This window comes from Scyliorhinus torazame, chromosome 30, assembly GCF_047496885.1.
Source record: "Scyliorhinus torazame isolate Kashiwa2021f chromosome 30, sScyTor2.1, whole genome shotgun sequence".
Lineage (NCBI taxonomy): Eukaryota > Metazoa > Chordata > Chondrichthyes > Carcharhiniformes > Scyliorhinidae > Scyliorhinus > Scyliorhinus torazame.
The window spans coordinates 21655296-21799474 of record NC_092736.1 but is presented as its reverse complement, the minus strand read 5'-3'; the positions used below and the strand labels follow the sequence as shown (position 1 = coordinate 21799474).

The window sequence follows — 144179 nt, the reverse complement described above, 5'->3', positions numbered from 1 at the left end:
CTTTGCCATTTAGCTGTTCACCCTCATGGCCACTTCTGGTCACAGGGGCATTTAATGGAACCTAATGATGTCATAATCAGGGGTAAAATTAACCCTCTTTCAGAACCTTCCCCAAACTCCTTTGTTCTCAAAGGGATATTGCAGAAAATGGATTTCCCAGCACTTGGGTCATTACGTAGCAGTGTGCAGACTGGAGTGAAGACAAGTCTGCTTGTTGCAGCTAGCTGCCTTTTCACACGCCTCACTATTTGTTCAGCCAATAACCAGCAGGCAGATTTAAGCAGCTTTCAGGGAAGAGGCAGCATCTGATGGGTGACCTAGCTCTCCAGACAGTCTGCACTGTGGTTTCAGGAATTGCTAAAAGCTATTGATTACCACGATAACAATCCCTCCTGGGGCCAGCTTAGGTACGTTGGAATTCACAGAACAATGCACGTGTTGGTTCTCTCGCTCTGCAGCCATGCCCTTGACTTTTATTAGCGTAATAAAGGTGCTTCAAAGGATTGTTATTGTCCCTGGGTGAGGTTGCCCCAGCCTCTGTTTCCCCAAACTCCTTCATAGGTATTGCATGCTTTTCTTTCAAAATAGCAGTCACCTGCCTGTACTCAAACAGGTGTGGACTGGCTTCCCAAAAAGGGTGCGGTATTCCCGCTGCCAAACCCATGCCAGAAGGTGAGGGGGGGGGGGGCGCTCAGGTGTGGTAACACCTGGGTCAGGTGGTTGTGAGCTCAGGTGCCACTCCGCAGGATTTGTAAACAGAATCTAGGCGGCCAGTGCTAGTGCAGCAAAGAGGGAGTTCCGCACTGTCAGAGCTGTTGTATTTCTGAAAGGCCTTAAATTGAGGTGAATGCAAAAGTTCCTTTGCTGCTATTTGAAGAGTAGAAGAGCTCTCCTAAGTTTCCAAGACAATATCCACTCACAAGATCATAAGACATGAATTAATGAATTTTAGAATTAGGGGTCACCCTTTTAGGTCAGAGATGATGAGAATGTTTTTTTCATAGAATCCCTTTCGTGCAGATGGAGCCATTCGGCCCATCACGTCTGCACCAACCCTCTGCAAGAGCACACTACCTAGGCCCACTCCCTCACCCTATCCCCGTAAACCCACCTAATTTATACATCTTTGGACCCCAAGGGGCAATTTATCATGGCCAATCCACCTAACCTGAACATCTTTGGATTGTGGGAGGAAACCTGAGCACCCGGAGGAAACCCACGCAGACACGGGGAGAACGTGCAGACTCCGCACAGGCAGTCACCCAAGGCCGGAATTGAACCCGGGACCCTGGCGCTGTGAGGCTGCAGTGCTAACCACTGTGCCACCGTGTCAGAGCGTCTACAACTCTCTTCCTCAGGAGGTGGTGGAGGCAGGGCCATTGAGTATTTTTAAGGCGGAAGTAGATTCTTTTGAGGTAAGGGAATCAACAGTTATTAGGATTGATGGGAATGGGGAATTCGAAACACAAACAGATCAAACAGATCAAAACAGAGCAGGCTTGAGGGGCTGAATGTCCTACCTCTGCTCCTATTTCGTATGTTCATATGTAGGACCAGGTCATTCCATTCTTTGAGCCTACCCTGCCTTCAATAAGATCATTCTACCTCATTTCCACCTTCCCATAATACCCCCAAATCCCTTAATGTCAAAAAACTATGGATTTCGGCCTAGAATATCATAGATTCATAGAATTTACGTGCAGAAGGAGGCCATTCGGCCCGTCGAATATATTCAACTCCTGACACTAGAGCAACATCACAAAAACACACAACCTGGTCATTCAAACTTCACAATGTTTGGGACACTGTGAGTTTATGAAGCAGTCACTAACGGTCCCATGCTGAGGCCTCCTGCTGCATCCGGTATCCAACCACTCTGTCAATCTAAGGGGCCTATTTAGTGTTAATCTGGCTGCCAGGTGGGAGCATAGGATTGAGGAAGAGGCCATCCTGCCCTTCGAGCCTGCTCCGCCATTCAACATGATCCTTGATGTCAATGCCATATTCCCACTTTCTACCCACACCACTTGATGCCATTAAAATCGAAACAAAGTCAATCTCTTTGCTGAATACATTCAGTGACCTGGCCTCCGCAGCCTTCTGTGGCTGAGAATTCCACTCCCCTTTGAGAGAAAACATTTTTCCTCATCCCATTCCTAAATGGTCTACCCCGTATCGTGAGGCGGCCATTTTGGATAAGCGGAGACAGAAGTGGCTGCTGCCATCCAATTGGCCTTGAAGGCTTAAAGGTTTAACGAGGTGACATTTGTTCGAAAGATGGGCTGACCTCAGCATTTTGTTTCTAATATTTGGAAATCAGACGTGCAATTTATCATTTTTAGTTTCCGGGAAGAATTTTGTTTCTAGAGGTACTGGGCGACAGGGCGGCACAGTGGTTAGCACTGCTCCCTCACAGCGCCAGGGACCCCGGTTCGATTCCCGGCTTGGGTCACTGTCTGTGCGGAGTCTGCACGTCCTCCCCGTGTCTGCGCGGGTTTCCTCCGGGCGCTCCGGTTTCCTCCCACAGTCCAAAGATGTGCAGGGTAGGTGGATTGGCCATATTAAATTGTCCCTTCGTATCCAAAGGTGTGCAGGTTAGATGGGGATTCGGAAATACAGGGATTGGGGCGGGTGGGGGGGGGGGGGAGTGGGCCTAGGTAGGGTACTCTTTTGGAGGAGGGCTGGAGAACACTCAATGGGCCGAATGGTCTTTTTCTGCACTGTAGGGATTCTATACATTCTATGGAAAGGCAAATGGCTCAGTATGACTCGGCCATAGACGAGCATCAATTGTTTACATAGTTTACATGGAACATAGAGTGCAGAAGGAGGCCATTCGGCCCGTCGAGTCTGCACCGACCCACTTAAGCCCTCACTTCCACCCTATCCCCGTAATCCAGTAACCCCTCCTAACCGTTTGTTGGTCACTAAGTGCAATTTATCACGGCCAATCCACCTAACCGGTACGTCTTTGGACTGTGGGAGGAAACCGGAGCACCCGGAGGAAACCCACGCAGACACGGGGAGAACGTGCAGACTCCGCACAGACAGTGACCCAAGCCGGGAATCGAACCTGGGACCCTGGCGCTGTGAAGCCACAGTGCTAATCACTTGTGCTAACATGCTGCCCACTTGTGTTCTATCACAAGATGGTAAACGGAAGGAATTGCATTTATATAGCACCTCCCATCATCATAGGAAAGTCCCAAAGCACTATGCCTAGTGAAATACTTTGGAAGTGTATTTTGCTGTTGTAAATTGAACAGAGCAGGCTCCCACAAACAGCAATGCGACACTGACCAAGTGAGTTGCTTCTGACTGAGCTCGGAGGCAGGAGCATTGGGGAGAACGTCCAGCCCCTCTTTGAAAGAGTGTCGTGGGACCCCTCGGGCCGAGTCGTAAGGGGTGGCGGGGGACGGGGATGGGCCCACCGACCCAGGAACAACATCGGCGTACGGCATCAGGAAGGGGTCGATGGCCTCCAATGGTGGGGCGGGGAGGGGGGGGGGGGGGCACGATGGCGAATCTGAGGGGGGAACAGGTGAGTTTAAGGGACGGAGATGGTTTAAGGGGGGGGCATGTTCAAACTAAGAGAGGGGTGGTGGCTTCACTGTAATCGACACATTTTTACGGGAATTGGTAATTCTAAACTGGTCTTCCTTTCTGGGAAACTGTGAGGGAGAATGGGGGGGGGGGGGGGGGGGGGGTGGTGGGAGCTTAAAAAAAACAAGACATAGAAGAACAAAGAGAAAACGCAGTGGTTAGCTGACCCATTGGCAAACAAACAAATCATCCCGTTTTGATTCTAAGAATCACTACATGACCTCGCTCAATGGTCTGGGATGGAAGCCAAACTAAACTGAAACTCAGAGCTGATCCAAAGTCAGCTCATTTGGGGAAATGCGACCTCCCCCATTCGGACTTCTGATTCTTTGAAATGGTGGGTGTTTTTTTTGTTGCTGTTTTTCTTGCACCTCATCTTAACGCCTCCTCGAATTTCCGCAAATCGAGTTCTCGAAAACCACATCCAAGTGTGCAACAGGATAGATTCCCTCGAAAGAAAAAGGATCGCTGCCAAATGTGAAAATGGATGGCTTAGTCCCGAGGTCGCACGCCCAAACTTTGGACAACATTAAATCTGGTTTGCGCTTTTCGCCGTATCTTTACAAAGGAAGGTATACTTCCACGGCGGGGGTGTGAATGAGTATAGCAGACTGCCCACTCCTACAATAATCTTTATTGTCACAAGTAGGCTTACATTAACTCTGCAATGAAGTTACTGTGAAAAGCCCCTAGTCGACACATCCCGCCGCCTGTTCGGGTACACGGAGGAAGAATTGAGAATGTCCAATTCACCAAACAAGCACGTCTTTCGGGACTTGTGGGAGGAAACCGGAGCACCCGGAGGAAACCCACGCAGACACGGGGAGAACGTGCAGAGTCCGCACAGACAGTGACCCAAGCTGGGAATCGAACCTGGGACCCTGGCGCTGTGAAGCAACAGTGCTAACCACTGTATTACTGTGCCGCCCATATTACAACATTCCCAGTATTTCTGAAGGTCAGGCTGGCTGATCCAATCCAATTCTCTTCCCGCACCTAACGGCAGACCTTTGTCCGTGTCCAGAGCTAGTAATTCCCGGAACAGGTTGCTAGTCTGTTGCCAGGGGGCTTATAGCTTGAGGGGCGCCCCACAACACATCAAGCGTGGCTGAGCAGGAGTCTCTCTTGCCCTTACCCGCCACCCATTGGATGTTTGGAAGGATTTTGCAGGTTGATGCTCAACCCATTGGCCGCGTTATGAGCGCATCTTCCTTGACCATCAAGTCCTAGCGTGGGACTCGACCCCAGAGCTTCTGTCTCAGAGGCAGGGATGCTAACCACTGCGCTTGGCTGATCCAACACTGTCCATTTGTTTCTGCCCCATCAAATCTGTAGTTCATTCCCTTCGCCTTGAAGTGCTGTACAAATGCCTTTTACGTTCAAATAGTTCTCTTTTAATGTATTCTTGCATGGGATATGGGCATCGCTGGAAAGGCCAGCATCTGTTGCCCTTGAATTGAGTGTCTCGCTCACCATTTCAGAGGGCAGTTGAGGGTCTACCCCATTGCTGTGGACCTGGAGTCACAGGTAGGCCAGACCGGGTAAGCAGGGCAGATTTCCCCTCCCTAAAGGACATTAGTGAACCAGATGGGTTTTTATGACAATCAACGCTCACCGTTACTGAGGTTAGCTTTTCAAAACTCCCTGATTGTTTATTGAATACAAATTCCACCAGCTATTGTGTCGGGACTTGAATCCGTGTCCTGCCGAAAATCCGCCTGGGCCTCTGGATTAGCAGCTGCGTCACCATCCTGCCGTAGTGGCTACACTTCCAAAGTACTTCATGGGCTGCAACTCACTTTAGGGCACTTTTGTGTAGGGAAAGTCACTATATAAATGCAAAGCTCCTTTTTTTGCTTGCTTTCCAGCTAATAGGTTATGTCTGAAGTGGAACCATTGCCCGACTGAGCCTGTGAACCTCATTCCTTTCGCAGCCCACGTGCGGAACAGTCTATCATGGATTCTAGTTAACCGAGAACGGAACGGTGTCGCAGTGGTTAGCACTGCTGCCTCACGCCGCTGAGGACCCGGGTTCGATCCCGGCCCCGGGTTACTGTCCGTGTGGAGTTTGCACATTCTCCCCGTGTCTGCGTGGGTGGAATAAATACGCCACACAACCAACTGTTGTTCCCTGTCATGCAAAATCTAATTTCTAACTGACTCCCAACCAATATTGAATCTGTATTTGTCCTTAATGCTTAGGAAACTAAGGAAATTCGGCATGTCCACATTGACTCTTACCAATTTTTACAGATGCACCATAGAAAGCATCCTATCGGGCTGCATCACAGCCTGGTATGGCAACTGTTCGGCCCAGGACCGCAAGAAACTTCAGAGAGTCGTGAACACGAACCTACCTCCCATCCATTGACTCCATCTACACCTCCCGCTGCCTGGGGAAAGCGGGCAGCATAATCAAAGATCCCTCCCACCCGGCTTACTCACTCTTCCAACTTCTTCCATCGGGCAGGAGATACAGAAGTCTGAGAACACGCACGAACAGACTCAAAAACAGCTTCTTCCCCGCTGTCACCAGACTCCTAAATGACCCTCTTATGGACTGACTTCATTAACACTACACCCTGTATGCTTCACCCGATGCCGGTGCTTATGTAGTTACATTGTATATGTTGTGTTGCCCTATTATGTATTTTCTTTTATTCCCTTTTATTCCCATGTACTTAATGATCTGTTGAGCTGCTCGCAGAAAAATACTTTTCACTGTACCTCGGTACACGTGACAATAAACGAATCCAATCCAATCCAATCAAATTTAATATGGGCGGCACAGACGCACAGCTGCCTCACAGTGCCGGGGACCCGGGTTCGATTCCGGCCTCGGGTGACTGTCAGAGGCCCTCCTCAGATGGGGCATTAAACCAAGGTCCTGTCTTCCCCTTCAAGGATGTAAACAATCTCAATGCTCGATCTCAAAGAGCAGGGGGAATTCTCCTTGGTGTTCCTCCCAATATTTGCCCTCAAACACAGATGATCTGAGTATTATCGGGCCGCTGTTTGTGGGAGCTTGTTGTGCGTAAATTATCTGTCACGTTTCCTGCATCGTAGCAACAGCTACCCTTCAAAGTACTTCACTGGCTGTAACGCAAAGTCAACCATTTAATGTTCTCTGTAAGCGAGGAGGCCGGGCCCACTGATCTCCTTACAGCCAGCCAGCAGAAGGTGACCAACACTCCCAGATTGCCCAGGAATCGTCCAGAATGGATCTCCCGGGCTGGGACTGCTGTTTGCAACCCAGGACGAAAGTAGCTTAACGCTTTGAATCTGCAGTGCCTACCAGGGTACACTCTTCACCAGCTCTTTGGGTAGCCTCTCACTGCTCGTAAGATTTGACATGGCACAGCAGTTAGCGCTGTTGCCTCACAGTGCCAGGGATCTCGGTTTGATTCCAACGTCGGGTGACTGTCAGTGTGGAGTCTGCACGTTCTCCCCGTGTCTGCGTGGCTTTTCTCCGGGTGCTCCGGTTTCCTCCCACAGTCCAAAGATGTGCAGGTTAGGCGTACTTACTGGTCATAGTGTAGGGGAGTGGGAGTAGGGCGCTCTTTCAGAGGGTTAACGCAGACCCGATGGGTCGAATGGCCCCTTTTGCGCCGTGGGGATTCTACAGCACTCGCACCTCCAGCTCAGTTTTCACTTAGGCCCCGTGTGAATAATCAGCTCGCATCTACAGTACGTGTTCCTCTCTGTGTTTTTAAAACCTGCATCACGCCTCTCTTCAATCTTGCCCGGTGGACATTCACAATCTGAGTGGGTGGGTAATCAGGGAATAAAGAAGTGAGTCCATTTGGGGTGTATTTATTGTCAGGCAGCTGGTGTACAGTGGATGGAGGCTGCTGGGGAACTTGGCAATTTGGAATGTTCTATCCGCACAGCTGAGAAAACAGACATTCAGAAGATGAGAGAGCTGTGGGAGGCAGGGGGTTTCCACACAATTACAGAGAATGTAAGGCACAGGAAGAGGCCACGGGACCCAATTGTTCCGCACTTCACACAAGCCGCTCCCCCCACCCCCACTCTTCATTGAACACCATCAGAATATCCTTCTATTCCATTCTCCCTCGCGCATTGTCACTATTCACTCTTTGTGCCCGTCATCTCCATGCGCTTTCGAAATGAACTGTGGCACGTGACTTCAAACTTAATTCACCTTTCCCCACCCCCATCCCAACCCCCGCCGGCCCCCACAACTACTGCCAAGCTCTTCACACCTGTGCAGATTCTGTGCAAATAGAGTTAAGTGTAGGTCTCTCCTCGGCAGCGTCCTCACTTTATTTCAGACAGGTGCTGTGATTTTGCCACGGGGCAGGGTAACAGAGCAAGCCAGAGTCGAACTGAAATGAAATGAAATGAAAATCGCTTATTGTCACAAGTAGGCTTCAAATGAAGTTACTGTGAAAAGCCCCAAGTCGCCACATTCCGGCGCCTGTTCGGGGAGGCTGGTACGGGAATTGAACCGTGCTGCTGGCCTGCCTTGGTCTGCTTTAGCCCTGTGCTAAACCAGCCGAATCAGGGATCATAACTCACTCTGTTGGCGTTCTCCTGAAACACACGCTTAGCCGTTTAGTCAACTGAGCTGATTGAACCAGCAGTGGGAGTAGTCTCCAGATTAAGCTCACCTCCAGCCATCGCCCGTAGTTGATTGATTGCAAATTTATTCTGATGCGTCTCCATCTGTTTTACTCTTTGATTGTGTCATGGGCAAGGCCAACCTTCATTGCCCATCCCTATTCACCCTTAAGAAGGTGGCAGCTGCCATCTTGTATCGCAGTAGTACATGCTGTGCTGTTACTATGCTGTCACCGCGGTAGCGAAGGAATGCCGATATATTTCCAAGTCACGGTGGTATGTGTGACTTGAAGGGGAATTTGCAGATGGTGGTGTTCCCATACATCTGTTGCCTTGACCTTTTAGGAGGTAGACCTTGTGGGTTTAGGACGTGCTGTCAAATTAGCCTTGATGATTGTCTGCAGAGCATCATGTAGATGGCACACACGGTTGCTACTGTGTATTGGTGGCGGAGGGAATGGATGTTTAAGGTGGTGGATGGGGCATCAATCAAGCAGGGCTGCTTTGTCCTGGATGGTATTGAGCTTCTTGAGTGTTGTTGGAGCTGCGCTCATCCAGGCAAGTGGAGAGCATTCCTGACTACTGCCTTGCAGAGGGTGGGCAGGCTCTCGGGAGTCAGGAGGTGAGTTGCTCACTACAAGCCCAGTTCAGCTTCTGGTCAATCCCCGGGATGTTGATCGTGGGAGATTCAGCGATGCCTTAGAGTGTCCACAGAAGGTTACTGGATTCTCTCTTGTTGAAGATGGTCATTTCCTGACACTTGGGTGGTGCGAATGGTATTTGCCACTTACCAGCCCAAGCTTCAATGTTGTCCAGGTCTTTCTGCATTTGGGTGTGAACTTCTTCAGTGTGTGAGGAGTCGCGCATGGTGCTGACCATTGTGTAAGCTTCAGCCAATATCCCCACCTCGGAGGTGAGGTGAGAGTGACTGCCCTGGACATCAAGGCAGCATTTGGCCGTGTGGCATCAAGGAGCCCTCGCTAAACTGGAGTCAATGGGAATCAGGGGGGAAACTCTCCGCTGGTTGGAGTCATACCCGGCACAAAGGAAGATGGTTGTGGTGGTTGGAGATCAATCATCTCAGCTCCAGGACATCATTGCAGGAGTTCCTCAGGATAATGACCTCGGCCCAACCATCTTCAGCTGCTGCATCAATGACCTCCCTTCCATCATAAGGTCAGAAGTGGGGTTGTGTGTGGATGACTGCACAATGTTCAGCACCATGAACATCTCAGATAATGAAGCAGTCCGTGTCCAAATGCAGCAAAACCTGCGATATATTCAGGTTTGGGCTGGCAAGGGGCAAGTTGCATTCACGCCACACAAGTGCCAGGCAATGACCATCTCCTACAAGTGAGGATCTAACCAACCCCCCTTGACATTCAATGGCATTACCATCGCTGAATCCCCCACAATCAACATCCTGAGGGTTACCATGATCAGAAACTGAACTGGACCCAGCCACATTTTACTGTGGCTACCAGGGCAGGTCAAAGATTAGGAATCCTGCGGCGAGTAACTCACCTCCTGACCCCCGCCCCCCCAAAAGCCTGTCCACCATCTACAATACACAAGTCAGGAGTGCAATGGTATACTCTCCACTTGCCTGGATAAGTGCAGCTCCAACAACACTCCAGAAGCTCGACACCATCCAGGACAAAGCAGCCCCGCTTGATTGCTCCCCCCTTCCACAAACATTCAAACCCGCCACCAAAGATGAACAGTGGCAGCCGTTTGTACCATCTACAAGTAACTCACCAAGGTTCCTTGGGCAGCACCTTCCAAACCCACGACCACTACCACATATAAGGACTAGAGCAGCAGATACCTGGGCACCCCACCACCTGCAGGTTCCCCCCTAAGTCACTCACCGTCCTGACTTGGAAATATATCGACCGTTCATTCACTGTTGCTGGGGCAAAATCCTGGCACTCCCTCCCTAACAGCACAGTGGGTGTACCTACACCGCAAGGACTGCAGCGGTTCAAGAAGGCAGCTCACTACCACCTTCCGAAGGGCAACTAGGGATGGGCAATAAATGCTAACCAGCGACGCCCACATCCCTGAAATGATTTATTTTTTAAGTGTCCTTCAGGCGGGGGGAGGGTCATTGATGAAGCAGCTGAAGATGGTTGGGCCTTGGGCACTAACCTGATGGACTCCTGCAGAGATGTCCCGAGGCTGAGATGATTGACCTCCAACCACCACGACCATCTTCCTTTGTGCCAGTCATGACTGCAAGAAGTGGTGAGTTTTTCCCGCTGATTCCCAATGACCTCAGTCCATCGGGGCCCAGGACTTGTTCGTCTCTTGTACCACAAGATCTTGTGGGCAGCACGGTAGCACAAGTGGATAGCACTGTGGCTTCACAACGCCAGGGTCCCAGGTTCGATTCCCTGCTGGGTCACTGTCTGTGCGGAGTCTGCACGTTCTCCCCGTGTCTGCGCGGGTTTCCTCCGGGTGCTCCGGTTTCCGCCCCCAGTCCAAAGCTGTGCAGGTTAGGTGGATTGGCTACGATAAATTGCCCTTAGTGACCATAAAAGGTTAGGTGGGGTTATTGGGTTACGGGGATAGGGTGGAGGGGTGGGCTTAACTGGTTCGGTGCAGACTCGATGGGCCGAATGGCCTCCTTGTGCACTGTAAGTTCTATGTTCTATGTTCACACTCATCCCCAGCTTCCATTCTTCACAATCTCCATGCAGTCCAATAAATGAAGTGGTTTGACAGTACGTCCTGGCATAAATACTGGACAGATTGAGTTTGGCACCGTTCACATCTGATCATCAAAGTAAATGGGCCACGGAAAGGTTTATCTTATTGTCCTGAACCTCCTGTTGTTCAGTATTCCAGCAACTCCACGTGAAGACTCAGCCTGGCTTCTATGCATCACTGAGGCCTGCTCCTCGGGTAATTGCTGCAATGTCGGTTCAACAAGGAGACCCAAAGCATTTCCCCCTTGTGCGAAACGGACTCAGACACTGATCGTTCGATGTTAAAATGCGGCTGTACGCCTGTCAGCTGCAGCCTACCTATTGGGGCTGAGTGAAGGGCGTTCCTGGTGATTATCTGCAGATTACATTAAATTGGCCTCCTGAAGAAATTAAGAAACCAAGAGGGAAAAGAAAACAGAGCGGTTACTAATGGACAGCCCTCCTCTCACTCTACCAGTGGGCCCGGGTCTGCCACAGAGATCATTGCATTTATTTTCTGTCTTCATTTTTCATTCAATCTTTGTAAAAGGTTGTGGTGAACTGTCAACTGTCCTGGCTTGGCCTCTTTAACCTGAGGTTACCCCATCTCTGGATCTGTAAAGATTTAATCACCTGCTAATGCTCGCATTCCAAGCATTGTCTGGCATCTTTGAATTTGTCTATATATGTGTTTCTGGAACAGACCTCTGCATTCACCTGAGGAAGGAGCAGCGCTCCGAAAGCTAGTGACATCGAAACAAACCTGTTGGGCTTTAACCTGGTGTTGTAAAACTTCTTACTGGTGATCCACTGTAAGAGGAGAAGTAAGGTCGGACCTGCACTACAGGTTCGCCGGTAGCCCCTGCCGGCTGGCTCCGCCCACGGAGAACTGTATAAATATGCATGACCTCCAGTGCCCTGCCATTTCGCCAGCTGCAGCAGGAGGCCACTCATCTGACTGTAATAAAGCCACAGTTGTACCCGACTTTAGTCTTTGTGCAATTGATCGTGCATCAAAGGTTAAAAAAATAATCCAGAGAGGGAGGCAGAGATAAAGAAATCTTGGGCTAAATTCTTGGATCGGGCGGGCGGACGAGTAAATTAGCAATGTTGGCCGGCATGACAGTGTGCCGGTTCCATCTGCCAACACCCCTCACTCTCCCCCCAGGCCATCATACCTTATAAGGGTTGGGGGCCCAGAAGGAGAACACAGTTTGGGCCGGCATTCCTATTTCCCCGCTTTTACTTATTTTCCCTTCTGAGGCAGCAGCCGGACCATCCACCTGGAAGTGTGGGGTGGCCTGTTGACCTTATTTTAAGAGTCTATTGAGGCCGAATGACTGGACGTTTCCCAGTCGGGCCTCCAGGTCCTCAGAGGCACCGCCGAGCGGGGTAGCTGCCTGACAGCAGACAAGGAAGGGTGGGCAGAACTCCAGGCAGGCTCAGACCAAGGCCTCCCAGGCCTGCTTTGTCATAATATACACCAGTATATCATGGTGCAGACACACACTGATGGACACACAGTGGGGCCAATCAACACACACAACACCGCAGCCAATCACCAGTGAGAGCACTCGCACTATAAAGACAGGGGGCATCAGAGTTCTCGCTCATTCGAGTTGCAGCTAGCTAGGAGGACAGAGCTCACAGCCTGCAACACAGACACTCATCATGTGCTGAGTACATCGACTGGTTAGGACAAGGAAAAGTTATTTAGTTAAAGCTAGTATCGTATTTACCCACAGTCTGAGTATGTTTAAACAGTTAATGATTCAATAAAATAGTGTTGCACTATTTCAAGTGTTGGTGACCTGTATGTGATCCAGAACACCCAACACATCATGATACCAGGTGTTGAGGGATGTTATCACTTCTCACTTCTTAGACCTACCTGCAAGTGATCTGCATTCTGCCAGCATTCCGTCATCCTGCAACATGGATAACATCAGCCCGCCGCCGCCGCTCCGCATCGCCGGCAACCTCGGGGCCAACTGGAAGATTTTCAAACATCGCTTCGAGCTCTTCCTCGAAGCCACGGACAGGGAGGGTGCCTCGGATACCAGAAAGATTGCTCTTCTCCTCTCCACGGCCGGGGACCATGCCATCCATATTTTCAACTCTCTCACCTTTGCAGATGATGAAGATAAAACAAAGTTCAAGATGGTCCTCCTTAAGTTTGACAATCACTGCAGCGTAGAGGTGAATGAAAGTTTCGAGCGTTACGTGTTCCAGCAGCGTTTGCAGGGTAAGGATGAACCTTCCAAATCCTTTCTCACGCACCTCCGCATCCTTGCGCAGTCTTACAGCTACGGGCCCACCTCCGACTCCATGATACGCGACCAGATCGTTTTCGGTGTTCAGTCGGACCCCCTACGTCAGCAGCTCCTCAAAGTAAAGCAACTCACCCTAGCGACCGCCATCGAGACCTGTGTCCTACATGAAAACGCCACCAGTCGGTATTACCACATACAAGCGGCTGAAACGGCACGGCAAGGTCCCCACGGGGCGGAACGGGTCCAAGTGATTGAGCAACTCTAGGGCCTCAGCCTGGATGAGGGCGGCCATTTTGCGCGCTTTTCACGGACTCCCGCGCTTGTGTGCACCAACCGAGGGGACGGCGACGTGGAGGAACGTGATGCGCAGGCGCGCACCACGCAGGACCGCACCGCGCATGCGCGGTGACGCAGCGAACGTGCTGACGTCACGACGTGCGACAACTGTGGCTCCACCCATTTAAAGCGGCAATGCCCCGCAAAACCTCGCCAATGCCTACGATGTGGCAAACTTGGCCAGTATGCTGCCTGCTGTCGAGCAGCTCAGCCTGCCAACTCCCATCGCTTCAGCCAGCCTCGCAGGAATGTTCGGGCAATTCAACCCACGGTCACCGAGTCCGATTCCGACCTCCCACACAGCAGTGACACTGAGGACCCGAAGGCGCCTTTTCGAGTCGGTGTCGTAACGAAAAACAGGCTGTCCCCGTAGCAAAGACACCAGCCGCTGTCGGTTTACAGCATCGATCCAGACGATGAGTGGTGTGCCACCCTGACGGTCAATCTCATGGCGTGGTCTGCTTTCCAAAGCCTTCGTGTCAAACCAGCCATCCTTCCATCAGCCTGCCAGCTATTGGATTATAATGACAACGTCATTCCTGCTAGCGGCTCGTGCCAACTTGAAGTGATGCACAGGTCACGCGAAGCCACCCTTCCTTTCGAGATCGTGGGCTCCTCGAAGGACTCCCTGCTTGGCGCACAGGCATGCAAGCTGTTAAACCTAGTTCAGAGAGTTCACTCTCTCTCTCCTGATGACATGTCTGCCTTCCAGGACGCTGACTTCAGGGCGCAACTCAACACCATCATCGACCAGCACCGCGACGTCTTCGAAGGCATGGGCACGCTCCCATATACTTACAAGATCCTACTCAAACAGAACGCCACGCCTGTGGTGCATGCACCTTGCACTGTCCCAGCACCCCTCAAGGACCGCCTCAAGCAGCAGCTGCAGGACCTCCAAGACCAAGGAGTGATCTCCAGAGTTACGGAACTAAACGACTGGGTCAGTTCCATGGTGTGCTTAAAAAAGCCTTCCGGCGAGCTGAGAATTTGCATTGATCCCAAGGATCTGAATCGCAATATCATGAGGGAGCATTATCCAATTCCCAAGCGCGAAGAGATCACATGCGAGATGGCTCGCGCCAAGCTCTTCTCCAAACTCGACGCCTTGAAAGGATTCTAGCAAATCCAGCTCGACAAATCCAGCAGGAAACTGTGTACCATTAACACCCCCTTTGGCTGATATTGTTACAACAGGATGCCGTTTGGGATCATATCTGCTTCAGAAGTGTTCCACAGGATCATGGAACAAATGATGGAAGGCATTGAAGGTGTTCGCATCTATGTCGATGACATAATCATTTGGTCCACCACCCCGCAGGAGCATGTCAGTCGACTCCAGCGCGTGTTCAAACGCATATGTGAGCAGGGCCTACGCCTCAACAGAGCCAAATGCTCCTTCGGCCAGACGGAACTCAAGTTCCTCGGGGACCACATCTCCCAATTGGGTGTGCGGCCGGATGCGATCAAGGTGGCTACTATCACAGCCATGAAAACGCCAGAGGACAAGAAGGCGGTCCTCCGATTTCTGGGCATGGTCAACGTTTTAGGGAAGTCCATCCCTAACCTCGCCTCTCATACCACGGCTCTCAGGAACCTGGTCAGGAAGACGACAGACTTCCAATGGCTTCCTGCCCACGAGCGCGAATGGAGAGAACTCAAAACAAAACTGACCACGGCCCCGGTCTTAGCTTTCTTTGATCCAGCAAAGGAGACCAAAATTTCGACCGATGCCAGCCAATCCGGCATTGGGGCAGTGCTCCTGAAACGCAATGTGGCCTCATCATGGGCCCCCGTTGCATATGCGTCACGCGCCATGACCCCCACGGAACAGCACTACGCGCAGATAGAAAAGGAGTGCCTGGGCCTTCTGACCGGTGTCGTCAAGTTTCACGATTATGTGTACGGCCTTCCTCAATTCATCGTCGAGACCGACCATCGCCCGCTGGTCAGTATAATACAGAAAGACTTGAACGACATGACGCTTCGCCTCCAGCGTATTCTTCTCAAGCTCCGGCGATACGACTTCCAGCTGGTATACACCCCGGGCAAAGACCTCATCATTGCCGACGCTCTCTCCAGGGCAGTCAACACACCGTGTGACCCAGCGGGGTTTGTCTGCCAGGTTGACGCCCATGTGGAATTTGCGGCCTCCAATCTACCTGCCTCGGATGAACGCCTCGTCCAAATTCGCCGCGAGACGGCGGCTGACCCTTTGCTACAGCGTGTCATGGCCACCTAACAGACGGGTGGCTCAAGGGCCAATGCCCTCAGTTCTGCAACATCAGAGATGATCTGGCGGTAGTAGATGGCGTTCTCCTGAAACTGAACCGCATTGTCATCCTGCACAGCATGCGCCAGCTCGTCTTGGAACAGCTACACGAGGGCCACCTTGGCGTGGAAATGTGCCGCCGACGGACCCGAGAGGCTGTGTACTGGCCCGGCATCAATGACAACATCGCCAACACAGTGCTCAACTGCCCCACTTGTCAGCGCTTCCAACCGGCCCAACCACGTGAGACCCTACAGCCCCATGAGTTGGTCACGTCCCCTTGGACAAAGGTCGGCATCGACCTGTTCCACGCGCTGGGCAGGGACTATGTCCTGATTGTGGACTACTTTTCAAACTACCCGGAGGTGGTACGTTTACACAACATCACATTGTCTGCAGTCATCCGTGCCTGTAAGGTCAACTTTGCTCGACACGGCATCCCACTCACTGTGATGTCGGACAATGGCCCCTGCTTCGCCAGCCAGGAATGGTCCAACTTTACCAGGAGGTACAACTTTGTGCATGTGACATCCAGTCCCCTGTACCCCCAATCCAACGGCAAAGCGGAGAAAGGCATCCACATAGTCAAATGGCTCCTCTGCAAGGCTGCCGATGCTGGGTCCGATTTCTACCTCACCCTGCTGGCCTATCGCTCCGCCCCACTGTCCACTGGCCTGTCGCCAGCCCAGCTGCTCATGGATCGTACCCTGAGGACGACGGTGCCGTCCATTCATGTCCCAGACCTCGACCACGTTCCGGTCCTTCGCCGGTTGCAGCTGCCTCGTGCACAGCACAAGGCGGCTCATGACTCCCATGCAGCTGATCTCCCTGCTCTGGCTCCAGATGACAACGTCCGCATCCATCTTCCAGATGGTGGCTGGTCTGCAACCGCTGTGGTCCTTCGGCAGGTGGCTCCCCGCTCGTTCCTGGTTCGTCTACCGGGTGGCTCCATTCTGTGCCGCAATCGACGTGCCCTTCGCCTCGTTCCACGCTCGCTACGTGATCCTCCACCGTTGCCACGCCCTCCTGTTGCCCCTGACCTGGACCAGGCAGAGATTCCGGTCACTCTGCATCCGCCTCACTCTGACGCAGTCCAGCCCGCTCCTCAGCCGGCGGCTCCCGACCTACCCTTGAGGCGGTCAACCAGAATTTGTCGCTCACCTCAGAGACTTAATTTGTGAACTTTGTGGACTTATGGACTTTCTGATTTGTTCTGTTCTTCCGTTTGATCGTTTACATGGTTTGTATATAGATCACACTGTTTTTCTGCACCAGGCACCTTCCCATGTAAATAGCTTAGTTTTTATGTACATAGTCCTGTAAATGTTTCGCACACATGTAGTCAGGAACATTCACCATACATTATTTATTGCCACGCAGGTACATATTTTATAAAAGGGGGGATGTCATAATATACACCAGTATATCATGGTGCAGACACACACTGATGGACACACGGTGGGACCAATCAACACACACAACACTGCAGCCAATCACCAGTTAGAGCACATGCACTATAAAGACAGGGGGCATCAGAGTTCCCGCTCATTCGAGTTGCAGCTTGCTAGGAGGACAGAGCTCACAGCCTGCAACACAGACATTCATCATGTGCTGAGTGCATCGACTGGTTAGGACAAGGCAAAGGTCTTTAGTTAAAGCGAGTGTTGTATTCACCCACAGTCTGAGTATGTTTAAACAGTTAATGATTCAATAAAATAGTGTTGCACTATTTCAAGTGTTGGTGACCTGTATGTGATCCAGAACACCCAACACATCAGGCTTGACTCCAGCTGCAGCTACAGACAGCCCAGTGGCGTGGATTCAAATCCCACATGAGTGGGCCAGCTGATGGCGGCCATTTTGTATTTCAAACTCTTACGATCCCAGTTATAACTGGACGGGAAGATCCCAGAATGGCTCAAAACATTGGAGAAAGTTCCTCCATCTGGGGGGGGGGGGCTCTCTGTCACTTTCCTGAAAGGTCAGGCTGCTGTGACCTCCGAGCAGGAAGGCCTCCTATCGGTCCATTGATCGGTCGGTCGATCAGGGGGTGACAGTGAGACCTTTCGATCCGCGCTTGCCTAAGGAGGAGGGGGTGGGGTTTTGAAGCCTGCAGGGAGAATATTCTGCTTGTGTTTAAACTGATGCACCCCCATTACAAATGGCATCTGCTGTTACCAGCTGCCACATGTTCCCTTGGCTGTCAGCACTAATGTGCCCTCAGCTTCCAGCTGACTGTCTCCTCTCCCGATGCACAATAAGTTGTGTCATTGGAGACACACAGGTATTTATAAATATTGCGAGACAAGCTCCCGCATTTTAGATGTAGCACTCCATGGCATCAAAACGAAAGGGTGGAATTTTACAACGGTGGGCCTTCCTGTCCGCTACTGGAGCGGTTGGCAGGGAACGCCAACATCCCGCTGAACTTTTAACACTCCGAGGGGCATTAATCGGCCAGAGGCTAACTTTCCACCCCTCCTGGGCAAATGTCCCGGTTCAGCATCACTGAGGGTGGTGGTCATTCCCAGGACTAAAGGAAGTCACCAGAGTCACAGTGCCGAGGAATCTGCGGTCCCCCCCCTGAGGTCTGAGCGGGGTGACCTGCTGAGCATAATCTCATCCCACCCTGCCCCGTCCCTGAACCCATCCCGCCGGCCTCAAATTAGCAGCTGGGGCAGGACACTGTCCTTGGATGGTCATAGGTTGGCCATATCGTCAGGAGTGTGATGGAATACTCTCCACTTGCCTGGATGAGTGCAGCTCCAACAACACTCAAGAAGCTCGGCACCATCCAGGACAAAGCAGCCCCGCTTGATTGCTCCCCCTTCCACAAACGTTCTCTCCCTCCACCACCAACGAACAGTGGCAGCCGTGTGCACCATCTACAAGATGCACTGCCTAAACTCACCAAGGTTCCTTAGACAGCACCTTCCAAACCCACGACCCTACCATCTAGAAGGACAAGGGCAGCAGATACCTGGGAACCCCACTACCTGGAGGTTCCCCTCCAAGTCACTCACCACCCTGACTCGGAAATATTTCGACCGTTCCTTCCCTGTCGCTGGGACAAAATCTTGGAACTCCCTCCCTAACTGCACAGTGGGTGTACCTACACCTCAGGGACTGCAGCGGTTCAAGAAGGCAGCTCACCACCACCTTCTGAAGGGCAACTAGGGGTGGGGAATAAATGCTGGGCTAACCGGCGACGGCCACATCCTGTCAATGGATTTTTTAAAAATACGGCCCTCAGTTGGAGTGAGGCCAGGCTTAGGCATCGCCCCGTTCCCCCCCCCCCCCCCCCCCCCCCCCCCCGCCCCCCGCCTCCCTGCAAAATTGAGGACTGGTCAGAAGGGTCAGATGGTTAATTTTACGCATGGCTGAGGGCCAGTAAAATTCTGCCCTAGGATCTCAAGGGCAAAGGTTTGAAGAAGAATTCCAACAAGTAACACCCAAACAAGAATCCCAAGAGCACGCAATTAGACAGCGTCAGCAACTGGATCTTCGATTACATTTTCAGATGAGGAAGGCAAGAATTTGTGTTTTGTACCCTAAGGACATCTCAAAGTACATCGCAACCAATTAATTAGCTTGCCGTTCAGTCAGTACCATCTGGAGGCAGTCACAAAAGCCAATGTTCACATAGCATGTTCCTCAAGTAGTTCAAAAATAACTGACGTCTTGACCTGTTTGACTGCCACGCCGGTTGAGGGGTAAGAAATGTTGGCGAGGATTCCAGGGAAAGACTTTCTTTCTTGAGCTTTCGAAAAAACAAAAGAATGATTCTTTCACGGGACGTGGCTGGGTCAGCGTTCATAGATTTCATAGAATTTACAGTGCAGAAGGAGGCCATTCGGCCCATCGAGTCTGCACCGGCTCCTGGAAAGAGCACCCTACCCAAGCCCACACCTCCACCCTATCTGGGTCACTATCCCGGGTTACTGGGCTATGGGGATAGGGTGGAGGTGTTGACCTTGGGTAGGGTGCTCTTTCCAAGAGCCGGTGCAGACTCGATGGGCCGAATGGCCTCCTTCTGCACTGTAAATTCTATGATTCTATCCCCGTAACCCAGTAACCCCACCCAACACTAAGGGCAATTTTGGACACTAAGGGCAATTTATCATGGCCAATCCACCTAACCTGCACATCTTTGGACTGTGGGAGGAAACCGGAGCACCCGGAGGAAATCCACGCAGACACGGGGAGGACGTGCAGACTCCGCACAGACAGTGACCCAAGCCAGGAATCGAACCTGGGACCCTGGAGCTGTGAATCAATTGTGCTAACCACTGTGCTACCGTTTATTGCCCATCCCTAATGACCCTTGAACCCAGTGGCTGGCTCGGCCATTTCAGAGGCGGGGGGCGGGGGGGGGGGGGGGGGGGGGGGGGGGGGGGGGCGCGGGGGGGGGCTAAAGAGTCAACCGCGTTGCTGTGGGTTTGGAGTCACGTGTAGGCCAGACCGGGTAAGGACGGCAGATTTCCTTCCCCCCGAAGGGGCATGAGCGGACCAGACGGGCTTTTACCACAATCAACGATAGTTGCCACGGCCACCGTTACTGAGACTCGCTTCCAATTCCAGATTTTGTGAACTGAAGTTTAGATTCCGTCAGTTGCCGCAGTGGGATCTGAACCCATGTCCCCAGCGCATGAGCCCAAATGTCTGGATTACCTGCCCAATTACATCAGCCGTTACCTGTTACCTGCGGACGGGTCTACTGCTACCTTTGCTCCCACTCGCCTCCAATCCAGCCCGAGGTCTTTCGCTTTCCAAGCTATTTTGCTGGTGTGGTTCATTTATTCCTCCCAGACGGGACACTGGTATTCCTCATCACCCTTCATGGGAACTATCAATAAGCTGCCTCATTTATTGCCCCCGACGCCTGAATTTTAATTCTGTGACACTGAGCACGTGGCAGTAAATGTGAGAGGAAGGTTTAAGTATAGACCAAATTAACAGATACCGCCGACTGTAATAACTTCCATTTCTGTAGCACCTTCGGTGCAAAAATATCGCAACCGACTTCACAAACGAGAGTCGTTAGAGGCAGTATTAAAAATGCAGGAAAGGATTAAGGGTCCCAGGTTCGATTCCCCGCTGGGTCACTGTGTGTGGAGTCTGCACGGTTCTCCCCGTGTCTCTCCGGGTGCTCCGGTTTCCTCCCACAGTCCAAAGACGTGCAGGTTATGTGGATTGGCCATGATAAATGTGGTGCCCTCAATAACGACCCTTAGAGTGTGAACGGTAAAAAAGGCTTTAATAAACTAAGAACTAGACTGGTGCCGAGACGGGTGCTGACAGCTACGCCGCCCACAAGGCGGCCTCTTATATACGGCACCCAGATGGGCGGAGCCGGAGGCGGAGTTCCCCATGGTTCCAAGCCCGGTCTTAAAGGGGACATCACCTTACATGATGACAAAGGTACAGTGTTACAGTAACCATTCATCACACTAAATTGCCCCTTAGTGTCCAAAAAGTGAGGGCTTAAGTGGGTCGGTGCAGACTCGATGGGCCGAATGGCCTCCTTCTGCACTGTATGTTCTACGTTCTATGTTCTAAGTCGGTGACGGGGAGAAAAGACGTGTCTCAGGTAAACGTTGAAACGTGGAAGGAGACTGCCGAAGGTTTCGGGTGGGAATACTTGGAGCATGGCTGCTCGATGGCGCCACTGACAGAGCGGAAGCAAAGCGACGTGGGCTGGAATTCTCCGGCCGTTGGGATTCCCTGCTCCCGCCGGAAGCGCACCCCTGCCCACGGGTTTCCCGGCGACACTAGGATGGCTTCAATAGAAATCGCATTGACAAGCGGCGGGAAGAGAGAAGCCTGCCGCCAGCGAGCGGCGCGGAGCCGCTGAACACGCGGCTGGGGGCCCGGAGAATCCCGCCCTTAATTCGGATATAAGACTGGGAAATCTTGGAGATGGCGCAAGGCTGTAGAAATCGGAGCAGTTTCCAGTTGGAAGACAGCAAGTCCATTCGTGTCAGCAAGGAAAGACTTTTCTAAAAATTCATTCACGGGATGCGGGCGTTGCTGGCTGGGCCAGAATTTATTGGTCACCCCTGGCTGCCCTCCATGTCAGAGAACATTGAAGAGTCAACCACATTTGTTATGGGCCAGGGTTTAGAGAACCCCAAAGTGTATCATGGAGTTCACCTGACTCACAACGTTTAATAGATTGTGGTATGGGGAGCACACGGCCCACTCTACAGGTGTGGTACAGCAGAAATGGAAAAGTATTTTTTAAAGCAAAACAATGTTTATTCAATGAGCTCAAGTTAACCTTTTTGAAACATACAGTGAACATCTTAGCAACCATCAATTCAAATACAACACCAAAGATTGCAACACTCAGTAATGATTAAGCTGTCCTTTTAACATCCATAAGACTTTAAAAAAACCTTCAAAATGGAAACACATCTGGTTAAAGTCACTAATTATGAGTTTAAATCACCAGGATCTATTTACAGTCTTTAGATAACAGAGAGAGATTCATACACCTTCTGGCTGAGACTGCAGCTATCCAGCTCTGAAAATGAAACTAAAACACATCCTGCAGCCTGCTCAAAAACGAAAGTAAAAAGCTGACTGACAGCCCAGCTCCACCCACTCTCTGACATCACTGCAGTAATAAACACCCATTTCTTAAAGGTACTCTCACATGACACATTGCTGTGGCTCTGGAGTCACATGTAGGCCAGACCGGGTAAGGACGGCAGATTTCCCTCCGCCCCCAAAGGGACATTAGTGAACCAGATGGGTTTTTACAACAATCGATAATGATTCCATGGTCAACATTAGACTTTTAATTCCATGGGCGAAATTCTCCCCCAACGGCGCGATGTCCGCCGACTGGCGCCAAAAACGGCGCCAATCAGACGGGCATCGCGCCGGCCTAAAGGTGCGGAATGCTCCGCATCTTTGGGGGCTGAGCCCCAACATTGAGGGGCTAGGCCGACGCCGGAGGGATTTCCGCCCCGCCAGCTGGCGGAAATGGCGTTTGTTGCCCCGCCAGCTGGCGCGGAAATGCGGCGCATGCGCGGGAGCGTCAGCGGCCGCTGCCAGTTTCCTGGCACATGCGCGGGAGCGTCAGCGGCCGCTGACAGTTTCCCGCGCATGCGCAGTGGGGAGAGTCACTTCCGCCTCCGCCATGGTGGAGGCCGTGGCGGAGGCGGAAGAGAAAGAGTGCCCCCACAGCACAGGACCGCCCACGGATTGGTGGGCCCCGATCGTGGGCCAGGCCACCGTGGGGGCACCCCCCGGGGTCAGATCGCCCCGCGCCCCCCCCCCCATGACCCCGGAGCCCGCCCACGCCGCCTGGTCCCGCCGGTAAATACCAGGTTTGATTTACGCCGGTGGGACAGGCAATTTCTGGGCGGGACTTCGGCCCATCCGGGCCGAAGAATCCAGCGGGGGTCCCGCCAACCGGCGCGGCCCGATTCCCGCCCCCGCCCAATCTCCGGTACCGGAGACTTCGGCGGGGCGGGGGCGGGATTCACGGCGGCCTACGGCCATTCTCCGACCCGGCGGGGGGTCGGAGAATGACGCCCCATATTTTTATTGACCCAGGTCCCGAGAGAATATTAATAATAACAACCTTTTATTGTCACAAGTATGAAGTTACTGTGAAAAGCCCCTCGTCGCCACATTCTGCCGCCTGTTCGGGTAAGCTGGTACGGGAATTGAACCTGAGCTGCTGACCCTGTTCTGCATCACAAACCAGCTGTCTAGTCCACTGAGCTAAACCAGCTCACATTACCCTGGTTCTCTAGGCTACTAGCCCAGTGCCAAAGCCACTACGCCACTGCCTCCCCTTAAAGATGACGAGCAAGCGGACGAGGTGTGGGATAGGTGCTCGATAACTGTACTTACAGAGCTGGGGATAGGTGCTCGATAACTGTACTTACAGAGCTGGGGATAGGTGCTCGATAACTGTACTTACAGAGCTGGGGATAGGTGCTCGATAACTGTACTTACAGAGCTGGGGATAGGTGCTCGATAACTGTACTTACAGAGCTGGGGATAGGTGCTCGATAACTGTACTTACAGAGCTGGGGATAGGTGCTCGATAACTGTACTTACAGAGCTGGGGATAGGTGCTCGATAACTGTACTTACAGAGCTGGGGATAGGTGCTCGATAACTGTACTTACAGAGCTGGGGATAGGTGCTCGATAACTGTACTTACAGAGCTGGGGATAGGTGCTCGATAACTGTACTTACAGAGCTGGGGATAGGTGCTCGATAACTGTACTTACAGAGCTGGGGATAGGTGCTCGATAACTGTACTTACAGAGCTGGGGATAGGTGCCCGATAACTGTACTTACAGAGCTGGGGATAGGTGCTCGATAACTGTACTTACAGAGCTGGGGATAGGTGCTCGATAACTGTACTTACAGAGCTGGGGATAGGTGCTCGATAACTGTACTTACAGAGCTGGGGATAGGTGCTCGATAACTGTACTTACAGAGCTGGGGATAGGTGCCCGATAACTGTACTTACAGAGCTGGGGATAGGTGCTCGATAACTGTACTTACAGAGCTGGGGATAGGTGCTCGATAACTGTACTTACAGAGCTGGGGATAGGTGCTCGATAACTGTACTTACAGAGCTGGGGATAGGTGCTCGATAACTGTACTTACAGAGCTGGGGATAGGTGCTCGATAACTGTACTTACAGAGCTGGGGATAGGTGCTCGATAACTGTACTTACAGAGCTGGGGATAGGTGCTCGATAACTGTACTTACAGAGGTGCTGAGCCAGTGGACACGGTGAAGGACAGATTCTCGATAACTGCTTTCCAGACGGATTAAGTAATTGGTCTGGACCATTTTTTACCCCTGACTTTCTGCCACCTTGAAAATAGCCCCATGCTAGGGACAATGATTGTTAGGTGACGAGAGAGGGGCGGATGGTTTTCATGGACCACCAGGCTTCATTAACCCACCACCACTGTGTTCATTGGCCTACATCAGCTTCCAGTCCAGCAACACTTCAATCTCTTATCTGTTTAATCTGTCCACAGGTTCTCTCATGAAAATAACAAGAGTTTCATAGACATTTGGGCACAAACTATTCCTCCACCTGGTGCTCATTCCTTCTTCTTTATATTTGTTCATGGGATGTGGTCGTCGCTGGCATTTATTGCCCATCCATAATTGCCCATGAGGAAGGGCGACACGGCGGCGCAGTGGTTAGCACTGCCGACTCACAGCGCCAGGGAGCCGGGTTCGATTCCGGCCTCGGGTTACTGTCTGTGCGGAGTCTGCACGTTCTCCCCGTGTCTGCGTGGGTTTCCTCCCGCAGTCCAAAGATGTACAGGTTCGGTGGGGATAGGGCTGGGGAGTGGGCCCAAGTGGGGGTGCTCTCTCGGAGGGTCGATGGGCCCCAATGACCTCCTTCTGCACCATAAGGACTCTGTAAAAAAGGTGGTGGTGCGTTGCTTTCTTGAACCGCTGTGCTGTTCTCACCTGGTTCAGGTTCCATTGAACTGCAACAATCTTGACCTCCACTGAGCTTGACTATTTCTATACCTTGTCATGATGTGCACTCAGGCAATGGCAGACACCCAGTACAGCCAATCAACACACAGGACAGAACACGACCAATCACCAGGCAGAACACTAGAGGGTGGTCTCCCACTATAAAACACACGAGGCATCAGCACTCCGCCTCTTTCCACTGGTGACAACTGTAGTGACAGTCAGGGTGCACATATCAGTTCGCACCATCTACACGTGGCTCAGCGCTAGTCTGGCCTAGTTAGTTATAGTAAGCACGCTTAGATTAGTAGAGTGTCAAACCCACAGTGAACTGTGTGCACTGCTCAACAAGTTCAATAAAGCGTATTGAACCAACATCAAAGTTTGGAGTCTACTTTCAAGTACAACTGCATCCAGTTGCAGTCCCTGTTACCCCAGGGTGAATAACACGACATACCTGATCATTCAACCAATCATTTTTTGTCTATATAATATTTGGTGTCTGCAGTAATCTGAATTAAGAATCCCAAAATGTTATACTTGTTCAAGCACATTTCCAATTTCAATCCTCCAGCGATTTTGAATTAAGCAAGTTAACCAATAGGAGTTGACTCCGAAAACAACTATAACTTATATTGATATGGGATCTTTATTACAATGAGACATTCCAAAGCTTTTAACAAGAGCATTATTAAACAAAATATGGCACCAACCAGATAAGGGGTTGAACTTTTGAGGTGGCAGGATTTCCCGCCCCGCCATCGAGAAAGTCGGATGGCTGCGTATCCCAGCTCTTGACAGACCCTCCGCTGGAGGTGGGCCTCCCGCTGCCATCTGGGAGGAGGTCCAGAGAGCTGACAGGCAATCTGATGGGCTGACATCTCTCCAGTCCCAACAGCGCCACCGGCAGCAGAGGCCACTGCTGGGACTGCACTGAATCCCGCAGAACCAAGTGGCGGGGGACAAGGATGTATGTAAATCTGGGGGTCTCTCCGAAGGGCTAGGGGAGGAGGACCCGGGGCGGGGGGGGGGGGGGAGTGCGTGGATGGGGTGGTGGGGCAAGAAGGATGGGGGCCAAATTGGAAGGCCTGAGGACATCTTGGAGTGGGGGAGGGGGAAGACAGTGGCGGGCTCCCGGTCAGGAAGGGAGGACAATGACGGAGGTGCCCACGTCCTACCCCTCCCTGCTCCCCACCCCTTCCCTAATGCCCAAGGAGACTCATTGGGGCGGCACGGTGGCACAGTGGTTATCCCTGCTGCCTCACAACACCAGGACACCGGGGCCCAAGGTTCAATTCCGACCTCGGGTGACGGTGTGGAGTCTGCACATTCTCCCCGTGTCTGTTGCTCTCCGGGTGCTCCGGTTTCCTCCCACAGTCCAAAGATGTGCAGGTTAGGTGGATTGGCCATGCTGAATAGTCTGTTAGTGTCCAAAGGTTAGTGGGGTTATGGGGTTACAGGGATATGGCGGGCGAGTGGGCCTAAGTAGGGCACTCTTTCAGAGTGACGGTGTTGACTCGATGGGCCGAATGGCCTTCTTCTGCACTGTAGGGAATCGATGATTCTATGATTAAAGAGATGGGAACAATCCAGGATGAGTTTTCCAACAGAGGACTAAAATGTGGGGAAGAATCACGAGTTATGCTTGATTGCAGGAAAATACAGTTGCCGCAATTGCACAAAACAAGATCCCAGAAGCAGCTACAGGTAGATTGACGAGCGAACATTTTTTAGTGGCATCGGCTTTGAAGGACGATTGTTAGTCAACACGTCTCCAAATGGTGCCAACGTATCAGCCATCTGAGAGGACACACGGGACCTGGAGGTTTAACATCGCATGAGAAAGACAGTACCTCCAACAATGCAGCACTCCCTCAGTCCTGCGCTGTTGGGGCAGCCTGGAGCAGGTGATCAAATCGAAGCGTTGGGGGCCTGAATCCGCAATTTCTGACCCGGAGGCAGGCGTGGCAACGTTTACGCCAAAGGCTTACCAGTCCAGATAATACGAGCGGTACATTGGCTACACGTTTCCTGTCTGTCTCCCACTCTTCACACCTCACCGTCACACTTTCAAAGTGTCGCACACTAATTCCAATTAAAAAGCAGAATGTACAGGGACATTCTCTCGGAACAGAAAGTACCAAAGTTGGAATGTCTGCCGCCTCTTAATTGATCGAGCCAACGACACTGAGGAAAAGGTAAACCTATCCAGTTTTCTGATTACGTGGGATGCATGGCATGGAAACAAGCCATTCAGCCCATCTAACCTGTGCTGGTATTTATACTCCACATGAACCTCCTCCTCAGTGCCCGAGTGGATGCATTCGGAACTATCTTGTATTTGTGAACTCGAATTTTGGGTTCTCTCCAAAGTGGAACCATTCTCTCCACATTCCGGGCAGCACGGTAGCATTGTGGATAGAACAATTGCTCCACAGCTCCAGGGTCCCAGGTTCGATTCCCGGCTTGGGTCACTGTCTGTGTGGAGTCTGGGCATCCTCCCCATGTGTGCGTGGGTTTCCTCCGGGTGCTCCGGTTTCCTCCCACAGTCCAAAGATGTGCAGGTTAGGTGGATTGGCCATGCTAAATTGCCCTTAGTGTCCAAAATTGCCCTTAGTGTTGGGTGGGGTTACTGGGTTATGGGGATAGGGGGGAGGTGCTGAACTTGGGTAGGGTGCTCTTTCCAAGAGCCGGTGCAGACTCGATGGGCCGAATGGCCTCCTTCTGCACTGTAAATTCTATGATACCTGAGCAGCCCATTCAGAATTTGAAAGACCCTCATCGAACCGCGACCTTAAAGAAATGGACCCCATTCTATTCACGATGAGTTGCTTCAGCTGCAATTAGACACTCTGATAGTCCGTGATAGTTCTCGATTCCGGGCGCCACCAGGGCAGGAGTGGCTATTGTGCCTGGACGCTGTCATGGCGGATTCTCCCCTTATGCCTCATCTGCCTTGGTCAGGATTCCTCAGGCGGAGAAGGGAGTTTTGCTGGGTTTCCCATGAACCCCCCCCCAGCTCCCCTCAACCCCGAGAGTCACCCATTATTTAAGGGAAGGTGGGACAGGGACGCATTGTGCGGGTTGACACCATTTGGTGAACTTCCTGTTCCACTCCCAGCGCCTCGAACAAAAGGTGGGGTTCTTTTTCCCAAAAAGCAAGCGCACAATGCAACAACATCATCTCGTATTTATACAGCACCTCGAACATATTTAAACGTTCCGAGACGCTTCACAGAAGCTTAATCTGATCGTACTTGATGCCGATGCGGTATTGGGAGATGTGGCGCAAAATCGGTTTCTCGATGGCGGGATTTGACAACGGGAAGGCGCGCACCTGACCACAGTGGCTGGATAATGGCGTGTGGCCAATCCAGCTACAGGATGTTGGGCAGCCCTCTTGTATCTTACTGGCTGTGGGAGGGGAGGAGGGGGTGCGGTTGTGGAAGGGGTGCAGAAGGACGGGCTTGTGCTGTCCACTGGTGTGTCCTGGGGGAGGGGGTGGTGGGGGTGGGGGGAAGCTGACGGAACTGAAGGGATATGAAGGGTTGGTGGAGGTTGAAGGGGGCAGTGGGATCCTGTACAGGGGGAGGATGAGACTCCTGTGATGGTGGGTGAAGGGGCACTGAGGGTGAACGGAAAGAGATGCGGGTTCTGGGGATTGGCAGGTTGAGGGGGCATCTCTACAGTTACTGGGGTGCGATGCCCTGGGAGGAAGGGTGCGGTAACGTTAACCAGCACTGGAGGAAAGGTGCTGCCTGGGCGGGGGGGTCAACGGTAAGACCAGGAGGGTCAATTGTTATGGGGGAGGGCAGGAGTGTGGGCAACAGGGGGAAGTGAAAGTTATTGGACTGCGCCGCAAAGCGACCATGAGTGTTCACAACTACCCAATCCAGCGTGTTGGAAACATTGTGTCATCAAGTGGGTGGGGCTGCGTCAGTGTGGGAGTGGATGGAGGCGGCATCATGTAAAGACACCAGTTTGGGAGCACTGATAACGGCACCTCTTCCATTCTCGCCGGCCCGATACTCCACAAGTCCTGTGGTAGTGGCGGCTCTGAGAATCTGGGGTCAGTGGGGGAGATATAAGAGAGTGGAGGGAGCATTGGTTTGGACCCTGATTTCTAATAGCCATCGGTTTGTACCGGGCAGGCTAGATGGCGGGTTCCAGATTTGGCAAAGGGCAGGAATTAGGAGGATGGGGATCTGTTTATAGACAGGAGCTTCCCCAGCTTGAAAGCCTTGGAGGATAAATTTGAATTGCCAGCAGGGAATGGGTTTAGGTATCTGCAGGTGCGAGACTTCCTGAGAAGGCGGGTTCCGGCCTTCCCGCTGCTGCCACCACGGGGGATACAGGATAGAGAAGTCTCCAGTACCTGGGTGGGAGAGGGGAAGTTATCAGATATTTAGCAGGAACTTTTGGAAGCGGAGGAAACTCCGGTGGAGGAGCTTAAGGGCAAGTGGGAGGATGAGCTAGGAGGAGAGATAGAGGCGGGTCTATGGGCGGATGCCCAAGCAGGGTTAATACCACCTCATCATGTGCCAGGCTTAGCCTGATACAATTTAAAGTGTCCACCGGGCACACATGACAGTGGCCCGGATGAGCAAGTTTGTCAGGGTAGGGGACAGGTGTGCGAGGTGCGCGGGAAGCCCAGCAAATCATGTCCACATGTTTTGGGCATGCCCGAAGCTTAGAGGGTTTTGGCAGGGTTTCGCTAAGGCAATGTGCACGGTGCTAAAACACGGGTGGTGCCGAGTCCGGAGGTGGCGATCTTTGGAGTGTCGGATGATCCGGGAGTTCAGGGGGCGAAAGAGGCCGACGTCCTGGCCTTTGCCTCCCTGGTAGCCCGGAGACGGATCTTGTTACTGGGGAGGGACGCGAAGCCCCCGAGTGTAGAGTGACATGGCTGGGTTTCTCAGTCTCGAGAAAATAAAGTTCGCCGTAAGAGGGTCGATGGGAGGGTTCACCCGGAGGTAGCAGCCGTTCGTCAACTTTCTCGGGGAAAATTAAAATGTCAGCAGAAGTAGGATTCCAAGGGGGGTGGGGGGGGGGGGGGGGCGGATTGTTGTTTTATGGTTGGGGTGTGTGAAGATTGGGATGGGGGTGGAAATGTTTATTGTACCATGTTTATGTCGCTGTTTTTGTTATTATTATAAAAACTTGCAAATACCCTAATAAAAATATATATTTTTTTTTATTAAGTGGGCAGGGCTGCAAGTCAGCTGATCGGGACAACTGAAGGGAGCATGTAGTCCTGTCGAAGAAAAGGGTTCAGTATTGAGGAGGTTTGGGAATGGGAGCAGGGTGTGTGGGAGGCTTCTCGCACATGGTCGGCAAGGGCCATGGCAAAGACCCCGAGGCCTCCTTGCACATGCCCGCTTCCAGGGGACATGGACCCAGCCTGACGATAATTGATTGCAATAATAAGACATCAGACCTTCTAAAAGAGCAGATGACCATATAGTTACAGACGTGTATCCACGTTAAGCCACGGTAGTGAGCACGCAGAATTACATGTGCCACCAGAACAGCTCATTGCCAGCCAATGCGTTTAGGTGCTACTCTGGCACCCACGGGGGGGTGGAATGAGCCCTTTTGTCCTTGATAACTTTGGTGGACGTCCTCTGTGTCCTCAAGGCATTGAGGTCCCGGCTTACTTTGGGTACCCTGTGCCGTCACAGGGGCCGAGGCTGATGGGGCACAGACTGAGGGGACTCCGAAGGGCCGCACAGTCTCAAGTGGGGATCCCGGGAGGTGTCTGTCTCCCGCCCCTCTTTGGGTGCCCAAGGACGCCTCGAGGAGAAGGGGCACCAGAATGGAGGTCGGGGTGAGCTGCCCACCTTTTGCGAAATCTTATCTGTGCAAACCGTGACGGAGTGCAGGTCCGAGCACATCTCCGGCAGCAACTGGATGTGCTGCTGGCCGAGGGGTTGCCATGGCATCCACCACAATCCCCACGGAGACCTCAATACGCGCTTCATCAGACAGCAGGCGGACAGGCTCCTCCACCTCACATGCCACTCTGTGCGTTCCTTCGCCAACTCCGCCTGATGCTCTTCTTGCCAGTGTGAGAGGAGAGAGTGAGTGAGTGCGTGGGCTGCCTCCAACATGGCTCAGCGCCTGACCCTTGGGTTACTAGGTCGAGACGTTCAGCATTGTGCCTGACAGGATGGAGGTTGGGCGTCTAACCCGCCGTCTCCACACGCCCGGCTCCGCTCCTCCCCTGCCAGCTGGGCAGCCCACTCTCCATATGGGGTGAGCCGCGGAATTGAGCCGTGCCCCCTTCCCGTCTTCTCTCTCCCGCTCGTTGTGCGCCAACTTGCCCTGTATAAGCTGATGGTCTGAGAGGCCCTCGGGGGGGGGGGGGGGGGGGGGGGCACCACCCTCCAGAGCACTGAGCTCACACAGGTACCAGAATCAGGCTCCTGGAGGCCTGGCATCACTCGTGCTTGCCGCTGCCCTCAATGCCAGGCCCCCTCCCAGCTCCACATTGGAGGGCAACGCCCAGTCACTTCAGTAAAAGTGTGATTTTGAAAAGGAGGATCATTAGCTGAACGCTTAAATGTCTGGAGCTTGAGGCCCAGGGGTGGGGGGGGCCCATGCCGACTGAGGCCTTTAAGTGGGGCCCATGCCAACTGAGGCCTTTAAGTGGGGCCCATGCCAACTGAGGCCTTTAAGTGGGCCTTCAGTGCCCAGGGCCTCATCCCACAGCTGCGTGTATTCACCATGCGGTGGGCAAGGAGGGGAGTCGCTGCACAGGGAGCTCGAAAAGTAAACCCCAGCGGGCAACTGGGGGGTTGGGGGAGGGGGGAGTGGTATGACTTGGGGAGGGATCCCTCGTTGTCAGGCACTCAGTGACTGAGATATCCAACATCGGGAAGTGGGGGTGGGGGCTTCCACTTAAACTCCTCCCCAGCACTAATCCCAACTCCAGTCATTGGGTGGCTGTGATGATATGCAGAAGCAATCTTGCATATAATAATGTACATGACCTCCGACCACCAGGTGGCAGTGTAAACCTACCATGTGACTCTGTGCCTAGGAACGTTGGGAGTAAGCGGTGTTGGTGGACAGATGTACTTTGCAGTAGCTCTAGTATAGTTAGTGTGAGTAGTTTATTAGATATTTATTCCAGTTATCTTTGCCACGCAATTGTTTCGCAATAAATTACTTTAAACTGGCCAAGAACGGGATGTTCTGCAGTGCATCATTCACAGTCTACAGAACATGACAGTGGCTGCCAGAAAAACGGACCAAGGTTTGCCGAGGGGGCCCTGACCAAACTCCTGGTTGGTGTGGAGCAGAGGCGTGACATCCTCTACCTGGGTTTCCGCAGAGGTCCATCAAGCAGGGTCACCCCCACTCCGCCTGGGAGGCTGTGGTCGCAATGACAAGCGCAAGCTCGCTCCATAAGAGGGCGAGGCTACAGTACCAGAAGAAGATGAATGATTGTTCACCCCACCCGTCATGACGCCCGCCGTTGTTGGGGTTGTGGTTGGGGGGGGGAGAGGGGGGGAAGAGTTCCTGCACATAATATCCTTTTACAAAAATGTTTAACTTGTCAAAAATATTCCTTGATAGATTTGAGACTGGTAGCTTGGTGTTAATACAGCAGGAAATGAAGGGGCACTTTAATCAGAGTGCCACCTTTGATTAACCTAACTTTGAAGAACTGAAAACGACTTTCAAAAAATACACCGAATTATTGGCTAATTATATCAGTGCCGGGTTTTTTTTCAGTAAATTGAAAAGTATGATTCCAAAAGCTTTTAAAATGTGTAATTAGAATCCTGTGCCAAAAGGAAGCAGCTTAATTTTAAGAGCCTCCTTAAAGAAATGCACAATTAGCAGAAAAATCACATTGGTTGTTAATTCAATATTGAGGATGCCAGGTTTTGTGAATGGGGCTGGCTTCTAAGGTGATTATTTTTTTTAACTTGTGCAAAAAATAAAAATCTATTTGCGCCAAGCACGTTTGGAATTTCTCAATCGTTTGCTCTGGTTTCACTAATTTCTGGGCGAATTATCGCAGAATTTACAGTGCAGAAAGAGGCCATTCGGCCCATCGAGTCTGCACCGGCTCTTGGAAAGAGCACCCTACCCAAGGTCCACACCTCCACCCTATCCCCATAACCCAGTAACCCCACCCAACACTAAGGGCAATTTTGGACACTAAGGGCAATTTATCATGGCCAATCCACCTAACCTGCGCATCTTTGGACTGTGGGAGGAAACCGGAGCACCCGGAGGAAACCCACGCACACACGGGGAAGATGTGCAGACTCCGCACAGACAGTGACCCAAGCCGGGAATCGAACCTGGGACCCTGGAGCTGTGAAGCAATTGTGCTATCCACAATGCTACCGTGCTGCCCACTAATTGCACTATTTGCAGTGTAAACTCCAGGGTAGGGATGTGTCAATTTATCTGAGTTTGTATCAATGCTATTATGTGTTTGAACAAGTTGTAGAAATGGGAGGAATCCTTCACAGGACTTCTAGGTGCTCTCTTTCTCAATAGCCTCGCCTGATTCACGCGGTGAGCAATAAGTGTGTCACCATCCCTCTTCGTCAACTGGCTTCCCGCGATGGGCAATTCAAATTTCAAATCTCTCCACCGTGCAAACCTTTGGTTAATTGGTATCGGTCTCTCAGTCAGAGGGTTGTGCATTCCAGAGATTCGAGTGCCAAATCCAAGCTCACACTCTAGAGCAGTACCTGAAGGAGTGTCGAAGGTCCTGGATTTTCGATGCCTCCTTAAAGAAATGCGCAATTGGCAGAATAATCACACTGGGGAGGTGCTGTGGGTGGGTGGATGATAGAGGTCCCTTTGCTCTATTTTGCGGAAGGGTGGGCAAGTTATCCCCGGTGTTCTGGCCAATATTTATGCTGCCGTTGAAACAGATTATCTGGACATCACCAGCCTGCTGTGTGGACGTTTGTCGCATGTTTCGCACCTCGCGACTGACTACACTGAAATGGTTGAGCGCTTGTCGAACATGCTTTGGACTATTTTTTATTCTTTGATATGAGGTGGACAAGGCCAGCATTTGTTGTCGATCCCTAATTGCCCTTGCTAGTTAATTTCAGAACGTGTTTCAGAGGGACAGTTCAGAGTCAACCACATTGCTGTGGGTCTGGAGTCACATGTAGGCCAGACCGGGTAAGGACGGCAGATTTCCTTCCCTGAAGGACATTAGTGAACCAGATGGGTTTTTGTGATTATCGGCAATGGTTTCATGATCGCCGTTGAAAACACGTTAGGAGAGGTTGGGCGGCACAATGGTTAGCACTGCTGCCCCAAAGCGGCAGGGATCCGGGTTCCATTCCGGCCTTGGGTGACTGTGCGGAGTCTGCACATTCCCCCGTGTCTGCGTGGGTTTCCTCCGGGTGCTCCGGGTTTCCTCGCACATGAGTCCGCAGCCGCCACGCTGTGTTCCCAACGGGTGAGACCATGAGAGACCCACGCCGTCAGGAACTCGGCCGGTCAGGGACGGAGTATCGTAGGGAGGGCCTCAGCCAACGTTCAGAGGCTGTGGATACGGCGGGCGGCCTACTCCTAGAGTACGCTGCTTTTCCGGGGCGGAACATCGCGAAAGCGGAGCCGCCCCCGACTGCGGCGTCTACGGGTATTGCCCGCCCCGTCGCCGAACGCGATTTTGGCGCTGTGGATCGGAGCGTCTTACAGCACAGAAAGAGGATCTTTGGCCAATCATATCTGTACCAGCCATCCAGCACCTGCCTACTCTAATCTCATTTCCCAGCACTTGGTCTGTAGTCTGGTGTGCTGTGGCGTTTCAATGGCTTAACTAAATGCTTCTTGAATGTTGCAAGGGTAGTGTCCGCAACCACCCTTTCAGGCCCTGATTTCCAGGGCACGATTTAGCAGCCTCACCGCACCCGATTTGGTGTCGAGACGAGACCATTGAGACTCGCGAGAGGCTCATCATGGAATCTGCGAGGTTCGAAATGCCTCACGAGATTTACTGAAATCTCGCGAGACCTCATGACCTGGATCTCGCCCTCACTGGGCGTGATCCAGGTCTGCATATTTAAATGATCCAGGGGGATCATGCGTTGGCCCTGTTCTCCAGGCACCTGGGACCTAACGGTCACACCCAGGCCACCTCACCAGGGCGCCATTTAGTTACTGGTTTCCACAAACGTGGACCAGTTGTAGTGGCAGCCGGGGGGAGGGGTGAGGGTGACTCCCAGGTCATTAGAGACCCCCGGGTAGCCGGGGTCAGGGCAGGGTGGCACCCGGTCACTCCCCTCTGGCATCCGGGAACCTTGGCATTGCCAGCCTAGCACCCTGGGTGGCAGGGTGGCACTGCCAGGCTGGCAGTGCCAGCAAATGGGCCCATTTGTCCATTGAATCACGCCCCCAGATTCCCACCACCCTCTGGGTGAAGAGGGTCTTCCCTCAAATAAATGGTGGTCGAGGCGGGAACGCCGTAGCATTCAAGCTAAGGACCGAGGGCTGGAAAATGGGAAGAGAACGGATAGGTACTGGTTGGCCGGCACAGATGAGATGGGCCGAACGGCCGTTGTCAGAGCTATATAAACTCTATGACCAAACACATTGCAGCTCGGATTTTGAGGTCAGTGGGCAAATCGACTCCGCTCACGCCCACGGCGAAGTTGTAGCGATCTCTGAAACACGGGCACCCCCTCTCCCAACAGCAGCCGAAATCTGGCATCCAATCGAAGAGTTATATTAGCGTGGACCAGCAGTGCCAGCAAGCAGGCAGGCAGCCAATAATGTTGGAGCTTTCACACCCATCAAACCAGGAAATTAAAAGAACTTAATATCTTTCATCTTTAATCCAAATTTTCAGACAATGAAATAAGTGGTTAGAATTGGGTAAAGAAACTAAAATGTGAAGTTGTTTTATCCTTGCGGGGAAATCTGACAATCCAGAAATATGTTTCAGCTTTTCGGGCCAGGGAAGGTGTTTAATAGTCATTATGAAGTTAGCACTCTGTTTAAAAACCCTGCTTCCAAGGGTGAGACGGAAAGTATAGGTCTGGGTGTTCTAGTCAATTCATCGATTAATAATAATAATCACTTATTGTCACAAGTAGGCTTCAGTGAAGTTACTGTGAAAAGCCCCTAGTCGGCACATTCCGGCGCCTGTTCGGGGAGGCCGGTACGGGAATTGAACCGTGCTGCTGGCCTTGTTCTGCACTACAAGCCAGCTGTTTAGCCCACTGTGAGATTACCCATTGATTCCTCAACAAGGCACTCCCCGGAGAAGCATAGAATCACTGGTACCAATTTCCTGATTTCCTCGTGATGCAGAGGGTTCCCCCATCCCGACCCCCTGCTGCAACGCACGGTGTGGCTTGGCCGCAACCTCTCTCGCTCACTTACCCACCCCCCACCCCCATTTCCTTCCTGCTGCTGCTTTGAGGGTGGGCGATCTCTGACTGGTCCTCCAGCTTCGAGAGCCCATTGTCCTGAATTCGACAGCGAGTCTGACCTCTGGCCGGGACTTGGCCACCTCACTGAAATGAACCACGAGGGACTGTTTGCGCAGAGCGTGGGCTTGGCTGCTCCTTTGAACCTGGTTCAGAGGTCCACAGGGAAAATTCCGTCCCCAAAGTGGATCACAGTTTCAGAGGTGTAACGACAGTGAGGGCAGACATTTTCGAAGTTGTTACTGCTACTGAGTCATGACTTTAGGAACTGATCATCGTCTTCAGGGAGCGTAGCACGACACACACTCCCGTCTGCATCAATGGCTCCGAAGTGACAGCTTTAAGTTCCTGGGGGTCACCATCACCGACAGTCTGTCCTGGTCCACTCACGTTAATGCAACAGTCAAAAAGTCTCTACTTCCTACGGAAGCTAAAGAAATTCGGCATGTCTGCATCGACTCTCACAAACTTCTACAGATGTACGATAGAGAATCCTATCTGGCTACACCACAGCCTGGTATGGCAACTGCTCGGACCAAGATCGCAAGAAACTGCAGACTGTGGTGAACTCAGCCCAACGCATCACACAAGCTTGCCACCTTCCCATTGATTCTGTCAACACCTCCCGCTGCCTCAGGAAGGCAGACAGCATTGTCAGAAACCCCTCACACCCAGGCATTGCCTTCTTCCAGACCCTTCCATCAGGCAGAAGATACAGAAATCTGAAGACCCGCACATCCAGACATAGGAACCGCTTCTTCCCCGCAGCTACTAGACTCCTCAACGACTCCCCCTCGGACTGATCTGTTCCCTGTAAGAACAATATTCACGACGCCCTATGCTACACTTGCTCATGTATTTGCTTTGTTTGGCCCCTTGTTCCGCACTGTAACCAATCACTGTTTGTCGATGTACCATTTGTCAATGTTCTCTGTTGATTATTCTTGTGTCTACTATGTACGTACTGTGTACATTCCCTTGGCCGCAGAAAAATACTTTTCACTGTACTTCGGTACATGTGACAATAAATCAAATCAAACAAACACGAGGTAGGAATGACAGTAGACCCTAATTCACTAGGCCCCAAATCTGCCACCACTTTTGAATATAGAAAGACTTTGATTCAGGGCTGAAACTTGCTGAGTTCCTCCTTAGGAAGAACAAGCTGGGCCGAAGGGCCTGTTTCCATGCTGTAAACATCAATGACTCTATGACTGAATGAGTATTAGATCAGCCATGATCTTAGTACATGGCAGAGCAGGCTTGGGGGGCCGAATGGCCAACTCCTGATACTATTACTTCTGGACTTATGTTCATCTAGCATCAAGGGAGCTATGCCGAATGGACTTAAGAGTATAGTGTTGGGTTTGATATCACGATTCTCGGAAATACAAATAGATATTTGACCATAGGCTGAGTTAACACACTGGATTTATCAATGTACCTCTTCGCCAATGTCAGCTTCTCAGGATGGACACCTTCACAGTAACTTCATTTGAAGCCTACTTGTGACAATAAGCGATTTTCATTTCATTTTCATTCTGAAATATGGCATCGCCCAACATTCCCAACACCCCCACCACAAATCTCAACGGAAGGTGTTGGATTTGATACATTCGGCGTGGGTTGGTTGGGAACTTTGGTCTTCCTGGTGCGCTGAAGAAGTCTCATGTCCTCGTAGGCTTTGGTGAAACGTCAGATTCTGTTGCAATTCTTCTTCAGACTGAACGCTAACCTGTGCATCATCAGCATGCTCGAGTTCTTTTGCAGAACCATGCATCTTGGCTTTTGGTATCAGCCCATTGGGGAGACGTACTCATGTTTTACATACTATTTTTAAAAATAAATTTAGAGTACCCAATTATTTTTTTCCAATTAAGGGGGCAATTTAGCACGGCCAATCCACCTAACCTGCACATCTTCTGGTTGTGGGGGTGAAACCCACGCAGACACGGGGAGAAGGTGCAAACTCCACACGGACAGTGGCCCAGGGCTGGGATTCGAACCCGGGTCCTCAGCGCCGCAGTCCCAGTGCTAACCACTGCGCCACCATTCTGCCCCCGTGTTTTACATATTAAGCTGTGCAATTTCAATCAGTTACACTCCCTGTGCACACTTGACGATCGCTAATCCTTGGCCGTGGCCAACTTGAATGCCTTCTCTCCAGATTTAGGTAAATCAGTTTGTGTCCCGAGAGCTATCTGGACTCCATCTGGAATTCCGAGTTAGTTGGTTCAGAGGTTTTTCAGTATGGCAATAGGTTTCCAAAGTAGGGAATCTGCAGAACGAGTTTTGGCAAATCAGCAACGTGTGGTCTCAAGCCCAATTTAAGGGCATTGGGGGCATAATCTAGCTTCAGTACAGCACCCAGGAAGCACATTTACCGCCTGTGATTAAATGTGTTCCTGGGATGTTCCCTCACATGCCTTTCCCCCACACTCCAGCCATTAATCGGCCAACACATCCACCCTTGTGACACGCGGCCGTCCTCCACCAATTGGAAAGCAAACAGCATTTTTTGAATCCAGGTTTTCAATATTTCTATCTGCGGGAAAGAGAAATGTTCAAAGAGCACTTACTCTTTTACTGTCGCAATGTGATTTTTCTCCTGGGTTTCACATGGTGGAGATCGGCCTTCAATTCCTGGGGATTCCAGGCCAATGCTGGAGAGTTGGCAACCTTAAATAATCCTCCAGATGCTTATTTAAGGGAACACTGTAATCTTTCCCCACCATCCACGTGGTTTAGATCACACATGCTGGGCAGCATTGAATGTTTCTAATCAATCGAACTGTGAAATCTGAGTAAGACAGTTTTGGCCAATTGGCTTAACAGTGCATCTTATCATAGAGCGTGTGAGTTTATAAACCACTGACTCTTTTACACACATGGAATTACTAACCAAACTTCTACCCTGACTTCAGTGACTAAATGCCACTGAGATTTATAGAGGAAACCCCACTGACTTTTATTAGTCTTCCTCAGCAATGCTGTTCACGAACCCGTTAGCTCAGGTTGCACTGTGTAGTATTCAGCAATACAGAGGGCGAGTCTGCAAACCCAGGCAACAATCATTGTGACAGTCAAAAAAAAGATTGCTTTTTTTTCAAATGTTCTTTGAACATCTCTCTTGACCATGTATCGCAAATGGGGATACAAAATACACAGCCAAGCATCTTCCAATAGGGCTTCCCAATGGGTAGAGGGAGGCCGTGTTTCACAAGCATTTATATAGCAATGTTCATGACCATCAGATGCCTCTAAGAAATTTACAAACCAATGGGGAATTTTTTGAAGTTCTTTGCGGCAGGCAATTTGTGCACATCAAGATCCCCCAAGATCCCACAGTACGATGATGACTCCGATAATCATAGAATCCTTACAGTGCAGAAGGAGGCCATTCGTCCCATTGGGTCTGCACCCCCACCCAGGCCCACGCCCTCGCCCTATCCCATAACCTGTACCCCCACCTAATCTTTGCCCCATAACTCCACCAAACCTTTGCCCCATAACCCCACCTAACGTTCGGACACTAAGGGGCAAATTACCGTGGCCAATCCACCCAACCTGCACATTTTTAGTCTGTGGGAGGAAACCGGAGCACCCGGAGGAAACCCACGCTGACACGGGGAGAACGTGCAAACTACACACAGACGGTCACCCGGGGTCGGAATCGAACCCGAATCCCTGGCGCTGTGAGGCAGCAGTGCTAACCACTGTGCCATCCAAATCTTTTCCAATGATGCTGATTGAGGGATGAATATTGGCCAAGGCACTGGGGATAATTCCGTTGCTCTTCTGTGAAATCTTATCCAGCCCCCCCGAACAAGTAGATAAGGTCTCGGTTTGAGGACCCATCCGAGGGACAACAGTGCAGCTCTCCCTCAGTACTGCCTCGATTTCTGCGCTCAAAGCCTGGAGTTCGATTTGAACCCAAACTTTTTATGGCTCCGAGGCAAGAGGGCGCTGACACTTTAATGTGGAGATGTCTTGTTGTTCAGAATTGCTCATTGAATAATGTGGAAATTCCCGTTGTTTTTATAAACAATATCCAACTGAGGAACATCCGCCCAAGTACAGGAAAATGGGTATTGTGTCACTTTCGCAAGTTCATTAAAGATGAGCGTTATTGTGAAATCAGATTAGTCAGGCTGTCATTGTCTTAATTGCCCTTCAGCCCATTGACTCTGCACTGACACATGAAAAACACCTGACCTGCCTGCCTAATCCCATTGGCCAGCACTTGGCCCATAGCCTGGAATGTTCTGACCTGCCGAGTGCTCTTCCAGGTACTTTTTAAAGGATGTGAGGCAACCCGCCTCTACCACCCTCCCAGGCAGTGTGTTCCAGACCCGCCTCTACCACCCTCCCAGGCAGCGCGTCCCAGACCGTCACAATTTTGTATATTTCAATCACACCACCCCTCAGCCTTCTCTGTACCCTGGAGAACAACCCCAACCACATCCAACATTTTCACAGTTGCCAGAGATTTGCTCTGTCTCCAAAAGCTATAATTCTTTCCACAGGGGCTGGTTTAGCACAGGACTAAATTGCTGGCTTTGAAAGTAGACCAAGTCAGGTCAGCCTCCCCGAACAGGCGCCGGAATGTGGCGACTAGGGGCTTTTCACAGTAACTTCACTTGAAGCCTACTTGTGACAATAAGCGATTTTCATTTAATTTGGCCAACCTGGCCTTACAATAATAGTAATCTTTATTAGTGTCACAAGTAGGCTTACATTAACACTGCAATAAAGTTACTGTGAAAAGCCCCTAGTTGCCACACTCTGGCGCCTGTTCGGGTTCATAATAATTGCCTATTGTCACAAGTAGGCTTCAAATGAAGTTACTGTGAAAAGCCCCTAGTCGCCACATTCCGGCGTCTGTTCGGGGAGGCCGGTACGGGAATTGAACCCGTGCCGCTGGCCTTGTTCTGCATTACAAGCCAGCTGTTTAGCCCACTGTGCTAAACCAGCCCCTAAGCTCCCTTCTCACGGAGGGAGCATTCAGAATGTCCAATTCACCTAACAAGCACGTCTTTCGGGACTTGTGGGAGGAAACCAGAGCGCCCGGAGGAAACCCGCGCAGACACGGGGAGAACGTGCAGACTCCGCACATACAGTGACCCAAGCCGGGAATTGAACCTGGGACCCTGGCGCTGTGAAGCCACGTGCTAACCACTGTGCTACTGTGCCGTCCAACTGACATCCTTTCAACTAAGGGGAACAGCTGTTCCCTATTCACCCTGTCCAAGCTCCTCATAATCTTGTCCACCTCGATCAGGTCGCCCTTCAATCTTCTCTGTTCCAGCGAAAACAACCCAAGCCTATCCAACCTCTCGTCATCACTTAAATGTTCCATCCCAGCCTGTAGTGTTGAGGGGAGTATGTTTTGACTCTCTCAGTCAGATGAGGCTATCTATGCCAGTTCATCCACTCCTTAAATGATCTACAGACAGAACCTGTTCAGCCCATGTGCCATGTTTCTCTGAGCGAGCACATGTTAGCAATAAACCATAGGACCATAGAAGGCCATTCAGCCCATCGGGTCTGCACCGTCCCTCCGAAAGAGCCTAGCCCACTCCACCGCCCTATCCCTGTAATCCCATAACCCCATCTCACCCACACACCTTTTGACACTCAGGGGCAATTTAGCGTGTCCAATCCACCTATCCTGCACATCTTTGGACAGTGGAAGGAAACCGGAGCACCCGGAGGAAACCCACGCACACACGGGAGGAACGTGCAGACTCCGCACAGGGTAACCACTCAAGGAGATAATGAGAAACATCAAAGAGGATGGTTTTAAACAATGCTTTGAAAGGAGAGAGATGTAGAGAGATGAGGAGATTTGGGAAGCGGAATTTTATGACTTGTAGCCGTGACAGAGGGAAGCATAGACATCGATCTTGGGGTCTGGGATGGAGGGGGTGAACAAGAGATCAGAGTCCCATGATTACAGAGCTCAAGAAGGTTACAGAGAATGAAGTCTGATTTGAATGATACACATGACTTGTTTATTCTCTTTTCTGAGGGGGGAATGGTCAGCACTGCTGCCTCACGCCGCCGAGGACACGGGTTCGATCCCGGCCCCGGGTCACTGTCCGTGTGGAGTTTGCACATTCTCCCCGTGTCTGCGTGGGTCTCACCCCCACAACCCCAAGATGTGCGGGATAGGTGGATTGGCCACGCTAAATTGCCCCTTAATTGGGGGGGGGGGGGGGGGGGGGGGGGGGGAATGAATTGGGTACTCTCAATTTATTTTTAAAAATCTTCTTTTCTGAGTGTGTTTTGGGTAGCCATGGGAACGCTACAGATGAACCAGCTCCTTGTCAAATGGCTGACTTTGTCGCTTCGTGTTTACTTTCTGATGTCTGAAATGTGAAGGTGATTGTGACACTTTAAGTACGATGGGTGGATAAACAGAAAAGTATATTGTAACATTCCGCCAGTCATTGATGGGTCAGGAATTCTGCCGCAAGTAACTCACCTCTTGGTTCCCCAAAGGCTATCCGTCATCTACAAGGCACAAGTCAGGAGTGTGATGGAACACTCTCCACTTGCCTGGAAGAGTGCAGCTCCAACAACACTCAAGAAGCTCGACACCATCCAGGTCAAAGCTTCCCGCTTGATCAGACTGCCACGCACTACGTTAAGCATTTACTCCCTCCGTCACCGATGAACAGTGGCAGCCGTGTGTACCATCTAATAATAATCATTTTATTGTCATAAGTTACATTAACACTGCAATGAAGTAACTGTGAAAAGCCCCTAGTCGCCACACTCCAGCGCCTGTTCGGGGACACTGAGGGAGAATTCAGAATGTCCAATTCACCTAACAAGCACGTCTTTCGGGACTTGTGGGAGGAAACCGGAGCACCCGGAGGAAACCCACGCAGACACGGGGAGAACGTGCCGACTCCGCACAGACAGTGACCCAAGCCGGGAATCGAACCTGGGACCCTGGCGCTGTGAAGAAACAGGGCTAACCACTGTGCTACCGTGCTCCCCCTTCTCAAGGGGCAATTGGGGATGGGCAATAAAGACTGGTCCGGCCGGGCAGCACGGTGGCGTAGTGGGTTAGCCTTGCTGCTTCACGGCGCCGAGGTTCCAAATTCGGTCCCGGCTCTGGCTCCGTGTGGAGTTTGCATATTCTCCCCGTGTTTCGTGGGTTTCGCCCCCACAACCCAAAGATGTACAGGGTAGGTGGATTGGCCACGCTAAATTGCCCCTTAATTGGAAAAAATGAATTGGGTACTCTAAATTTACATTAAAAAAAACACTGTTCCAGCCAAGGACACCCACATCCCAGGTATGAATTTTTAAAAATCATCTAAGTTTTTGGTTATTCGGGGTCACTGTTGGTTATGCTGGGTGGTAGTGGCTGTGGGGACCGCAATGGTAAGTTGGGGAGAGCAGGTTCCAGAGCGAATGTCAGGGTTGAAGGAACAAAATAGGCAAGGATGATGCTGGAAGTGTGAAACATTGTCAGAGCATTCATAACTTTGACTACCTTGAAAGCAGAGAGAGAGAAAGAAATAGCTCGTTGCATCCTGTGTGTAGTGTCTCGCTTCAGTTAAGTTGCTAAACTTTGGGTTTTTAGTAGTTAACGATTGCCAATCGGGGAGATAGCTCTGAGTTGTAAACAAAGCTGGTCTCCAGAGAAAGGAATCGTGCGGTGGGGCGGTTTTTCGCTCTCCTCGTTAATTATTGACGTGTTTAAGTACCTGGGTATGTACTTGTACAGCAGATTAATGTACTGCCAGAGATTGAGCGGGAACCACTGCACGGGTGTATCGACTTTAAGCACATTGCAGAAAACAAGTCGAGATGACTTTCGTTAAGTATGGCATGTCAACTCCAAATAATAAGCGATTTCTTCTGAACCTTTAAACAACAAATCCTTCAGAGTCCATCCCTGTCCAACCTGCCACATTCCTCCAATAACAATTTTTTTTTGTTAAACACTGACAGTAGCAATGCTTATCCAGAGGCTAATTTCGAAAACGCTGCTTGCTTCGTGCATTGGTTAGAAATTCGATGATTGTATCCATTCTGGGGAAGAAATGTGGAGTTTCGTACGGCTGTCGATAGTTTAACATGTATATATCCTGGCGAGGTGCAAAATAGGCAGTTTTCCCCTAATTATTAATCGACTCGTTTCCCGTTTCACATCTCTGTTCGTCCAACACCCGTCTCAGCTCCCCATACATCCCACCTGGGGATTCCCAATGCAACTTCAAATGGTGCAATCGCCACAGTTGGATCCCTAAGGATTGAAATAGTCCAGAATGCAGAGTGTGGAACTCGGCTCGCCAACTCTACAATATTGTCCTGGAGTCAATTCTTTAAACTCTTTGGATTATTAGGTTTAACAAATCTGAGAAGGGAAAAATAGTGTTTGACTGGGGGGGGGGTTGAAAGAGAGATAATCCAGAGAGACTGGGGCTGTTTAGCACAGGGCTAAATCGCTGGCTTTGAAAGCAGACCGAGGCAGGCCAGCAACATGGTTCGATTCCCGTAACAGCCTCCCAGGACAGGTGCTAGAATGTGGCGACTAGGGGCTTTTCACAGTAACTTCATTTGAAGCCTACTTGTGACAATAAGCGATTTTCATTTCATTCATTCATTTGAATCCTCCAGGGATCTATCCAAGGAGGGTTGGCAACCCCTAATCCATCACCCCTCCCCCTCTCCAGGTTAAACTCTGCTCCTCTCTCTCCACAGATGTTGCCAGACCTGTTGAGATATTCCAGCAAGTACTGTTGTTATTTCAGATTTGCTTCCATCTCCCAAGCAGAATATTTCATTCCCTTTTTATTTCGATATTCGTCTTTGAAAGCAGACTCTCTCCATGCCATTATCTACCCCCCCCCCCCCCCCCCCCCCCCCCCACACCCTCCTCCACACTCTCTTTGGTCACCTGGAGCTGATGTTAGGGCAGCTTTTGCGATACCTTTGAACCTGAGGATATCAGGGATCTTTGAAGAACTTCCATTAATTTCAAACAAAAAAAATAAGAGACAGGGGATGTAGTCCTGGGCTGCTGTCTAAATCTAGACGGTCTCCCTGCAGCAAAAAAACATTCTTTGCGATTTTAAACTTCTGAAAATGATACATTCTGTGTATCGACTTTAAGCACATTACAGAAAACAAGTCAAGATGACTTTCGTTAAGTATGGCATGTCAGCTCCAAATAATAAGTGATTTCTCCTGCACCTTTAAACAACAAATTCTTCAGAGTCCATCCCTGTCCAACCTGCCACATTCCTCCAATAACAATTTTCTGGGTTGGTTGAGCTAAATCGCTGGCTTTGAAAGCAGACCGAGGCAGGCCAGCAGCACGGTTCAATTCCCGTACCAGCCTCCCCGAACAGGCGCCGGAATGTGGCGACTAGGGGCTTTTCACAGTAACTTCGTTTGAAGCCTACTTGTGACAATAAGCGATTTTCATTTCATTTCATTTTCACATTCTTCCTCACCTCTTTTGGAAATGACTCTTCCTTCTTTCTCCTGTTACAAATAGTTTCGATTTCATGTTGGGGGGAGGTGGGGGTGACGATATTTTCTATCTGTTATTTTCGTGAATGTTTAAAAAAAAATAATAGCGGTTTAGCTATTGTCCCCCCCTCTTCTTGATCTTTATCTCTCTCTCATCACACTTCCACACTAAATGTCTATATTTGTCTCTGTGTTGTTGTTACTCTCCTGGGATTACACCATTCGGAAACAATGAGCTTTCAGATTCAGATCTTTAATTGCACCTATATATGGACCCTGAGGCTGAATTTCACCGTTTAATCATTGGATCAATCTCGCCTTTCCCAAATGCCACTTTCCCCTCCCCTGAGGGATGACAAATTAAACAGAAACCCAAACATTAAAGCAGGGCATTTAACATGACCCAGTTTTTTTTTAACGTATTGAAAAGCGTCTGGAGGTCAGAGAGAGAGAGAGAGAGAACCCCCTTCAGTGTCTCTGAAACACTGAGTCCAGCACCCTCGCGTTAAAGGGGACAGTTCCTCCACTTTGAATGTGCCTGACACCAATGACAGCAGCTTGCCAACCGACCTCCAGTTTCAGCACTGGACTCCAGCTGAGTTACTTTATCTGAACCACTCCATCATCCCCGAAATATATCTGTATCAATTATCTGGAAAATAGTTTTTATAGGTGACAATTATAAACCCCAAACCTTTTTATATGCAAAATACCCTTCCGTGAAGTCGTCGCATTTCTGTTATACATTGTAATTTTCTAGTATTTGTATAAGCTGCGGCTGTATCTTTGTAACTGCCGTGTGTAATGTATCTATATTACTGAATGTATCTATAACTGATTCTACATAACTGAATGTATCTATAGACTGAATGTATCTATATAACTGAATGTATCCATAACTGAATCTATGGAACTGAATGTATCTGAATGTATATAACTGAATATATCTAGAACTGAATATATCCATAACTGAATTTATGTAACTGAATGTATCCATAATTGCATTTAAGCAACTGAATGTACCAATAACTGAATGTATATAACTGAATGTATCTATAACTGAATATATATAACTGAATGTATCTATAACTGAATCTATATTACTGAAAGTATCTATAACTGAATTTTTTTACTGAATGTATCGATACCTGAATATATATTACTGAATGTATCGATACCTGAATCAGTATAACTGAATATATGTATAACTGAATGTATCTATAACTGAATCTGTATAATTAAATGTATCTATAACTGAATCTATATAACTGAATGTATCTATAACTGAAGGTATATTACTGAATGTATCTATAACCGAATCTATGTAACTGAGTGTATCTATAACTGATCTATATAACTGAATGCGTCTATAACTGAATGTATCTATAACTGAATCTATGTAACTGAATGTATCTATTACTGAATCTATGTAACTTAACGTATCTATAACTGAATCTATATTACTGAATGCATCTATAACTGAATGTATCTATAACCGAATCTGTATAACTGAATGTATCTATAACTGAATCTATGTAACTGAATGCATCTATAACTGAATGTATCTATAACCGAATCTGTATAACTGAATGTATCTATAACTGAATCTATGTAACTGAATGTATCTATAACTGAATCTATGTAACTGAATGTATCTATAACTGAATCTATTTAACTGAGTGTATCTATAACTGAATCTATATAACTGAATACATCTATAACTGAATCTCTATAACTGAATGTATCTATTACCGAATCTGTATAACTGAATGTATCTATAACTGGATCTGTATAACTGAATGTATCTATAACTGAATCTGTAAAGCTGAATGTATCTATAACTGAATCTGTATAACTGAATGTATCTATAACTGAATCTATGTAACTGAATGCATCTATAACTGAATGTATCTATAACTGAATCTATAATAATTGAATGTATCTATAACTGAATCTATGTAACTGAATGTATCTATAACTGAATCTATATAACTGAATGTATCTATAACTGAATCTATTTAACTGAGTGTATCTATAACTGAATCTATATAACTGAATACATCTATAACTGAATCTCTATAACTGAATGTATCTATTACCGAATCTGTATAACTGAATGTATCTATAACTGGATCTGTATAACTGAATGTATCTATAACTGAATCTGTATAACTGAATGTATCTATAACTGAATCTATATAACTGAATGTATCTATAACTGAATCAGTATAACTGAGTGTATCTATAACTGAATCTATGTAACTGAATGTATCTATAACTGAATCTATGTAACTGAGTGTATCTATAACTGGATCTATGTAACTGAATGTATCTATAACTGAATATGTATAACTGAATGTATCTATAACTGAATCTATGTAACTGAATGTATCTATAACTGAATCTGTAAAGCTGAATGTATCTATAACTGAATCTATGTAACTGAGTGTATCTATAACTGAATCTATATAACTGAGTGTATCTATAACTGAATCTGTATAACTGAGTGTATCCATAACTGAATCTGTATAACTGAATGTATCTATAACTGAACCTATGTAACTGAATGTATCTATAACTGAATCTGTATAACTGAATATATCTATAACTGAATCTATGTAACTGAATATATCTATAACTGAATCTGTATAACTGAATGTATCTATAACTGAATCTATGTAACTGAATATATCTATAACTGAATCTATGTAACTGAATATATCTATAACTGAATCTGTATAACTGAGTGTATCTATAACTGAATCTATGTAACTGAATGTATCTATAACTGAATCTATATAACTGAATGTATCTATAACCAAATCTGTATAACTGAATGTATCTATAACTGAATCTATATAACTGAATGTATCTATAACTGAATCTGTATAACTGAATGTACCTATAACTGAATCTATGTAACTGAATGTATCTATAACTGAATCTATGTAACTGAATGTATCTATAACTGAACCCATATTACTGAATGTATCTATAACTGAATCTGTATAACTGAATGTATCTATAACTGAATCTATGTAACCGAATGTCTCTACAACTGGATATATATAACTGAATGTATCTATAATTGAATCTATATAACTGAATGTATATAACTGAATGTGTCTAAAACTGACTGTATCTATCACTGAATGTATGTATAATGGAATGTATCCATAACTGAATCTATCTATAACTGAATCTATCTAGAACTGAATCTTTATAACTGAATGTATCTATAACTGAATGTATATAACTGAATCTGTATAACTGAATGCATCTATAACTGAATGTATCTATAACTGAATGTATGTATAACTGAATGTATATAACTAAATGTATCTATAACTGAATCAATATATAACTGAATCTATATAACTAAATGCATCTATAACTGAATCTATCTATAACTGAATCTTTATAACTGAATGTATCTATAACTGAATGTATATAACTGAATCTATATTACAGAATGTATGTATAACAGAAAATATATATATAGCTGAATGTAACTATAACTGAATCTAAATAACTAAATGTATGTATAACTGAATCTATATTACTGAATGTATCTATAACTGAATCTACATAACTGAATGTATGTATAACTGAATCTATATAACTGAATGTATCTGTAACTGAATCTATGTAATGGAATGTATGTATAACTGAATCTATGTAACGGAATGTATGTATAACTGAATCTATGTAATGGAATGTATGTATAACTGAATCTATATTACTGAATGTATGTATAACTGAATCTATATAACTGAATGTATCTATAACTGAACCTATATAACTGAATATATATAACTGAATGTATCAATAACTGAATTTACAGAACTGAATGTATCTATAACTGAATGTATATAACTGAATCTGTATAACTGAATGTATCTATAATGAATGTATGGATAACTGAATCTATATAACTGAATGTATGTATAACTGAATCTATCTAACTGAATGTATCTATAACTGAACCTATATAACTGAATATATATAACTAAATGTATCTATAACTGAATTTACAGAACTGAATGTATATATAACTGAATGTATAAAACTGAAACTGTATAACTGAATGTATCTATAACTGAATGTAGGTATAACTGAATCTATATAACTGAATGTATGTATAACTGAACCTATATAACTGAATGTATCTATAACTGAATGTATATAACTGAATCTGTATAACCGAATCAATCTATAACTGAATTTATATAACTGAATGTATCTATAACTGAATCTATATAACTTAATGCATCTATAACCGAATCAATCTATAACTGAATCTATATAACTGAATGTATGTATAACTGAATGTATATAACTGAATGTATCTATAACTGAAGCTATATAATGGAATGTATGTATAACTGAATCTATATTACAGAATATACGTATAACAGAATATATATAACTGAATGTAACTATAACTGAACCTAAATAACTAAATGTATGTATAACTGAATCTATATTACTGAATGTATCTATAACTGAATCTACATACCTGAATGTATGTATAACTGAATCTATGCAACTGAATGTATGTATAACTGAATCTATATAACTGAATGCATCTATAACTGGATCTGTGCAAGTGAATGTATCTATAACTGGATCTATGTAAGTGAATGTATCTGTAACTGGATCTATGTAAGTGAATGTATCTATAACTGAATATGTATAACTGAATGTATCTATAACTGAATCTATGTAACTGAATGTATCTATAACTGAATATATATAACTGAATGCATCTATAATTGAATCTATATAACTGAATGTATATAACTGAATGTGTCTAAAACTGACTGTATCTATCACTGAATGTATGTATAATGGAATGTATCTATAACTGAATCTATCTAGAACTGAATCTTAATAACTGAATGTATCTATAACTGAATGTATATAACTGAATCTATATTACAGAATGTATGTATAACAGAATATATATATATAGCTGAATGTAACTATAACTGAATCTAAATAACTAAATGTATGTATAACTGAATCTATATTACTGAATGTATCTATAACTGAATCTACATAACTGAATGTATGTATAACTGAATCTATATAACTGAATGTATCTGTAACTGAATCTATGTAATGGAATGTATGTATAACTGAATCTATGTAACGGCATGTATGTATAACTGAATCTATGTAATGGAATGTATGTATAACTGAATCTATATAACTGAATGTATCTATAACTGAACCTATATAACTGAATATATATAACTGAATGTATCTATAACTGAATTTACAGAACTGAATGTATCTATAACTGAATGTATATAACTGAATCTGTATAACTGAATGTATCTATAATGAATGTATGGATAACTGAATCTATATAACTGAATGTATGTATAACTGAATCTATATAACGGAATGTATCTATAACTGAACCTATATAACTGAATATATATAACTGAATGTATCTATAACTGAATTCACAGAACTGAATGTATCTATAAGTGAATGTATATAAATGAATCTGTATAACTGAATGTATCTATAATGAATGTATGGATAACTGAATCTATATAACTGAATGTATGTATAACTGAATCTATATAACTGAATGTATCTATAACTGAACCTATATAACTGAATATATATAACCGAATGTATCTATAACTGAATTCACAGAACTGAATGTATCTATAAGTGAATGTATATAACTGAATCTGTATAACTGAATGTATCTATAATGAATGTATGGATAACTGAATCTATATAACTGAATGTATCTATAACTGAACCTATATAACTGAATATATATAACCGAATGTATCTATAACTGAATTCACAGAACTGAATGTATCTATAAGTGAATGTATATAACTGAATCTGTATAACTGAATGTATCTATAATGAATGTATGGATAACTGAATCTATATAACTGAATGTATGTATAACTGAATCTATATAACTGAATGTATCTATAACTGAACCTATATAACTGAATCTATATAACTGAATGTATCTATAACTGAATTTACATAACTGAATGTATCTATAACTGAGTGTATATAACTGAATCTGTATAACTGAATGTATCTATAACTGAATGTAGGTATAACTGAATCTATATAACTGAATGTATGTATAACTGAATCTATATAACTGAATGTATCTATAACTGAATGTATATAACTGAATCTGTATAACTGAATCAATCTATAACTGAATTTATATAACTGAATGTATCTATAACTGAATCTATATAACTTAATGAATCTATAACCGAATCAATCTATAACCGAATCTATATAACTGAATGTATGTATAACTGAATGTATATAACTGAATGTATCTATAACTGAAGCTATATAATGGAACGTATGTATAACTGAATCTATATTACAGAATATATGTATAACTTAATCTATATTACTGAATGTATATATAACTGAATCTACATACCTGAATGTATGTATAACTGAATCTATGCAACTGAATGTATGTATAACTGAATCTATATAACTGAATGCATCTATAACTGGATCTATGCAAGTGAATGTATCTGTAACTGGATCTATGTAAGTGAATGTATCTGTATCTATGTAAGTGAATGTATCTGTGACTGAACCTACATAACTGAATGTATCCATAAATAAAGGTATTTCCAAATTATCATTTTCACCCAGCCCCGTGGGGAATAACGATTAGTGGATGCGAGGGCTGATGGGCTAACTTGATGACACCAGAAGCGGACACTGTGTCCTCCCTCCCCCCCGCCCCCCCCGCCCCGGAGAACAATATCCCCGAGTGGAGGGGAGAGGAATGTTTGCAGTCTTGCACACAGAGAGTGTGGCAGCCAGCGAGTTAAAGCTCTTATTCCCAAACCAGACACATTTGTGATCACAACCGCCCTGAGCTGCAAAAGTTGTTCGGTTCATGTAAGAAAGATTGAAGTGGGGGGGGGGGGGGGGGGGTATGGCTGGGGGAAGAGAAAGTCCAGTCACAAAGCACATCAAAGTTAACTTTTGTTTTACAGAGAGAGAGAGAGAGAGGTGCAGGAAGCAGTCTGATTGGAGCTGGGGTTTCCATTGGAGACATGACGCAGGAGCTTTGGATTGTCTCCCAGCCCCAGTAACATTGTTCCATTAAAATCCTGCTCTCTGTCCTAATTGATGATCAAATTGAAGAGGAGCTTCGTTGGGACCGGAGCTGATTGCCTCCTCCTCATCCACCATCCCCCCCCACCCACACACCCACCCCACACACACACACACCCTCCCCTCTCCACCCACCTCCCTAACTTACACCTTGTCCAAACCAGTTTAGTGGCCTATTCACCCCCTTACTGGCCTTTGCTTATCCTTTAAAAAAAAACCTACAAAACACGTGAACGAGATTGACGTGTGTTAAAAAGGAAGGCAAGAGAGGGGGAATAAACTGGTCACTCCATCCCTTTCCTCCCTCCACTGCACACCTCCCAATGCACCTCCAGTCCTTTCTTTTTTTAAAGAGAAAATATTTTTTTTTAAATTTAAAAGGTGTTTATTTTTTAAAAGGACAGCATCTTCCACCCACCCCCCCTCCCTCTACTCCTTAACTCCTCCAGCACCAGCTTCACCAGGAACCACTTCTTGGCTCACGACCTGTCAACCTTTCTCATCCCGTCCGGGCACCAGGTCTGAATTCTCTGGCGCCGCAGGGCGAGGAGACGAGAGGAGGGTGGGGAAAAAGGAAAGCAAGCCGAGAGAGTGAAGTCCTTGCAAAGAAGAAACAAGACACCTTGCTTCCTCGCCTGCCTGGAGGGCAAAGCGACCCGGAGGTAGCGTCCAGCCTCTGCAGGAGGAGTGGAGGCAGCCATGAGTACCAAGAGCGATGAGCCGAACAATAACAACGAGGAAGAGGTAAGAACTGAGAGAGGGAAGGGAGAGAGAGGAGCTGTGTACATTTCAGAGGCTCTCTTGTCGATTTCAGCTCATAATAGCATTCTCTGGCTTTGTTACATGGGGAGGAAAAAAGTTTAGATGCTTTGTGTGTGTGTGTGTTGGACTCTGATATCTACTGGAATTCTTTTGTTAAAGAGTTCAAATCAGGTTGGAAGCCTGAAGGACAGTTCATGTGAAGTTCCACTTTCTGGGTTGAGAGAGGTATTTCTTAACCTCGCCCTGTGTCTATTTTCTTCTCTCTCTCTAATAAGTCGTTTTAAGTTTAATTGAATTTGAGGGATGTGGACTATATTCAAGGGTGTGCAATTTATAAGCTGTACGGTTTAAACGTCAACTTGCAGGTACCAATTAAAGCTGCGATTGAGTTCCTCGCAATGGGCGCATAACTCGTGTCAAAGCTGCATGTTCCCTGTCTCTCTCTCTCTCTCCACAGTGAGTTTGCTCATGTCTTGGTCTTTGTAGTCCTCAAGGATAAAATGTCTCTTAAAGCGGGACTGTCCTAGGCAACAGTTTTGACTCCAGTCACTTAAGACAGTTTTGCTGGTTTAGTTGGGTGTGGGTGGGGGCGCCTGTGATATTTCCCTGCCTGCCCTTGATATGAAGTGTGTTGCACAATTAGATTGTTCCCAGCAAACCAAATAAGTGTCAAACTGCGTAACCCCGGGCCAAGGCTGCAAATTTCTAACCTTAACAGGAGGATTCGTGTCGAGAGAGAGGGGGGTGGGAGAGAGAGGGAGGGAGTGGGGGGGGGGGGGGGGAAGGTATCTCGTTAAGAGTTTGCAAGCAGCTGGAAAATGTTAAATGCGATAACCCCCCCTCCTCCTGTAGCAACACATTTTCACAACTTATGGCTATAATACAATCGAATCTGCCACACGGTTTTAAGCTATAGCTGTACAATATGTTGGGGGCATTGAATCTCTCGCCTCCCTGGTGAGTGGGGGTGGGAAGAGGGGAGAGAGAATGGTCTAAATCGTTGCAAGGACCGGGCCAGACAGACTACGTTTTGAAGCTACGTTTTTACCAATTCATAATAGTCCATTCGGCCCGTTATGTCCGTGCTAGCCCTGAAAGTAAGCCAATTAGACCCACTAAATTGCTATCTTCTCTCTCTAAATTGCTCTCCTCCTGTTTTCTCCCCCCCCCCCCTTCCAACTTCTGTCCAATTTCTCTTTGCAGAATCTGCCCCCCCCCCTCCCCCTTGTGTGAACTATCCTGTGGTTATCAACCCTCTGGCCATTGGGAGAAAGATCCCTTTTCTTATCGCTTTTATTTCTCCAGTTGATTGTCGTCAAAGTCTTTTTTTTAAAAAATACTTTAAAAAGAGAATTTTGCTTCTCAAGTCTGTGTGTAAACTAATGTCTATCCCAATTAGTTCGGGTCTGGGCACACAAGCTGTCAGATCAATGACTAGCCACTGGCTTTCATTAGTGGGAACTAAAATCTAGGTCGCAATCTTTAAACAACTTCCTCTTCCCATCTCCTGGGAGAGGAAGGGGGTCTGTGTAGGGCTGGTGAACTATGTTGTCCCCAACATAGTTGGTTCAGAGCTAGGGCATGTTTAAAATCAGTTTCTGAAAGTTTTTTAGTGTTGCGAGTGAGCTTGCTTAATGTCACTTGGCAATGGGGCTTTTTGATCCTGACTTTCAATTGCAGCAGGTTAGTGACTCGGTCTGGTGCGGCAGGGTCTTAGCCAGAGCCGATCTACCTGCCAGGGGACATCAAGCAACCCTCCCGCCCATCATCCCACACTGCATAGTGTTGTGATCCACTTTTGTTACTGTCCCAGACTTGTGTTGTAACCCAGACCTGCAGTAAACCGAGACAAATTGAATCTGCAGCCCACCATTCAAAAGTTCCCACCGTTCAAAAGTTAACAGTTTGAGGGCAATGGATCCCAGAATGGTTCCGCTGTGTAGAGCCGGGAATACAATTGTTTCCAGGGCCGGTATTGAAGGTTCCACTTCAACCGGGCCTTGTGAGAACATGCCGCAAGAGTTTATAAAGTCCAGCTGCATTGTAACAGTAATGTTGGGAGGAGAACAATTCACTCTTTTAATTTCATGAGCAAACATGCCAGACTTCTCACTCCCTAGAGGACCTCTTTCAATGACTGCCTCTACAGATGGCCCCTAACGTATGCACTTAAAAATGCTTCTATTAGTATCCATTCCCCCCCCCCCCCTCCTTCTCTGAAGGCCCCACTAGAATTAATATTAAAGTTTAATCTCTAATATATGCAGTGAAATATTAACTTTTTAATGTTCTTAGCTGACCTCTACATGCGGTTAACATGTAGGACTTTTAAAGGTAGCAATCTCTGGATTACAGAGAGTCAAATGAGTGGGGAGGGTCAATGTGTGACTTGAAGCATGGTGCTGCAGGGAAGACTTCAGATTGTTGGAGAATAGGGACCAGTTCTGGGGTAAAATGCATCTACCCGAGGGATGGGTTGCACCTCAACTGGACTGGAGTCGATGTCCGTATGGGAAGATTGATAAGGAGATGGGTACTAACCAGTAAAAGTGTTATACTAGGCAGTGGTAGATCAGGGAATTGTTCCACATTAGACCAGATTGGACTAAGAGGAACTAGTAAGATTTTCAGTGTACCAGAGGAAAAAGGAGTTTGGGGACTGCTCGTGTATGTGAATGGTGAGAGTATGGTAAATACGATTGATTAATTTCTGGTGCAGATTACCATTTAGAAATAAGATGTTGCTAAACCACAGACCTAGCTCAAAGAATAAAAGCACTGGGTATTAAATATTCCTGGGTGCAAGGTATTCAAGGAAGGGACCAGAGGGGGTAGTGGCATTTGAGGAAGCATTGCAGTGCCGGATGGAGCCTTTCCCAGAGGGGTCAAGGGCAGAATCTATATGGTTAGAGCCAAGGAACAAATGCAATTATATTAATAATCTTTATTGTCACAAGTAGGCTTCCATTAACACTGCAATGAAGTTACGTGAAAATCCCCTAGTCGCCACATTCCGGTGCCTGTTCGGGTACATGGAGGGAGAATTCAGCATTGTCCAGTTTACCTAACAAGCACATCATTCAGGACTTGTGGGAAGAAACTGGAGCACCCGGAGGAAACCCACGCACACACGGGGAGAACGTGCAGACTCCGCACAGACAGTGACCCAAGCCGGGAATCTAACCTGGGATCCTGGTGCTGTGAAGCAACCGTGCTTGCTACTGTACTGCCCAACTGCCTGCCCTTGTGCAGTTTGTAGGCTCCCAACTAGTGGGAAGGATGGAGGAAAACAAAAATTGCAAGGAAATTTAATGAGATGCAAGAATTATAAAGTACTTCTAACAAGGAACTTTAATTCTCTCTGGCTAGAGACCAGCTTCAGCCGTATAATGGGTAGAGAGTTCCCAAGAGTGCTGGGGAGAATTTTCTACAACGTTTCCAGTCCAACACAAAGTGAGGCACTGCTGGACATGGTTCTTGTGAATGGCATGGGTCACTTTATCAGTTGGCAAACATTTAGCGGACAGTCATCAGTTGGCTCTGGGGCAAGAGCAAGGAATGATTTAGAATAAGAATGACTGGGGGTTATAAGAATGGATCTGACCCAGATCTTTCAGAGTCATAAGTTGACAGACCTGAACACTTGGAGAAGCGTGCGTTCAGGTGCAGGCGAGGTATGTTCACACAAGTGGAGGAGGCAGGCTAAATAAATCCAGGGCTCCCTGGATGGCGAGAGAGATTTAAAGATGGAAGCAGAAAAATACCTGGTGGAAGAGCTAGGAATAAGCAGGTTTAATGGGAGAAGGCATGAAACTTGATGGGCAGCTAAAATGAAAAGTCTTTTTATGGATAAATAAATGTGAAAGCAGAAAAAGGGCCAATTGGAGGCCGAAAATGGGATTTGTGCATGGGAGGGGGCACAGCTGAGGTATTCAGTGTTAAAGACTGATGGAAGATGCTGTGCCGGTCCAGTCCTAATTTGGGCACCTTGGAAGGAGGGGATATTGAATAGGCTGTACTTGAGAAGTGGACAGGACACCAGGACTGGATATGATTCATCTGAGGATCCAGAGGGAAGTGAAGGCTATACATTGTGGCACAACTTCCATAATTTTCTCATCTTCCTTGGACTTGGGGGTGCTAGAGGACTGGAGAATTGCAAATTTTACACTTTTATTCAATGGGGACAATGAGCCCAGCAACTACAGGCCAGTTAGTTTAGCTTGCTGAAGCTTCTAGCAATGGTCGGGATAACCTAATAGCAATTTTGGGGAATGCAGCTTAATTAAGGAAATGCAGCATGGATTGAAGGGAACATTGTAATCAATTGATGAAGTTACAGAGGGTTGACGAGGGTAATGCTGTTGATGTGGTGTATGTGGACATCCAAAAGGGATTTGACAGTGCCACATGACAGACTTGTGAGCAAAAGTTACAGCTGTGGGATAAAAGGGACAATGATGGCGTGGATACGGAATTGGCTGAATGACCAGAATCCGTGATGGTTAATGGACTGGAGGAAGGTTTTGGGGAGGGGTTTCCTCTTGAAGATGGTGATGGGGCCTCTTTCCTGATTAAAGACTTGGTTCATGGCGTTTGCAGACAAAATTTGCAGACAATTTCAAAACTTAAGCATTGTGAGCCATGAGGAGGATAATGCAGAACTACAATAATATATGGGTTAGTGGAATGGGCGGACAAGTGACTGACATGTAATGCAGGAGTGTGAAGTGATTCATTTTTGGTAGGAAGATTTGGAGAGGCAATAAAATAAAGGTTACAGTTCTAATGGAGTGCATAAACCAGTGAAGGTAGCATGTCTGGTTGAGAACATGGTTAATGAAACGGCATGCAAGGTTTTAATAGGGGTGCAGAGCAGTGTTTTTCCCGGGACCCACTTTTCCCAAACAACCGACCTTCGTAACCCATGCCGGCCGACCTTCATGACAAGTGGCACGTTTGCTACCTTTAAACATGAATGGGGAGCCTGTTTGGTCCTCACGATCTCATTTGAATTGGGTTCAAAAAGCCGAGGGCGATGTTGGGTGCAGACTTCAGCTTGTTCCTTTGTGCCATCTTCATCTTTATGAAAACAGAAAATCGTCCTTGTACATTGTAGGCCGCCGTGCAGGGAAATAGCAACAAAATACTTGTTTTACTCAGCACTAGATACTCCTGGGAGATGCTACTCCAAAACGCTGACGTGTCTTTTTGTCTGTTTTTCATGTGGTATCACAGATCAGGTACAGCAGTGTTACCTTTTTAATTTGGAGTCAGCTGTAAGTTACTAACTCTGGCATCTCCACCTTAAAAAGGAAATTTTCACCCACCACTTCTCTTTCAAAATCTGAAACTTCTCTTATTTGCCAGTACTTCCCTGTATACAACGCACATGGGCTTTGCATTCTTATTTGCATTGGCACAATTGACAAAACCATAAGAAATCATCTTTATAATGCTTTGTTTCTGAGTTTTCTTCTTTGAAGGCTGTTAACCAGAGATCCTGGAGCTCTGCCCAGAGCTAACACAAGCACTGCACTGGACTCTCCTGAGCAGCTCTCTCCAGCAGATTCTGTTGAGATCCTGTCCAGTAGGTACACTGCGTATTCGAGTCTCTGGCCATCTCTTACTTTTAAGAAATTGATCCATATTCGCAGTCGGGAAATGGAAATGGCTCTGCTCCATGATTTGCCGGCAAAAGCATGTAGATGAGAGTGCTTGACATCGATTGTACTTGCTGGGAGCGTGACCTGATCTCTGCTGGCGCTCCTGGCTGGAGGACTCCACACCGCCTCATTTCTTTCTCACCTTAAAAGGCGGCCAGAGCTGCCGCAACTCTCCCGACACCCCATTTGTGGGTCGCGACCCGCACCTTGGAAAACCCCTGGTGTGGAGTACGTGGGCAAGGTGGCGATTTTGCATGGCAGACTAGTTTGGCCTCTCCTGAAGTATTGTTTCCAGTTATGGGCATAACACTTTTGGAATTAACATGAAGAAATTTCAGAGAGAGCAGAAAGATTGAGTGAGGAACTTGAATTATACGCCGAGGGGAAAACTGGACTTTTTTTTTTTGAAGTAAGGAAAGTTGAAAGTTATTCAACCACGAGGGGGAGAATAGATGGGGAGAAACTGATCCCATTGGTGGAAAGATCGCGAGTAAGAGGGCACGGGTTTAAAGGTAATAAAGCCAGCAAGTGCTGGAAAAACTCAGCAGGTCGGGAAGCATTTGTGGACAGCGACCAACTGTTGGCACCTCTAAAGATCTGGCGTGCCTATTGTGTGGGTGGAGGAAAATTTAAATCCAGGCATTTGAGGGGGAATTAGGATTGCTTTTATGAGGGCAGCACAGTGGTTAGCACTGCAGTCTCTCGGCGCCAAGGTCCCAGGTTCAATCCCGGCTCTGGGTCACTGGCCGTGTGGAGTTTGCACATTCTCCCCGTGTTTGCGTGGGTCTCACCCCCACAACCCAAAGATAGGGTAGGTGGATTGGCCACGCTAAATTGCCCCTTAATTGGAAAAAATGAATTGGGTACTCTAAATTTATTTTAAAAAGATTGCTTATGAACAGGAAGTGTGTGTAGGGTCAAGGGCGAAGGACGGGATGTTGCTCTGGGGGATTTGCTCCCTCAGAGTCAGCACAGCCACGATGGGCTGAGTGGTCTCTTCTGTGTTAGATTCCCTGCAGTGCAGAAGGAGACCATTCGGCCCATTGAGTGCACTGACTCGTTGAAAGAGCACCCTATCTACCCCTGTCCTATCCCCGTAACCCCTCCTCACTGTTGGGGCAATGTGGCCAACCCACCCAACCTGCTCACCTTTGGACTGTGGGAAGAAACCAGAGCACCCGGAGGAAACCCACAGACACCGAGAAAGTACGAGCTCCACACAGTCACCTGAGGTCGGAATCAAACTTGGGTCCCTGGTGCTGTGCTAACCACTGCGCCGAAGTCTGCAATTCCTGTGCCCAAAGACACTGATTACCTACCACGCGCCTATAATCTGAGCATTTCCACATCAAAACCTGCCGAATGTTGGTGAGTGGGCTGGCTGAGCTGACGGCTAGTGTTGGAAACGAGAAGTCATCTTCAACACAACGCTCACCGGAACCCTGGGTTAAAGCGACCTTAAAGTCAAGTGGATGTAGCTGTTTTTTTTTTGTTTCTGGAGAGATTTTCTAAGTTGATAGGTTGAAAAAGAAGCAGACGTTTCAACTCTTAAGCACAGGGTCTTTATTTTCTCCCCCTCTCTCTTTCTCTCCCCCCTCCCCTCCCCCCTTGAGAGTTGGGCAAAGAGGGAATGTGGGCCATGGGAGTGTCGCTGAATTGAGGTATTCCAGCAAGCCGCTTGTGTTTTGGGCCGGTATGGAACTGGAAGTGTTCCAGCCTCCCTCAAGTTTGAGCAGGAAACAATTCATCAAGCATTAGTGTTCAGGTTTGTTCTGCTGCATAAAGAACTCCTTGGGCGGGCGCGTTTGCGATCCCTGCTTTGGGAATTCACACCAGTTCCTGGAAGGACTGATTTTTGTTTTTAGAATTGAAATTGGAATCCAATCTCCAGGCTTGGGTCGGAGGTGAAGATTTCCCTTCATAACTCGGGTTGTCACGTTCAAAGTTGTTGCTTTCCCAACTGAAAATATTGGGTTTTGCATATAACCTGTCTGCATCTGATCAGGTGGTTAACATTTAGAAGTGGTGGTCTATATAAGCATCAAAGGAAGAGCAGAGTGGCTTAACCTGAGGCCCACCAGCCTTGATGGGTGTTTCTGAAGCATCTCCCTGTATTGACTGCGTGATTTCTGTTGTTTCACCTGCTCCGAGGCTATCCATAGCCTTGAGGTCAAGCAGAGGTAACCTGTGGTTGCTGCTGACTTGCATGGATGCAAGTGTCCCCCCTGAACACTTCCAGGAGTCGATGGGACAAGATTATACAGCTATCAGCTTTGTCACAACATCAACTATTTAACATTGGTCGCTTGTTCCCTGAAATAGAAGCTTGTGGAGATGGCAGGAAGACTTCCAGTTTTATCTGTCCTCTGTACACAGGTTCCTGGAAATGTGTACGTGGTCTCCGAGATTCTGTTTCCCCACCTCTCCCCTTAAAACTAATTAGTAATACATGCCCCTTTTATATTAAAAAAAAAAGCCTATGAATAGCTTCAGTGTTAAAACCCCGCTGATGTTAAATGTGAGGCTATCCCAATCCTCAAAGGCAACTTGGAACGCCGGTTTGTCACGGTGTATTTGGTATAATGTGAGGAAGGATATGCAAACCAGTAAGGGACACTTCAGCCTTGTAGTCAATTAATAAAGAATATTTATTAATTTGAAAGAAAAACAGGACAAGAGCTAATACACTAACTCAACTACATGATGGTTATATACACGATATCTCATAGTTACCACTTTGTTCCCACAGCCTACATGTCCTGAACTCCGATCCCCCTGTTCCCACGCAACATCTAATATTATACAAATCTGAGCTACATCCAGCAGATAGTTACCATGCCGGAGTTATTTGGGCAAACCGTCCAGTTTCTGGTGTAATCTTCTCCGTTCGAGTTTTGGATTTTAACCAGCTGTCCTTTTCGGTTTTCTGGGGCCTGTTTTCAGCAGCTGGATGTGGCTACCATGGTAACGGCTGTCCATTTCTCCAGTAATTGTGCCATGAACAAACCAATCTTTCTCTCTGATGTTACCCACCCGGTGGCTCATAGCATAAAGTGTCAATGTCTACTTGAAGTCAACTCTTTACACCCCATTGTTCTCCCATAGTCACATTGTAAGGACTCGCCTTTTCTAACGGTGTTAACCTGCATATCAAAACCCCCCTTCACACAACCGCCCTTACAATTTCCACTTTATTTTATCTGAATTAAATTTTTAAATTTTCATTTCACCCAATTCTAAAACCTTCCCTCTTTTGATCAAATGAAATGTCACCATATGAAAGACTATTTCATTTCTCAACTATTTCCTATCCGTTCTACCTTTTATTGAGCATTGATTTTTGAAATCGTGCATAAACATTAAAGTACACCCCAAAGTATTTTCATGCTAGGTTATCAATAGGCTCTCTTACACTTGTGGCAATGCATCAGCAATGATGTTTTTGTTCCTAGCCGCATGAATGATTTTCAAATTAAATGGTGTAGTAACAAACTCAATCTAAACGACTACCTCCCCAGAAGTTTTAGGGGATTATAGTCAATATGATTTTCTGCTTAATGCTGGAAACATTGAGATTAATGTTGTAATGCCAATACCAAACGAATGCCTCGCTAGTAGAATAATTCTGTTGGAGGATTTAGTTCCCTTGAGTGATGCCCCACCGGCTTCTCGATTCCCAAGTTCATCTTCCTGTAACAACACAGCCCCCACGCCAATGTCGCTACCATTCACGGGCAGTTTAAGCTATTTGTCAGTGCTGTTGTCGACATAGATTTTAAATGTTGAAAGTTTGGCAGTCCTTCACCCAGGTTAAAATTTCTTGTTCCCTTCTTTCTGGAGTTCTGTTTAGTGGTGCTACCACACTGCTAAAGATTCGGCACAGATTACAATAAAAGATTTCCCCAAAATCTTCATCGCTTGTTGTCTGTTCTAAGGGTAGCATGGTAGCACAGTGGGCAGCACTGTTGCTTCACAGCTCCAGGGATCCCAGGTTCAATTCCCAGCTTGGGTCACTCTGTGCGGATTCTTCATGTTCTCCCCGTGTCTGTGCGGGTTTCCTCTGGGTGGTCCGGTTTCCTCCCACAAGTCCCGAAAGACGTGCTTGTTAGGTGAATTGGACATTCTGAATTCTCCCTGTGTACCCGAACAGGTGCCAGAATGTGGCGACTAGGGGCTTTTCACAGTAACTTCATTGCAGTGTTAATGTAAGCCTACTTGTGACAAATTATTATTATAATAAATTCCCAAAAGGCCTTACTTTTGCATCCCGTGGAATCATCTGACCATGTCCGAATGATATTTCCTAAATCTGAAATTTACTTTTGCCGAATTCATGACTAATTTGCCCCTTTTCAAGTGTTCAGGCAGTTCTTTTCCCAACTTCAACTAAATCGTCGATGCACACTGCGCAGTGACTCGGTCCTTGAGTAACTTTGTTTGTTAGTCTCTGAAATGTTGCAGAGACTTTCTTCATTCCGAAAGCACAACTTTAAATTGATAAATCCATTTTGGTGTCTCTCATTCGGAAATGTTAGTTACCCCTGGGACAAAAATACTTGCCAATAACCCATTTCCTTCTGCACTTGGGTTAAATCCACAGCAAAGTTATCACATGTAAATGTTGCTTTTTTTGGGGGGGGTGGGGGGGGAGAGACTGTTTCCCCCACATCTACATCATGCATTGCTATCTCCGTGCTAACTAATTTATTCCCACAAATACATTTATAAGACTGGAGTAACTCTTCCAATTCACCTCGGCTGATATCTGGAAGATAACTTAGCCAGCTGTTTAAATTTCCCAGTACTTCCCTCATTCCCAAGTGAAGTAAGTCACACTCTGCATTTTAACCTTCCTCTGCTCCCTGCTTCATTACTACCAAGACCTTGTGCATGTCTCTTTTTATCCCAATACCTCGGTTGATGTGACATACTCGAGATTTGCACCGATCTGCTGTGCATGCCACATTTACTTCACTCCATTCTTTCAACCTGATATGGTCCACTAAATCTAGCTCTCAATGGTTCGCCTAACACAAGCACATTCTCCCATGCTGCAAAACTGTGTGCCTGTGCTCCTATCACCATTACTTTCATTCCCTGATGTGTGCTATCATGTGCTTCCTTGCCACCTCCCGTACACATAGTCCAAAAGTGTAATCTCTGATTTCTTACTTAAAAACTTTTCTTGGATTAATTTCAGTGGTCCTCGTCTGTAAACCAATTCAAAAGGACTAAGGGCAGCATGGTAGCACAGTGGTTATCACCGTTGCTTCACAGCTCCAGTGTCCCAGGTTCGATTCCTGGCTTGGATCACTGTCTGTGCGGAGTCTGCGCGTTCTCCGTGTCTGCGTGGGTTTCCTCCAGGTGCCCCGGTTTTCCGAAAGACGTGCTGTTAGTTAATTAGGACATTCTGAATTCTCCCTCTGTGTACACGAGCAGGTGCCGGAGTGTGGCGACTAGGGGCTTTTCGCAGTAACTTCATTGCAGTGTCAATGTAAAGCCTACTTGTGACACTAATAAATATTACCTTATGCAATCATTTGGTGCATCTCAAATTGCAAATAATAAAAATGGAATCCCTTTGTCCCAATCATGGGGGTAATTTTGACTATACGCGCTCATTGTTTTCAAGTCTCACGGCGCCGAGGGCCTGGGTTAGATCTCTGCCCGGGTCACTGTCCGTGTGGAGTTTGCACGTTCTCCCTGTGTCTGTGTCTCTTCCCCCACAACCCAAAGGTGTGCAGGCTAGGTGGATTGGCCACGCTAAATTGCTCCTTAATTGGTGAGGGAAAAAGAATTGGGCACTTAAATTTTTTTTAAAAATGGTGCCACCTCTCCAATGCTCCCTGTGACTCCAGACGATATGTCAATGATTTATCCTATTTGATTTTCAGGCTATTCATGACTTCTTAAATAATCCTGACATACAATTGGATTAGGATGCAATCTCTATGTAAACCAAATCTAGTTTAAGAACTTGCATTTCAGCCAAGGGTGGTGAGAGGAATTAATGTTTCTTACCAGTATGGCATCAAGGAATCTAGTGGCTATGCCCATAATGGTTAACAAACATTGATTTCCACTTTCTCGAATGGTCCAACGCGGTCAACTAGAACTCCAGTAAAAGGTTCTTTGAAAGCTGGAGCAGGGATCAAAGGTGCTTGCCTTTTGCAGCTCGTGATTTCCCTATTACTTAACTTTTTGAGAAAACTTAACTGCATCTTAGTCCCAGCCAGCAAAACTGTTTGTTTTCTTTATTCCTAATGGAATAATTTTTTTCCTGTACTCTGGAGGTAATACAATTTGATCTTCTGCCAACTTGTCATCTGCACTAATAGGTGGGATGCCATTTTGTCATCTGTGATCCTTTTACATAATATTCCGGAATACACAGTCTCTGAGGAATTCTGAGGAAGCCGTCTGATAAAACTGTTTTGATTTGGAATCGTAAATGTTGTGATGTAATTCTGTTAATCACTTTTGAGCCAATGCATGTTTCTTTTCCTTCATATTTTGCATCTTCATTCAGCTTACTAAAAACAGCACCAGATGAGATGAGATGAAATGAAATAAATTGCTTATTGTCACAAGTAGGCTTCAAATGAAGTTACTGTGAAAAGCCCCTAGTCGCCACATTCTGGCACCTGTTCGGGGAGGCTGGTACAGGAATCTTTTGTTTCTTTCTCTCCTCCTCCTGTGCTCTCTTCATAGGATGACAGAATTGTAGAATTCTCACAGTGCAGAAGGAGGCCATTTGGCCCGAAATGTCTGCACCGACTCTTCGCATGTGTCCTGCCTAGGCCCACTTCTCCTCCTCCTCCTCCTCCCCCCCCCCCCCCCCCCCCCCCCTTGTCCCTGTAACCCCACCTAACCTATGGACATCAATCCATCTAACTGCACATCTTTTGACTGCGGGAGGGAACCGGAGCCCACAGAGGAGTCCCATGCAGACATGGGAAGAACGTGCAAACTCCACACAAGGCGGAATTGAACCTGGTTCCTGGGTGCTGTGAGGCAGCAGTGATGACCACTGTACTTCCATGCTGCCCTTGTCTCATCTTGTGTGCATGTGATCTCATTACCCCACCAGCGGGTAACACCCCAGGATGGTCCATTTGCCATTTTTCTGCAGCTTGATTTTCTGCCAGCTGTTCAACCACAGTTGGCATCACTATTGTGATCCAGCTAAATGATCCCCTAGAATGAATTAAATTCCTGCAATGGCCAATGTTTCTACCACTCCTACAATCACTTATCCGTCTTCAAGCTACTCCGAGTTTACTTTTACCCAGAGATTGTTCTTTAGTCTCTGTGAATGCTGCCAACCAGAACCTTTTCCTTCATAGAATCCTAGAATTTACAGAGCGAGGAGGCCATTCGGCCCATCTAGTCTGCACTGGCTCTTGGAAAGAGCACCCTTCCCAAGCCCACACCTCCACCCTATCTATCCCTGTAACCCCACCCAACACTTCAGGGCACTTTTGGACACTTGAGGGCAATTGATCAAGGCCAATCCACCTAACCTGCACATGTTTGGACTGTGGGTGGAAACCGGAGCACCCGGAGGAAACCCACGCACATGCGGGGAGAACGTGCAGACTCCGTACAGACAAGTGACCCCAGCTGGGAATCGAATCTGGGACCCTGGTGCTGTGAAGCAACAGTGCTAACCACTGTGCTGCCCAATATGCCTTCTGAACAAATGTCTTTATCCCAAAACTTAGGGCTCCTGTCACTCTTAAAATTTAATATCTTTTCCCATTCCGTTTCCTACACGTGAAAAAAACATGCATTTCATAAATCCTCCAACACATCAGCCGCCTGCTGTTCACTCTGCCTCTGTTCAAGTTGTACACTCGTTTTCACCCCGTTTGTTTGTTCTAGTGTACAAACCCCACCAGCTTCTCCAGTCTCTGATTTAATATTTCCTTTTGGCTTATAACTCCATCTGGCTTTAACCTCCAGCATCTCTTTTTGTACGGCCCAGTTTATTGAAAGCGTCTAACTTTCCTCAAATCCCTCATTCCTCCGCGCTGTCTTTTTTGCTTTTTTGTGTTGAAGCCTCCTGGAAGTTTCGGCCACCCTCTCTCGCCTGACTGCCTTTTTCTTGCATTTTCCTGTTTTTTTTCCTCCCAGATTTAAGTGGGTTTTAAAAAAAAAAAAAAAATGCTTTGACTTATGATCCAATTCATAAGTCAGCAGCCAGCTTGGCTCGCAATTTAGCTTTTCTCCAACATTGAATTCTTAAAACTGCCGGTAATGAATCGTTGAATTCTTACAACAGAATTACTTGAGCCCATTTTGTTTTATTTTTAAAACTCGCTCTCATCCACCGATCAATCCTTTTAAAGCTTTCAAATTCAATATAGGTCTGTCCAGACTTGTGTTCTTGCATTTCAAAGCTTTTTGCCTACAAGCCTCTGATACTAGTTCATCGGCAGTCAGTATAGCACTCCTCTCAGCTTTCTTAGTTTTAATGTATTCACCAATTCCATCAATTTAGCTTTAGGTACACTTTTCAAACTTTCTAAAGTTCTATTGTCTACTCCCAAACAAGTCTTGGACATTTCAAGACTCTCAGATGCACCTTAATCACACACCACCCTCTTCACTCTTGCTACGGTTAAGGGTCACAAATTCCCTACACTCAGGGAAATCATTTATGGGATGTGGCAGTCCCTGACCAGGTTTACTTCCCATCCTTAGTTGCCCCTATGGGCGGTACCACAGTGGTTAGCACCATTGCTTCACATTGCCAGGGATCAGAGTTTGATTCCAGGCTTGGGTCACTGTCTGTGCGGAGTCTGCACGTTCTCCCCGTGTGCATGGGTTTCCTCCGGGTGCTCCGGTTTCCTCCCACAGTCCAGAGATGTGCAGGTTAGGTGAATTGGACATTCTGAATTCTCCCTCCGTGAACCCGAACAGGTGCCGTGAGTGTGGCGACTGGGGATTTTCACACTATCTTGCGGTGCTAATGTCAGCCTAATGGTGGAGATCTGCCGTCTTTAGCTTTGCAGTCCCGGAGGTGTACGTACACCCACAGTGCTGTTAGGGTGGGAATTTCAGGATCTGACCCAGTGACCGCTGAGGAACGGTGATTATCCAAGTCCAGCTGGTAAGTGGCTTGGAGGGGAACCTCCAGCTGGTCATCCCCGGTATTTGTCCTTCTGGATGGTAGTGGTCATGCATCCTGCAGTGCATCTTGTAGATGGACACGGCTGTTACTGTGCATCGGTGGTGGAGGATTTAGATGTTTGTGGAAGGAGGAGCAATCAAGCGGGCTGCTTTGTCCTGGATGGTGTCACGTGTTGTTGGAGCTGCACTCATCCAGGCACGTGGGGGTATTCCATTGCACTCCTGACGTGTCCCTTGTAGATGACGGACTGCTTTTTTGAGGGGAGGGTGGGGGTGTGGTGAGTTACCCATTGCAGTATTCCAAGCCTCTGACCTGCTGAATTAGCCGTAGTATTTACATGGCTAGTCCAGTTCAGTTTATCGCCAATGATAATCTCTCCAGGATGTTGGTAGTGGGGGGGCGGTTTCAGCAATCGAATTCCCCTCTCATTCATTGTCTGGCACGTGTGTGGCGTGAATGTTACTTGCCACTTGTCAGCCCAAGCCTGGATATTGTCCAGGTCTTGCATGAACTGCTTCAGTATCTTGAGTAGCCGCGAATGGTGCTGAACGTTGCACAGTCATTAGCGAGCATGGTCATTAGCGAACATCTCCACTTCTGACCTTGTATTGGAGAGAAGGTCACTGAAGCAGCCCTGTATGATTGTGTCGCAACATTATTTAGAAGTGTCCTGTGAAGCATTTGAGCATCAACATTAAAGAAAGACAGAGAATACTGGGAAACACTTCTAAATTTATGCTGATATTAGTCCAGTGAGCAATGCAACTGTGTTTACCGTGTCAGCACTGGGTGTAAATCGTACAATTGCAAAGTGGTCTCTGAATTTGTTATGTTAAACCGGTCATTGACTTATCTGAATAATGTTGCTGAGTAACTGTGGAAGCATGTTAATAGCAGAATATCTTTGACCAGGAGTTTTGCAAAGAGTGGGGTTTAATATCTGGGAGTCTTGTGTGAGGGCGTGCCACGTCTAGAGGAAGATTGAGCTGAAGCGTTCTACATCCATAACCAGTCATAACGAACCTTGCGCGGAGCAACTTTCGACTCGACTGACTGAATAAGGTGCAGTGCTGGTCTTAAAATCATGCCTGGGTTTCGGCTCCATGAAGTCTGTCTCCGGGTGCACTTAAGAGAAACATTCCAAACAATCCTCTGTCTGCCCCCATCACTGCTCTTGCTCAGTGAGTTGGGTTAAATCCACCCCTCTAAGCTGGATTTCACATTAAAATCAAATTCCCGAATGCTGTTGTGCTTTTGTTGCACAGACTTTGTCCTCTTAATGCACCTGTATTGGGGAAATGAAGTATTTGTGTAATGAACATCCTAACCTGTTCCTGTGACCTGTCTGCCATTTCAGACCGAGTTTGTAAATGTGGTTTGCTAGAAACTCTCGGTGTTTTCTCTAAACATTCACTTTAGAACATAACAGCGCAGTACAGGCCCTTCGGCCCTCTATGTTGCGCCGACCTGTGAAACCACTCTAAAGCCCATCTACACTGTTCGCTTATCGTCCATATGTCTATCCAATGACCATTTGAATGGCCTCTGTGTTGGCGAGGCCACTACTGTTGCAGGCAGGACATTCCACGCCCTTACTACTGAGTAAAGAACCTACCTCTGACATCTGTCCTATATCTATCCCCCCTCAATTTAAAGCTATGTCCCCTCGTGCTAGACATCACCATCTGAGGAAGAAGGCTCTCACTGTCCACCCTATCCAATCCTCTGATCATCTTGTATGCCTCAATTAAGTCACCTCTTAACCTTCTCTCTAACGAAAACAGCCTCCAGTCCCTCAGCCTTTCCTCATAAGATCTTCCCTCCATACCAGGCAACATTCTGGTAACTCTCCCCTGCACCCTTGCCAATGCTTCCACATCCTTCCTATAATGCGGCGACCAGAATTGCACACAATACTCCAAATGCGACCGCACCAGAGTTTTGTACAACTGCAACATGACCTCATGGCTCCGAAACTCAATCCCTCTACCAATAAAAGCTAACACACTGTATGTATGCCTTCTTAACCCTCTCAACCTGGGTGGCAACTTTCAGGGATCTATGTACATGGACACCGAGATCTCTCTGCTTATCCACACTGCCAAGAATCTTACCATTAGCCCAGTACTCTGTCTTCTTGTTATTCCTTCCAAAGTGAATCACCTCACACTTTTCTGCATTAAACTCCATTAGCCACCTCTCAGCCCAGCACTGCAGCTTATCTATGTCCCTCTGTAACTTTTGTAACATCCTTCTGCACTGTCCACAACTGTCATCTGCAAATTTACTCACCCATCCTTCTACGCCCTCCTCCAGGTCATTTATAAAAATGACAAACAGCAGTGGCCCCAAAACAGATCCTTGTGGTACACCACTAGTAACTGGACTCCAGTCTGAACATTTCCCATCAACCACCACCCTTTGCCTTCTTCCAGCCAGCCAATTTCTGATCCAAACTGCTAAATCACCCTGAATCCTATGCCTCTGTATTTTCTGTAGTAGCGTACATGCTTATTAAGACATGAAAGTTTGTTCAACACTTCAGTGTCCTCAAACTCATCCATAATCCTGTTGTCCTTATCCAAAGTCTCCCATCGTCCCTGTTTGGTCAGTCTTTAGGACTTTCATCACTTTTAAATTGTTCATGACTTTGGGATTTCTCTTTCGAGCTTTCCCTATTTTGCGAATCAGGATATTTAACTTCTTTAAGGCGGCTGGAAGTTGTATCTGACATTTTTTATAAGCATCAAGTGCTTGCATCTGATCCTATATTTAATAATCTTTATTGTCATAAGTAGGCTTATATTAATGGGCAGCTCGGTAACAGTGGTTAGCACAGTTTCTTCACCATTCCAGGGTCTCTGGTCCCATGTTTGACTCCCGGCTTAGATCACTGTCTGTGCGGAGTCTGCACGTTCTCCCCGTGTGTGCGTGGGTTTCCTCCGGGTGCTCCAGTTTCTTCCCCACAGTCCAAAGATGTGCAGGTTTGGTGGATTGGCCATTCTAAATTGCCCTTGGTGCCCAAAAAAGGTTAGGTGGGGTTACTGGGTTCTGGGGGTAGGATGGAGGCGTGAGGCTCAAGTAGGGTGCTCTTTCCAAGGGCTGGTGCGCACACGATGGGCTGAATGGTCTCCTGCACTAAGTTCTATGAAATTAACACTGCAATGAAGTTACTGTGAAAAGCCCCTTGCCGCCACATTCTGACACCTGTTCGGATACACACGAGGGAGAATTCAGAATGTTCAAATGACCTAACAAGCACGTCTTTCAGGACTTGTGGAACCCGTGCAGACTCCGCACAGACAGTGACCCAAGCTGGGAATTGAACCCGGGACCCTGGCGCTGTGAAGCAACAGTGCTAACCACTGCCACTGTACTGCCCTTTACCAGCAAGCTGGCAAATTCTCATTCATGGCCAAATTCAGAGTAATTTTATTTATTTTTTTAAAAACCCCTTTTTTAATTGATAAACTCCGGTGCCCAGTCTCGAATCTTTGCACTCTACTGCAGTAGGTTTCCACATCACTCGTCGGATTGAGTCCCATGCTGCAGAAAAAGGTCAGCTGAGCAGTTGAAGGGACTGGGAGTACATTCCAAAGTGGGGCTCTAGTTGCCATAGAGCCAGCTGACATTTCCGTCCAGTGCTGTGAGATCTCATGGGAGCTGTTGCTCTCTGGGTGCTGAAACTGACTACTTGTCTGTGCACTAGGGTGGCGTAACTGCCAACCAGGCAAACATTGTTCTTTTAGTTTTGGTGCATTATCGCCAAGAGTCATCATGGCATTAATGATCTGGAAGAAGGAACTGAAGGCACTTTTGCTATGTTTGCAGATGCTACAAAGATCTGTAGAGGGACAGGTAGTATTGAGGAAGCCCAAGGGAAGCAGAAGGATTTGGACCAGCTAGGAGAGTGGGCAATGTAGTGGCAAATCTACAATGTGGAAAAGTGAGGTTATGCACTTTGGAAGGGGGAATTTAGGCATAGACTATTTTCTAGACGAGGAAATGCTTAGGAAATCAGAAGCACAAAGGGACTTGGGAGTCCTTGTTCACGGTTCTCTTAAGGTTCAGTCGGCAGTCAGGAAGGCAAATGCAATGTTGGCATTCATGTCGAGAGGGCTAGAATACAAGAGCAGGGATGTACTTCTGAGGCTGTATAAGGCTCTGGTCAGACGCCATTTGGAGTATTGTGAGCAGTTTTGGGCCCCATATCTAAGAAAGGATGTGCTGGCCTTGGAAAGGGTGCAGAGGAGGTTCACAAGAATGATCCCTGGAATGAAGGGCTTGTCGTATGAGGAACGGTTTGAGGACTCTGGGTCTGTACTCGTTGGAGTTTAGAAGGATGAGGGGGGCGGGGAATCTTATTGAAACTTACAGGATACTGCGAGGCCTGGATAGAGTGGACGTGGAGAGGATGTTTCCACTTGTAGGAAAAACTAGAACCAGAGGACACCGTCTCAGACTAAAGGAATGATTCTTTGAAACAGCGATGAGGAGGAATCTCTTCAGCCACAGGGTGGTGAATCTGTGGAATTCTTTGCCGCAGAAGGCTGTGGAGGCCAAATCACTGTCTTTCAGACCGAGATAGGTTCTTGATTAATGAAGGGGTTATGGGGAAAAGGGAGGAGAATGGGGATGAGAAACATATCAGCCATGATTGAATAGTGGAGCAGACTCGATGGGCCGAGTGACCTAATATGCTCCTTTTGTTGCTCCTATGTCCTATGGTCTTATGGTCATAATCATAGAGTCTGCACTGGCCCCTGGAAAGAGCACCCTACCCTATCCCCGTAACCCAGTAACCCCACCAACCTTTTTGGACACTATGGGCAATTTAGTGTGACCAATCCACCTAACCTGCACATCTTTGGACTGTGGTAGGAAACCGGAGCACCCGGAGGAAACCCACGCACACACGGGGAGAACGTGCAGACTCCACACAGACAAGTGACCTAAGCCGGGAATCGAACCTGGGACCCTGGAGCCATGAAGCTACAGTGTTACCGTGCCGCCTGAGCACATGCATTGGATCAAAATAGCCACATTCTGTGCTGCTAACCAGCTATGTTAGAATCTCGATGCTAAATGTCCCTTCCATCTCGATTTGTGCACCTTCCATTGCCCCAAAACGCAGTAAACGGTTGAAAGATTTGCATGTGCAAGACTTGTCTGCGTTGCTTTTAAACTAAGCTCAAGGTCTGGATTTCTGATGCCAGTATTACCATAACTGGTAATGCTCTTTAAGTCTTATCTACCAAACCTCCTTGTACAACTGAAATATCCATACATGGCTATATCTAATGTGCATGTAAACTTGGCTGTGCTCGGGCAGTCTGCTTATCGAGCAGAATAAGACTGGTACAGATGATTCACAGGAGATTTAAACTACACTGCCAAAAATGCTATTTTTGGATCAGAACTTCCATAAATTGACTTGCAAGTCGTAACAGCTTTTTGAACTGTTGATTTTAATCTAAATACTTTTGCACTCGCAGTAACGTTTTCTGTTTTGGGTGAAATGCGCGCACAGCAAGCTATTTCATGTCTCATTTACCACTTGGCCTTTTAGACTGGAGTGGGCGGCAGTAGTGGCTTGGCCTTTTGGGTCAGGGGGCAGCTGTGACGTTTTATGCTGGATAATAACACTCTGATTGAACTCCAGTCTCTTCCAAAAAGAAGAACTTGGCATTTATTTATTGTTTTCCCCCCCCCACCCCCCCCACCACCACCCCGTGCTTTGGAAGCCCAAAGCAAAGTGTTGTCTCTTTGCAATGTAGCACGCAGGGCAAGCAATTTCTCCATCGACAGCAGCAAGTACAATGACCAGATAATGTGATGAGTTGGCTTTGGACCTGAAGGAAGAGACTGATATGTTAATCGGTTTGGGAGATGACTGGGAGCTTGGATTAGTTTTACCGCATAGCTTATTTTTGGGCTGTAACCCCGAGCGACAAATTATACCATCAGATCATATGAAACGGGGCAAGGGGCAGGCCATTCAGCCCATCCAAACCTGCTTCGAGCTGCCATTAAATAAGATCTTGGTTGTTCTGATACCGATTTGATAATGCTCCTTGCCTGCCTGCATAACCCTCAAACTTCCTCTTGTGCATAAGGATTTATTTAACTTGAGCCTTGAATATACTCTGACTCTGCCTCCATGGCTGCCTGGGGAAGAGAGAATTTCACTGACTAAAGACCCTCTTGAGAGGAAATTTCTCTGAATCTGTTTCAAATGGAAGACTGCTTATTTTGTGAAAAATGTGCCAGCCCTGCCCCCACTCCCCTAGTTTTGATTTTCCTCCCAAGAGGCGAAACATGCATCTCTCCATCTTCTTTCCATAAGGCTTTCTATTCCTCCTAAGGAAAACCTTTCATCCAAGGAACGAACCTTCCCTGAACTGCTTCCAGTCAAGTAGAGGGATGGAGTGGTCTCTCCAATGCTCTATACAGTTGTTACAAGACTTCCCTACTTTTGTATCGCTGAAAAAAAAAAAAGACCTGCTGTTGATGCTTTTTGTCTTGCACCCCTCAAATAGGTTGGTATTCTTACATCTGACCTGATGAGTGCAAGTTGAAAAACTTCGACATCTTTTTTCTCAGCGATACTCCTTCCGCACCAAGTGACCATTCCAACCACCTGCAATAAATGCCAACATTCCATTTGCCTTCCTCAATCCGAACTCTTGTATTTCATGGACAAAGACACCCAGATTCCCCCTTTAAATCTGCTTTTGACAGCGACCCATATTTTTCCAGGTTATGTTCTACCTGCCAAATTTCTGTTCAGACTCTTTAACCTCCGACTTGCTTTCTCTTTTTTTTTTTTTTTTGTATCGGCTGCAAATTTGGCTACAATATAGTTTGTTCCTTTTTGTATGATTCATTTAGATTGATTCATTTAGATTGTATATAGTTGAGGCATCAGCACTGCGATGGCACCTTGTGCTGATGCATTGCCCCCAGTGCCAGACATTCTTGTGTAGTAAACCCTTTTTAATGAAAAGACCTTTGGAAATCCAGGTTCAGTACATCGACTGGTCCCCCTCTCGCCCATTCTGCTTGTTACATCCTCTGAACAATCAGTTGGTATCAGCCGCTATCTGGACTTTTGGTCTCTCCAAGCTTAATTAAATTTGCCATTGCTCTACCTGCTTGTGCATCTACCCACCTCGCCCTTTGGGTGTGTATCGGATGGCATGGTATCAGTGGTTAGCACTGTTGCTCCACAGCGCCAGAGTCCTGGGTTCGATTCCCGGCTTGGGTCACTGTCTGTGCGGAGTCTGGACGTTCTCCCCGCGTCTGCGTGGGTTTCCTCCGGGTGCTCCGGTTTCCTCTCTCACGAGTCCCTAAAAGACGTGCTGTTCGGTGAACTGGACATTCTGAATTCCCCCTGTGTACCCGAATCAGGTGCCGGAGTGTGGCGACTCGGGGGATTCCTATTTGTGACCATAATAAAGATTATAATAATATAGGTTATACAATAAAGATTATCCAAACCGGAAATATAGACCTGTGCGGGAGTAGGCTATTTGGCTCCTCGAGCCTGCTGCGCCATTCAAAGGGGTTATGGCTGATCCTCTCTCTCAACATTGTACTCTCGCACTTTCCCCTTGCCAGCTCCTTAACTAAATTCGGTGACTTGGCCTTCACAGCCTTCTGTAACGGGGAATTCTACATGTTCACCACCCTTGAGTGATGAAATCTCAGTCCTAAATTTGTGTACCTCATATCCTGGGACTGTGACCACTGGTTCTAGACAACCAACGACCCCCCCCCCCCCCCGCAAGCCAGAGGTAACAACATTCCTGCACTCAGTCAGTCCAGGCCCTGTCTGAATTTTGTACGTTTCAATTGGGTCCCCTCATTCTTCTGAATTCCAGTGAATGCAGGCCCCTCAGTCCAATTTCTCTCGTGTGTCTATCCTACTGCCTGCTCTTAACTGGCGGAGTTAGTCTACAATATCTGGCAATGCAGGACAGGTTAACGTGCGGGCTGCCATCCCCTCTATCCTGGGCAGTCCCTCTGCTCATTCAATCATTGCCAAATTAACAATAATCTCGAGAATATTTGGTTCCGTTTGGTTTTGGTGTTGCAGGGATTGTGGAACTGAATCCTCCTTGGCCTGCAGAATTGCCGTGATTCCCAGACTTCTCGTTGAACGTCGACTCGAGGAGAAAGAACCTGGGTGGGATTCTCCCATCCCGCGGCAGTGTCCACAGCGCCATAAACGCCATTGCGTTTTACGACGGCGTGAATGGGCCGCTCCCACGATTAATTCTGGCCCCTACAGGGGGCCGGGCCAGCATGGCGCTGGAACGGTTTGCGGCGCTCCAGCTGCAGGACCCGGTGCGAACTGTGTGCCGCAGGATCCGTGCATGCGCAGTTGCGCCGGCGCCAGTGAGGACATGCACAGTGGCCTCTTTCAACGCGCTGGCCCTGACGCAACATGGTGCAGGACTACAGGAGCCGGCACGTAGGAAAGGAGGCCCCCAGCCTCGGGCCGGTGTGCCGATTGGTGGGCCCCGATCGGGGGCCAGGCCACATCGGAGGCTGTCGCCACCCGACCCTTGCACGCCACGGTCCCGCCGGCCCAGAGCAGGTTAGAACGGCGGTGATGGGACTCTGCTCTTTTCTTGTGGCTGCTTGGCCCATCCAGGCCAGAGAATCGGCGGGCCGGCCACGTGGCCCGCTACCGGCACCGTGCCAACCTCGCCGGCGCCAAATGGTGCCGATTCTCCGCTCTGTGGAGAAACGCGTGCCGTCGTTGGGGTGGCATGGCGCAATTTGCGCGGCCCGCCGGCGATTCTCCGACCTGGCACGGGGTCGGAGAATCCCGCCTCTGGTGTTTCTATTACACATAACCAAGAGCCTGAACGATTAGTTGCGGTTGATTCCATTGCTATCCTTTCCAAGAGTGTATTGCTGTTGAAGAATGAATGCTTTTCACAAACTTGTGCCTTCTTTTAGCAAAAGAGACTTGAGCTTTTCCTGAAACATGGAAGTTTAAGTCTATTTGGTGATGTTTAATCGGTTTAGAAAATATTGCACATGACGGGAATCCTCATGGTAACTTGTCGAGCTATTAAAAATTAGCATTTGGTCCTTGGCTTCCGAAGTTTGTTTCTTTTATACATCTTGCTGATCCGATTTAGAAGTAGCTTAAAGTTTCTGACGTCATTTCTGCACTATTATATATTCAATAATAGGCTTAGTTTATAGCAGGAGTAGCCTGCCTTTTAGTCGCAAATACGTAAATCTGCCATTAAACATGTGGATAAACTCCGGTCTGGCAGCATCTGTGAAGAGTGGCCGAGTTGACGTTTTGGTTCTAAATGATCCTTCTGCAGAACTTGTTCAAGTAAATCTCTGCAATTTGTAGCAAACCTTTGAATTGAACGGTGAACGTGTGCTGAGTATGGACTTTACTCTATTGTACCCTATTTAGAGTGGGCGAAACAGGAAGTGTTACTGGATGGAATGATTTGGGAAGTACGGTTGGCCATGTGGTCTGAACGCTACTTTGTTACCCTCCAATATGTCTCAAGTGGCCCTTTTTGTAAGCCTAATCCCATCACTTTCATCAGGCGCTGTTGCTAGGCAACCTTGAGATGTAGAATTTGAGGGCAGGAAGGTTATGATGGAATTGTATCGATCCCTCGTTGGGCCACAGCTAGTGTACCGTGTGCCGTTTGTGATCGCCACGCTATAGGAAGGATGTGATTGTAGGAGCAAGGGTGCAGAAGAGAATCATCAGGATGTTGCCTGGGCTGGAGGGTTTCCGTTATGGTTAGGCTGGGCTTGGTTTCCTTCGAGCAGAGAAGGCGGAGGCATGATCAAGTGGTGTAAAGTTGAGGGACGTAGTTAGCAAAAAAAACCTTTTCCCCCTATTTTTTTTAGTGGAGGGGTCAAAATAACCAGGGGATTTGGGAATCTGGAACTCGCTGCCTGAAGAGTGGTGGAGGCTGGAACCCTGATAACATTAAGAAGCATTTACTTGAGCACTTGAAACACCAAGCATACAAGGCTGCAGGCCAAGTGCTGGGAAATGGGATTAGAATAGAATGGTGTTTTATGGCCGGTGAGATATGATGGACCGAATGGCCTCTTTCCATGCTGTAAACTTTTCCATGCTATAAAACTCCGAACCCTAACTGAAATCAACTGGTGGAGCAAAGCTGTTTGGGGGAATGATCTAGAAGCTAAACAAGTTGACATTGCTGGAAAGGGCAGCGTTTTTCATTCATCCCTGCTACTAACCCATGTGGTGTAGGTACACCCACTGTGCTTTTAGGGAGGTTTGACTTGAATGTGAAAAATAATCTTATGATTAATCAAAGTTTAATAGTGTGCATTGCTTGTAGAGTGAGAAGCTGATTTTTAAGAACGCGCATTTCTGCTCATGGCAATAATAGACATTCCAATGTCGTCTTTTTGCTTCTGAGGGTGTAAATGCTGCAACATGTATTGGGGCTGACGTGAACCAGGATCAAGTGACTTTGATTAAAGATTGCAAGTTTAAGATGAGTTGGGAAGATTGGGAATGGGGGTGGCTGTGTAAGCTTGTCTGCCTTAAATGGCATCCTGCGTTAGAGGCTAGAGAAATTCCAGTCTCTTATCATGCAGGGATGCCCATTTAAGGGTAACTAACGATCGGGGGATTAATAGTCTTGTCAATTTCACAACCAGCCTCTGGTTGGTCAGGTTTTGGGTTGTATAGCTAAGATCACCAGGTAGCAAATTGATTGCTATAAATGAGATCTTTTGGCTTAGCGGTGCTGTTGCAGTTTGTCCTTTTTTTTTCTCATGGAGATTAAAGTTCTGTTAAATGTGCAGGAGATGGTGAAAGTCTTTAGTTGTGAGGGGAGGCTCAATAGATTGATACTCCCAAGTGAAGGTTTGGATATAGATACAAGATTGAACACGTGCTTTGATGGGGCTAATGGATATGCCGGAAGCGCTTTGGAAATCTACCTGAACGTATTGGTGGATAAATACTTCTATTCTTGAACCAGGTCTCCCCACACGGTCAGCTGATGCTGAACCAGAGTCCTTGGTGCTGAGGCAAGAGTGCTGACCACTGCCACCCTTGGGGCATCTGTGGGGTGAAAACACTGGTCTAATTTCCAGTCTAATTGACTCTTCAATCTAACTAGTTTAATCCTGAAGGAGCTTTCGGGTTGATGTAGCCTATTGTGCGACCATTTTCCCTTCTGCTGTCATGCAGGAAAAAATAATCAAAGACCCTGCTTCCGCTGCCTTTGAGAATGGGAATTCCAAAGACTCTACCCTCTGGAAAATAAATTCTCCTCGCCTTGTCTTAAATGGGTGTCCCTTCTATTTTTAAACAGTGACGGCCCCCCTAGTTCTAGATTCTTCCACAAGAGGAAACATCCCCTCTGCATCCACCCTGTCAATGACCCCTCATGATCTTGTGTTTCAATCGAATATGATATCTCAACGTGTCCATATGGGCATTTGGATGTCGAATTCAATCAGAATGTTACATCATCCCTTGAGATGGAAAAGCAACCCTTCAGCTTTTATAAAATTAAAAAAAAAAAAAAAAAAATTTACACTCTTTCTGTTGTCCTTTTACCTTTTTCTGAGCCAATGTTTCACAAATGCAAACTACTTCATGTCTATGAAGTTGGCATGCTTGCATTAATTCAGAAATGTTGTCTTGCTGTGCTTTCCACCTGGCAGCCTTCCATGTTTTGAGGTCAGTACTGTCTAGTTGGCACAATCAGGCCTCCATCTGGTCCTTCTGTGGCCAAGCCTATTCTCCGTGCCAGTGACCTAGATAGTTCTGTTTAGTGGGGACATCAATTCGGGTAGAATTTTACCGTTTCTGGACAGGCGGAGGGCATGAAATTGGGTGCCATGGTGGTACTAGTGTCGTCCACCTGACTCTGGGTATTTTGTCAATGGCTGACGTCTCCCCCAGGCGCCTTCTAACCTGGCTGCCTTGGTGCTCCCTTGGGTGGCCTACAGCCCCAGCAGTGGCCACCGCTCCTGGTGGCTCAGCTGGCAGTGCTCTCTTGAGCTAACTGACCTTAAAAATAGGCTTGGGTGTGGGTCGACCCAGCCAAGCAGCGGTGGGCTTGCCCGTAACTGGGGCCCCCACATGTGTAAACCCCAGCCCAAGGGATTTGTGTGCTCTCAGAAGTCGGTGCATGTGGTCGAGAAGCTAATCTCCAAGCACAAGCCTAATTGTGGGGGAGGGGGGGGAGCAGCGAGAGTGGACTGTCAGATGTAGAAGAGGCAAACCTCTGCAAATGCTTGGTAATAGGAAGTACCAGTTTGAACAGTGGGAGAGGGGAAGAATCAGCATTTGGGGGGTGCAGCTTGGAGAAGCTATCCTGGAGGTTACAGACTACTCTGGTCATAGATTTCATAGATTCTACAGTACAGAAGGAGGCCATTCGGCCCATCGAGTCGGCACCAGCTCTTGGAAAGAGCACCCTCCCCGATCCCTCGCCTCCACCCTATCCCCATAACCCAGTAACCCCACCCAACACTAAGGGCACTTTTGGACACTTCAAGGGCAATTGATCATGGCCAATCCACAACCCGCACATCTTTGGACTGGGGGGGGGTGGAGAAACCGGAGCACACGGGGAGAACGTGCAGACTCCGCACACAGTAACCCAAGCTGCGAATCGAACCTGGGACCCTGGAGCTGCGAAGCAACTGTGCTAACCACTATGCTACCGCACTACTCTCTGGGTTGATCCTGGTATGCAGGGAGGAGAGGTTGAGTAGGTTGGGCCTGTACCCACTGGAGTTTAGAAGAATGAGAGTCGACCTTATTGAGTCACATTGGATTCTCGGTGAGGATGACTGGATGGGGGCGGGCGGCTGTTTCCCCTTGTGGTAGTCTTGGACCAGGGGGCGCAATCGAAGGGGTCACCCAATTGAGACCGCGATGAGGAGGAATTTCTTCAGAGGGTAGTGACTCGTGGAATTTGCAAGGGCTGTAGAGGCTGGGTCGTGTTGAAGGTGGACATATAGACAGATTTCTAATCTGTAAGGGAATGGGAGGGTTATGGGGATAAGGTGGGAAAGTGGGAGTTGAGGATAATCGCATCAGATCAGTCATGATCTCATTGAATGGTGGAGCAGACTCGATGGGCTGAATGGCCCACTTCTGCTCCTGTCCAATGCTTGCTCTGTATCGTGCGCACAGCCGAATGGGCTTATGGCTGCCACGAAGCTCAAACATCCCTGTCTTCATCCAATCAAGGTTTGAACAGGAAGCCAAGCGTTTGTGCTGCTAGCCATTCCACACTGCTACACTCTTAGCAACAGGAGAAATTCATATACCACATGAGGACGGCAGCCCCACGAACCAGATCTGCCTACCTCGTGTGATATGAATTGCGGCTGTTATGATACCAGGTTGATAAGCCTGTCTCAATGCTGGATCAAACAGCACATCATACAGCTGTTCCATGATGAGCTCCATACTGGCTGTACTAACAGCCCGTGCTTGCAAAATTTTGAACATGCTTAACATTAGATGTGATTCCATAATTGGACGGCACTTGCTGACCAATGCTGTGCTAAGGGTTGCACGCACAACAGTCTTGCTCACAATGTGACTCACTTGGACTCCCGAAGTTGTGTTTATTCATACCTGTCCTCTGCGCACACAAGGTGCACGTCCAGGCATTGTGCTTTTTGTCTGTTTGTGAATTAAACGGGGGAACAATTGCCTGACACATTGGTCGAGATGTTGCCATGGAGGGTCTGCCAATTTGCCTACCAACCAATCAGCACCCTTTTTTCTATTGCAGTATAAATTGTTGCTTCCTTTGAAATTTGGCGTTCTATTCTGTCCTGATAAGTGCAAGATGAAAAGCTTTGATAGCACGTCTCTCATTGGAGGAAAAAATGTGCTTCTAATAAGGTGGAAGAAGTCATGGTACAACTTTTTCTCATGTGCCTCTTTGCTGATCAATCCAATGTGTTTTACGCTTTGAGACACTTGAGTCCGGTCCAGAACCCTAATTTTGTTTACGATCCTGGACTAGAACTCTATTTGCATTTGGTAACACTGACCAGTGGACCTGCCAGTGTTTAGAGAACCAAGTGTATCATGGAGTTCACCTGACCCACAACTTTACTAGATTGTGGTATGGGGAGCACACGGCCCACTCTACAGGTGTGGGACAGCAGAAATGGGAAAGTATTTTTTAAAGCAAAACTATGTTTATTCTATGAACTCAAGTTAAGCTTTTTAAAACCTACAGTGAACATTGGCAACCACCAATTCAAATACAACCCCCAAAGAATACAACACTAAGTAATCCTTAATAACTTCCCAAACAACATCCAGAAGACAAAAGCAACACCTTTTAACAGAAGCACATTAGGTTTACATTCACTACTGAGAACATTTAGAATTCCGAATTCACCAAATGATCAAGTGATAGTCTTTTCATGGCAGAGAGAACAGCAGTACACCTGCTCTGTCTGGCTTCAGCTCCAACACTGAAAACTGAACTAAAATACACCCTGCAGCAAATAGCCTAAAACAGAAGTAAAAGCTGACACAGCCCAGCTCCACCCACACTCTGACATCACTGATAAACACCCATGTCTTAAAGGTATACTCACATGACAAGACCAAAACTTCGATTTGAACACTAGCACGTTGGCAACAACAAAGAAATAGTTTTACAGTTAAGAGGTACAACAACTTACTTAAACATACATTCCTATTGGTAACCCATACCATTTATGCACTGTTCAACAGCCAGGGTTTTACTTGTTTATTTTGGTGCAAGTCCTTGGCGAGGGACCAACGTTTTTGGGATCACGTTCAGCTCGCCCAAAGTCAATTTGTCCAGACAGACCTGGCCCCTCCCATTAGCTCCATCAGCTGCACTCAAAAACACACCGCATTCTTTGGTCTTGCAGATGTGCCTTGAATCAAACTGTTATGATAATGCAGTGGCTTCCGATGTGCAGCAGGTGGTATCTGCAAAACACTCTCCCAAGAATCACTGACCTTTTAATCACGTCTCCAGCAGACTTGAGTCGTTAGCACTGCTACCTCACCGTGCCAGAGGCCTGTGTTCAACCTGATCTCTGGTGACTGTCTGTGTGGCATTTGCATGTGCTCCCTGTGTGTGTACGTGGGTTTCCTCCAGGTGCTCTGGTTTCCTCCCACAGTCCAGAGATGTGCAGGTTAGGTGGATTGGCCATGACATTTGCCCAGTGTCGAGAATCACTGATGACCTTGCTTTTAATCACAGCTCCAGCAGATGCAAGTGGTTAGCACTGCTACCTCACCGATCCAGAGGTACTCCAAAGGTAATTGCTTATCTCTTGAGGTGCTGGTTAGAGGAACCACCCTGGAGGAACACCTGTTGGAAGCACTTCTGTGATGTGGGAGTCTGCTTGAGGAAGGAATGTCCCTTCAGGGTACAGGGGTAACCTATTTGGGCTTCTGAGTGGATGCAACCGGGTTACACCCCCTTGAAGATGAGGTCACCGTTTGGGAAGTTTCTGTTCCAAGAAATGTCCTAGTTTAATCTTTTCTCTTATGGGAGATTCACCCCTAATCTGCCACAACATTGGCTCCACTATAAGCTTTTAAGGAGAAACACCAGTGGCAGTGGAAGGAGCCACAGGTTCCTCTGAAGTGAGCTCTTGCAGCCTTAGAATGTTTTCAGTCCATTTTGACCCCAGAAAACCTATTGGATTGTCACGCGGTGCTTTGCCGTATGGAATTGGGGTGGTGTTGGCCCAGACGGTTCCGAATGCCCTGTGGCCTTGCTTCGAGGGCCCTAATCTGAGCTGGAGCGAAATTACGCACGGCCAGAGCAGGAAGGTTTGGTGGCAATTCATGGAATGGGCAGCAGACCGGCTTGGGAAGGAGACCAGTTATTCTAGGAAGTAGACCCAGTCGTGGTCCGGAGTTTCGCCTTGGGACCACCGTGCTTGGCTGGGATTATTGTCTTACATTAAGTGGCTGGTAGGACATGTGAAGCATGTGGATTATTGAGAGTTGGGAGGTTGGCAACCTCTAGTCCAGAGGGTGGATCCTAATGTCGCCAGTGGCTGTCTCCGTATGGGAGGAGAGGTTCAGGCAGCTGCCCTGCCTGTGGTGAATCTGGGACACCGTTATCTGCTTCAGCAGTCTCGACTGTTCCAGGAGGTGATGGACCACCTGTTGTGAGATGGAGACCTACTGTGAATCCTTTTTGTTATCCCTGAAATGTGACTCTGTAAATAGTTATCTTGTTCCGTAACGGATTAAGGGGGAAGGGGTGCGGTAACGTGGTCCCTTAAGGAGGGGTTTGAGCCAATTGTGCGCGTGCACGTGAACTCCAACCAATAGTACGAGCTGAGGTGTGAACACATGTACACAGATACTCCATACCAATGTTATGCCTGTCTTCTGCTGTAATAAACTCTTTTTGGTTTGACCATCTACAGGTGTATACCTCAAGTGCCTGCCTGAAGCAGCTCCTACTGAGGAGGTCATGGCAATTTTGGCCTCAATGGGGTCACAGGAGGTGGGGATCCTGGAGTAGGACGCTTTATAAAAGTAGCACGGGGATCCCCCTCGCAATTCACCCCCTCGCAATTCACCCCCCCCCCCCCCCCCGTTGACACTTAGGCATTCAAACCCCCTCCTCCTTTCCCCATTTCTCTCTCCCACACACATGCACCTCTTCTCTCGTGCTTAGCTCTCATTCAAATGCAACTAGACTATTTGTCTCCACTAGTCCCTCTAGTAGCACAAGAGTGAAATCGATGCTTTTGACTAACATGGCTTTATTCAGTGTGAGTGTCTCAAATACGTGGGAGAAATGTCTGGTATAATAGTTGAGCCAGACTTTGTCTCCAGCCCAATTTTACTGGCCTGTGTGAGTAGGCCATTTGGCCCTTGATGTCGACTCCATTCAGTTAAAATCCTGGTTAATCTGCTTGTAACTGTTTTGTCGATCGAAAATGTGTCCCTAACTTGGCCTTTTATTCAAAGGCCCAACCTCCACTGCTCTCTGGAAGAGGATTCCAAACACACCATCAGAATAACTCACCTCCATCTTTAATACAAGACCCTTAACTGTTCCCTTTGTTCCCGCTCCTCCGCATCTACCCTGCTTCAATAAGGCCTCCCCCCTCATTCTTCTAAACTCCAATGAGTGTAAGCCCGGCCTACTCTACGTATTCCTTCTATGGCAACCCCTTTGGACCCAGGAATTGGTCTAGGAGAGGTTTCTCTGAACTGCGATTATTGGATAGGCACATGGAGCACACCAGAATGACTGGGAAGGGGATAGCTTGATCTTGGTTTCGGACAATGCGCGGCCCAACATCGAGGGCTGCTGTACTGTTCTATGTTCTATGCTTCTGATCAAGTATATCTTCCCTAACAGCACCCACACCTGCAGCTCCCCATCACCTTGAGGGGAAAGTAGGGCTGGGCAGTAAATGTTGGCCTAGCCAGTGGGATCAACATCCTGTAAAGGGACATAACAAATCGGTGTAGTTTCACCGATTCCCTGTACAGTAGCAGTAAGCCTTTCCATCCCCATTCTCCTGACAATAACGGCCCATGCTCAATTTCCCTTCCTAATTTCTTGTACCTGTATACTATTTTGTGATTCTTCATGTACTGGTGACCCTCCGGGTGGTCCGGTTTCCTCCCACAAATCCCGAAAGATGTGCTGTTGGGTGAATTGGACATTGTGAGTTCTCCCTCTGTGTACCCGAACAGGTGCCGGAGTGTGGCGCCTAGGGGCTTTACACAGTAACTTAATTGGAGTGTAACGTGTGGATCCCTTTCGCTCTGCATAGTAGCTCCATTTAAATATTATTCTTCTGGCTTCCTGTCATGGGGACTACCAACCCCATTCTCAGGTTAAAACTCCATCTGCCAAATTTTGCCCACTCAAACCGATCTATAAACCCTTCTGGTTTTTTTTTTTTTTTTTTTCAGATATTTTCTATCCTCCTCACGCTCCCCTACCTGGTCCTCCAGCCTCCCCTAGAGGCTGGTTTAGCACACTGGGCTAAATAGCTGACTTGCAATGCAGAACAAGGCAGCAGCGCGGGTTCAATTTCTGTACCGGCCTCTGAACAGATGCCAGAATGTGGCAACTAGGAGCTTTTCACAGTAACTTCATTGAAGGCTACTTGTGACAATACTTGTGACAATAAATTAAGTATCATTACATCAAACTGATCTTCTAGGTCCCTTTTTCTATCCAAGTTATTAATGTAGATGTTAATAATTTGAGGTCTCTGAATTCTCAACAAGTTACAAAGTTTAGCCATGACAACCTCATCAGGAAGACCTAGGGGGTGGGCAGCTCTGTGTTCTTGGATGCTGCAGGTTATGTTGCAGTCATGTCTGCCTGAGACCATTCTACTGTCCAAGGTATCTCTTCACCCTTGTGATACTAAATATAGGCTGTTCCTAGTCTGCTCACATGCTGTGTAAGCAAGCCAAAATTCTCATTCTTCCAGCCATGTTGGCACTGGGTGAAGTAAACAGCAACTATTCATTCCTCGTTTTCATCATCTAGAATAGCAGATCTATAGCTGTTGTTTTATTGCGTAGCTGAAAAATTTTGGGAGGCCTGTCCTTGGTTTCCTAGACATTAGAGGATGGAATTTTTGATCTAACCTGCTCAACACTAGGGCAAAAATTGTTATTACCAGTGGCGTACATTTAGAGCACATTCCTGGTATTTTCATACTGGAACTAATTGTTCTAATGCTCAAGTCTTGTTGCACATCCAGCTTGATTCGCTTTGCTTGTAATACTAGTGCTGCATTTCACCTGCATGGTTACATCCAGTGTGATTTTTCACCTCCATCTCCTCAATTTTCATCTGGTACTTTTGCTCCTGTAGATGCGTGTGTTCCATTGTGTATTGACACTGCTATAACTATACAACCACAATAAACTATTACTGAAAGTGACGTGCAGTTGAAACCTTTTTTGTTTTGCTCCATTAGGAGAGATGCAAGAGTACCGAATTTCAAAAGGGGCAACAGTTTATACTGCAGAAGTATGCTGATAGGTTGGCAGACAGACTTGTTTGCATTCTCCATAACAATGCCTTGCCTTGACCAATCATGCACTTTTTTTTAATGTGCAGCATAAATTGTTGTTACCTTTTGAAATTTGGCATTCTTGTATTTGTCCTGATGAGTACAAGATGAAAAGCTTTGGCAGCATGTGTCTTTTTCAACAAAGTCTGCGCTACCCAGCAATAGGGTACTTTGTGTTTCGAGTTGCTTTTACAATAGTGTTCTCAATTGGCTATATAAACGGGGCTGATTCAGTGTCTGTCCATGGTGCCTTTACTAATGACTGTAAATCTGAAGTTTGGGCCTGAACAGACTGGAGGTGCAGCTTCCAAGGAATGTTTGTGGCAATGAGACCAGGGCTGCACACCACATTTCCAGCTGGATTTTGCAATACTGCAGTAAACTGCTCAAAGCGCCACTTGCAATCAACTTCCATTTTGATAATCCTGTTCAATTGGCTAACAGCCAGCATAGTGGATATGAACCTGTTGCAATTGGATGAAGGAAAGATTTGGTTTGCCCTCACCAAAGGTAACACTTTCTCACTGGAGTCTAATTTTGCTTATCCAAAAAAGTTCCGGTTAAAGATGAGTGTTCTTTTTTTTTCTTGAAAACCACTCGAGATAGCCTGACCGCCAGGCTGGTGTCTGCCACCCAATAAGATCATGGCTGGTTTGATTTGTCCTTGACTGCACGTTCCTGCTAGCTTTCCACCCCCCCCCCCCCCCCACCCATAACATATAGATTGTTAATTGAACTGCAATGTTTGAGCACTCCACACAAGCTTCAGAAATAAATCCTCCTCCTGTCTTTTGGAGACCCCTAATTTTGGTAGTTCTACTTTCTCTCCGCATCTCTCCTGTCCCTTCTGGACCTTTTTTTTAGATTTTCATTACGATCAACTCTCATTCTTGTGAAACTGTTGCTTCCCAGCGCCAGGGTCCCAGGTTCGATTCCCGGCTTGGGTCACTGTCTGTGCGGAGTCTGCACGTTCTCCCCGTGTCTGCGTGGGTTTCTTCCGGGTGCTCCGGTTTCCTCCAAGTCCTGAAAGACTTGCTTGTTAGGTGATTGGACATTCTGAATTCTCCCTCTGTGTACCCGAACAGGCACCAGAATGTGGCGACTGGGGGATTTTCACAGTAACTTCATTGCAGTGTTAATGTAAGCCTACTTGTGACTATTATTATTATTATTATTAAACACCCAATGGGTGTAACTTCAACCTTTTTTGTATGTGACTACCCCTTCCTCCCAGGAATCTGTCAAATGAACCTTCTGAACTGCTTATAATGCAATTATATTTTTAAAACTAATCTCCAGATTTTTGCACAGTAGTTCCAGTCTTGCCAAGGCACGCAATCTCTTATTCCATTCCCCTTGTAATGAATGACAACATTCAATGTGCCATCCTAATCACTATGTACAAGTACATGCTCAGGAACACCTGATACATGTACCAGAACACACACACCCCTCCTTGTGCATTGAAGAGCTCCAATCATGCTCCATTTGTCAATATACAGTTCACATTTTCCCACATTATGCTCTCCACTGGCTCCTATCTATATCCCTTTGTAAATATTTCATGTTCTCTTGATAACTTGCTTTCTACTTCCTACCTATCTGCCATCAGTAAATTCAGTTACCATACATTCGATCCTGTTCATTGATATGGACTAAACTAGCTAATGCCCCAGTACTGATCCTGTGATGCCCCACACAGCTTGCCAATTTGAAAATAAAACCATTGTCGACTCTGCTTCCTGTTAGCTAATCAATCTTAATTCCCAATACCTTTTTTCCTAATTGATTTTGTTTTGACATTCCTCACTTCTATTTTTGTCTTGTGTTTTTTCCAGGTATTCTTGGGAGATTTTTATCTTCTATGGTGAAGACAAAACACAAACTTGTGCCTTTTTCACAATTACTTTTCCAATCTCTGCTTCCCTGGGGGGGGGGGTCAATGCCTCTTTTTCTTTTTTCAATACTTATCGAAACTTCTATCTGTTCTATATTTCTTGTTGGCTTTTTCTCAAATCTTTTTTAAAAAGTCATTCATTACTGGTTTAAGAAGCTAGTTTGCGAACCACATTTCTCACTCTCAAAACTGAACATGAAATCGAAATCAAAGACTTTGCAATGCACCGTTGTAAGATTCTGCTGTTTAAGATTGTAATTTTGCACCATTTCATGATGTGGTCTTCAATAATGCTGCACTGTGTGATCAACTTAAGAACCCCTCGTCTATTATCCAACTCGTAATCTCTGGTTTCGAGGAGGAAAAACAAATCATTCACGCTCTCAATGTGGTTGCTACTCTGGACAAAAAGTGAGGCAGTAACTACATCGGCAGAAATTAGGGTGAATACACCTTTTTGGTACATGGTATAATTTTGGTTTTGACTGGCATGGCTTATGTATTCCTTTATTTCTCCCTCCAGCATGGGGCTGGTTTAGCACACTGGGCTAAATCGCTGGCTTTGAAGGCAGGCCAGCAGCACGGTTCAATTCCCGTACCAGCCTCCCCGAACAGGTGCTGGAATGTGGCGACTAGGGGCTTTTCACAGTAACTTCATTTGAAGCCTACTTGTGACAATAAGCGATTTTGCATTTCATTTCATTCATTTTCTGTGTTGACGGGCAAGGTTCAAAACATTGTCTAATCCTGCAGCCAATTAGACTGCTTTCTGGTTGAATTATTTGCAAAGCTTGACGTAAAACAAGTAATCAAAGCACAATGTGACTTGACATGATGAGTGAAAAGGGCATCCTATGTTTTAATAAAAATTCCATTGGGCCTTATGTAATTTGGAATAACACAAGCTGCCACTTGATGCAGCTTTGAGTAAAAGATGCTCCAGGCTTTGAAGTGAGTTCAATGTGTTTTATTGAACTATTAGCACAGTTCTCAATGAGTTCGACTCTGCTAATCTAAATGTAGTAACTCAGTCTAATTGAACCAGCCTTGCTCTAAGCCATGTGCTGTGATGCTGAGGATACACCCTGTCTCACTCTGTAGATGTTGGTCTGTGGAAAGAGGTGGGGTGAGTGCCTCTTCCCTTTTATGGTGAGATACCACCCCTGAGTGTCCTGACTGCTCATTGGTTGTGTCCTATTCTGTGTTCATTAGCTGCATGTTTGCATATCATGACAGGTCTGACTTGGACTGGAAGGTCCTAATTGTTTTTCTGTACATGGGTCACAATAGCTGATCTTCCTTTTTCGCTCTTTACCCTGTCTTTCCCTGTTTATATCTCGACTACTTTGATCAGGTCACCCGTTAACCTAACTTCTAGCGAAAAAGGGGCCTAATTTGTGCAATTGCTAATCCAGCATCTGAAACTGACTGTACTTCCTATACAATATGGAGTTTTAACCTTTGGGAAGCAAATTGGGGCCAGCATGCCATGGGATTTTGAGGCTTTTTCCTGAACGACTAACGAAAAAAATGTGATTCCAGCACAATGTGATTCAATGAATGCCACAATCTTGTGGTTAAAATGCAATAGCTAGGGCAGCGCAGTGGCTAGCACTGGGACTGCGGCGCTGAGGGCCTGGGTTCGAATCCCGGCCCCGGGTCACTGTCCGTGTGGCGTTTGCACATTCTCCCCATGTCTGCGTGGGCTTCACCCCCACAACCCAAAGATGTGCAGGGTAGGTGGATTGGACATGCTAAATTGCCCCTTAATTGGAAAAATGATAATTGGGTATTCTAAATTTACTTTATAAAAAAAAAAAAAAATGCAACCGCTTATTTATCAAATGCTGAACCTGCAACCCCCCAAGCATTGGTCTCTGGAAATTTTGTTGTTGTGATGGCACCAATTGTCTTCGTGCATAGAAAGATCTGTAGTTAATTGCTGTCACATGATTAACTTAAACACCTCGATTTGCACCTTTTTTTACTTCAAACCCCCTCAGATGCCTTCGGATGGCCTGTCTCCTCGAGATATTCAGAGATACCACCGTAACCCCACGCCATCAGACTCTCGCGATAAGACTTCCCATTTTCCATCTGCAACTCCAGACCTATCTAATAACGATCCAGACCAGGTTTGTTTTCTTGTATCCCGGAATGGTCATTGGAACCAGAGCAATAACTTTAATATCTATACGCCCCCTTGTATTCTGAGACTTGGCTCAGCTTGCTTTTCAAAATGTGGATCAGTGTTTTGGTAAGTTACCTGGATATGAGCAGACTGCCTTTTTAATTTTGGCTTTGGGAGTGAAAAGCTCTGACTTGATGTGTTCAGTCTCTGCCTGTGAAGATTCAGTTGGGCTCTTTCCTGTAGTAAACCATTGGTTAACTCTCCAAGCAGTTACAAATTATTGCCTTTGATTTTTCTCATTGTAAGGCATTCCAACTGAACAGATGGACAAGCTGCGTTTTTACACCCATCTAAAACGCTGAGCATTCAGCCCAACATTTTTGTCTTGAAGGTTTTGGGTTTGAATGTGGCTGCCTTTGCAATGACCTTGGGAGTGCATCGAAATGAGTAGATTGGAGGTTTAATTGCACGTACTACGTACATGTTCTTTTGGACACCATACTGATGAGGTGGCTAAACATTTTCCCAGAGGAAAACGGTGAGATCACTCTGTCTAGTGTCCAGAAAGAATGCAACCAGATTGTGTCCCGACCGCATGGATTTCCTGCCCCCTCCCTTTTTTTAAAAAAAAATTCTATAGCTCCATGCACAACTGTTGACAGTTGTGCATCATCCTCTGCTCGCTGCAAGGAGTGTTTTATTAGTCTGAATCTGCAGGCCCATACCTCGGCAACCCAAGGCAGTATGTGTGATTTTGCCTTCCTGGGTTGATTCTGCAGAGCTCTTACTGACTGGGATGGCCACCTAATACTGGCATTTACAAAGGTGGGGTCGACTTGACCCAGTCGGTATTGTTTGTGGAAATGCTGTGCCGCAGGTTGGCTGTGCAGTTGATATTCATCTCGCTCTCCTCCGCTTTTTCCCTCATCTCTTTTCCTTTTTTTCTCTTTTTTTTTTTTTTCTCTCTCTCTCTCTCTCTCGTCTTTTTTTCTCCCTCTCTCGTCTCGTCTTTTTTTCTCCCGTCTGCTCTCTCGCTCTCTCGCTCGCTCGCGCCTCCCCAATCTACATTCCTCAAATAAACATTGTTACTTTAGATGCGTTCAGCTTTCTCGCATCCATACAGTGGAGGAGAATCTTGTCCTAATTCTTGTTATGGTGGCTGTAACCGGAAGGTGGCAAGCACTTTACTCAACGTTGCTTTTTGTTTCTTTTTGTAGGTCCGTACACTTTTTGTCAGTGGGCTTCCCATGGATATTAAACCACGTGAACTTTACCTTCTCTTCCGGCCATTTAAGGTAAGATTGGCTGCTGCCCGGCGTGGGATAACTCGCGCATTGCCTCCATGTGCTCTGCAATCGTGGGGATTATGGGTCTTGCGTAGAGAGCTTTCAGAGGGTCGGTGCCAACTTGATGGGCCAAATGACCGCCTCCTGCACTGTAGGGATTTGATGTGAACCTTCTGGCAGTGTTGAGCAGTGGTTTATCAATCTTTGCTCTCGCCAAACTTAAATCCCCTCGGGTTACGGGCTAGGGTCTGATGTTTTGGTGCCAGTCTGGCACTGCCAGGGTGGCAGCCTTTCTGATGAGTTGGTGAACTAGAACCAGTCCTGCCCCCTCTGTGATTGTGAAAGATCACATGGTTTTATTGTTGAAGAGGCGCAGGCAAGTTCTTCGATATCCTGACCAATATTTGTTACTGAAATTGGCTTTAAAAAAACCAAAGCTGGTGATCACATTGGTATGTTTTTTTGGGAGCTTGCTGTGCCAGAAGTGGCTGCCAAACTGTTTCCATGGCTGCAAAGTGTTTTGGGATGTGCTGTGGTTGTGAAGATCTAGCAAGTTTCTTCCAAACGTCCAACTAATGGGGGTTTGTGCCAATATTGGCTAGTCCCACAGACCAGCCCAGCAACCGCCTGATGTAGTCATATTGACTAAATCATGCCTTCTCAGACCCTGTCAATGCCATCTCTTGGCATGCCCTGTGCCACTGGCAGGGCAACCCCACTAGCAAGTGGCACCAACCGTTTCCCACAGCCAGGAGGGAGTTTCCCTGGAGTCTTCAACATTGACTCCGGACCTTTATGAAGTCTCACGACACTGGGTCAAACGTGGGCAAGGAAACCTCTTCTCGATCACCATCTCCTGCCACTCTTCACCCCCCCCCCCCCCCCCCCCCCCACTTCACACCCTCCCAAATCAGCTGACCCAATTAGGAGGGAGTAGTAGGGGTAGCAGGGGCACAATGTCATTTGGGTAGGGGTTTTCGATGTCCTACACCAGGTAGCAGTACTACCAAGCTACTCTTGATGGACCTGGCTGCCCGACTGGGCCTGTACCAGGGGGTGTAGTGAGGGAACGGACTAGATGAGAAAAATCTACTTCCCTGTCATCACTTTGTGCAGATGCATCTGTCCATGGCCGTATTGGTCGAACTGACCAACTATTGCCATCCCAGACCAGACCCCAACAGTGGCTAGGATACTGGACTCAAAACCCGATATTTTAGTTTATTTTTAAGACTCTGCGGAAAGAATGTTTCGCACCAAGTAATTTGCATTAAAAGAGTAGGTCTTTCGTATTTCTAAAACAACTTTTATTTATAAATACAATATTAAAATTGTTAACTTTGCACCTGAAAAGGAACAGCTTACACTTGCACCACAACGCTACTCAATATCCCATTAAGCAACAAGAAAATTAAGATACTGTTGCCAATCCAGCTGAAACCAGCATGGCATGAAGTAATACTTCTGTTTCACCGATTCTGACTCTTGTTAGAGCCCCTTCAGACTCTGGCTGAATATCAACTCCTCGGGGACCTCCCCAGTCAATCTGAGCATCAGCCCAGACTGCTAAACACATTCCTTTAGCCCAGACTGATAAACACATTCCTTCATCACTTTGATCTGCGGGCTGCTAATCCTACCCAGGCCCTGCAGATCAGAACTTTTTTTTTTAAGTGACCATTGCAAACAAACATTCTAACACCAGGTTTTAATCCTTAAATTGCTCACTACATTTATAATCCAGTTTTCCTCACCTCTTCCAATCGTTACACATTGAGGAAACCCTCCATCATGCTACCACTGTGCTAAATCAGATAGATTTCAAAACGATTGAGCAACCCTGGGCATTCATGAGGTGCCCTGGACCATCAGCAGCAGTTGAATTGGATACAACCCCACAATTGTATACAACCCCAATCTGTAACTTCATCGCCTGGCATTCCCATTCATGGGGGACTCCAGCATATCAGTGCAAAATCTGAGTCTGAAACATTTGTAACCATCTTCAGCCAAAAGTGCCAAGACTATGACTGTGGCCTCTGCCAAGGTGTCAGTCTTCAGCTAATTTGATTTCACTCCTCCTCCACGTGATATCAAGAAACTGCTTGTAAGGCACTGACCCAACAAAATTCTAGAATATGCCCTAGCCAAGCTGTTCCAGTGCAGCTACGACACTGGCCTCTACCTAACACGTGGAAAACTGCGCACATGTCCTATCCACACAATGGGGAGAATCCAACCAGGTTAATTACTGCCCCAATGCTTTATTCTTAATCATCAGCAAAGTGATTTGCCCACGGATACTCTGTTTGGGTTCCGCCTATCAAGTGGTACTTGCCCGTGGATACTCTTTTTGGGTTCCACCAGGGTGAGTTGTCTCCTGACCTCATTATAGCCTTGGTTTAAACATGGACAAAAGAGTTGAACACAAAGGTTGAGGTGAGAGTGACTGCCTTTGAATTCCAGGCACCATTTGACCGAGTATGGCATCAAGGAGCTCCAGCCAATCTGGAATCCATGGGGATTAATGGGAGGGGGAAACTCTCCTCTGTGCAAAGGAAGATTGTTGGCGGCGGGGGGGGTGGTGTTCAAATCATCTCAGGACATCATGACAGGAGTTCCTTGGGGTTGTGTCATAGACCCGACCATCTTCAGCTACTTCACCAATCGCCTTCCGTCCTTAAGGTCAGAAGTGTGAATGTCACTTTTTAGGCTGATTGCACTGATTCATCTCGCTATGGGCAATAACTGTGGCCCTAGCCGGTGACTCCTATATCCCTATGAAGAAATATATTTGTTAAACCTTGCTGGGTGGAGAGCCTGCCCTTGGTGAGCGATGTGGAAAAGTTTCGGTGCAGTTGGTTGATCAGCAAGCGGCTCTTGGAAGTTGAATTGAATGTGATTTGAATCCAGACATTTAACGTTTGTGGAGCCAGAGGTGCTACTTTTGGTAGAAAACTACTGCTTAACTCGAACATGGCTTCGGGTAACAACTGCCAATCTTGCACCATAGTTTGGTTTTGTGTAAGAGTATGTTATAGTGCTTGAAACTAATTTGGTGGTGTTTGGATTTATAGCCTTGTGCTTAACGCTCATTAAATGTGGTTCATGGTCTTTTTCGAGCAGAGCGGGTCCCTTGGCCCTTCCTTTCATTGGCCAAAAGAAAATAAATCGACCCACTAGGATGAGTTTTAAAAATTTAGCTCCTTAAAGCGAAACTGCATCAATAAGCCACATGAAAGGAAACTTTACATCCAAAAAAAAATGTGATTAAAGGAATCTACAATGCCCCCTGGTTCCCACGCTGCCGAATGGGATGTACCTAACAGCACTACCTGCATCAGCAGCTGGACTCGCCTCCATCTTCTCGAGGACATGGACAACAAATGCTAACCTAGCGAGCGAAGCTGAAATAATTAACTTTGGGTTTTTTTTGCTCTGTGATCAGGATTTACCAAAGTTGCAGATGAGTAGTGCAGAAATCCTGAATTGGGGTGGGCCTGGGAGGCGTGGTGGGGTATCTCATTCATGGTCCCTGTACAGGTGGTGCTGTGGAGCCCGGGGCCCACCTTCAGGTCATCAATTGATTTTCAAATTAATTGACCCTGGTGAACTTCCCCTCCTTCCTGTCTATAATAGTGGCTGCTGGAAACCCCCTCGAGGTTGAGGCGTATTCAGTGAGGCCTAACCATTTTTCAAACGGTTATCTGAGTAATATCCACTGGATAACTGAGCTGGCCCTAGAAAGTGGATTTTATATTGGGCCAGTCTTGTGATTAATTGCTAACATCAAAGGAGGAGGCACTCCACTCACCAGTTGCAGAGCTATCCAGCCGAATTCCATGTTCCAACTCTCGGTCTGTCGCGTTGGAGGTTACATCCTGAATTCCAGTGTCTTTATTAATAATCATCATCTTGGTGTCACAAGTAGGCTTACATTAACACTGCAATGCAGTTACTGTGACAATCACTCGTCGCCACATTCCGGCGCCTGTTCGTGGAGGGAGAATTCGGAATGTCCAATTCACCTAACAAACACGTCAATTGGGACTTGTGGGAGGAAACCGGAGCGCCCGGAGGAAACCCATGCAGATACTGAGCGTGCAAACTCCGCACCGAACCCAGATCCCTGGCCCTGTGAAGCAACCGTGCTAACCATTGTGCTACCGTGCCATGTGATCTGCCCCTTTTCCCCTCATTACCCTTGGAGGAGGGGGGGGAAGAGAAGAATTCTCCCTCCAATCCTTCTGCCAGTTGCTTTAGCCGAATTCATGCTGCCCTTGCGTGCTCCTGCTCAATCAACCTCTAGCCCACCTGATCTTCCCCTGATAACTACAATTCCCCAGTCTTAAAACAAAATGTTTGTTCATGATACATAACTTCCCAATCTTTATTATGCCCTCTTCAGACGAAAAGCAGTGAGTTGATGGTTAATGATTTTTCACTTTCTGCTTGGCTAATTTTCATAGTTTTTTTTTAAACCCAAGTGGTCACTTGGGCAACTTTTAACATTTCTGCAGCTCAACACTTGACAGAATTCCCACTGAGGTACTATAATCAATGGCATGCTGAGGGAGCTTAAGTTTGTTTTTTGTCACGGGTCACTAGATCAAGGTTAGCACTCTGCACTCTTCCTCACCACTGACATACCTCGATACTGAAGCAGCCTGTGTCCATATGCGGCCAAACCTGAGCAATGTTTCAGCTTTGTGCTGAAAGTGGCAAGTCACCCAAGTGTCAGGCATTCATCTCCAACAGGAGAGTATCTAACCAGGTCCTCATGACATTCAATGGCTTTACCATCACTGAATCCCCCACTATCCACAGCTTGAGGATTACCATTGACCAGGAACTCAGCCTCAAACACACACCATTCAATCTCTCAACATTGATGGAACAGTAGCAGCCGTGTGTGCCATCTACAAGGTGCACTGTCAGAATTCACCAAGGTTCTTTAAGCAGCGCCCTTCAAACCCACAGCTATGACTATCTAGAAGGACCAGGGCAATAGCCACAGAGGAACTCTACCACCAGGATGTTCTTCTCCAAGCCACTCTCCATCCTGACTTGGAAATATATCGGCCGTCCTGTCGTTAGGTCAAAATTCCTGGCGCGCTCTTCCTCACAGCATGGTTGGTGTACCTACACCCCATGGACCGCAGCGGTTCAAGGCAGCTCACCCACCACCTTGAGGGCAACTAGGTATGGGCATTAAATGCTGGCCTAGCCAGTGACCGTCACATCCCATGAATAAATAAAGAAGCTACATTTCGGGCCATATTCTTTGTTTTGTAGACTGGCCGGCATTACAAGGTGTAATGTATCTTTGGATTGATGTCAGCTGTACTGCTACAGTCACAGTGCGTACATGGGCGAATTGCTAAATTTGGGCCGAGAAGATTGTGGGCGGCTTGACAAATGCTCTTGCACAAGATAAATTCTGATTGCTCACTGTAAATGCTCTTTTGTGCAAAATTAACTTTGCAGGCAAGAGGCAATAAATGTGCTTTTTTTGAGTGCCCCAGTCTAATTGGCTCTTCTTGAATTGTATTTTATCTTTTGACTTGAGCGAATCTTCATTCTCTCCTCAGCAACTTCGGGACATTCCAAAGCACATAACAGCCAGTCAAGTGCTTTCTTTAAGAAGTGTCGCCTTTATTCCGATGCAGGGCTGCGGCGGTCAGTTGGGAGATCGGGACACCAGGCAGAATTCTCATTCCCTTGTTCTTTACCTTGTATCCAGGGCCCTCACAGAACATTTTGACCAAAAGGATCGCTCCTCCAACGGTGCAACACTGTTGGCGAGTAGGCCTTGCCCGAATTTCCCCTCTAAGCCAGAGCGACTCATTGAACCACATCTCATTCCAGTGGTCCAGTAGACTGAGATGCTGGCCTTTGTTCACCCCCCTCGCATGGTAGCACAGTGGTTAGCACTGGTTTTAGATTTGCCCATATAATGCTAACCATTATGGTTAGCTTCACAGCTCTCGGGTCCCAGGTTTGATTCCTGGCTTTGGTCATTGTGCGGGAGTCTGCATGTTCTCCCCATGGTCTGCGTGGGTTTCCACAGTGCTCCGGTTTCCTCCCACAAGTCCCAAAAGACGTGCTGTTAGGTAATTTGGACATTCTGAATTCTCCCTCCGTACAACTGAACAGGTGCCAGAATGTGGCGACTAGGGGGGATTTTCACTAACTTCATTGCAGTGGTAATGTAAGCCTGCTTGTGACAGATTATTATTACAAAAATAGGAGCGAAGCCTTTGGCCATCCCCGACAAACTCCTTGTCTGTAAAACCTTGCAGAAGCTTATTGTAAAACCTTCCTTCTGTGATCTGGCAATCAACTGGCCCACTAGATTCTGCCAACCACATGACTTGTGTTTCAAGTAAAATAGGTCCCCTGGCGCTCTGGCCAAAATCTTCCCATCCTTGTTTGCTGCTGGGATTATTTGGTTCAGCTGCTGAAATGAATGGATTATTTGGTTCAGCCGCTGAAATGAATGGATTATTTGGTTCAGCCGCTGAAATGAATGGGAGTTTTTGGCTCGAATGCCAATTTTCCATTCTTGCTCGCAACAGGACGAGTGAATCCCACCTGGGGTCTCTGCAGTGAAGTCTTCGATTCTCCCCAGTCAGTGAGACACTCGTGTAAAAATAGAGATGTCAGTTTTCAAAAAAAGACGATGCCTTCAATTGCCCCTGCTTGTGCAGAAGTGGATCCTGCTGTTTATAATCGAGGAGATGTGCATTTAGCAGTTTAAATCCAAGGTTGGCTTGAGTGTAACCTTTTTTTTTTGTCCCCCATATGCCTTCGCTTTCAGATGGCATTCACTTGTCTTTTTGGGAATCTGGTATTGGATTTGTCCATTTAATCTCGCATGACTTTGAACTGGAGTGAATTCATGACTGTGTGCTTCATTTTGAGATGTATTAACACTTTTTGGGTCCTGTGTATGTTAAACTGTAAAAATTCCATTATTACCTTGTATTTTTCTTTCCCACAGGGATATGAAGGGTCGCTGATCAAACTAACATCAAAACAGGTATTTATTTTCCCCCGTCCCCCCGTTTTCCATAAGTAACCTAGATGGGGCATTTTCTACATAATCCACATTTCTAGTTTTACGACTAGTTGAGGCCTTTGCATAAAAGTGGGGCAGCTGGCAGGAGTTGCTATCCCGCACCATGGTTAGCACGGCTGTCTCTCAGCGCCAGGGACCTGGGTTCGAATCCGGCCTTGGGTGACTGTTTGTCTGTGTGGACACGTTCTCCCCGTGTCTGCGTGGGTTTCCTCTGGTGCTCCGGTTTCCTCCCACAGTCCAAAGATGTGTAGGTTAGGTGGGGTTCTGGGGTAGGGTGGGGGAGTGGGCCTAGTTTGGGTCAGGTGCTCAGGGGGTTGGTGTAGACTTGATGGGCCAAATGGCCTCCTTCTGCACTAGGAATTCTATATTCCAATTTAGAGGAGAGGTTGTGCTACCTGAAGTGGGCGTGTATTATTGTGGCATAACTTTCCCGTCACTCCAAACTGAATGACCTCTCGGGACAGTACCTTGGAAGTGAAACATCGGTATGTTCAATATTACTCTGTTAGGGAGCTCAGAAGTGACTATAGTATGACTTTCAGCATGTGTGTTTCACAAAAGGTTATGCCAGCATGGTTTTGGTGGAGGTATCAAACCAGGACTGGGGCAAGTTCCATGTAGAGGTTTACGGACAAGATTTTTTGAATTTATGGGGAGCCAATTTTCATAAGGTCTTGTTGGGCAGTGGATTGAGTTGGGGGTTGGTGTGGGATGATTTTGGACCAGGTTGGGAGTTTGAGAGTGGGTCGCAGATGAGTAGTTTAGTGGAAGAGTTGTATTGTTTCACTACATAACCAGTTATGAAAGTTAAAAGCAAGATGTTTCTAGATATTAAAGGTGTATGGGGAGGATGGTGTTTGAAGTAGAAGCATGCTCTGGTTGAATGGTAGAACAGGCTCTAGGGGGCATGTTCCTAAGCTGGGTTGGTGGTGAATTGAATTGAAATTAAGCTTGCTTCATCAATGACCAACCTCAAGCTAAGCTTTCTTTATCCTGTATGGGATGTGGGTGTCAGAGGCCAGCAGTCTCCTATCCCTAATTGCGCTTGAACGGGAGTGGTTTGCTTGGCCACTTTTGGAGGGCAGTTGAGTGTCGAGCGTGTTGCTGCGGGTCTGGAGTCGCATGTAAGCCAGGGTGGGTAAGGATGGCAGATTTCCTTCCCACGAGTGACATTAGTGAACCAACAGTCAGACGTTTTGACTTTTACGCTGCCAATTGTAAAGGCAATGTGTTTGAAGATTGAATTCCAAAGTATATATCGCTAACGTGGTTTGTCGAACATGGTGTAGCCCCTTGATCTTCAAAAGATCAAACATTCATTGTTTCTGTCATTCTTCAGTGGATGTAATTATTTAGAGGTTGGACTGTGCCTGGACTTGAAGCCATTTAAGTTGAGGGTGTAGTGGACCTGTGTGTATTGCGTTGGAATTTAATGAATGTATAATCTTTCATTGACCCCAGAAATCTGCAGGGGGTTTCTGGCATTCATTTACAATCCTGGCCAAGGGGGCAGTTCTGGCAATGATTTCAGGAGATTAGTTCTTAATATTGGACATTGGTGTTCAGTGCAGAGACATCTGCTGAACTGTTCACTTGTGACAGTTTATGGCCTGGAGTTTCTGCTGGACTGTCCTGATGTCTTTTTGGAGCAAATTTGACCAACCCCAAAAGGTCGGGGGGGGGGGTCTGCTCATTTTCTGCTCAAAAGGCTGGGACTCCACTCCACTGGGCATAGCCCCAGACTGAATTGTCAAGCCCTTTTCTTTTTGTTTCCGCTAATTGTGTGGACCCCAGCTGTAAAGAAAGAAAACACTCCTCAGCTGCTTGTGATGCAAGGGCACTACCAGACATTCTTTTAATTGGCCAACGTAACTTGTAAATGGTTTTCTGTTTTGAAAGTCATCTTCACTTACTTAAAATTGGACAAATTGGATTAGGACACTGATATTTTAAAAATACTTTATGAATTAAAATATTATGGATTGAATACTTTTAGACCGCATTCTCAATTGCGTCCGTTCTTGGAAATGTTTACATGTGGCACTGTGCAAATTAGCGAGAAGCGTGAGTAAACCTTCTGTAAACCAGTGCAATACAAACTATTGGGCCTGTTTTATAGATCTCGGCAATGTGTGCCTCCCCAAAAAAATATATTGAGGGATTTTCAGGTAATTGATGGCAAACAATGAATTAGGCAAAATTTGAGGATTGCTGAAAATAGACGTTTTGCAGAAGCTTTTCATCTTGCACTCATCAGAGCAATACGCAAGAATAACAATGTCAGGAGAAACAGCCTCTTTATGGATGAGGGTCCTGCATGTGGACTCGTGAAGAATGGTGACTTGATCTTTTAACACCCGTCTTTTTTTTTTTTTTTTTTAAATGCTTTGATCTGGTTAGCACTGTTGCCTCACAGCGTCAGAGACCCGCATTCAATTCTGGCCTCTGGTGACAGTGAAGTCTGTGCATTCGTCCTCGTTGGGTTTACTCTGGTTTCCTCCCACAGTGCGGGTCAAGTGGGGTTACAGGAATAGGGCGGGGGAGTGGGCCTAGGTAAGGCACACGTTCAGACTTGATGGGCCGAATGGCCTCCTCCTTTGCACAGGGATTCTATGGATTGAAATTAGTAATCCATTTTGCAAAACTTGTCTTTTAGGGCAGCCATGCAGGTCAGCTACCTGAATATTTCCAATGTTTTCTGTCCATTTCTGGCAAATATTGCCACTAAATTCTACTTTTTAACCCATGGCAGCAGAATTCATCTTGACTTTCTTGTGCAACATTTTCACCCGAATTAAAGGTTGTCTTCATCCTGGTATCCTTGATTCCAGTGACGTTTCCTATCGAAACCCTACAGCCTCTTGTAAAATTCTAAATGTAACACTCTACTCTAGTGATTTCTCTAGTGATTTCTTTGCTCCCGTTCGAAATGGGAGCAAGGGAAAATGGTGGAAAAGCTTGGCAGCATCTGTGGAGAGAGCCTAAATTTTACGATGCTTGTGCGCCCGACTCCGGTGCGCAAGAAGTTGGACACTCGTCCTAACATCCCAACATCATTGCGCATTCGCATGAAACCTCCGTTGGCGGATGCATGTGGGAGTTGGGAAGTGCGTCCGCTAACCGTTAAACGCTCATTAAGGAGTCAAAAGCAATGCGTGGCCCATCTACGCTCAACGGTTGGTGGAGGGGCTAACTGGTCAGGTGACCTTCAAGCTTTAGCTTCGACCTCAAACCTGAGCAGGATGTCTGTCTGGACTTGAATGAAAGTAAAAATGGGGACTTGGGGGTTTTGAGTCCTCGACGTATGTTTCACACCAGCTGCCTGTTGATTGGCAAGCCAGCGTGAAATTGTGCTTTGTTGCTGGGTGTGCATTTCGTCTCCCCTTGTGGGACCTGCCACGTATGCGCTCTGACTGCAAAATTCAGGCGAGAGTTAACAATTAGGAACATCGGAATGAGGAAGTAGGCAATTTGGCCCTTTGAGCCTGCTCGTCATTCAATCAGATTGTGGCTGATCTCTTCCTGGTCACATCTGCCTCCCTGCCTGTTGTCCATATCCCTTTAACCTTTTTTTAAACAAAAATATATCTCCTTCTTGAAACCATTGAATGACTCCGGTTCCACCACATTATGGGGCAGCGAGTTCCACAAATTCGCTACCCTCTGCGAGAAGTAGTTCCTCCTCATCTCGGTTCTAAGCGAGTGAGAGATTTAATTTGCTGTCCAAAGATTTCACGGTTTGGCTTTTCTCCTCCATTAATAAAGTCACCCTGTAGCTAAGCCTCCAATGGTTTCAGGCAGTGTTCTATGCTGCCTGGAACTACCTTTTTGCTTATTGGAGGTGTCTGTTAAGAGCCGCTGGTTGCTTGTATTCGTGGAATTTGGTCTACATTGCTTTAAGAAGGTTTCTCTATTGCAAAAATCAATCGAAGTTGGGATCAAGCTAACAAGGACTCAAAAATCCGAGCTTGTAGTTAAAAGAGCAATTCCTCCAAGCAAACTAGACTGTCTTGTTTCATTCTGTCATGTATCCCGTGGGAGATCAGTTAGCAACTTTCTACTGCAAGGGATAGGAATCTGCTTTGATCTAAACCTTTTTTATGTACGGTTTTTAGCAACTCCAAGTGAGAGCATTGTTTATTGAACCAGCCAAGGTGCAGCCTGGCACAGTTAGATGGCTGACTCATAGGTTAAGCAAGGAGTATTGCAGTGCAGCAACCTACTTGTGATCTCGCTGCTTTACCCCACCCTGGTTCAGGGAACAGAAACTAGTAAAGCAGATAGGTATGTGTCCAAAAACTAACAACTTTTCTTTTAGCAAAGACATTTTTTTTTTTAAATTGCTTTTTTTTTTTTTTTTGCCTGAAGTTAAGTTGTGACCCAAATGGTTGCCTGGCAATTGTACAAATTCAAACGGCAAATGTTTGTCCAATTTGAAAAGTCGGTGTCCCAAGTAGCAAATGCAATATCTTCGCATTGAGGGTTTAATGAGTTGGAACATCTTTTTTTAATACAAGTATTTAATGGATATGATGCCATTTTATTGAACTTTCCTCTTCAGTATCTGGAGTAACATGCCTTGTGCAAATTCAAGATAACTTGTGTCTAAAATAAATGCTCACTTAATTGCTCATTGAAGCGTTACCAAATTCTCGGGGTCGCCAGGTTAGATATAGGAAGGATGTTCCCTGGGCGGTGGAGTTCTCGAACCAGGGGGAAACATGAGGGGCCTCTCTCAATAAGGGGTGGCCCATTTTGGGACTGATGCGGAAATGCTTCACTTTTGATGGTGGTAAAACTTTGAAATTCTCTTTCTCCTGGAGGGCTGTGGGGGCTCGATCATGGTGTATGTTTTAAGACCACGATTGATTTGATCTCTAGATCGTAAAGACACCAGGAGGAGGGGGGGGGAAAATGACACTTGATAGAAGATGCGCCACGATCTAGTAGAATGGTGAAGTGGGCTTGAGGGGTCTATTCTCTTCCTTGATATTAACTACCAAGGATATTGTAAACCCACAAGAATTGACCTTTCATGTGAAGAAACAGCAATAAATGACGGCATACCTTACAACGAGAAGCTTTTCAGATAGCCCCCATTGCCTGTCCGGAGGTGGAGGTAACATCTCATCCAGCTGATGGGGCTTTCTGAATTTTTAATCTTTTTGAAACACTTCACTTGTACGTGACCGCCAAATTAAAACTGACACAAATAAAAATGTCATTCTGAGAGAACCCCTTTCACCAATTCCTGTGGGTTTTTTTTTCAATTTATTGCTTCATGGGGTGTGGGCACTGCTGGCAAGGCCAGCTAACTACCCTCTGATTTGAGTTGTTTTCTCGGTCATTTCGGAGAGCTGTTTAAGAATCAGCCATGGGCAATGGTGGAGCGATGGTGTTGTCACTGGACGAGCAATCCAGAGCCCCAGGGTGATATTCTGGGGACCCAGGTTCAACTTTAAGGAAAACGGGGAATGAAAAATCAACGATATGTAGGCCAGACCAGGTAAATATGGTAGACTTCCTTCCCTAAAGGACAATAAGTCTACCCGGGTTCGAATCCCACCACTGCAGATGGTGAAAGTTTAATTCAATAAAAATCTGGAGGGCAGCACGGTAGCATTGTGGATAGCACAATTGCTTCACAGCTCCAAGGTCCCAGGTTCGATTCCGGCTTGGGTCACTGTCTGTGCGGAGTCTGCACGTTCTCCCCGTGTCTGCGTGGGTTTCCTCCGGGTGCTCCGGTTTCCTCCCACAGTCCAAAGATGTGCAAGTTAGGTGGATTGGCCATGCTAAATTGCCCTTGGTGTCCAAAATTGCCCTTGGTGTTGGGTGGGGTTATGGGGATAGGGTGCTCTTTCCAAGAGCTGGTGCAGACTTGATGGGCCAAATGGCCTCCTTCACTGTAAATTATATGATTCAAATGGCTTTTAATGGCAATCTATTGCCACTAGTTCCATATTTTATTAATTAAAGTTAAATTCTGCCGTGGTAAGATTTGAACACACCCGTAGAGCATTAGCCTGGGCCTCTGGGTTACTAGCCCAGTAACGGGGCCACTATGCCACCACCTCTGTTTCCCCTCCCGGGGTGTTGAATATAGTTAGTTGCTGGACAGCTGTTAGCAAATGAATAAAGGCAAGTGATACTAAATGCAACTTGGCTGTACTTTGCCCATACCTGCCAGGGGCTGGTTTAGCACACAGGGCTAAATCGCTGGCTTTTAAAGCAGACCCAAGGCAGGCCAGCAGCACGGTTCAATTCCCGTACCAGCCTCCCTGGACAGGTGCCGGAATGTGGCGACTAGGGGCTTTTCACAGTAACTTCATTTGAAGCCTACTTGTGACAATAAGCGATTTTTCATTTCATCTGTCCATAATGCAAGGCTGTGGGTTTATTTATTGATCGACACGAGTGTCCAGACAAGTGGTGGGTTGTGCAGTTGACTTGCCCTGTTGTCCTCTGGTGACTTGATTCAGGAAGGGGTTATTTGGCCTGCGACACGTTTTTGATGAAAGTCATATTAAATTAAACTCTTGAACAGTGTGGGAAGGGTAGATTACACACAGATTACACAAAGGCACTGCACCAAACCCAGCAATTGGGACTGTCCTACCCCAACCTTATTCTGCCCAGTGTGGGTGCCATGGTGTATGAACCCAATGCTGTTGCACAATACTGGCCCGTGGGCAGAGCAATGGAGGGCTAAAATCGGGAAGGCCCCAAGTGCAAGATGGTTCTTCAAATAGTACTGGGCCAATTTTAGGATGGTAGTTATTTCTTCGTTCTCGAAAGTGATCTTCCCCTACCTTTTTTTTTTTCTTTCTTCCCCTGCCTTTATTCCACTGAAACGTTATGAGCTGAGTCTTATAAATTGAAAGCAATAAAAGGATTGACAACTTCTACTCCTAATGGACCTAACCAAGTCAACCTGGTCGTTTTGGCTTTTGAGTGAATTGGCTCGTGTCAGGAAGTCCGCAGTGGTGACATTGTACCAATTGTATAACCATGAATTTCTATCTGGAACAACTGAATTGGCCTTGCTGATCTTGACGTTTATGTAGATCAGTTTACACCCAGCCTGCCAAAATGTCCAACACCAGTTTTCTTTAGTGACGTGATGGTCAGCAATCAAAATCAATGGAAATTAGATCTTCAATGTGGCTTCATGACTTTAAAAACTCATCAATTGGGTCTTTTGAGCAACTGGATCCTAGTTATACCGCCTAGCTGTGGAGCCCTGGGTCAAAACTGCAAATAAATAATAACATCCTGGGTGTTCGCATTGCCTAGCAACTGAAAATGGACCAGCCGTATAAATGCCGTTGCTACAAGAGCAGGTCGGACTGGGAATTCGAGTGACTCTTCACCCGTCTTTCCAAAGCCTTGGACCAGGCACCGTTCCAGAATGTAATGACAGCCTGCAGCTTTAACAACGCCCTCCAAACCGTGGAAGCAGAGTCTTTGGACGTCTGATTAACAAGGGGGAGAAAGGGGCGGCGTGTGGCGCAGTGGTTAGCACTGGGACTACGGCACTGAGCTCCCAGGTTCGATCCCGGCTCTGGGTCACTGTGGAGTTTGCACATTCTCCCCGTGTCTGCGTGGGTTTCACCCCCACAACCCAAAGATGCGCTGGTTAGGTGGATTGGCCACGTTAAATTGCCGCTTAATTGGAAAAAAATTATTGGGTACTCTAAAGTTTTAAGAAAAAAACAAGGGGGAGAAAGATTATCGGGGGGTGCAGAAGGAGGCCATTTGGCCCATCCTGAGTCTGCACTGACCCTAGGAAAGAGCACCCTACCAAGGCCCGCACCTCCTGCCCGATCCCCGTAACCCCACCTAACCTGCACCTGTTTGGACTGTGGGAGGAAACTGGAGCATCCGGAGGAAACCCACAATGACACCTGGGCAGGGAGAGAGGTGAGAGACACCAGGCTGGCTGGCAGGGGTGGGGAGGTGGCGGGCGGGGAGTAGGAGGAGCGAACGCCACAGACAGTCGCCCAAGGTTGGACTCTAACCCTGGCGCTGTGAGGACGCAGTGCCAACCACTGCCATGCTCTTATTGGAAGGCAGAGTCGGCGGAAGGGGCCAACTCTTAACTCCTACATGGTCAGCTGCTGTTCAAGAAAGTTGCTCAACCATCCCCTTTAGGCCAATTAGAGATGGGTAGTAAATGCTGCTTGAGCCAGTGACGCCCACATCCCACGAACAAACAAAACAAAAAGCAGTTCACCACCTGCCCTGGTGGACAGGCAATAGATCCCAGTCCAGATTGACCCTGCCAAGTTGTGGGGCAGACACTGGGGTGTTTATATAGTTGCACCAAATGGTCCTGCCAACCAGGGTAATGCCCAGGACATGGGAACAATTCATTCCCTGCAATATCACTCCGCAACCTCCTGAAGTCCCATTAATGCCCATGTTCACTAATTCTGTAACTTTGGACTGCCTGTTGGGGAACTAGAATCTTGTTGCCTTTTCACCAGCTGTCACAGCCTTTGGGTTATTGGTAACTTTGGCTCCACTTTCCATTTTTACAGAAGAGGGTGAGGGCAGCAATTGCTCGAGTATGGAAAGGTGGAAAATGTCATGCAGGAGCTGGGCAGATGTGGAGTTTTGGCAGGGCTTATGAGGCGTTATAGGAAGTTGGTCCACAAAGTTGCAAATCGGCATAGGTGAGAATGCTTCTGCTGAACTGGTAAAGGTGCCAAAGTACTGGAAACCCCTCTAACCTGGTAGCATAAAGGACAGCAAACCAGCCCAGGGAAAGATGAGCTTTCATTTGTATTAAGGAAGATGAATGCTTTTCTATTAACCTTTATATTTTCCAGTTTAGTTCCTTAAAAGTCTGCACAGAACCCATAAGAGTTGCTTGACCAACCCAGGTAACAGTGAACGTAACACTGCTCTCAAGGTACCTGAACCAACTTGTGACTACAGCTAGGCCAAGTTTCAGCTGGCTACTAAAATTGGGGAATGTTGTTCCGCTAGGATTGTGCTACTACTTTACGGTCTGGACGATTTCAAGTGTGCACTGTGGTTAAGAGAGGATTGACGCATTTTTTTTGGGGGGGGGAAATAGGAAGCCATTCCTGAACCTGCAGAATGAATGCACTTCATTGTCAATAAAATACTGTGGATGCTGGAAATCTGAAATTAATGCTGATGCATCTGTGGAGAGAAACGGTTAACTGGTCCGTATGACTCTTTCTTGGAGCTCGAGTCTAAAGACTTGACGTTCCCTGTTTTTCTCCCCGTTAAATGCTTCAAAAAGCTAAGTCCTCCACAGTAGATCAGATGAAGTTGTGAACTAATCAAACGAGGTTTGATGGACATCCCCATTCTCTCATGACGGCAGAACAGTGAAGCTGAAACATTTGGAAACTTCAGAGCAATGTGCTGTTGTGTGTGTGTATGGATGATTCGCCTCTTGGGAAGAGAGCTACCTTTTAATGAGGCATGTAGGATTCCCGGGAGGCTTAACAGGGTAGATGCTAAAATGCTGTTTTCCCCTTGTGGGTGAGTCAAGGGTATAATCTCACAATCTGGGTGGTCGCTTGAGATAAGTGAGAATTGCAAATCTGTGCAGTTCTTTACTGTATAGAGGTTGGATTAAGTGCGTTGGATTGTTTAATCTGCATGGGAATCTAGGGTTATGGCGGTTAAGGTGGGAAAGTGGAGTTGAGGATTATCGCATCAGTCATGAGGCACAAACCCGATGGGCCGAATGGCCTACCTCTGCTCCTATGCCTTGCTGTAAGAGACATGTCATCTTTTTCGCTCCACATGGATATCCAAAAATGGTTGAGCGCATTGGGTGTAGCAAGGGCTAGGAGGGGAGCAGAAGCTGCAGACCCATGCTCTGTAACTTGGCTTTCTGACTAGCTAAGCTATTCCAGTAGAGTTCCAACACTGCTCTGTATCTGACGGTGGGAAGTTTGCCCAGTCTGCTCTCTCTCCATGGCCAATTTTGTTGACTATGCAATCAAATGGCACTTGGCATTAACCTGCTTGCTGCTCACTTTCGTTTCTGCCAGGACTGCTTGGCTCTTGGCCTCACTTAGTCGTAGTCCAAACATGTTCGAAATAACTGCATTCCAGAGGTGAGGAGACTCTGCCCTTGCCACATTTGGTCAAAGGCTGCCTGAATGTTATTCGGAAGTATTTGTAAATGTAAATTGGCTGGGGTGCAAATCTTTTCATTGCTCTTGAGCCATACCTCTCGTAAAGAAAGATGGTTATGGGAGTTAGTCAGTCATATCTGCCACCAAACATTGCAGGCATATCTGGCCTATGTCTTTGACAGCACTGAAGATGGTTAGGGCAATGACCTTGCCTGTGTTTATAAGGTCAGCAATGGGGATCTTTGCTCTGTCCAAGTCCCATTTGCGACACCTCAAACGAGGACGCATTGGTACCCACTTGAGACCTGCACAGTATTCCGGCTTACTGTCTGACACACGTTAGTTGCCAACAAGTGCCCGGCACTAACTATCTCCAGGAGTTACGAGAAGGCCATTTTGCCCTTCAAGCCTGCCCTGCCATTTAATGAGATCATGGCTGATTTTCTATTTAATGTCATCTCGCACGATCCCACTTTCCTTGCTTTTTTAAGATGTAGAAATGTTTCGGTCTGTGGCGGAGCTAGAGAATCACCACCCTCTTGGTGAAGAAATAACTCCTCCCTGTCTGAATGACCTCCCCCTGAGCCTTTGTCCTCTTTCTCTATCCTCCCAGCCTGAGGAAATGTTTTTCCTGCATTTGCCCTGTAAGAATTTTGTATGTTTGAATGAGATCACTTCTCATTCTTGAACTCCGTCTGTAATCTTTCCTCTAGGGGCAATCCTTCATCCATTGTACTCTCCCAATGCCAAGTATACCTTTGGTAAGTGATGTGCTGGGTATGCCGGGTCTGCGAGGACTGAGTTTACTGCAGCAGAGAGAGAGACCGGCTTCCAACACTTGAAGAAATGCAACTCGATTTTATTGAACTCTTAACTATCATACATACTTTAACTGTGGGTTGACACTATGCTGACTTGACTGGAGACCTGAGGCTAACCTGACCAGACTATCTTACTACCACATAGTGTTTGTTCTAGTTGCTGCTCACGGGCTCTGACTGTCTCAGAGGCTGGATCCCAAGAGAGTGGGAAAACTAGTGCCCTCTGGCTTTATAGTGGTCGTGTCCTGTCTGGTGATTGGCTGCTGTGTTCACTGGTCATCCTGTGTCAATTACTGCCTGTCTGTGCACCATCATATACCTGTGTGTATATTATGACAGGAAGGAGACAAATTGCGCATACTATTCCACGTGTGGTGTCATGGCTCTCTGTAATTACAGTAAGATATCTTCTTCTATACTCTCCTCCTCCTTGTAATAATGGGCAAAATCTCCATTACCTTAATTGCTTGCTGTACGAACATGTTCACAGATCACTGAATGCTGACAAGGACACCCAGGTCCTTTTTTGAAAGTCAACACTTCCCAACCCCCCCTCCGATATTCTTTTTTGTATTTTTATTTTCCCCTACCGAAATGAATCACCTATTTCTCCTCATTGTATTCCATCTGCCAAATTGTTCCTCACTTGCTGAGCCTCCAAATCTCCCCCCTTCCCCCCCCCCCCCCCCCCCCCCCCCCCAAATGTCTTTGTATCCTCCCTGCAACTCTGACTTCGTCCCAAGCTTTGCCATCTTCAAACTTATTAATATTCATCCCCACATCCAAATCCTTGATTGTAGATTGTGAATAGCAGTAGTTTGGTTTACCTAGTTGGCTAGACAGCTGGTTCATGCAGGGCAAGTCCAGCAGCGTGGGTTCAACTCCCGTACCGGCTGAAGGTCTCAATCTTGCCCCTCGCCTGATGTGTGGTGATCCTCAGGTTAAATCGCCACCAGTAGCTCTCTTTTTTTTTTCTCTTCCCCCCCCCCCCCCCCAAAAAAGGGTAAAGCAATCTATGGTCACCTGGGACTATGATGACTTAAAACCCCACTAGTCGCCAACCTGAGAATTATTCATTTCTTCCTATTTTCTGTCCGTTAACTTGATCTATTCCAGTATATTACCCCTGATCCATGTGCTCGCATTTTTGTTTATTAATCTTTGTGGGGGGGGGGGGCATTACAAAAAGCTTTTGGAAAATCTAAATATACTGCATTCACTGGCTTCCCCTTAACTATTCTGCTAGCTACATCCTCCAGAAACCAACTCGTGTTTGTTAAACTTCCTTTCATAAAACCGGTGTTGACTGGTGGCGCAGTGGTTAGCACTGCAACCTCACGCCGCTGAGGTCCCCGGTTCGATCCCGGCTCTGGGTCACTGTCCATGTGGAGTTTGCACATTCTCCCCGTATTTGCGTGGGTTTCGCCCTCATAACCTAAAGATGTGCAGGCTAGGTGGATTGAACACACTAAATTACCCCTAAATTGGAAGAATGAATTGGGTACTCAATTTATAAATAAATAAATAAATCCGTGTTGACTCGCCCCAATCCTGCCACCATTTATTTTCTGTAGTGTCGTTATCACATCCATAGGCTCTTACCATGAGGATGGCAAGCTAATACGTCTGTAGTTCCCATTTTTCCTTTCTTTTTAAATAGTGGGGTTACATTTGCCACCTGCAGGAACCATTGCAGAGTCTCAACTTTGAAAGATGGCCATCTACATCCTGAGCTGACACATTACTTTCTTTTTTAAAAAAAATATATATATATTCAAATTTTTAAACAAACCTCCCCCCCCCCACCCCCCCGAAAACAAGAACACAACAATCAGAAATTATACATTGGATTTCCCCCATATACAATAGCCCCCCCATATAACATTTTAAAAACACAAATAGGGGAAAAAAAACACCTTCACCCAAATGCACCCCAAAAGAACCCCCCCTCCCTCCCCTTGGGCTGCTGCTGACCTCCTCCTAACGCTCCGCGAGATAGTCTAGGAACGGTTGCCACAGCCTGAGGAACCCCTGCACTGACCCTCGCAAGGCAAACTTTATCCTCTCCAGCTTGATGCCATGTCAGTGATCAAAGCTTTCACACTAGGGGGCTTCGCATCTTTCCATAGTAGCAAAATCCTCCGCCGGGCTACCAGGGACGCAAAGGCCAGAATACCGGCCTCTTTCGCCTCCTGCACTCCCGGCTCGTCCATTACCCCAAATAATGCTAATCCCCAGCTCGGCCTGACCCGGGAGTGCACCACCTTCCCAAACCCATCCAGCGCTGGGCACGACCAGAACATATGGGCGTGGTTTGCCGGGCTCCCTGAGCCGGGGACCAAACAGAGGCTCCCACCTCACCCCTGTCGCCTCCACTGCCCCCAGATCTTCAGCGTCGCTGCCACCACCGGACTCCTGGTGTACCTTGTCGGCGAGAGCAGCAGCGGTGCAGTCACCAGTGCCCTCTGGCTTGTGCCCACACAGGACGCTATCTCTAGCCTCTTCCACACCGCCCCCTCTCCCTCCATTACCCACTGGCGGATCATCGCCACATTGGCTGCCCAATAATAGCCCCACACATTCGGCAGCGCCAGCCCCCCCGTCCCTGCTACGTTCCAGAAACACTTTCTTCACCCTCTGGGTCTTATTAGCCCACAAATCCCATGATGCCCCTGCTTACCTGTTTGAAAAAGGTCTTGGGGATCATAATGGGAAGGCACTGGAACACAAAGAGAAACCTCGGGAGGACCGTCATTTTGACCGACTGCACCCTACCCGCTAGTGAGAGTGGCAACATATCCCATCTTTTAAAATCCTCCTCCATCTGCTTCACCAACAACATCACGAATTGAGCTTGTGCAGGGACCCCCAACTCCTAGCTACTTGGATCCCTAGGTACCGAAAGCTCCTTTCCGCCCTCTTCAGCGGTAGCTCGTCTATCCCCCTTCCCTGGTCCCCTGAATGCACCACAAAGAGCTCACTCTTCCCTATGTTGAGTTTATACCCTGAAAAGTCCCCGAACTCCGTAAGAATCCACATGACCTCCGCCATTCCCTCCACTGGATCCGCAACATACAACAATAGGTCATCAGCGTACAACTACACCCGGTGTTCCTCTCCCCCCCCCCCCCCCCCCCCCCCCCCCCCCCGGACCAATCCCCTCCATTTCCTGCACTCCCTCCGTGCCATGGCCAGCGACTTAATTGCCAGTGCAAACAACAAGGGGGATAAGGGGCACCCCTGTCTCGTCCCCCGATACAGCCGAAAGTACTCCGACTTTCGCTGGTTCGTAGCCACACTCCACCGGGGCTCTATATAGCAGCCTGACCCAGCTGATGAACTCCTCCCCAAACCTCTGCAACACTTCCCAAAGATACTCCCACTCCACCCGATCAAAGGCCTTCTCAGCGTCCATAGCTGCCACTACCTCCACTTCCCCCTCCACCGAGGGCATCATAATCACATTGAGGAGCCTCCGCACATTAATATTTAGCTGCCTACCCTTCACAAATTCTGTCTGGTCCTCCTGAATCACCCCCGGGACACAGCCCTCAATTCTCATAGCCAGCACTTTCGCCAGCAACTTGGCATCAACATTGAGGAGGTCTATACGACCCACATTGCAATGGATCCTTGTCCTGTTTCAAGATCAAAGAAATCAGCGCCCTGGACATTGTCAGGGGCAAGGTCCCCTCCCTCGCCTTATTAAAAGTCCTCACTAGCAACGGGCCCAGCAGGTCCACGGATTTCCTGTAAAATTCAACCGGGAACCCATCCGGCCCCGGGACCTTCCCCGCCTGCATGCTCCCCAATCCTTTAACCAGCTCCTCCAGCCCAATCGGCGCCCCCAAACTAGCCACCTGCTCCTCCTCCACCCTCTGGAACCTCAGCTGATCTAGGAATCGTCGCATTCCCTCTTTCCCCCGCTGGGGGCTCAGACCTGTACAGATCCTCATAGAAGTCCCTAAATACCTCGTTTATTCTCACCGCACTCTGCACTGTATTCCCCCCTCTTTCCTTCACTCCACCAATCTCCCTCACTGCCTCCCTCTTACGAAGCTGATGTGCCAGCATCCGACTCGACTCCTACCCATACTCATACATCGCCCTCTGCGCTTTCCTCCACTGTGCCTCTGCTTTCCCCGTGGTCAACGGGTCGAATTCTGTCTGGAGGTTCTGTCGCTCCTTAAGTAGCCCCTCCTCTGGCGGCCTCTGCATAACTCCTGTCCACCCTTAAAATCTCCCTCCCCTCTCTTCTCCCTGTGGGCCCTAATGGAGATTAGCTCTCCCCTGACCACCACCTTCAACGTCTCCCAGATACCCCCCCCCCCCCACCGATCTGGTCCATAAACCCCCTGAACACCTTGGCTGCAGCCGGCCTCTTACCCGTCCTGGAACTAGAACGGTGCCCTACCCATCCCTTTCTCAGCCTAACCTGATCTGCCACCTTCAAATGTGTCTCCTGAAGCATGACCACGTCTGCCTTCAGTCCCTTTAGGTGCGTGAACACCCAGGCCCTCTTGACCGGCCCGTTCAGGCCCCTTGCATTCCAAGTTTTCAGCTGGATCAGGGGCTACTTTTCCCCCCGCCCCCCCCCCTGCCGACTAGCCATCTCCTTTTCTAGGCCAGCCAAGTGCCCGCGCCTCCCGCACCCTCCAGTCCCCCAGGCAGCAGACTCCCGCCCCCGAACACCTCTTCTACCTCCAGCTCCCCTTTGGCCAATGCAGCAGCAACCCAGTTCTTCCTTCTCTTTTCTCCCCCCCCCCACACTCCCGTAAGTCAGCTGACTCCTGCTGACCCTGTCTCCTCCCGCCATTCCATCGACCCCCCCCCCCCCCCCCCCCAGTGCGAGAATCCCCCCCACCCCTTGGCAGTCAGTGTGCGCTCCTCTCCAGCACCGCCCTTCTCCCCCTGGCCCCACCCCCATCCTTCCCAAACGTGGGAAAAAGCCTGTGCTTTCCTGAGCCGATCCTGCCTGCCCCCCCCCCCCTTCCTCCGCGGGGCCCTGCCCCTCCAACACCGCGCCCATACTCTCCCACAGCCCCCACATCAAATCCATTCGCCCATCCCCACCCAGCACCAAAACAAAAAGAACATTTCCCCAAACGGAGTAAACATCCCCCCCGCGACAAACCCTCAGTTTGAGTCCAACTTTTCAGTCTGGATAAAGTTCCATGCCTCATCAGGCGTTTCAAAGTAGTGGTACTGATCTTGGAATGTGACCCACAATCACGCTGGCTGCAGCATCCTGAACTTCACCCCCTTCTGATGGAGCACTGCCTTAGCCCTGTTGAAACCAGCCCTCCTCTTAGCCACCTCCGCACTCCAGTCCTGGTAAATTTGGATCTGTGTTCTCCCACCTGCTGCTCTGCTCTTTTTTGGCCCATCTCAGGTCACACTCTGTCCATAAAGCGGTGGAACCTCACCACTACAGCCCTTGGCGGCTCGTTGGCTTTGGGTCTACTTTCCAGGACCCGATGAGCCCCATCCAGCTCCAGGGGCCTCGAAGGCTCCCGCGCCCATCAGCGAATTGAGCATCGTGCTTCTATATGCCCCGGCATTGGGCCCCTCCACTCCTTCAGGGAGACCCAGAATCCAAAGGTTCTTCCTCCTCGACCTGTTCTCCAGGTCCTCAAATTTTTCTGCCCACCTCTTGCGCAGCCTTTCTGCCCACCTCCGCCAGGCCCAAGATCTCGTCCTCGTTCTCTGAGGCTTTTTGCCGCACATCCTGGGTCACCGCCCCTTGGGCCTTCTGGGTCTCCACAAGCTTTTTAATCGCCGCCTTCATTGGCGCCAGCATTTCTGTCCTCGGCTCCTCAAAGCAGCGTTTAAGAAACTCCTGCGCCCACGCTGCTTGGTCTCCACCCGCCGCCATCTTGCTTTTCCTCCCTCGCACGTTCCGCTGCACCAGGATCACTTTTTTAACCGCTCCACTCCTGGTCCAATCCATATAATGTCAGGGGAACCTTGCTGTCACCTTCCCACACTGGAAGCCGTCGAACAATTGCCGTTGGGCCTCTCTGAAGAGCCCCAAAGTCCGTTCCCGGCGGGAGCTACCGAACGTGCGACCTACCTAGGCCTAGCTGCAACCGGAAGTCCGACACATTACTTTCTTCACCACTGGATCAGGATGCTGGTTAATCACATGGTGGGGTTACCTTCACCAAGACTGAAGATGGCAGCTTAATAACCAGCTCTGGCAACTGGAGGTGAACAGTAAATGTCTTTGATCGGTGACATCTGCAACCTGTAATATTTTTATTTTTCTCTTCCAGATGTTATGGGCCAGGGTTTAGAGAACCCCAAAGTGTAGCATAGAGTTCACCTGACCCACAACTTTTTAAGTAGATTGTGGTATGGGGAGCACATGGCCCACTCTACAGGTGCAGTAGAGCAGAAATGGACAAGTATTTTTTAAAGCAAAACAATGTTTATTCTATGAACTCAAGTTAACCTTTTTAAAACATACAGTGAACATCTTGGCAACCATCGATTCAGATACAACCCCCAAAGAAGACAACACTATGTAATCCTTAACTTCCCAAGCAACATCCAGAAGACAAAAGAAATACCTTTTAACAGAAGCACATCTGGTTTACATTCACTACTGAGAACATTTATAATTCTGAATTCACCAAATGATCAAGAGATAGTCTTTTGATGGCAGGGAGAACAGCAGTACACCTGCTCTGTCTGGCTTCAGCTCCAACACTGAAAACGAAACTAAAATACACCCTGCAGCAAATAGCCTAAAACGAAAGTAAAAAGCTGACACAGCCCAGCTCCACCCACACTCTGACATCACTGCAGTAACAAACACCCATTTCTTAAAGGTACACTCACTACAGAAATGTATATACACACACATTTATAAACACCTCTCTCATGACACCGATGTTGTGCATCTTTTGTAGCCGGTTGGAGACTTTCAATTTCTCAATATTCTTTATTGTTCTGACATGTCGGCCCAATTTAGAAGGTTTGTTGCTAGTTTGTCTGACCATTATGAGCCAGACATCCTTCTAACCGAGGGTCATATAGGACTACAGCGACTTTACCTGACCTTGCACTATTAATTGTAATTAAAATCTTTTTGTTATTTGTGAGGGTTTTGGCCAAGGGTGATATCCTGACTGGTATAGGCTTGGAGGGCCTGTTCCTGTGCTGTGTTCTTTTTGAGGTTCAACTGAAGCTCTTCGTCTGCAAAGTACGACTTGGCTTTCATTAGAGCTAGCTGACTACAGTGTTTGAAGTATTGGAAATGTTTGTTATCAGCTTGGAAAGGGGAATGAATTGCTGCCAGTGCTCGGTAGACTGATTAAATTCACTTTGACATGCCATTTTCCAAATCGCGAGTTTTATAGGCTTGCCAAAGCGACACGCACTGACTGGATCAAAACTGAATTGCCGACCCACACAAGCTGTCATAATTCAACATCTATGCAAGGCTACGCTTCAATGATCTTCCAGCTATGAACTGTCTGCAAATCATTTTGCAAAACTTTGGGTGTAAAAAAAATAAATAAAAAGGGGCATTGTTGAAACAGTGGGTCGTAACCCCCGGCGGGGCCGGGATTTTGGGGTCGGGAGTTTCAAGTTGTAAATGGCAACTGTGGAGCTGAGACTCTGCTAGGGAAGTCATCATAGAATTATAGAATCCCTACAGTGCAGAAGGAGGCCATTTGGCCCATCGAGTCTGCATTGACCCTTGAAAGAGCATCCTACCCAGGCCCAATCTCCCACCCCACCTCCATAACACCAACCAACCGTTGGCCACTTGGGGGGAAACTTATCCACCAACCTGCAGGCCTTTGGACAGGGGGAGGAAACCCATCCACTCAATTTTCACTCTGGGGTCACACCCACTCGTGTATTAAAATGGGGTCACACCAGGGGGAAGCATAAGCTTAAAGTAACAAAGTCGAGGCTTGCATTGCGACGGAGACCGTTTACGTGGGCTGATCCTTCACTTTGATTTGCCTGCTATTGGTGTGAGTACTGAGCATGTTTGGACTGTATTTAACCAACATTGGATTTTTGAATATGAATATTTCCATCTTAAGTGGAATTAATCTCTGCTTCAATGTCTATGTTTGGGTTTACATGTTTATTAGCTAGCTCAAGAGGTCCTCTGCATATATTGGCCTCTTCTCTGTTTTGCCCTAAATACAGATGTTCAGAATTTTCTATGCATAGGGTGTAATGGTCTTTACGTTAATCTTGTTAAATAGAAAATGGATCTTAACTAGGAAATGATGATTTGTAAGTGTTTGGCCTGACTGGAGATGTCCACTGGAGCTATGTCACCAGCCATATGTAGTATAATTTCCAGGATAAAGCAGTTAATTGTGGGTTAGGGGCTGGGTGGGTGGTGCCCTCCGGTGGGTCCGGTACCCTCCAGTGGGTCTGGTGCCATCCCAACTCCCCGCAGCGTTGCAAATACTGCGCAGGTCCGACCATATCCATGGAGCGCGAAGCAGAATGTTTCAAGTGAAATGAGTTGACCGATGTTCCGGTCGCCAACCTGAAACTTTGAACGGGATTTTTTCCCCGGCTATTCCTGCTATCGGGATTGTCTGGTCCTGCCAATGGTGAGTCCCAGCAGCCGAGAGTGCAAACAACCCAGAAACCCTGTTGCCCGTGGTGGGACTGGAAAATCGCAGTGGGGGTGGACCATCGCTGCTGCTGCAAAACTCGTGACTGGGGTGGTGGGACACTTATTTAAATGGAAACGCTTTAATAAACATTTATCTTAAGAACTTCATATTAAACCCACCCAAAGCAATCAAACATAAATACACTCTCTAGGAGAGAGGAACACAGCAGCTTACTGTGACTAACTGTTTTAAAAAGGAAATAAATAAATGGTTGCCATCTTGGCTACCCCTCTCACCACGAGTGTATTTTATCCTCTCAAAATGTAGAAACGACATTAGTTCGCCAAGACGAGGCATTAGGCAGAGTGTGAGACCCCCCCAAAAAAAAGAATTTGCCTCTGGACTAAAAGGCAAGACAATCTGCCTTCACCCCAGATTGCCCCAGCGAATCTAACTCCCCAAACATGGCCCCCAGATATGGATCCCAATCTACATTTTTGTATTTGGTGAGGCTGTATTCAAATCGCAGCAAGACGGACACCAGATATTCAAATCTACAAACAAACTCTTAAGCTCGTAATCTCTTTTTTTTTTTAAACAAACAACAAAAACTACTATTGAGCTGCAGTCAACCCTTCACAACCATTCGTGTTAGCTTACTCTAGGTTAGCAGGGAGGCTCCCGACTGGAGATGAGAGAAATGGTTACAATGCAATTAGTCAGTGCTCTTCGACTTCCTTCCGAAAGTACAAGAAAGCACCTTGGCTCTCTCTCTCTCTCTCTCTCTCTCTCTCGCTCTCTCTCTCGCTCTCTCGTTTCCAGCATCCGCAGTATTTTGCTTGTCTCGATGGTTTCTCCCCGCGCTCTTTTTCTTCTAGAAGAGGGATTGGTACAAATTGGGTTTCACTTCCTACAATATTTTAACTCCAGCTTCTGATTTTAAATGTCCATCTTTTTGCAAGGGTGCCGGGGAATCTCCGACTTCTGCGACTACAGGGTTGAAGTCTGGGGTCAAATCGACCTGTTGAGGCCCAGATGATATTGTCCAGGGTGTAAAGTCAGTGGGTGATTGAGTTCCGTTTTCTGAGAGGTGGAAGACATGTTGACCCTATTAATCACCGGAAAAGAAGAGGTAGATAATGAGACTTAATTACCTGTTCCCTTTTTTATTTTGCAGCCAGTTGGGTTTGTTACGTTTGACAGTCGAGCTGGGGCAGAGGCAGCGAAGAATGCGTTAAATGTAAGTATCGATTTGCAGTATGAAAATGTGCAGTATGAAAATGTGTGGGTGTATCCATTGAGTACCTCCAGCAGAAAGCCGCTCCATAAGCTCTTTTTTTTTTTTTTCTCTCTGGTTTTCCACTTCTGAGCGAGCCTCCCAGCTGGAAACCACATTAACTTGTTGGATGTTATTATTGAAATTTCCCAAAAACTAATGTCAAGTAAATGCTGTGTTTTCTTCAATATTCCCCGTGTTCCTCCCACCCACTGCCTCGTAGTAACATCGCACTTTTAGCACCAGTCAAACATTGCAGTCGTGTGCGCGCAGCACACCCCCCCCCCCCCCCCCCCCCCCCACACACTCCCTGCCCAGCCACTATCGACATTGCCTATCTGATGGATGGTCCTCCAGCTGTTTCTGTAGGAGCTCTTGCACAGTGTAGATCCAATGATCAGCAGGGCAGTCTGACGTCTCCCCCAGTTCTACTGGGGTCTTATCTTTAAGATGACCGGGAGGGGAGAAGGGGGCATGGTGACATAGATGCTACCCAGGGGGTAGAATGGCTGACTGCCCTGTGGCCATTCATAAGCTGGAGGTGGGATTTCTTCGCTGTGGGGACAGGAATGAACCAATGGTGGCTCGATGCACCAATGCGTATGGTGGTCACTGCCGGTACTGCACTTGGGGTTGTGAGGAGGGGAACTATGGAGTAAGTATTGTGGAGGGGCATGAGAGTGATTTGTGGGGGGGGGGGGGGGGGGGGGGGGGGGGAGAGGAGGAGGAGAAGAAACTGGGTCTGAGGCCTTGAGGATGGGTAGGGTGGGAGAATGACCCTCTGGGACTGGAGGTTGGGGATCCCCTCCCTATTCAGCAGCATCCTGTGCAGGGAAAGCCTCCTGGCTGGCTGCTTGGCACAGGCCTCTCCTGGGTAAATGGTACCAGTGGAAGGATTGGTGCACTGGGCGAGCAGGTTGCTTAATGCCAGCCCTGCTGTCGGGTATAATTGCAGCACCGAAGGTGGGGGTGGGCAAGGCTGCCTGCTGGGTTTAACATGCACCTCCACTTTCAAACCTGCCAGTGGAAATATTCAATCTAGCTTGGGGTTAGGAGTATTCCTTATCTTGAAAATGATCGTGTTGAATGGGCCTAAAACAGGAAATGGGACATGATCTGCAGTTTGCGCAGTGTTCAACTAAGTGATTGAAGGTGGCCACCATCTCTGTCCCCTCCACTATTGGGGGCCGGTTTAGCTCAATTGGCTGGGCAGCTGGTTCGTGATGCAAGACGGGGCCAACGGTGGTGGGTCCAATCCCTGTACCAGCTGAGTTATTCATGAGTCCGCTTTCTCACCATAGCCCCTCGCCTGAGGAGTGGTGACATCTGAGACTACGACAACTTTACCCCTCAAGCATAGAATCCCTGTAAGGGCATTCCCAATTGCTCCTAATGGCAAGTATGCAGTATAAAATCAATTATTGCTCCAAATCCTGAGTTAATTGTCCAGTGCCAATTTAATTAGCATCGCCCTGAACTTCAGGGTCTTCCGAGGGCACAGCAGGTGTGAGAAACTGATCGCCCCATGTTCGGACCTTGCTTACGTTTTTCTTTTTTGAATGATGCTGACATATTGGCAGTGGGAATTTGAAAATGACTTCCTCCTGGCCTTGAGTGCTGACCAGGGCGAAGTGTGACTAATGGCTTACAATACAGATTTAACTGTTGAAGGCCGATGTAGCACTGGAGGCCTCTCTGGTGTAACCGGCCTGTGCTGCCTCTTTGTAAGGATTCCCACGGCATTTTAATTATGCCAAATCACAGCAAATATGTATCCAATTTCCTTTTTGAAACACTGCTTCCCACCCTTTAGGCAGAAAACATTCTGTCTAAATCTGTTTCTGCTTTGTTCAGCCTTACCTGCCTCTAGCCATTTCTAAATCGGTATCCTCGGAGGGGGTTCAAACCCCCCCCCCGCTGGAAGCTGCTATTCCCTATCGAAGTCCCTAATTTTGACCAACTTCTTATCGAGTCTACCACTTAACGTTCCAGATTCAGCGAAGTGCATAGTACAGGGGGAGACCAGTCAGCCCATCGTATCCAAGCCAGTCGATCTGACCACCTAATTCCATCTTTCCAGGACTTGGCCCTCTGGCAGCGCAAGTGATAAAATGTTAAAGGTTTCTGACTCCACAATCCTTTCAGGCAGTAGTTCCACACTCCAACCATCCTAGAGGTGAAAAGGTTTCTCCTCCGCTCTCCCTCTTAGCCTTCTACCTCTAACCAGGGGGAGGTAATTGACCCCTCTACTAATAGAACATGTGCCTTCCTGCCCACCCTCTCTGTCCCTCAGGCCCCCTCTCAACCGTCGCTGCTCCAAGGAAAACCACCCCAGCCTATCCAATCGTTCCTCGTAGCTCAGACCCTGCTTCTGTGTTCTCCACCTGACGGTTGTTCTTTATCCCTGATGCCATGTCTGATAAACCTCTTCTGCGCCTTGAAAGAGCTTCCAGTGTCCAGAATTGTCTGCAATGCTTCGTCTGAGAACTGGGTGGCACAGTGGTTAGCACTGTTGCTTCACCGTGCCAGAGTCCCCGGTTCGATTCCCGGTTTGGGTCACTGTCTGTGTGGAGTCTGCACGTTCTCCCCGTGTCTGCGGGGGTTTCCTCCGGGTGCTCCGGTTTCCTCCCACGTGTCCCGAAAGATATACTTGTTAGATGAATTGGACATTCTGAATTCTCCGTCTGTGCACCGGAATGTGGCGACTGGGGGACTGTCACAGTAACTTCATTGCGGTGTTAATGGAAACCTACTTGTGACACTAAAGATTATTAATTACCAGAGTTTTGTAACTCATGGTAGCACAGTATTTGGGAGTCCTTGTGCAGAAATCACAAGCGGTACAGCAGCAGTGGTTAGCACTGCTACTTGTAGGCTACTTGTGACAATAAAGATTATTTTAAAGCCGTATATAAATTAAGCAGGTAATGGAGAAGGCAAATGGAATTTTTAAAATCCCTACAGTGCAGAAGGAGGCCATTCGGCCCTCCAAGTCTGCACCAACCCTCTGAAAGAGCACCATTCCTAGGCCCACGTCCCCCACCCTATCCGTCTAACCCCACCTAACCTGTACATCCTGGGACACTTGAGGGGGGCAATCGATCATGGCCAACCCACCTAACTTGCACAGCTTTGGACTGTGGGAGGACACCCAAGAGGAGACCCACACAGACACTGAGGGTGCAAACTCCACACAGACAGTCGCACAAGGGAAACCAGGTCTTGATGCTAATCCTCGTCCTGCCTTCCGTGAAGTGTTCCTAAATGGAGTGTCACCACCTCTCGTGATACCAAGAGTTGGCAAATAGCTGCTAGGGTTTTGCACCAATTTCAGAAACCAAGGTGTATCGTGCCTGGGTAATCTGTAAACTCCACCCAACTTGCTCCGTGACTTTGGAACGTGTTTGCCAATGCTGGAGTTGACATTCGCTCTCGTGTTCCTTGGTAAGGTTTTGGTTTGCAGTTGAATGTTTCAATGTCTCCAACAGGTAAATGTCTAATTTAATAGCGTCTTGAGTTGTGGCTCCCTGATCTTTAATTTGAATGCTCTCGAAAGACTGCGTTTCTTTGGATGCCGTTTAGGAAGTTGCTGGTGTTGATAATTGAGATGCCACCCTTGCTCCCGCAGGGTATTCGATTTGATCCTGAAAACCCTCAAACTCTCCGGTTGGAGTTCGCAAAGGCAAACACAAAAATGGCCAAGAACAAACTGATGGCGACGCCCAACCCCACAAACATGCACCCTGCCTTGGGGGCGCACTTCATTGCACGGGACCCCTGTAAGTATCTCTGGAGTTTGACCTTCCATGCCGTCATCTAACCTGTTTTAAAATGTTTTGTGTATCGGGCAATCCGACAATGAGGCCTTGTACCATGCTAGCTGCCTTGGCGAGGGTGGCGGAGAGCAACTTGTGTGGCGTTGTAGTTTTGAGTAATGCATTGCATCGATTGTTGGTGTCGCAGTCGGAAATTTAAGGAGCATTCATCTTTTTTTCCGCCCTTAGGTCCCCACTGCTGCCTCCCACCACCGTGCTTCCTCCAGCCGTTAGGATGGGATGCTGATCACGGATTTCTCCAAGGCCAGTCATTACCACCCCACATGTGGCTGAGAGGTGCGCTTCTTTAGTGGTGGACTGGTGCTCTTTTTAAGCTTCACAAGGGCCCCCTCACCATCCGTAGCCATTTCCCAAGATGGCGCACTTTGCACAACCGCAGTGTACCCTCTGGAGGAATCATAGATCATAGAATTTACAGAAGGAGGCCATTCAGCCCCTCCGAGTCTGCACCGGCTCTTGGAAAGAGCACCCTATTAAGCCCATGCCTCCACCCTATCCCCGTAACCCCACCTAACCTTTTTTGGACACCCAAGGCCAATTTAGCATGGCCATCCCACCTAACCTGCACATCTTTGGACTGTGGGATGAAACCGGAGCACCCGGAGGAAACCCGTGCAAACTCCGCACAGACAGCGACCCAAGCTGGGAATCGAACCTGGGACCCTGGAGCTGTGAAGTGACTGTGCTAACCACTGTGCTACCATGATGCCCTGTTGAATGTGTTCAGCAGTCGGACGACATTCTCCGCCAAACCTTGAATGGAAACATCTGCCATTTATTGATAGGCTCCTCTTTCTCCTCTTTTCTTCCCCCCCCCCCCCCCCCCCTACTTTTGGGTGGTGGGGTGGGGAGTATATTCCTTTTTTGGGGGGGGGGGGGGAAAGAATATATTCCTATTTATTCCATGTAGCCGTCAACAATGCAGAATTGCAAACTCTGTGCTTGGTTGGCCGAGAATGTTGGGGTGGGGGGTGTATTTATTCCATGTAACCGTCAACAATGCAGAATTGCAAACTCTCTGCTTGATTGGCTGGGAATGGTGTCTTGGAATGTATATTCCAACCGAAGCACCAATTCTTACCACCCTACTGTGGGGCTGACCAACAATCCCATGCAATAATTGTAACTTGTCTCCCCCAGCCTACACCATAAAGCTTTGCCTCGTGTGGGATTCGCGTCAACCCTGCTTCCAGCTGAGCCCAAACAATAGTGACGTTTGAAACCGCGGGGAGGGCTCACTGGTTGAGGTCCCCGTGTCCTTCCGGTAGGATTTTCCAAAGCAAATGGGACAGGAACCTTGCTTGTACTTCTCCCATCGAGAAGATCTTCTGAACATGAATCTAGAATCTCCTGACCAATGTATATTGCTAGTTGAAACGACCTTGGGTACTGTCAGAAGCTTGCGTTTGAATAGGTGTATGATTGCTCTCTAGGCTGGAGCAGAAAAAGTAAGTGAAGAATCCATCAATCCTGAAAATAACCTTGCATGAATCTTTGCCAATTTTGAGGTATCTGGGCAATTAAAAAAAAAAAAAAAAAATTTAAAATAAAGTCTTCCCCCTACAGACTGTAGACTTAGTCTCAAATGGCCCAGTTTTCAATGTTAACTCCTGCCCGTGACAAGAATTAAACCATTGTGTCCAGAACTAATGGCCTGCCTTTGATAAATGCTGGGAGGAGGAAGCGATCAGACAAACTTCCTGTCCTTTTTTTTTTCCCCTCAATAACTAGATCGCTTTGAAATACCAAGTGGAGAATTAAATTTATCGGTTTAAGCTTGCTTTAAATAGATTATTCCTTCTGGTTTAGCCAGCAAATGTCAGTTTGGATTTTCAACGGCACAGTCATTTGTTCTGCTCTACTATACTGCTGTCCCATTTATAGCCTGCAGTATGATGTACTAATCAGCAAGCTATTGGAAATTAGTGAACACCTCCGTTCTTGATGAATACTCGGACTGTAGTTCCTCAGCATAGGTTGGAATGACTGTTTCCAAACCGCTCAAATGCGCTCAAGAAATGTGGAGGGGGTTCTGCGTGGCGTTATTGTTCATGTAAATTGTTTCCATTTGTAAAATTACTCCGCTGCTTTTCCACCACACACATCCTTGCCCGTATGGGGCCTAAGAAATAGGCTCCTATCGAGCCTGCTCCGCCATTCTAAATGAAACTCACAGCGGAAGTGCGCCATTGGGACTGCAAGATCCCGCCAGCATGAACAGCCAGAAGATACACCCTCGCGTCCCTGAGCTAAAGGTTATGATCGTCATGACTGAGGGTCCGAGGAAGTGGGAGCGACAGTGGGCCATTTGGCCCATCAAGCCTGTTCCGTCATCGGATTGCGGCTGATCTTATTGCAGCCTTAATACCCACTCTCCTGCCTGTCTGATTTATGCCCGCCCCCCCCCCCCCCCCCCCCCCCATAATCCTTGACTTATTTGATGCTAGGTACCCCCAGGAGTTTACTTGTGATTTTTGAAATATGGTTTCATGTCTTAAAATCTTTTAAAGTAGTAGAACCTTCCATCTGACGCTGACCAGGAGTTCACCAATTAGTAGAATAGTAAGATGTGAAAGTTTCCATTCGCTGGAGTTGGAGCCTGAATATTGTCATTATATTCTGATAAACATTATGGTGCAAACACACAATACACACTGATGGACAGATCAACGGACCAATCAATACACACGCAACATCACAGGCAAGAGCAGAGACTCAAACTGAAAAATGGAAGGCCTAAGCAAGGTCCAGTAAATGGACACCAATATTTAATTGTGCTTGATCTCATGAGATGGCTGTGTTGTTCTACCTACAATCAACATCATGTAGAGGACCCCTTTAGTATTAATACCTTTAAATGTCTTGTTGAGTGCTATGTTGAACGATCAAACCAGTATTATACCACATCAAAACCTCAAATGGAATGAGTGCCGATTGCCTGAATTAAGTGGATTTGTTGGAACATGCTAGTTTATCTAGTTTATTGTATGAGAACTTAACTATACTGATCATTTTGCTCTGGTGCAATATGTTTAACTAACTTCCTCCACCTTGCTGGGATACTGGGCTGTAAAGTCTATATTGCAGCTAAAGTATATTTTAAAATCCTTGGGAATAATCTAACACATTCACCACTGTTAGTGGGAAGGGTTTACTTGGCATTAATTTGGGCATAATCTTTATTAAGGTCACAGGTAGGCTTGTGTTAATACTGCAATGAAGTTACTGTGACGACCTCCTAGGCGCCACATTCTGGCACCTGTTTGGATACACGGGGAGAATTCGGAATGCCTAAATTGCCTAATAGCACATCTTTCGAGATTTGTGGGAGGAAACCGGTACGCCCGGGAGCAACCCACGCAGACACTGAAACGTGCAGACTCTGCACAGACAGTGACCCAAGCTGGGAATTGAACCAGGGACCCTGGTGCTGTGAAGCCACAGTGCTCACCACTAACTGTGCCGCCCCCCTAGAGTATCTTTGTCCACCTCTGGTAATGCTGGTAAATTCTGGTAAATTTTTTTCCAGTTGACTAGGCCTTTGGTTGGTCTTCCAGCCTTGGGAACCTGCCCTGTCTATCTTTAATTTGATAGCAAGCACGCACCTGGCCATTATTTGACATTGCACAAAAATTGTACTGAGCCCCAGAAGACGTGGGGATAGGACATCAATGCACCTGACATCAGGGACCCCCAACCCCACAAAACAAAAACTCACTCCCATGTTCCTGGAGCCTTGCATTCCGCGAGCTTTGGACATGGTGTAGGGATTTGAAAACCAAGGGACTAACTTTTTAAACTGCAGCAGCAATAGCTGGTTAATGCCACGTTGGCACAAACTCAAAGTTTGCAATCTGATATCCTTGTGTCTCCCACCTGCTGTGGTAATGGAGACACCTGATACAAGATTGCACGTCAGCGAGCTCTGAATTGAAGCTTTCTTCGTCTTGGTACTCAAACCTGCATGACCCAATTCTGGCGAACTAAGTCTGCTATGGGCAGCGTTCTGTCGAGTGGAATAATGTTAGCCTGTTGAGCTGCTATTTGTTCTCGGTTAAGGGAAATATTCACCTAATTGTTTGAACCAATGTAGCTTCACAGTAATGGGCTTTAGAATGGGAAGATTTGCCTTCTCTTTGAATGTGCAGGCCGGACGCCTGAGGTAATTAACTCTTAAGTGAAGGGCGTTTCTAGGTTGCAATACTGGGATTGGTTACATGATGTCTGTTCACAAAACCGGAATTAACCTCTTGTTTGGCATAAACCAGAGCAAGCTAATTAGACTAAAGGTGGCTGGATGGATTGCAATTGCGGATTTTGTTTGCGGGTGATGGTCTGCGCATTTATTTAATTGAACAACGAACTGGCTTCAAAAAACGACAGCCATTTTCATGCAGCCGGTGAAACTCCAAACTCCATATACTGTAGGGTTACCGACCCTCCAGGATTGGCCTGGAGTCTCCCGGATGCTCCGCAACCCAGGACATCATTTATTTGCCCTTTTCTTTGAACAGGAGGATCAATTTGGCTGACGGTCAAACATCATCCAATTGGGTAACTAGCCTTCCAATTGGCGTAGGAAGAGTGTGCCTCGTGAGGATGGGTGTGTTAATAGAATCCCGACAGTGTCGGAGGAGGCCAATCGGCCCATCGAGCCTGCACCGGCCCTCTTGTCCGAGCATCCTACCTAGGCCCACTATCCCGTCCCTGTAACCCCACCTAACCTGTAGACACTGAGCAGGCAATTTAGCATGGCCAATCCGCCTAACCTGTACATCTTTGGACATTGGTCAACTAATGATTGGAGGACAGGGTGAGGCGTAAGTCACAAGGTGAAATCTCCGAGCCTACATTTAATCACCGTTCGCGACCCTACTATATTGAAAGACTTTAGGTTGAGGCATTTTATGATCTTTATTGTCCCAAGTAGGCTTACATTGCCACTGTAAATGAAGTTGCTGTGAAAAGCCCCTAGTTGCCACATTCCGGCACCTGTTCGGGTACACCGAGGGAGAATTCAGAATGTCCAATACTCCTAACAAGCACATCTTTCGGGACTTGTGGGAGGAAACCGGAGCGCCCGGAGGAAACCCACGCGGGGAGAAGGTGCAGACTCCGCACAGACAGTGACCCAAGCTGGGAATGGAACCCGGGACCCTGGCGCGGTGAAGCAACAGTGCTAACCACTGCTACCGTGCCGCCCTTAAATGCTATGGAGGGGAAATTGGTGTGTCTCACCAATTTTGTGTTCTTGATTAAGACTTGGGAGGCGACTAGTGATCTTTTTAAGCACCTGATGGAACAGTACGGCAAATGTTTAAGTGAAGTTGGACTTTAATCCATTTTGTCGTTTGCCAGAGTTGAGCGGGGCTGTGATGCTAACTTTTTTTTTTTTCCCCCTTCTTGAGTGACTCGACTAAACCAGTAAATCTGTTCTCGTGTTTCAGATGACCTTGCAGGAACCGGACTGATCCCTGCATCTCCAGAGGCCTGGGCTCCCTACCCACTGTACACAACCGAATTGACCCCTGGCATTCCACATGCGTTCACGTATCCTGCTGCTGCTGCAGCTGCTGCCCTTCACGCTCAGGTAACTAATGGTAGCTGTGTCGGCAGCTGAGCACTCCCAACACCTATCTGCACAGATCCCGATTTCTTCCTTTGATTCTGATGACTTTATTTTCCTTTTTTTTGCTCACGAAGCATCCCTTTTCATTTTGTACCCCAATCAGCCACAGTTCTCTTACTAATACACCGGCCCTATCCAGTTGACTGCCGCATTCTTTTCCCCCCCCCTCAATCCTGACTGCATTAAGACCAGATTGTTGCATGGATCACTACTTTCATTTTGGATCTAGGGGGGCAGTAAATGGTGCTGTAACTAGTCTAGAATGAACTAGACACGCCTAATTTTCAAGGGGCAAAGGCTTGTGGTTGTGCAGGGTAACTTCAAGCAAGAATGGATTATTAGGCGAACTTCAGTAAGTAAAATCTAGATTTTCTTTCAAATGTTGTTGCGTTGTTGTGTAATGACCTTTTTTTTTATTTGCTGATGGTGCACGTACTACGCTTTACTTTCAATGGGGTTCTCTTGAAGACCCCCCCCCTTCAAAGCTATCCTGACTTGTAACGACATTGCCGTTCCTTTGCTAAGTCTCAATATCTGGAACTCCCTCCCTAACAGCACTGTGGGTGTATCTACACCACATGGACTGCAAGAAGGAAGCTCGCTGCCAGCTTCTCTGGGGCAACTAGGGATGGGCAATCCATGTTGGCACAGCCATCGCCCACATCCTGGAAATGAATTTTTTATTAACTGCTTCCTGTAAACAATTTATAAAAAATAAAAAAAAAACCCTCTTGTGACAAACAATGAGCCCAAGATATTCAATACACCAAATCGATGCACTGAATTCTCAGTGGAGATGCGTGCTTCACAGGCTAGGCCGTGAAAATGGTGATCCTCTAGTTTTGAACTACAAGGTTGGGGAGATATTATCCCTACACACTTGCATTGCATTAAATTAGGGGATGATTACTCTGCTTGGATGCACAGGAAACAGAGGTAGGTGTTTTTGGGGGCAAGATGCCAGTGTGAGTCCGAAAGACCGGTCTCTTTCTAGGCGTTCCAGAAATATGTCAAGTTTATTCTGCCTGCTTGGCAGTGGCAAACCTATATTGCAATGTTTGGCTCCTTTTTTAGCGGGCTTATATTATCCACTTTTAAAATTCTTTGTGTACACTTACCATGGCGCTTGTAGGCAAAGAGGGGAACCCCCCCCCGCCCAAAACGTGCTGCCCAGATTATATGTGCAAACTTGAGCAATGGTGGAAATTGGAATGAATTAGCTCCAGCCTTGGTCACTAAAGCTGCTGTGCAGATCATAAGTTGACAAGCAGAAGTATCTGGTGCAATTGTATAAGTAAAAGCTCCATCAATTTTGTGGCCCGTTCCATGTTTGGCCTGTGCATGACAAGTCTGCGGTATAAATCATGGGCTTGGCTAATACCGGAGTGGGTAGAGGGATGATGTTGGGTGTCTCGTGCACTGTCCAAGATACGATTATTATAATTCTACTTTTTGGTTATGTTTGGCTAATGTGTTTTACTAAAAAGAACCTGGTCCACAGGCTAAGATTTGAAGGGTACAATCTTGTCTGGTCGTGTCCTCGTCAAAGTGTAGCACAATAACAAGGGCACAGTTTCACTTCATCTGCATGGCAATGCGGCCTTCTGCATCCCTTCCCCTTGATGCTCATCTAACTACCTCAGCTGGTCAGCACTTGGGGCCCGAAGATGGTATAGTGAACCCCATGCTCTGGCTGCATTTGAAGCTCTCATAACTTCCCATGATTGAGTCTAGCTTTGGATATGGTGCCCTGGTTCCAGGTTTCATTTGAGTGCTCTCTTGGGAGAAATGCGTGGAGCCCCCCCACTTCAAAACACATTGGCTGACACCTGGACAAAGGTGGATTTGAGTCACGTTTTCTTAATTCTCCGTTTGTATCTTGACCCGATTTACTATCTCTGGCACTTTTCCTAGGCCTTGCTTTGATGCTGAGCAGTGTATTAATTTGGGAAGATTGAACCTTGACTCTGGTTGTAGCTATTGGGGAGCAGAGAACCTTGACTCTGGTTGTAGCTATTGGGAAGATCGAACCTTGACTCTGGTTGTAGCTATTGGGGAGCAGAGAACCTTGACTCTGGTTGTAGCTATTGGGGAGCAGAGAACCTTGACTCTGGTTGTAGCTATTGGGGACCAGAGATGCCGCCTTTTAGAATGGATTCCTTTTGGCCGTTTGGAGCATGTACACTGGCCAGATGTGTGTGTGTGTCGAATGCTCGCGAGAAACCTGTTCACCATTCAAAAACTCCGTAGCTGAGTTGTGGAGGAGTTGTTTGATTCGGGTAGATCTGGATGGAAGTGGGCGATAAAAGTTAAAAGGGGAAACACTGATTCAACAATTGATTCCTTTTTTAGGATCAGCAATGTTGCCCTCAAACACTTCTAATGAAGACAATTTATTAAATAATGACTTGCTATGAACTGTAAATGCATTTAGATATTCTGGCCTTGAATAGAAAAAATAAAGGGATCATAAATTAAAGGTGAATCCTGGAAATGTAACCTTTGTTGCTTGGTCTTGGGGAGAATTAACAGTTTGGATCTATTGATGCTCCCACTATCCTTATCAATCCCTATCGATTGTTGTAATATTTCTAAATGTTGAATAATCTAAACTTGACAATGTGGGGATTGAACTGATCCATTCCTCTCGAGGCACCTTGCCTTATGAAGGGGGAGTGGTTGATGGTGGTGGAGCAGTTCTTCCGAACTGGGCTGCTTGTCTTGGGGAGGGTTGGGGGTGGTGAGGTTGGTGATGCGGTGAGGGAGAATATTTCTTGTGTTTCTACTTGGTCTGGTTTGATTTCAGTTCGTCTTGGAACACATCCCACTTCACTTGCTTCAAGAACCACGCATCAGACCCAATTAAATTTAGGTCCCTTAAAAACGCCTCTGTACAAAGTTGCTCACTGCTCTAGAGGGGAACTGAGAGTTGGAAGACGCTCCTCTCTTCCAGTTACCCATCTCTGTTTGGGTAACGAGGACCAAAGCCAGTTTGAGTGGGTTTCATAGAATCCCTGCAGTTCCAAGTTGGCCCATCGCGTGCAACCTACCTCGGCCCACTCCCCCATCCTATCCACGTAACCCAACCTAATGAGGGGCACTTTATCATGGCCAATCCACCTAACCTGCACGTCTTTGAACTGTGGGAAGAAACCCACACAGACATGGGGAGAACATGCAAACTCCACACAGCCAGTCACCCAAGGCCAGAATTGTACCCGGGTCTGTGGTGCTGTGAGGCAGCAGTGCTAACCACTATCACTGTTGTGACTTTGCTGGTATAGTTCACTTGACTAAAGCTTATTGAAATGTTGCACATCCCACTAACCAGAGACCCAAAATGTTGATGCTGTTGCTGTCGTTTCGCTCTGAAACTCCTTAAAATGATCATTTACTGGTGTTGGGGTTGTTGGATTCATTCTTATTTTAAGGTTTCCGATTTCTGCTACACTTTCGAGGGTTGGTCAGAAACTGGGAGAAGGTGCCTCTTCCCGTCAGTCATTTTGGATGTGAATTGAGGTTTGTGTGTATTGTGGTGACTATTTAGTTCAAGGCAAAGCAAGTATTGACATTTTGTTTCTTGGTTTGAGAAGTTAACCGAAAGTCCGACTTGCCTAAATGGGGTGTCAGGCTGTCTGGACACTGGTTGCTGGTATTGCTCTACATTGAGGAGGGGGGGGGGGGGTACATTGAGGAGGGGGGGGGAGGGGGAGGAGAATCCATTCTGAACATTTCTAAAATCGCAGACTTGGCGTATCCCATCCTAGATCAAGTGCGCCTATAAAATCGAGCTGCATTTACTTGCTGGTTGTAGATGGGATCTTACTGTTTGCATTGTGCTTTGTTTATTGCAATGGCAGACCCTCGCGACCCCTGGCCCAGTCGGTGACCCTTGTGGCCCCTGACCCACTCGCCCCCTGGCCCACTCGATGCGCGTAGGTGGGAGAAAGCAGTTTACGATTTATTCTTAGGTTTTTGAGGATTTGCCTGGCATTCCTCAAATGACGTGTTGGCCAATTGTTCCCCTCCAAAGCCCCAATCGACTTCCCGTTTGTGGGTCAATCTTTTTATTCATTTATGGGATGTGGCCGTCACTGGCTGGGCCAGCACTTATTGTCCATCCCTAATTGCCCTTCAACTGACTGGATTGCTCAGCCATGTCAGAGGGTATTTAAGAGTCTGACCACATTGTAGATCTGGAATTGCATGTAGGCCAGATTGGGTAAAGGTGGCAGATTTCCTTCCCTATTAGTGAACCAGACGGGTTTTTGGAAACAATCTCTACAAAGGGTTTCATTGGTCAACATTAGACTTTCCATTTTTTTTTAAATTGGATTCCAATTCTACTGTGGCGGGATTTGAACCCAGCTCCTAGAGCATTACCTCATGTCCCTGTCAAATGACAACACCTCTCACAAGGGAACTTTTGATTGTTTAACTACTCTTTTTTTTGTAATGGACATTTTGTGTAGCTCCCTGTGAAAACCACCTGGCAATATAGCTTATTAAACCATTTATTTGGCTGTTATGGAATGCAAATTAAATCTTGCTGTTGGTGTGGCCTTTTTTTTTTTTGTTAACTCTGGATTTGGCAGACTTCCCATCCTCCACTCTCCATAAACTTGAACTCCTTCAAAGTTCTGTTGCCCATATAATAAGCCAATCTCCCCTCCACCATCTCGCCCCTGTTCTTGTTGTTTTGCACTCTATCAAGCAACACTTTTATTGTGGGGGGGGGGGGAACAATTCTTATCCTTTTCAAATCCCTCCGACAGGAGGCCTCCTTATTTACGTTATCTCCTCCCAACTTGCTAACGCTCATTCCCTTAGTCTCCATGCATTCTGGTGTCTCGGCCGTGGGATTAAACCCACCTTTTTTACAGACACGTCATATAATAATCATCTTTATTGTCACAAGTATGCTTACATTAACACTGCAATGAAGTTACTGTGAAAAGCCCCTAGTCGCCACATTCTGGTGCCTGTTTGGGTACACGGGGGGGGGGGGGGGGGAGAGAATTCAGAATATCCAATTCACTTAACAAGTGGGCTTGCGGGAGGAAACCGGAGCACCCGCAAGAAACCCACACAGACACTAGGAGAACGTGCAGACTCCACACAGACAGTGACCCAAGCCGGGAATCGAACCTGGGACCCTGGAGCTGTGAAGCAACAGTGCTACAGAGACAGTGGCGTAATGATAATGCCACTGGGCTAAAGTAATCCAGACTAATGTCCAAGTGATGAGGGGTTCAAATCCCACAACTGCTGGAATTTGAACTCCATAATCAACCTTGGAATTGAAAGCTAGTCCCCACAATAGTGACTGTGAAACTGTTGTTAAAATTTGAGCTGTCCCATGGACTAGTCAAACTCACGGAATCATACCTTAGACTGTCCCGGTCGTCACTAACCCTAGATATGTCTTGTCCCACCAGCAGGACCGAGCCAGAGTTGTTTTTGTTATAAGAGTGCCCAATTCATTTTTTTCCAATAAAGGGCAATTTCGTGTGGTCAATTCACCTACCCGGCACATCTTTGCCCTCACAAGGGCAAAACCCACACAAACACTGGGAGAATGTGCAAACTCCACACACAGTGACCCAGGGCCGGGTTGAACCCAGGACTCCTGTTCTCCTGGGAACATCTGAAGGAAGCACCATTGGTCAAAACCAGAATCCACCTATCAACCAAACTTGCTGGTTCTACACGGGACACTGCTGTTGCAACTCTTGCTACTGGCAAGGTCCAACCAATCAGATAACCTTGCTGCTACCAAGGCAGATGCACAGGGACCAGCACCTTAAAATTCCCTCCAAGCCGCGCACAGTCTTGACTTGACCAGATTGACATTCCTTCACTGTCACTGGGGGAAGACTGGTTGTGCCTCCTTTATTTTGTTACGGCACTAGCGTCTGTATCTAAGTGTTTCATGTCCACTTAGTGAGTGGGGGGGGTGGATTCAGGGCATCGGGGGCATGATGTTGGAGGGAGGAGTTGTGGAGCTATCCAGGTGTTGGGGTTTAATCTAATCTTTCCTGTAACTAACCAGGCAACCAACCATCCAAAGGTGCCGACTCTTAAGTCAGGAGAACCTCTTCCGAATTTGCCAACTCTGAAGATTATCAAGAAGGATTAGCTGAGGATTATCAAGAAGGCACACCTTCAGTCTTCTGCTCTCAATGATCCAGAGACTGATAGATTAGGTCCATGTGGCTCGTGTTCTGTTTGAAGCACTATGGAATAGTACTTACTCTATCTTTATGGAGAAGACCTTACTCTGCAATATGTCAGGTTGGATAGATTCCTGATGAATTCTGGAGCAGAAATTTGAAGATAAGGCCCCCTAATTTGATGAATTCGGATGTATGAACCACTTTCAGCGTTGACGTGAACACCCAGCTGGGCTCAATTGTGCATGAAACAAAATATTACCCAGAACTTCCACACTCTCTGGATAGTGGGGAGACTGAAGGACCCCAAAACATGCAAGTGGGGAAGTGCTGACCCATGTACACCTCCCCCGTGCTTAATCGGTCAACATAAGATGGTCTATACTTCTGGAGATGTGCATTGTGGGATCAGACTCTGATTCATCGTCTAATGGTTGGCTTCCAATGAGAGCTCTTTTCCTGGTTTTAACGATTATGGTTTCACCCTGACTGGATTGCTGTGATTGGCCAGAACCATGCCGACTTGGGCTGTTTTTTGTGCTTTTCATGGGCATATCAACTGGGCTGGCAAAGCATTCTGGAACCCACAGCAATACTCTCTGCAACTTGCCCTACCAACTGCACACTTCCCTCATCCCCTGTCAAAGTGAATGGGACCTTTTTTCAACTTATTATTTATAAATGACCTGGAGGAGGGAGTAGAAGGATGGGTGAGTAAATTTGCAGATGACAAGTCGGTAGAGTTGTGGACAGTGAGGAAGGATGTTACAAGTTGCTATGGGCTGAGGTGGCAAATGGAGTTTAATGCAGAAAAGTGTGAGGTGATTCCTTTTGGAAGGAATAACAGGAAGACCGAGTATTGGGCTGATGGTAAGATTCTCGGTAGTGTGGATGAGCAGAGAGATCTCGGTGTCCATGTACATAGATCCCTGAAAGTTGCCACCCAGGTTGAGAGGGTTGTTAAGAAGGCGTATGGTGTGTTAGCTTTTATTGGTAGAGGGATTGAGTTTCGGAGTCATGAGGTCATGTTGCTGCTGTACAAAACTCTGGTGCAGCCGCATTTGGAGTATTGCGTGCAATTCTGGTCGACGCATTATAGGAAGGATGTGGAAGCATTGGAAAGGGTGCAGAGGAGATTTACCAGAATGTTGCCTGGTATGGAGGGAAGATCTTATGAGGAAAGGCTGAGGGACTTGAGGCTGTTTTTGTTAGAGAAGAAGGTTAAGAGGTGACTTAATTGAGGCATACAAGATGATCAGAGGATTGGATAGGGTGGACAGTGAGAGCCTTTTTCCTCGGATGGTGATGTCTAGCACGAGGGGACATAGCTTTAAATTGAGGGGAAGATAGATACAAACAGATGTCAGAGGTAGGTTCTTTATTCAGAGAGTAGTAAGGGCGTGGAATGCCCTGCCTGCAACAGTAGTGGACTCGCCAACACTAAGGGCATTCAAATGGTCATTGGATAGACATATGGACGATAAGGGAATAGTGTAGATGGGCTTTCGAGTGGTTTCATAGGTCGGCACAACATCGCAGTACAGGCCCTTTGGCCCTCGCTGTTATGTTCTATGTTCATGTTTTGCAACCAGCATAAGGTGAGAATCTGGGTGATTAATGAGCAACTCCACACTTGGCTTAAGTGCCAAGGCACCAAGTCATTCCAGCACGGTAGCATTGTGGATAGCACAATTGCTTCACAGCTCCAGGGTCCCAGGTTCGATTCCCGGCTTGGGTCACTGTCTGTGCGGAGTCTGCACATCCTCCCCGTGTGTGCGTGGGTTTCCTCCGGGTGCTCCGGTTTCCTCCCACAGTCAAAGATGTGCAGGTTAGGTGGATTGGCCATGATAAATTGCCCCAAGTGTCCAAAATTGCCCTTATTGTTGGGTGGGGTTACTGGGTTATGGGGTTAGGGTGGAGGTGCTGACCTTGGTAGGGTGCTCTTTCCAAGAGCCGATGCAGTCTTGATGGCTGAATGGCCTCCTCCTGCACTGTAAATTCTATGAACAGCCGCTCCTCGCAAGACCATTCCAACTTCCCTGCCAACTGGCAAGAGGAGCACGTAGCTGAGTGTGAATGTCGCTGAAGATTACAAAGCCTGGCGCCTGCTTGAGGAATGCGCTGAGCAATCCCAAATAAATCCTGTAGCATTCTTACATAGGCAGTGCAATAGAAAACATTTTGAAACTCTCGACCTACTTGCTACATTTAGTTTAATTGTGTGGGGCAACCATTTTCCGAACTTTGAATAAAGTTCTCGCGAAGGACCAAAAGTTTGTTCTTGTGTGACACGAGGCTTTTCAAAAAGGTGTACTTCAGTTAAACAATACTGGTTACCATGGTGATTAAAAGATGTTTTCCATGCTTTAAGCAGAGCTGGTGGCTACTTTAGTTCGAAGCCTGTTGAAGTTGGTAAACCCAGGCTTTCACAGGTTTCGCAGCTATTGACAAAAGTGCGAAGCATTTTTCCCTAAATGTTTTGGCAAATCATTGCAGGAACAGAAAGCCAGGGTTGTTGTATGTACACAATTTTTGAATGTGACAGACGAACAAGCATATGAGATCCTCGGTTACATTAAAAGCGTGTGCAAAAGCGGGCATATGTTTGAAACCCTCATTAGGCTGCTGGTGGATGCTGTTTAATTCTGAACACCGCACTTTGGGAAGGATGTTGAGGCTGGGGGCAAAGGAGCGATACTAGAATAGTACTAGTAATATGGAGAAGTGGGGTTGGGAAGTTGAAGGGGTTCAAAATGAGCAATTGTTGATGATTTGGCACCTCGGCAAGCTGTTCCAGTGAAACTTTAACACTGGCATCTACCCAGCATTGTGAAAAATTGCTCAGATATGGCCTGTACACTAAAAGGGGACAAATCCAGCCTGGCCAATTACCACCCTACCAGTCTACTCTCCATCCTCATCAGTGAAGTGATGGAAGGAGGCACTAACCGTGCTCTCAAGCAGTAATGCCTGCTATTCGGATATTTTGGATTTCGAGATTTTCCTCTTTCTCCTCCCACCCCCCCATGACCAAGTAGCCTGGTTGACGTGTGCTGCAGGTACTGGGTCAGGGTAGCAGACTTCTGTACTCTGAAGAGGTAGTCACTTGTTGTGATGTAGAAACAGCTGCTAAATTGCTCTCGACAAGCCCCCAACAACAGCAACAATGCGATAATTGCTTCTTGATCTTTTGGGCAGCATGGTGATGGTGAGCTGCTTTCTTGAACTGCTCCGCTCCATGTGCTGTAAGTACACCCACCGTGCTGTGAGGGAGAGTGGTTTAGGGCTTTGACCAGCAACCGAGAAGGATTAGTGTTTCTAGTAAGTCCAGGTTGTAGAGTGACCTGCTGCTGGTGTTTCATTGTCCTCTGCACTGTCCTTCTCGGTGGTAAGCCATTTGCGAGTTTGAAAGGCTTGGTGTGGTATTGCAGTGAATCTTGTAGATGGTACTCGCTGGTGCCACTGTGTTGGCGATGGAGGGCATGGGGTATGCGGGGCTGCTTTATCTGGGCTGGGTTCTGCTTGAGCATTGGCGTTTCTCGGGCAAGTGGAGATCGTTCCATTAGTCACTGTACTGGGTCGAGATTTTGTTACGGGGGATGGACAGGAAAATGGTGGTGGGGGCCACAATCCGATCAGCCATGATCTCTGACTCAAGGGGCCGAATGGCCTACCCATTGTGCCTAGTAGATGGTGGACAGGCTTTGGAGAGTTGGGAACTGAGTTGGTCATCACACAATTCCCAGCCTCTGACCTGCTCTTGTATCTACATGGCTGTTCTAGTTGGTCAATGGTAATTCCCCAGGATGTGGGGAGGGTTGGGGAAGGATTCTATGATGGCTGAATACAAATGGGGTTAGATTCATTCTTGTTGGAGAGGATCACTGCCTGTCATTTGCCACTTATCAGCCCAAGCCTGAATGTTGTCCAGGGAATAGTGGGTAGCACGGTAGCATAGTGGTTAGCACAATTGCTTCACGGCTCCAGTTTGATTCCTGGCTTGGGTCACTGTCTGTGCGGAGTCTGCACGTTCTCCCTGTGTGTGTGTGTGGGGGGGGGGGGTTCCTCCCACAGTCCAAACAGGTGCAGGTTAGGTGGATTGGCTGTGCTAAATTGCTCTTGGTGTCAAAATTTCCCTTGGTGTTGGGTAGGGTTATGGGGTAGGGTGGAGGTGTGGGCTTGGGTAGGGTGCGCTTTCCAAGAGCTGGTGCAGACTCGATGGGCTGAATGGCCTCCTTCTGCACTGTAAATTCTATGAATGTTGTTCTTGGGCAGGGGCTGCTTCAGTGGGAGTAAGTGGTACTAAAGTGACCTCATCGGCTAATATCCCAACTCCTGACTGGTTAGATAGATTCACTTAAATTTTTTTTTGTTTGATGGGACCAACCTTTTTCTCCCTAACCCCACATGTTCCTTGAAGTAGGCATCATTGGATCTTTATGGCCACTGAAGGGCAGACGGGCACCTCTAACATCTAAAAGGCAGCACTCCCTCAGTACATTTCTCTTGCCAGCTTTCATTTTTATTGTGCTCCAGCCCTGAGGGGGGAGTTTGTAATCTCGGTGAGAGGTGCTACCAATCAAGCCACAGCTGAAACTACTGAAAACCCTCTTGTTTGTTTGGCTGGGGATCAAGACAATATCTTTCAAATGGAGACCAGCTGGAAGATTGTCGGTGCAGAGCCAGATGCCATCGGGGCACATTCTTTTACTTTTCAACTCTACCTTTTTAACATTTGCGTTGAGAATCAAAAACATCTGATTTCTGTATCATTAGCAATCACACCAGCTGATCTCTGCCAGTTCAATGTTCCTCTGAAGGTGGGATTACCATAGTTCAAACTATCCAGATGATAGATTCTCAAATATTTAACCTTTTTTAGTCACCCTTCTCTGAATCTTTCTCGGTTTTCTGTTGCAGTATACTTCTAGGTATTTTGGAAGATTGCATTGCCCCAACATTCCTATGACACCCTGGGCCGGTGCGTGGTCAATTCCAGTCCCACAGGCCCCGGAGTCTCAGCACAAGTGAAATAACTAATTTATATATAGTTTCTGAGACCTTTGACCCTTGACTATTCCAATGACTTGCAGGCACCAGATTAGTAAGTGAAACACATTTTATTGTAACACCCAGAAAGATAAGGCAGGCAATAAAAATAGAATATCAGCCAGCTAACCTATTATTCACCCCTTTTTACCGTCCCGCCTCCTACCCAGACGTATATACTATTACAATGGAAGAATGAGAGATTAATGCCCTTTCTGCTGATATCAAAGTAATTCTAGTTGGTTATCTTCCCAGAATGCAGAGTGTTGAAACCACCAGTTGGTTTGGATCTTCTGACGTGCATCCAATCATAACTCCGGCTGTCAGACATCCTCTGGGGAGTCGCTTTCACTTTTACTAACCTGGCCTGGCCTTCAACCAAACGGCTCCAAGCCTGAATTGACGTTTGTTGCCAGCTCCCCAAGAACGTCAAACAGCCATTCCACGTGAAGAATACTACTTCCCCCATCTGAGATTTAATTTTTTCTTTAAACCATTGGCCTGCCTGCAGCTGGGCTGAACGTCCTTGAAGGTTAACCTGGCTGTAGAGTGAGATTAACCCCTCTCCTTTCAGGGAGAGAGCACTTCTTTAGCTCTACCCAAAATGAAGAACTAAATTCCAGAATATATAGTTTTTCCCTTGGAATTGGATATTGCTTTGATAAGTCTACATTATGCTCCTACCCAGCTCCAGTACATCCTTCCTGAAATACAAAGTACTGCAGGTGTGGTGAAAGCAGGGATTTGTTTGGAGGAAGCCTGACTCCTTAACACTACTCCCCCCCCCCCCCCCCCCCCCCAAAGACTTCAAGGCCAGGCCAGCATTGGGCGAACTTTGAAAATGGAGCAGGTTCGATACTTTTGACTGGTAGCTTGGTCTCGGAGCCTGATTGCCGGACTGGCTGATTACTGGTTCTGGTGATCCTGGGGGGGGGGGGGGGGGAATAAGGATACCGTACCCGAGCCTAGTTTTGATCACATGACCACTTGGTTAACACGTCCCAGCTCTCACCCTGACTTGTTTGAATGGGGAGAGGGGGGTGGGAGAGAAAGAGAAGGCCATTGTGATACAATAGGAAGTTGGCAATGCCATTGGGTTTTTGAGGGGTTTTTTGGCTAGCCGGAAGCATGGAGACGGGCGGCCTGGAAACTGCCTGCCCATCCTTAAACAATAAGATGTGTGAATTCCACAAATGACTGAGCGGTCCCGCCACCCATGTCCCTATTTAATTAGGTACTTGCGGAGGTTTGATTTGTGGCAGCCATCTTAACTTGGCTGTGTCCAGTTTTTATACTGATTGAGATGCATATACTGGATGCAACTACATAGTCGAGAGTCTCCTTGGAGCATCCACGTCTTCATCCCTACTCGTTGGGGCACAACATTATTCCAAAGCCATGACTCCTCCAGAACATAAGAAATAGGAGCAGGAGTAGACAAATGGATTGGGCCTGCTCCACCATTCGATAATGGCTGACCGCGCCACTTTCCTGCCTGCGCCAAGTGTCCCTTGATTTCCCGAGGCCGTAAACTCTGTTCCATTGGTGCGTGGTTTCTCCCATGTCCAGTGCAAGAATGAAACCATCCAATTGGAATGTTAAGTGCAGCAAAAGATTCCCTCTCTTACATCCGTGCCACCTGCTGCTGACACTTGAACCCATCTCCACTTGGAGCCTATCGCAGCCCTGCTGGCTGGAGTTTTGTGACTGCCAAGTGAGAGGATTTCCGTTTCTTATAGAATCATAGAATTTACAGAGCAGAAGAAGGCCATTCAGCCCATCGAGTCTGCACCGGCCCTTGGAAAGAGCACCCTGCTTAAGCCCATGCCTCCACCCTTTCCCGTAACCCCACCCCACCTTTTTGGACACATGGGGCAATTTAGCGCGGCCAATCCACCTAACCTGCGCATCTTTGGACTGTGGGAGGAAACCCACGCGCGCACGGGGAGAATGTGCAGACGTCGCACAGCCAGGGACCCTGGAGCTGTGAAGCAACTGTGCTAACCATTGTGCTACCCACAGTGTGTGGGGAGGGGGGGGGGGGAAGGAGGAGTGAATGCAGTTTTCAAACCATTAGGAAATCTGTTTGCATTTTTCAACTAGGGTGGGTGTGGAGAAGGGGGGGTGTGGAGAGGGGGGGGTGTGGAGAAGGGGGGTGTGGAGAAGGGGGGGTGTGGAGAAGGGGGGGGTGTGGAGAAGGGGGGGTGTGGAGAAGGGGGGGGTGTGGAGAAGGGGGGGGTGTGGAGAAGGGGGGGGTGTGGAGAAGGGGGGGGGTGTGGAGAAGGGGGGGGGGGTGTGGAGAAGGGGGGGGGTGTGGAGAGGGGGGGGGTGTGT

At 47.4% G+C, this 144179-nt stretch overlaps 1 protein-coding gene across 7 annotated transcripts; it reads left to right on the top strand.

The window, feature by feature from the left end:
* Positions 1 to 53297: 53297 nt before the first annotated feature.
* On the top strand, positions 53298 to 131327 carry LOC140404421 (RNA-binding protein, mRNA-processing factor 2a-like). Of its 7 annotated transcripts, XM_072492939.1 has the most exons (9): positions 53319 to 54045; positions 91846 to 91977; positions 93191 to 93268; positions 100263 to 100301; positions 111178 to 111225; positions 121060 to 121122; positions 124787 to 124937; positions 125163 to 125270; positions 130442 to 131327. In XM_072492939.1, the coding sequence occupies exons 1-9, from the start codon at positions 54001 to 54003 to the stop codon at positions 130612 to 130614; spliced, it is 837 nt and encodes a 278-aa protein (XP_072349040.1). In that variant the 5' UTR covers positions 53319 to 54000; the 3' UTR covers positions 130615 to 131327. The 7 variants fall into 7 exon arrangements, with proteins under 7 accessions (XP_072349043.1, XP_072349040.1, XP_072349046.1 ...); XM_072492942.1 differs by lacking the exon at positions 91846 to 91977 and having other exon boundaries at positions 53298 to 54045; XM_072492940.1 differs by lacking the exon at positions 111178 to 111225 and having other exon boundaries at positions 53333 to 54045.
* The last annotated feature ends 12852 nt before the right edge of the window (positions 131328 to 144179 follow it).

Excerpts from the sequence above, each read along its gene's own strand:
- LOC140404421 (XM_072492939.1), top strand. The coding sequence starts at position 54,001 with ATGAGTACCAAGAGCGATGAGCCGAACAATAACAACGAGGAAGAG. Across the intron at positions 121,123-124,786 it reads CAGCGAAGAATGCGTTAAAT|GGTATTCGATTTGATCCTGA; the intron begins GTAAGTATCGAT and ends TTGCTCCCGCAG. Across the intron at positions 125,271-130,441 it reads ACCCCACATGTGGCTGAGAG|ATGACCTTGCAGGAACCGGA; the intron begins GTGCGCTTCTTT and ends CTCGTGTTTCAG.